The 144179-nt window shown below is 39.7% G+C and overlaps 1 protein-coding gene, 1 long non-coding RNA gene, 1 other non-coding gene and 1 pseudogene across 5 annotated transcripts; 3 read left to right on the forward strand and 1 right to left on the reverse strand.

Moving 5' to 3' along the window:
- Positions 1–2946: 2946 nt before the first annotated feature.
- Positions 2947–3053, forward strand: LOC142168618 (small nucleolar RNA R71). The gene has a single exon (XR_012698456.1). It is a non-coding gene; the product is annotated as a small nucleolar RNA R71 (small nucleolar RNA).
- Positions 3054–10599: 7546 nt separating this feature from the next.
- On the forward strand, positions 10600–82708 carry LOC142168110 (DNA-directed RNA polymerase subunit beta-like; annotated as a pseudogene).
- Positions 11619–16179, reverse strand: LOC142167835 (uncharacterized). Of its 3 annotated transcripts, none has more exons than XR_012698002.1 (7): positions 16051–16179; positions 14612–14810; positions 14435–14522; positions 13769–13936; positions 13572–13695; positions 13035–13506; positions 11619–12152 (listed from the first exon to the last, which is right to left on the reverse strand). It is a non-coding gene; the product is annotated as an uncharacterized LOC142167835 (long non-coding RNA). The 3 variants fall into 3 exon arrangements; XR_012698001.1 differs by having other exon boundaries at positions 13035–13151; positions 13228–13506; positions 13769–14522; XR_012698000.1 differs by having other exon boundaries at positions 13769–14522.
- A 17274-nt stretch (positions 82709–99982) lies between the features above and the next one.
- Positions 99983–109270, forward strand: LOC107761758 (kinetochore protein SPC24 homolog). Its single transcript, XM_016580035.2, has 5 exons — positions 99983–100306; positions 100985–101126; positions 101211–101312; positions 108839–108912; positions 109028–109270. The coding sequence occupies exons 1-5, from the start codon at positions 100129–100131 to the stop codon at positions 109132–109134; spliced, it is 603 nt and encodes a 200-aa protein (XP_016435521.1). The 5' UTR covers positions 99983–100128; the 3' UTR covers positions 109135–109270.
- Positions 109271–144179: the final 34909 nt, after the last annotated feature.

Consider the following 144179-nt stretch of genomic DNA (forward strand, 5'->3'; position numbering starts at 1 on the left):
TAGGATACATTTAGATATAAGAGTGACTACACCTCCCTAAGCACTTTAATACATACAATTTGCCATTCAAAACCCCACACTTATGTCAAACCATGACTCCACCTTCACATCAATATACATTAACTCCCTACTTCTTTAAGCACAATTACATCAAGTTACCACTATCAAAGAACACTTTTCACAATCATACACTATTTTTTCCTTTTCTTTTTCAATTCACGTGGCTCTTACTTTTTCAATACAGTGCACCTTTCTCCTTATTTCATTAGTTCCACTCAAAAGCCAAACTAACCACCCCACACTTCAACTTTCACAAAGTTCATAACAAATTCAAGTGCTCACGAGAGGTAAAAGGTTCAAATAGATGGTCAATTCAAACAAGTGGGTAAGGCTTGTAATGTGGTTGCCGAAGAAACAGGATTACAGACTCAAATGGGTTAACTAAGACACATAACAATTAGATGGGTAAAAGCATATAACTGGCTCAACAAAGAAATGCCTATATCACTTCCAAGACTGAACAAAACTACTATTTCGCTTTGCACACACAGGGCAAGTTCTAGACATCAAATGTAATGCACAGAATAACACAAAACCTCACACACACATGGCATATAACCCACTCAGGATCGGACTCATCAAGACATTCTAGTCAAAGCAGTTAAGCAAAGTTAAGATTTTACAATTTAAGTTACTTATACAAGAGTTAAAAACTGAGCCTAAGCGTCACAACTAAAGCACTCACTATTCTTAAGGTATAATAAACTCAAGAGACATTGTCTTCAATTCAAATCATAGCACAAGGTTTCCTACTCCTAACAACAATAAAAACTAACTACACCTGGTTCAAACAAAACTCTTGGAAAGGAACCGTGGCACAAAGAAAACCCAAGGGGGAATTATTATACTACCTACAAAATAAAATCTTTTTGTATTTTTCTTCCTACTTTAATCCCTCAAGAAACCCGTCGAATGATATCCATCGTCGGGAAAAATCAAAAAAATTCAATTTTTCATGTTTTTTTTTTGTTTTTTTTTATCTCTACTAAAACTAATAAAATAAACTAAAACTAATATACATACATACATACAACATATTCCCCATCCTACACTTTATGTTGTGGCATGTACCCATGACACACAATTAAAAAGAATGAGGTAAAGGAAACTTCCCTGAACTTCTAGTCGGGGTCTGAGTCAAAGTCGGGCTCCATTCCTCGCCTTCGAACTAATGTGAACATCAATGTAGATAGCTTCTTCTAAGCCTTCTTCACCCCACACTTATCTTTCTCACTCAGTTCAACCTTCTCTTTCGAGCCCTTCACTTTTCACTTAACACTAGCAACTGGTTTTTCTTTTTCTGCCCCCTTCGCTATATTTATCTCAAAAGTCACAGTCTCCTCACCCACTCTGAGCATGAGTTTCCTCTCGTGTATATCTAATATATCTCTACCCGTCGCTAAGAATGGCCTTCCTAGGATGAGGGGGATCTCCTTTTTGTCCTCCATATTCACCACTATAAAGTCTACATGAAATATGAACTTATCTACCCGAACTAACACATCTTCCACTATCCCCTCAGGTATTAAAGTCGTCTGGTCTGCCAGCTGCAAAGATATTGGCGCCGATCTTATCTCTCCAATCTCCTTCTCCAATTTCTTGTAAATAGATAGCGGCATTAAATTAATTGAAGCACCAGAATCCAATAATAATTTATTAAAATGAATCGTTCCTATAGAGCAAGGTAAAGTAAAACTCTCTGGATCTCCACACTTTTGTGGGAGTTTATTTTGCAATATCTCGTTGTAATGCTCTGTGAGCTTGACCACTAAGGTCTCCTAGATTTTCCTTTTCTTTGTAAGGATCTCCTTCAAGAATTTGGCATAAGCAGGCATTTGTGAGAGCACTTCTGTGAATGGTAAGTTTGCATGAACCTGTTTCAGCACATCTAAAAATCTCTCAAATTTTTTGTCCAGCTGTTCTCTATATAGCTTTTGAGGTAAAGGTAAAGCACGCATATGCTCGCTCTCATCAGGTTCCTCCGTTCTTGATTTTTCTTTCTTCTTCTTCCTCTCAGTTTTCATTGGGCCTTTCTTCTTTTTATCAACATCATTCTTCAATTTCTCCCCACTTTCTTTTTCAAGTCTCACCTATATTTGGATCGGGGTGGGATCTTTCAACACTTCCCCACATCTCAGAGTTACAACATTCACTGTTTCTTTGGAATTCTTTTCATTGTCAGCGGGGAGAGTGCCTGGAACCCTCTCAGATAATATTGTTGCAATTTGTCCCACTTGTCTCTCTAAGTTTCGCAAACCAGTGCCCAATTCTTTGATAGCTGCTCCATAAGCGTCCAACCTCTCATCTGTCTTGATAATGAAAGCCTTTATTAGATCCTCTAGACCAGGCTGAATGGGCTGTTGAGGCTGAAATTGCTGCCTCTGCTGATTTTGGTATGCTCGAGCTCCTTATCCCTGTGGTCTAGAGTTATTTTACTTCCAAGCATTCACAGTACCTCCAGGTAAACTCCATGAAAAATCAGGGTGCCTCTGACCTATTGCATTGAAATTGTAGTTTCCCACAACATTTACTTCCTCAGTTGAGGCTTGACATTCATGAGTAGGGTGTCTTTTTCCACATATATCACAAGCAGCGTGAGGATCACTTTGTATCGAGGCTAAGGTCAACTTCCTTATCTCTTTGGCCATAGCATCAAGTTGTACCTGCACGAAAGTGTTAGCATCAACCAGGTGAACACTAGTTGATCTTCTTCTTTCCGCACTCTCACAGGGCCATTGATTAGCATCTTCAGATAACTCATCCAGAATTGTAATTATCTCCTCAGGAGTCTTCTTTATAAATGGGCCTCCAGCTGCATTGCTCAATGTTCTACATGAGGTCGGTGTCAATCCATCCCAAAAGTCCTGGAGCTGCATCCAAAGTTCAATTCCACTATGTTGACACTTTCTAACAATCTCCTTAAACCTCTCCCATGCTTCAAAAATAGTTTCACTATCTTTCTGGCAGAAGTTATGGATTTCTATTCTAAACATTCCTGTTTTAGCTGAGGAGAAATATTTATCAAGAAATTTTGTGGTCATCTCCTCCCATGTTCTAATCGAAGCCGTGGGCAAGCTTCGAAGCCACTGCTTTGCATCATCTTTAAACGAAAGGGGGGATGACATTAGATACAATGCATCTTGTGACACACCATTGTATTGAAAGGTGTTCATAATCTCCTCGAATTCCATTAGATGTGTGTTTGGATCTTCGTTTGGCTTCCCTCTGAACACCCAACAATTCGGAAGAGTTTGAAGCAACCCTTGCTTCAATTCGAAATTGTTAGCTACAATTGGAGGTGATCTCACACTTGATAATCCTTGATTGTAGACCGGTCTAGCATAATCGCCAAGTGGTCTCCCAGGCCTGGGAGTTATATTTCCGAACTAGTCTACACCCAAAGGTCTATTTTGAGCCATTCTACGACCCATCTCTTCTTTGTAGTTAATTTGTGCATCTCTAACAGCTGCTTCTTCAGTATCCCTTGCAGCTTGTTCTCATCGTTGGGCTTCTTTTCTCGTAGCCAAATCCATATTATCCTTACCGTTTCCAGTCATATCTTCTTTGGTTGAGGATTGCCCAAGCATTTCTAACGTCTCGGTGAGATTTCTTTCCTTCCTCAACTGTTGTAGTTATTTTTCAATTTCTGGCTCGTATAGTAGCACTTTCTTCGCAGAAGCTCGAGTCATGCGCCACTCTAAACCTATCACCTGCGCACAGTCAAAGAACACCAAACGTAAAAACAGAAAGATAAAATAAAATAAAAAGAAAAATTCCTAAATTAGCAGTACAAACTATTTCAAACAATATTGATTGCCAATCCCCGGTAACGATGCCAAAATTTGACGAGCTCAAAAAACACACTTAAATTATGCTCGCTAATCAAATATAGTATAGTATAATATTGTATCCACAAGGATTGGATTTAAACAATATTCTCATAGTTTCTAGCTTGATTGCTATCCAAGATGATCAACAATGGATATTTATATGATTTCTAACTAAAATTAACTAAGAGTATAAAGCTATTGACTAATGACAATCGAAACAAGGAATAAGCAAACAAAGATATCAGTGGGAGAATATAGGGTTTTGATAGGATAGATGCAAGACAATTGGTTGGGATCTAACTCTAGATAATTCACTTCTAATGTTCAAGTGAGTCTCTTGAATTCACTCAATTGTTAGTTCAAACGTTCAGCAAAAACTCCTCTCTCGATTAAGTTTTAACCTCCCAAGATGAACCAATTTAAGCATGTGAAGATATGCAAGAATGCGTAGTGGATTGGTCTTTAGGAGAACCCCTCTGGATTATCCTCCTAACTAGGTTTAATTAATGATTCAACTAGCCTCCTTCGATTACTAAAAAGAATTACTAAACTCAACCAACAATATAATGCAAAGATATCACCAGTTATGTCTCTCTCGATTACATGAACAAGTGAATATAGATGCAACAGTTAAATTATACAAAATCGCTTCAATATATAAAACTAGAGTTATAATCCACAAACAATCATCAATACACCAAATCCATCAAACCCTAAAGAGAACTACTCCATAGATATGGAGAATTCATCAAAAATATAACTAAAGTATAGAAAAACATAAATTCGATCCAAACTCGGGTCTTGAGTGAGGATGGAATGATGAAATCCTTGTGCTTTTGCTCCTCCAACTCCTCTTTAGCTTCCTTAGGTCTAAAGTATGTCAAAAGTCCAGAAAATAATGTTTCCATGTATTTATACCAAGTAGGGTCGGGCCTAGAAGAAATCACCCTTTCCTAATCGAAATAAGAAAACTTGCAAACTTATTGATTTTCATGCGTCGCACTGTGCATCGCCCAGTGCGTAGCATTAGTGCTTTTTCTTTTCAGACCTTAGAAGCCTATCTGCTGTGTCGCACATTGCGTCGCACTAGTGCATTTCTTTAGTTGTTGCTTCTTCCTTGATTTTTGATGTCCAGAAGTGATCCTCGACCCCCGAACACGATCCCAGCTTAATCCTTTGGGCTTTTACTCAGACTTCAAAGCTTCAAATAGCTCGAATTAGTTCCACAATATTTATATACCTCAGAATCACTCCTACAAGGCATAAAACACACAATAAGTGCAAAATACTAGAAATTAAAGCTCAACACACGTAAAGCAGTGAATTAGAGTGCAATAAGCGACTAAAACACAAAATTATAGCCTTCCATCAACCTCCAAATCCAAATCCGGACATACGCCTAAGTCAAAAATCACCATATAAAGCTATTTGAACCATTACCAATCCGAGGTCATCTACTCATAAGCCAAACTTTGGTCAACTCTTACAACTTGTTCTTCTAAGAATGTAACTAAGTGTTCAAACCATTCTCAAACTGTCACAGCCCAAAATACACTAGTCGTGATGACACCTAACCCAACCCGCTAGGTAAGCCAACTAACAGTCAACACAATATAAATGGGAATAATAAGGCCTCGATAAATGAAATAATTGAAACTCTATTCAATAATCCAAGGACTGGTAGTACAAGTCATTAGCCACTAAGACTTGGATTTACAAAACTGATATTAAATAAATACAACATCTATTTGGAATGTACATAAACAGGATTCAAATCTAAAGCTACCAAGGGTAAGTGATAGCTATATCCAAAACACAGGTACGTCGTTAGTGCCAACTCCCGTCATCCAAAGCACCTCAGCTCATAGAACTGCACGCAAGGTGCAGAAGTGTAGAATGAGTACAACCAACTCCATGTACTCAATAAATATCATAACTGACCCTTGTGAGGTAATAAAAGCAAGAATTATAGATGATACTCTCTATCACCTATACAGTTCATAATTCCAGCACGTACATAACAGAAAATACAATCAAATCATAAATCACAGATAAAACCACATTGGTGCTCTTAGTTTTCTCAACAGATTATGCTCAGTCAACAATCCAACATATATGGAAGATATGCAAATAAATCATGTAACAACCAAGGAAATTGCAAGTAAAGATGAAATTGAATAACCAAATATCAATCTATTGCAGCGCGCAATCCAAGCCAAATAGAATTCACATCATGGCTCCCAGGCCCACATTAGAATCTGAGTAACAGAACCAAATCAATAATCAACTCTCCCATAGCTCACATCAACCAGAAATCTGTCAGTTTCTCACAATATGTGTGTACGCCATCAAGAGAGAAACATGAGAGGGTGACCCTAGGGATCCATGTCCACACACTGGACGGACAACTTACGTGTTGCACGGACAACTCATGTTCTAATAATAGAAACCGCACGGACAACTCATGTGCCAATAATATCAATATCTGAATCTGCACAGACAACTCATGTGCCAATAATATCAACCGCACGGATAACTCATATGCCGATAATCACAATCTGCCCGGCATAGTCACGGGCTCAATATCACAATCTGACCGGCTTGGTCACATGCATAACAACATAATCTGCCCGACGTAGTCACAAGTATAATAACATAACCCGCCCAGTGTGGTCACAGACATAACAACACAATGCGTTTGTTGCGGTCACAGGCATCCAGTCCAAATCATATCACACAAAAGCAAATATACAAGAATACATGTATATGATCATGAATATTAGATTTCATGCTCCTTGAGTGGTATAAATGACATACTAAGATGTATGCATGTGCAAAGTATGGTATCATAGCTCAAATCGACAATTTCATCATGAAAATAGCAATTATCAAGTTCATTCAGGGGATTAGCCTCTATGTAACCTCAAACATGGATCAAATTGTTCACAACAGGGTTACAAATATAAGAAACATCACAACATAAAGTTTAACAATCAATTTAAGGCATGTCATAGTCTAAGTACTACCCCGAGCATGGATAAATACCCCGTTCTCGCGCATGGACTCTAACCCCACACATATGCGCACTCATAGCACGCAGCTATCACAAATAACTCAGGCAACTAGTGCCTCATCCAAGTTTAGGTAAGATACTTACCTCAAGCGAGATAATTCAAATGCTGAGCAAGCCAAACAATACTCCAGAAATGCCATCCCATAATAATCAACCTCCGAATGGCTCGAAACTAGCCAAAAGCAACTCAAAAACATCTAATAATGCCTTAGGAACCAAACCAAAGCAATAAAGTTCGAATCTTTAATCAAAAACTCAAAGTCAATCAAAAGGTCAACCTGGACCCGCACCTTGGAACCCGATAAAACTTACAAATTCTGATAACCCATTCGAATACGAGTCCAAACATACTAATTTCATCCAATTGCGACTCTTAATCGATGTTCAAACCCCAATTATTATCTTTAGAAAAGTTTTTGATAAAAACCCATAACTCTCCAATTAAAACATGGATTATTTCAAAAATGAACTAGTGTAATCATGTTAAAATACAAATATTGAGTGTAGATACTGATCCCCATGAAAATATGAGAAGAGCGCCGCAAAAATCACCTCAATCGGAACTCTAGAACTCAAGATATGCTCAAAATACCAAATGACCGCAGTCTGATTTGTTTATGCAAAAGGATTTTCGCTTTTGCGCCCAAAAATCCGCACCTGCGGTCATTTTCGCTTTTGCGGACCACTTTTCGTACCTACGGGGTTGCAGATGCGGACCCCACTTCCATCTGCGAAGCACCAGCCACAACTAACTTCTCCGACACTAAAATGGGTATAACTCCCTCATACGATATCCAAATTCGATAATTCCTTTCGCAATGGCTCCGTAATTACGATACGGATCTAATGCTTCAATCAAAAAAGAATACGGAGATAATTTACTTAATGCGGTATCATTTATTCTGGAAGAAACGACGTTGAAACTTAAAAAAACGAGCGCAACACAAATCAAACCTATCTGAAACTCACCCGAGCCCCTCGGGACCCCGTCTGAACATACCGATAAGTCCAAAAACATAATACGGGCCTAATCGAGGCCTAAAATCCCTCATAATAGCATCAAACCACTAATCGCACTTAAAATCAAACTTAATAAACTTTTGAACTTTCAACTTCCAAAACCCGTGTCGAACCATATCAAATCAACTCGGAATGACCTCAAATTTTGCACACAAGTTCCAAATGACATAACGAACCTATTCCAACTCCCGGAACCACAATCCGAACCCGATAAAATCGAATTCAACTCCCAGTCAAACCTATGAACTTTACAAACCCCATCATGACAGAGGTTAGTTTGGGTCGTGTCACCATTACTTGGCACCTGCAAACATCGCCCACCTCAAGCCTTCTTCGCAGGTGCGACTAAGAATCCGCTTCTGCGACTACCGCACATGCGCAAAACCAATTACAGATGTGCAACACCAGAACCAGCAAAAACCAACAATCACACATGAAGGAGAAATGGTCTGAAACTCACCCGAGCCCCTCGGGACTCTGTTCGATCATACCAACAAATCCTAAAACATAATACGAACCTACTCGAGGCCTCAAATCATACCAAATGATATCAAAACAATGAATGGCACCTCAATTCAAGCCTAATGAACTAATGAACTTTCAACTTCCAAAACTCATGCTGAACCATATCAAATCAACTCGGAATGACATCAACTTTTGCACACAAGTTCTGAATGACATAACGAACTTATTCCAACTCCCAAAACAACAATTCGAATCGGATAGCCTCGAAGTCAACTCCCGATCAAACCTATAAATTTTCCAAACCTTCACATTGCTAACTTTTGCCAATTAGCGGCAAAACCTTCCAGAAATATCCAAATGCAAATCCGGACATACGCCCAAGTCCAAAATCACCATCCGGACCCAACGGAACAATCAGAACTATGATTCGAGGTCAAATATAAAAAAGTAAAACTTGGTCAACTCTTCCAACTTAAAGCTTTTAAAATGAGAATCATTCTTCCAAATCAATCTCGAACCACTCGAAAGCCAAAACCGACAATTCACACAAGTCATAATACACCATATAAAGATACTCACGACCTCAAACCAGCAAACGAAGATGCTCAAAATGATCGATCAGATCGTTATATTCTCCCCCACTTAAAAATACATTCGTCCTCGAACGTGCCAAGAGTCATTCCAAATCCATCAAATTACCATAAAACCTCAGCATACACATAACCATGGGTGATCCCACATCACCCCAATCCATATAATCCTGACAACACAGCCTAACTGAAGATCGTTACTTCAACCTTAGATCATAAACTTTTAGAACACATATCCCCAATATCCAGAACTCATTATAAGACCTGATTCTTGTATCTATACATTGTATAAGTATGAATAAGTTGTAGCTACCCATAACCATATTCAAAGACATAACCGCGTGACATACCACATAACCCAAATGCTCATAGCAATAACTTCCTACCACAATAGCTACTCAATAACAAACACGGTATCGGTAACAAACCTCATATCAACTAATACCTTGTTCTGAACCTTTGTAAACTGCCAATGATGAAAGAAACATGCATATACTCATAACCACTCGTCAGACCAATAAATTGTGGAGCTCTTTCACTCGACAAGAACTATAGCCAAATTCTAAGATGACTAGTGTCGTTATCCTTCCCAACATACCTTAATCAAATCTAATATCGCTTATTCTAGTCAAATAACCTCACCTCACCTAGTACAAGCTGCTCGGCCAACATGCCATACCAGCACCACCTCAAGCCACACACATCGTGCAATCCGGGCACCAAACAAGCAAAAACTCGAATGTACCCAATGATGGAAAGAGAATCAAATAAGAGCACCTACCTGCAAGCTCAACAGATATCACCATAAAGTACAATGCCATCAATCCATCACACAAGGAGTAACCAAAATACATGAAATAAACACAAAAGCTTATATCCCAACATAACGCTGTTTGTGATGTGTGACCCAATCCAAACACCGGTCCCTATGGGATATCTCGAGCCATGATGCTCATAATCCACAGTCATATGCATATCAACAACAAACACGCGAAGTGCATGAACCATGGAAAAAAATAGATATCACTATATACGACAAACAGGAAGACCATAACCAAGGCGCAATCGACCATTCGATACCCCAGGAGCCATCTCGCTCGAATTTCGCCACAACCCCAAACAAAACCGCATCGGGTGTGCAAATAACCAACATATCACAACCCATTATAGCATAGAAGAGTAACACATGGAACGCATCAGAACACGAATACGATCAACTCCAACCGATGACACCACCCTCAATAATTGTTGTGCTGAGTAAACAAATTCGACTCGATGTAGAATACACATTCTCATTAGGCCTACCCGTGGCCTCCAAATAAATTACTATGCTCCCTAAATAGGTAGATAACTTCAGAAAATTCCATAATAACCTATCCATATTCTCTTTCTTCCTCCGTTCATACGTATTTCATACATTCTAGATATGGAGTTGGGTAAGATTTCATGTGATTCGGTAAACAAAATATAAATGCCATCATTGCTAGACATTTATCTAATCTATCTAATTAGATGAAGAATGAACCAATAGTGGTATTTTTTGATAAATAGAAAATTAAAAATGCTCGGGGATAGAAATGAGGGAATATCTATAATATCTGGATATAATCAGATACAATTTGAAGGATTTTGTAGGTTCATTAATCAAGGTTTGATGGAAGAACTTTATAAGTTTCCAAAAATTGAAGATACAGATCAAGAAATTGAATTTTAATTATTTGTGGAAAAATATCAATTGGTCGAACCCTTGATAAAGGAAAGAGATGATGTGTATGAATCACTCACATATTCTTCTGAATTATATGTATCCGCGATATTAATTTGGAAAAATAGCATGGATATGCAAGAATAAATATTTTTTATTGGAAACATTACTCTACTGAATTCCCTGGAAACTTCGATAGTCAATGGAATATATAGAATTTTGATCAATCAAATATTGCAATGTCCGGGTATTTATTATCCATAAGAATTGGACCATAACGGAATTTCGGTCTATACCCACTACTAGAAATACAGACTTTTCCCACGAAAGAATCGGTGGGAAATCTGTGTGAAATTTCAATATTCTTACCACATTCCCAGGGGAGACGCTCGGTGGGAAAATGGCTGGTGGGAAAATAATTTCCCACGACATTCGTGGGTAATTCCCAGGGAGTTTTCCACTGAGGGTTTGGTGGGGTCACCTAGTGTAATTTCTCACGAACGCCGTGAGAAAAGTAAGAAAATAAAATAATTTAATTTTCTTAAGTTTCCCACCGAATCCGTAGGAAGTATTAAAAATAATTTAGATATTTTATTTTATTTTACCCATGGAAGAAGTGGAAAATATTCATAACCTGGAAATAAACATATGAGCATTCCTACGAAAATCAGTGGGAAATATTGAAATTTTGGAAAAAAAAATGCACAAAATTCCCACGGAGTCAGTGGGAAATCCGTGGGAAATCTGAAATATATTTTCATGGCCAAATCTGTTTTTAGAACTACACCACCTGCCAAACAGAAAGTACAACCAACAATACAAGACTAAATACAATTAAGCATTCAAATACCAAATTCAACATGCAATCCAATTCATTTCATAAACAAAAACTAATCAATCCATTTCATAATTAATCCAACTAATCCAAAAGTAGAACAAAAAACTCAAAAAATCCAACATTCAATATTCAACATCCAAGTACCATCCAAGATAAGCTAATAAAAGAAACTACTCCTTAGTTATCATCAGATGCTGGAGAACGGGGCACAGGAAATGCACCAGATGCTAAGAGGGAGTTTATCCGAGACTTGAGACTTTTAACATCACTAGTGACAAGTCTTAATGCATCGTCCTTTTTCCTAAGTAATCTTCGCTACTTTCCTATTCAATTCCTCAAAATCATCCAAATCAACCGAGCAATGTGAGGAAGAATAAGAACCAGATAATCCAGAAGTACGACGACCGAGACTAAACTCTGATCCAAGGCCGTAGACTCTCCCTTTATAAATGCCACCAGCTGCCTTAATCCACATGTCCATGATCTCCTCTTGGGATGGTTGGATTGGCCTACCTTGATCATCAATCGGCTGACTTTGAATAAACTCCTCCGAGCTTCATTTGAAAGTATCCTATAAAATAATTACAATTATTATAAAAGTAAACTTTATTAAAGAAAATTTATTCAAGTATCTTTACTTCTCAAACTTTAAAGTGAAACATACGGAAAGATAATGTATAGACAATGTATCAGTACTTCTAATGGAAAAAAATTACTACACTATCTCTTTTGTAAAAATCAATACCCATAAGCTACTAGTTACTAGTTTTCCAGTACTTTTAATGGGGAAACAATAAGATGAATTCCAGCATTTATATTTCAGTTTGTTTATATTTCTTGACTATGACCTATCTTTGGTAGTGAAATAGCGCACTTCTAGTGCTCTGTCTATTATTGACGTACTTGTATTCCAAGTTCAGTCTCAATTGTCATAACTAAGTGTGTTTCTCCAATAGATATATGCCACAATAGCCGAAGCTAGTGCTAGCTTGAACAAGATTCTTACTTTACCTTTCAAAAAGCTTAGTCCTCGCTACGTACTAGGCTAAAAAAAAAAGATATTGCTCAACTGGAAATATTATCAATAATATAGACTGGTCTAGCAATAACTACAGAGGGAATCAGTTGAATATTCATAACCAGCTTTGTCCCACATAAGAAACCACATAACAACCGTCTTGAAGAAAGCAGAAAAAGTTTAAGTAAAGGATTCAGCTTGCAACAAATCAACTTAAGTTCACATGTTCCCAATATTAAGAATCTCATTAATTACTTTAAAATACAAATAAGACAAAGAGCACTAAGTAAAAAATTGGACCAGATACTGCTTTTGCCAAGGGGAGGACCACATAATCATAAGTTGCACATATTGAAGGGAATATTGCATTTTGAAAAGCTCATTAATAAGATACCAACAAATAAGCTAGTTTAAAATAAAGCTCATTAATCTTACATGGGTTGTCTCAGCGCGCGGCTCGACCCAAGTCGTTTTTGTTCCATCCTTCAATTTCTTCATGTAGGTTTCCTCAAATACCTCATCATGAATAACTAGTTTTCCTTTAGCCTTTTCCTGAAAAATAAATAATATCTTAAAAAATGGTAACTAAAGTAGTTATAAATCAAGAAAAATATAATAAAGATATTACCAATCTTCTTCTATGAGCCGCCATACTAATTTAACCGTCCGTGTGCACTGAGCCACCCTTGTCGGACAAACAGTCTGCCCTTCCCTGGGCGCTCTTTTTCTTAAATTCCGGAGAGTTCTAATGCCCAATAAGTTTAACCCATATATCATCAAGAATCTAACCTGGCCTCTGTTTACTCTCTCGAGCAGTCCGAAACATATCACACAACCTATCAGAATATTTCTTAAAAAAAATGGCTCGTACCTTAGCCTCAGAATCGCGTGACCATGCACACTTCATCTGCAAATAAAATATGTTAGAATAAATAAAAAGAGTTGAAAACTAAAGTAAAATATTAATTTTACCCTAAATTCAGTAAACATTTTGTCCGTAACGTTAGTTGGAACTTCTAACCAGAACCTCCATGGTGCGTGATAAAACAAACACATCGATTCAACCACGGCTTTCGTAGCCTGATGAGGATAAAAACTGCATTGAATTTAAAATACGTTAGAAACTATATTTACAAATTAATTAGGAATTAAAAAAGATGAATATTTACCCTGCTCCATCGGACACAATAATCAACCTCCGAAGATCATCATATTTTCCAACATTTGGAGGATTCTGCCTTCATGTAGAAGTCTGTGTAGGAGGCTGTGCAGCTGTATCACTATTGGTGTATGGGGATGTCGAATTACTATCGACTCCAATATGTAACCTAGAAATGCTGGGAGATGAAGACGGAGTGAATTCAGACGAAAGCATAGAAGAGTGGCTAGCAGGCTGACTAAATAATGAAAGCATGCTAGAGGAAGATGATGAAGGAATGACCGGAGAAGATGATGATGGCAGGACAGGGTAAGATGATGAGGGTATGCCATGCGAAAATGGAGTGGATTTAGACGAAGGCATGGAAGAGTACCTAGCAAGATGACTAAATGTTGAGGGCATGCCAGAGAAAGATAATGAAGGAATGCTAGAGGAAGATAATGAAGGAATTACCGGAGAAGATGATGATGACATGACTGGGTAAGATGATAATAAGGGCATGCCAGGCCAAATTCCAAGTATGTGCTGGGAAGATGTAGGATTAAAGAAGGGGTAGATGAGGGAGCATTATACCCTAGGTAAGGTATAGAGTATAAGGGAGGTGAAAATAATAACGGGCATGTAGGTGGAGGCACATGCGAACTAGAAGGTACGTGTGGGGGAGAGGTAGTGATACCTAAGTTACCAAAAATTTTTGTTTTCTTCCTTTTTTTACCCTTCTCTAGTGCAGTACCCTCTGGACGATCATTACCTCGAGGAGCCATCTAAACAATATAAGCATAAGAAAAAATATGTTAATATGTTTAGCAACAAATTTAAATGCATAACATACAAGTTAGTAAGAAGAACAAACATGTCAATTCTAATCGCTTAGTTCATTTCATCAGAAATTTCATCCTCCTCGCTTGTTTCATTTTCATCATCATATTCTTCCTCCTCAGTTAGTTCATTTTCATCAGCGGAATCTTCCTCTTCATTAGCCATAGATGTTCCAACCTCATGTTGAACTGAAGGATCAACTTCTTCGTGCATGCCTTGAATATGCAGTTCACCTGCTAATTCATCATCCACAATTAGCTGAACACTTGATATATCATTCTGGTATGCTATATCTAGTGCATTCTCAACTTCTATTCTACCAACCGGCTTAGTTTTTATAACCACCCACTATTCAGTCTTATTTTTACACGACGACAGATAAGGAGCGTAATACACTTAAGTTAAAAAATGAATAATTTATTTTATTGAAGCTAGTTTAAAATTAAAGTTGAATATACATCTTAGATAACTCACATTTCTTTTTTCGTTTTATTAAGTTAAGAAAAGTTATGGTTGTAAATCAATTTTTTGTGAATGAACAATTCTTTTTAATAGAAGTGTTTTCAACAAGTCCTTGAAATCCGTTTTAGAAATACCAAGTCAAATCAAGACTCTAAATTCCAAGTCACAAAAGCATAGCACAAGTCACAACATATGTAAAAAATTCCAGGTTTTAACAAAAGTACAAACTTCTCGCAAAAACTTGTACCCCAAAGAAAATCAACAAAATTCCTATTCTATAATCTACATTGCTTAAGTTTTCAATGAAATGCTTAGTACAAATATTTAGCCTACACAAAAATAATTTTCAGTATATGGGTACGAAGTAAAAACAACCTAATCACGAAAAATAGAGAAACTTACTGAAACAGAAACGACGAGAAAGGAAGAATGCTAACTCTGTTTATTGAAATACCTCTTTTTATATAAGCAAGTTCTTTTCTACTCCACCAAAAGCTCTCCTATTACTCTCATTCCAAACAACCCACATGAGTGCTGGTGTGGGGCAACTAATTAGTAGACTTATACTTGCAGGATAGACGAATTACTAAATTGAGTTTGGACATTAAATTAAATCCACACTCATTCCCAACCACCACATCTCAATTCAATGCATATAAAATTAGCATCCAACAGCTGACCAAAAATAATGCATCCAATTTTATTTCGGACAAGGCATACAACTCCGAAAATCATCAATAAAGTGAAATTATATTAATTAGTTGGAAATATAAGGCTCTTTGGCTGGAGCTTCGTAAGAGCATTCCCCTTCGTGTACAACCAAATTTAGCATATTGAAATTCTCAACTGATGTATTCAGTATCTTATATTACTGGTGACGCCGGAGAAAGCTATCCTATTTCCTTAACTTACGGACAAATAGTAGTACTCTCTCAAGACTCAATTTGTTTGGTATAGATTGAGGGGACACAGGTTTAAAAGAAAAAGAGAGAGAAAGAGAGATTAACTTACCTACTCGTCAGAGTGAATGGATTCCCGAAATCGCAAGCTTGCTGGGCGAAATTGCTGTTTAAGTTTAAAGAGAAGAGAACAAAGAATTTTCTGAATGAGAGAAGCGGATGTGACCTAATTAGAATGTGGGAAATCCTTCTTATCAAAATATAAAAAATATATTAATATTTACTTTCCAATAGAATTTGTGGGAGTATTAAAAATATTCAATATACTTTATTTAGTTTGCCATTGTTTTCCCTAGGAACTTCTTTTTAATTTTATTTCCAATTATTTTCCCACTGAAATAAGTGGGAAACGAATTTTGCGGTTTTACGCGCTAAACAGTTCCCATCGAGAACTATTGAAATTTTAGTAAAATTTTTGTGTCCTCACTTTCCCACCGGTTTTGTCAAATTTTTGGTGGGAATTACCATTGATATATTTTCGTGGGAAATTTACATTATTCTAGTAGTGACCAGCACCATAATATCATACTGGGGAGGAAGATCAGAATTAAAAATTGATAGAAAAGTAAGGATATGGGTTCGTGTAAGTAGGAAATAAAAAATATCTATTCTAGTTCTATCATCAGCTATGGGTTTGAATCTAAGAGAAATTCTAGAGAATGTTTGCTATCCTGAAATTTTTTTGTCTTTTCTGAGTGATAAGGAGAGAAAAAAGATTGGGTCAAAAGAAAATGCCATTTTGGAGTTGTATTAACAATTTTCTTGTGTAGGTGGCGATTCGGTATTTTTTGAATCCTTATGTAAGGAATTACAAAAGAAATCATTTCAATAAAGATGTGAATTAGGAAGGATTGGTCGACAAAATATGAACCGAAGACTGAACTTTGATATACCCCAGAACAATACATTTTTTTACCACGAGAAATATTGGCAGTTGTCGATCATTTGATTGGGCTGAAATTTAGAATGGGTGCACTTGACGATATGAATCATTTGAAAAATAAATGTATTCGTTTTGTAGAAGACCTTTTACAAGATCAATTCGGAGTGGCTGTAGTTAGGGGGACTATATGTGGAGCAATTCGGCATAAATTGATACTGACACCTCAGAATTTGGTAACCTCAACTCAATTAACAACTACTTATGAATCCTTTTTCGGTTTACACCCATTATCTCAAGTTTTGGATCGAACTAATCCATTGACACAAATAGTTCATGGGAGAAAATTAAGTTATTTTGGCCCTGGAGGACTGACAGGGCGCACTGCTAGTTTTCGGATACGAGATATCTATCCTAGTCACTATGGACGTATTTGCCCAATTGACACATCTGAAGGAATCAATGTTGGACTTATTGGATCCTTAGCAATTCATACGAGGATTAGTCATTGGGGATCTCTAGAAAGCCCTTTTTATGAAATTTCTGAGAGGTCTAACGAGGTACGGGTGCTTTATTTATCACCAGGTAGAGATGAATACTATATGGTAGCGGCGGAAAATTCTTTAGCCTTAAATCGGGATATTCAGGAAGAACGGGTTGTTCCAGCTCGATACCGTCAAGAATTCTTGACTATTGCATGGGAACAGGTTCATCTTCGAAGTATTTTTCCTTTTCAATATTTTTCTATTGGAGTTTCTCTCATTCCTTTTATCGAACATAATGATGCAAAACGAGCTTTAATGAGTTCTAATATGCAACGTCAAGCAGTTCCTCTTTCTCGCTCCGAGAAATGCATTGTTGGAACTGGGTTGGAATGACAAGCAGCTCTAGATTCAGGGGCTCTTTCTGTAGCCGAACGCGAGGGAATGGTCATTTATACCAATACTGACAAGATTCTTTTAGCATGTAATGGAGATATTCTAAGCATTCCATTAGTTATATATCAACGTTCCAATAAAAATACTTGTATGCATCAAAAACTCTAGGTTCATCGGGGTAAATGCATTAAAAGGGGACAAAGTTTAGCGGATGTACATACAATTAGCTGTCAAATATTAACATACCTTCACCGTTTGCAACCAAGGAACAATCTGCCTCCGAGAACCCTTCTAGTATTAAAACGCCTAGAATACAAGAATCTCCATATCCAATCCCAACTCCACCACTCAAATGACTGACACATTTCTCATACATGATCATCCCACAAGAAACACTTCCATAATTCTTTCGTGCCACGTAGAAAAATCTGAACGTCAACAGTCGATCAATCAGGTGATTACCATAATACTGGTCAGGCATCTGCAAGTCGAAGTATAGTTCGCCTATGTGCACCCTTCTCAGGTGGTATCAAATAATTCTAGCATTCTTCTAAACATCTAAATCGTCCCTGCTATCTAGAACTCGTGACCTTGTAAAAAATCATAACACGCAACATGTTCCTTATACAGGTAGCAGACATCCAGCTCAAGTCGTGGTCAATACTATCAAGAACTCTTCAAAACCCATCCTCACATAACCAAGCCATCAGAACTGAATATCCCCAACTCAACCAAGTCACGCAAGCCGTCAAATCCAAGAGTATTGCCACAAAACACTGGCAATGCATTGTAACACCAAAGAAACCAATTACCTTTATCACCAAGCTGACACATTTCTTCAAATCCTCCTCAACTTGCTTTCAAGTTAACATTTCTCATTGCATGTATACTACAATACTAAAACAAAGCTCACCGCAAGAGATCCTAGCACGAACCACATCGTCCTAAAGCCCACAAACCATTGTATTTCCTCTTAAGCACCCAATAATGCTGCAACTGAGATACCCACTCTGAAGAGACATTCTGTGAATCTGAATTTGTTTCTCTAACCTCTCTGATACTGAAATATAGAATTAATAATGATACATAAATACCGCAAGTCTCAGCACTATCCCATGTATATTTCAGATCTTAGCCATATACAATTCCGGGGAACCTTCCAATACCACATATATACCTCAGACCAAAACTAATATAACACATGACCATGCAATCTGATTGTCGATAGTAGACTCCCTCACTTGGCGCGAAGCCATAGGACATAACATTCGATGATCCACAATACCAACCTTCATAAACTCGTATAGCACCAATCATAAGATACATCAAATCATCTACTAAGAGCGTATCCACCCTCGTGATAGTCAAGCCCGCTTCCTCAAGTTCCTTGAATGATAATATGTACCTTCCAATTAATAGAAGTCCCATACAAAACATACAACCTCTAATACCACCGACTAGCCTTAAATCAACCTTCCCCCATGACCCTACCTGGATCACAACAACTAGGCAATCAATTAAATCCTCCCAAGCTTGTACTCATCAACCACATACCAGAACCTGTTGCATCCCACATGTGAACATCTAAAAGATCTACCAACATATATGTGTCTTTAGTCTGGAAAACACCTCGAGATAATGATTGCGCATTCATAGCCCCCTCGTAGAACATCCACAGCATCACAAACCGTCAGTGCGTAGCTGATACAGAATGCACATCATCATATACGAGCGGATGTAAGGGAATAGTCTTGAACTTTAGATGAATAAATTCCCTAGACTAGGTAGTACATAGTCGTGAACTCTAGCTGAATAAATAGAAATATCTCAAAATACAATACAATTCAGATAGAAATTTGACAATATAAATGTAAAGGGGATGACTCCAAGGGACTGCGGCGATCAAGTAGCTCCACCTTGAATCCTCGCCATCAAGAAGCTAACTCTGCCTGGGACCGTTATCTCCAATCCCTGGATCTGCACAAAAATGTGCAGAAGTATAGTATGATTACACTACGATCGGCACCTAGTAAGTATCAAGACTAACCTCAGTGGAGTAGTGACGAGGTTCAAGTCAAGACACTCACTAATTAAATAACCTGTGTAGAATATCAATATAAATCTAACAACAGAAAATAAAATCAATATATGGCAACAAAGAGTAATCATGTTATAAAACATCAAAATAATCAAGGCACAGATAAAATACAAGTGGAAGAAATTAAGGAAAAACAACGACAATTCTAATCCACAAAGCGTTCCGACACAGGATTTACAACAAGAGTCACTCCGAGGCACCACACCTCATAACCACAAATCTCAAGTCACAAATCACGAATATTATACATATGGCACCTCGCGCCCACATTATCAATCACACTTGGATGGCAAGATCTCGTGCCATAACATAACTCACAACCACACGGACAACTCACGTGCTGCACGGATAACTCACGAGCCAATATCACAACCGCCGGGTGCGGTCACAAGCTACCAGTCCCAACTATATCATAAAGAAAGCAAATATATAAGAATACATGTTGCATGATCAATGAACATTAAATTTCATACGCCTAGATTAGTAAAAATGACATGCTACCGTGTATGCATGTGCAAGTGTACTATCACAACTCAAATCATCAAGTAATATTGGAGACACCGAGTAGTACATCGAGAACAACACAACAAATCACGTAATATGCATGACACACATAAGGAAGTCAAAAACAACAACCAAGATACTCCTCTTTCATCAACAACACGTCCCCAGGCCATCACATTACATCCCTATATAGCCACCCTTATTACGCTGCATGTGCACATAGATATGATATGCCATCCTTATTTCGCCACATGCACATATAGTCACATTTATTTCACCACGTGGGAAGCCTGAGATAATACCACCCTTATTTTTCCCCACGCACACAATAATAGACACAATCGCACGGTAAAACCTCGTGCTGACACCCCCAATCAATTTGCTCAACATGTCCACAAGTGCCATGATACCACAAAACAACACTACCAAGTGCCACAATATCACAAAATTATACCAAGTCACATCGAGATATAAACTCACAACTTTCGACAATAGTGCACAAGGACATAATAAATAATCATAACACCAAAGGGCTGTTCAATTAAATAAAACATCATTATGGCTAAATAAATATAATGATTATGATCAAGTAGTCATAAAGTGATTTCAACATATTTCATATAAAGATCACTATCACAAAAGGCATATTAATAGCCAACGGTCTAATCCGGTCGAAGCCACACATAGCACACGGCTCAAAAATAATGTGTTCAATAATTTCAACAACAACACAATGAAAGGGGAAGTAAATCAACAATGAATGGTCTTCCATATAACAACAACTTCAATTAAAGGAATATTAAAGGCCTAAGAGACTAAACCGGTCAAGTACCACATATAAGCCCGTGTACATACTCGTCACCTTGTGTACACGTCTTTCATATAATTCAAATAGTGCAGTTAGACAAAATCCTACAGGGTAGTTCCCCAACACAAAGTTAGGCAAGTTACTTACCTCAATTAGGCCAACTCATCACTCAAAAATAGCTTTGCTTTTAAAATTCACCTCTCCTCAGCTCAAATCTAGCAAAAAATGACTTAATATTATCAAAAAATGCAAGAGAAACCAATTTAGATTAATAAAGTTAAGATCTTTCTGTCTCTTTCCTTCTTGTGTTGAGGGTCTACTGGAAACAGCCTCTCTACTCCTCCGGAGTAGGGGTAAGATCTGCATACACACTACCCTCCCCAAACCCCACTTGTTGGATCTCACTGGGTTGTTGTTGTAAAGTTAAGATTTTTAACTAAAATCAAAAAGTCAAATCAAAAGTCAATTCCTGGCCCGCACCCCGAAACCCACCAAAACTAACAAATTACGAATACCCATTCCGGTAGGAGTCCAACCATATCAAAATCATCCAATTCCAACCTCAAATCGACCTTCAAATCACCATTTTATGTTTTCGAAATTGTTTTACTAAAATTCCCAATTTCTCCAATTCAAATCATCAATCAAACACTAAAATCGAGGTTGGAATCATGAAAAATAAACAAATCCGAGTCAAAAATACTTACCCCAATCCAAATCATGAAAATCCCCTCCAGAATCGTCCAAATGAGCTCTCTAACTCAAAATGTGATAAAAATAGTTCAACCCTCAAATATATCAAATCCGCCAGCTATGTCGCATCTGCGACTAGATACACGCTTTTGCGGAACAGCATATGCGGCCACACCTCTGCTTCTGCGAAACAACTCACCTCAGCTTCTCATCACTTTTGCGACAATATATGTGCTACTATGCTCGCGCTCCTGCGCACAAGAACAGCTTATGCAGACTCGCGGATGCGTCCATTACTCCACACCTGCGGACATCGCCAAGCTCAAGCCTTCTTCGCAGGTGTGACCAAAAATCCTCTTTTATGACCACTGCACCTACGCAAAACCAACTGCAGATGTGCAACACCAGAACCAACAGAAAACCAACAATCACATATGAAGGAGATATTGTCTGAAACTCATTCGAAACTCACTCGAGCCTCTCACGACCCCGTCCAATCATACCAACCAATCCCAAAAAATTATACGGACCTACTCGAGGCCTCATATCACACCAAATAACATCAAAACTATGAATCACACCTTAATTCAAGCCTAATGAACTAATGAACTTTCAACTTTCAAAACTCATGTCGAACCATATCTAATCAACTCGGAATGACATCAAATTTTGCACACAAGTTCTAAATGACATAACGAACCTATTCCAACTCTCAGAATAACAATCCAAACCCGATAGCCTCAAAGTCAACTCCTGGTCAAACGTATGAACTTTACAAACCTTCAAATTGTCAACTCTCGCCAGTTAGCGCCAAAACCTTCCAAAAACATCCGAATACAAATCTGGGAATACGCCCAAGTATAAAATCACCATCCGGGTCTAACAGAATCATCAAAACTTCGATTCGAGGTTAAATACACAATTGGTCAAACTTGGTCAACTCTTCCAACTTAAAGCTTCTAAATGAGAATCATTCTTCCAAATCAATTAGGAACCACTCGAACGCCAAACCGACTATTCATGCAAGTCATAATACACCATATGAAACTACTCACAACCTTAAACCATCGAATGAAGTGCAAATGCTCAAAATAACTGATCGGGTCATTATATAAACCATTACATCCGAAAGTATTTAAAAGAAGGAGCAATAATGATCGTGGAGAACAACCACCGGGAACTCACGGACATTAAAGACTCATAAAGAAACATGACAGACTACATTGGAGATGGTTTTTTTCGGTCAGATGTTGATGGTAGTTATTATTGCTTCAGTGATCCTTTTTCTCGGTGAGCGATGGGGGCAGTGATGATGGTTTAAAGGCAGTAATAGGTTTTATAGGAGTGGTGGAAATGCATGATAAGATTGGGGGATATAAAATTAAAAAAAAGGGAAAGATTTGTTTTTAAATAGAAATTTTTAGAGATATGACAAATTTTGTCAAACCTTAAAATTTACAATTTAAAGTTGAAAGGGTGACTAGATTTCATTTAAACTGTTATTATTACTTTTAAAATATTCCAAAAGATGTGTTATTGATGTAAATAATTCCTTGAAAAGGTCCAACATTGTAAATTTCCCAATAAAATTGAAATTTTTACTTACCTATACTACTTTTTAAACTTATTTACCTTCACTATTGAAATTTTAATTTTATTACAAGTTGATAGGGAATATCAGTTTCCCTCTTCAGCGCTCTCTCTCTCTCCGTCTCTCTCCCCAGCCCTGTTTTTCTTCTTTCGATTTTCTCTACTTCTCTCTCTCTTTTCTCATCTACTTTATCCTTTTTTTCTTCAGGGAATTCATTAATGGATTTCAATCATTTAACTATGGAGTTTTAACTTAGCTAGTTCCTTTCATGTTGCACAATTGGTGTTTGAATTGAAGTTGTCAATCATTAAATTTTTAAGGTGTTTGACTCTCCACCATTGACAGCCATTAAAAAGTTTCAAAATATTGAATTCAAATTCAGGTTTTCAAAAATATTTATTTGAATTGGATGTTGTTGCAAATAATTGGGGATATTTTTTGGAGTAAATATCTCAGTTTTGAGGGTATTTGGTAAAGACTAAAGTTACTTTTGGCTGAATTTTCATATTGAAACTCGAAGAAGATGACAAACACATGATATACAATATACATACAAAATTTGTATTAAAGTTGTATTATAATTACATGAAATTTGTATTAAAATTATATTTAAGTTGTATTCTGTTGTAGTTGTATTTTGTTTTTATTTGAATATTGTATGAATATTGAAAACAAGTTATATATTATATAAATCGTCATGTGAAATTTGTATTTAAGTTATAAAGACTCTCCTTTATATAAAGTTGTTGATACATATTAAAGTTGTATTATAGTTGTAGAAAAATTATATTTCAGTTGTATTCTATTGTAACTATATATATATATATATATATATATATATATATATATATATATATATATATATATATATATATATATATATGTGTGTGTGTGTGTGTGTGTGTGTGTGTGTGTGTGTGTGTGTGTGTTATATTTAAGTTGTATATTATTGTGATTGTATTATTTTTTTGTAGTAATATTGTATGAAAATTATAAATAAGTTGTATATTGTATGATTAATTGCATGAAATTTATATTTTAAATAGTCAGTTGTTATAGATATATTAAACTTTTATCAAATTTGTTATATCCCGTATTTTCGTACGATAAAATTTTGTCATAAGTTAATCGACGCAAGTTCGGGAATGAAATTATTTTGTGATTATAAGCATTATACTAGTTTAAACAAGTGATGAGTAAATTAGTGAAGGTGAAAGGGTAAGCAAATTGAAGAAAATGAATTTCATCAAAGTTTGATATTTTGGGATAAAATATGGCCCGAGCTAAAATACCCGGTATTTATGGACTAATACCATAAAAGGTACCACATGGCCATGATAGTGAGGTGTATAAGGTATGCTAAAAATGAGCAATATTTTACGTAATTTGGGATAATTTTTAATTATGTGAATAATTGATTAATTATTGGGTAATTAGACATTACCTAGTTAATTAAAGAGTTGTGGGTGATTAATTAAAGAATATGATTGAGATAAAATATCCCCACGTGGCAGCAAACTAACTCAAAAATTGTGACTCATAAGTCACTATAGGTGGCAAGTCTTAAAGAAGTAAGTCATTTCCATTTTTGATAAAGGAATGACACATGTACGTGAGTCATAACAATCCCTTAAGAAACATAAGTCAAAATACCCATTCTCATATACATTTAAACATAAGTGTTTGTATATTACAAACATAAGTCACGAACCTAAGTCAACTATGTAAGATCAGATCTTAACAATTCAAATCAAAGTGAGACTTTGCAATTATAATGGAGTACGGTGTAATTTTTCTCAAGAATATTATACGGATTTTTTCCTATTCTGATCTTGCCGTTACGTGTTGTCACAATTAACGTGTGTTAGAGGGATTGTCAAGAGAATCGACTCAGGTATGTTAAGGCTAAGATCTTCCTTCACTTTACATGATCTCGTAATTACACAAGTTTGATAACGAGGTATAAAAAAAAATTCATGTCCCGGAATTTATGTATATTTTCCTAGTCTTGTAAGTTACAATATTCACCTCATTGGGATTTCATATTCAATTGAGTATTTTTTTTCCAGTCAAGAGAGCAGAAAATCTATATATACAGTATTACAGTATTTTCATTACCGTCGAGCTATAATCGATGGGCAGGCCCCTATTGGGCAACCTCTTATCAGATGGTAAATTATATACCGAGCCTACTGTGGCCGAACGCCTATGAGCGAGCCCAGTTGGCCGAGATAAAGAGCCTAGTATGGCCGAGCGCCTATGAGCGAGCCTACTACGGCAGAGCAGTTATATATATACCGAGCCTTATAAGGCCGGACAGCTATTTTACTTACTATATTGAGAGAGTTGAGTCAGTATCGGCAGGTAAGCATATCTTCATATTATCATTGACTTCCAGCTGCTTTCAGTTATTATATTATCAATTCAGTTTCAACTTTTAGTATAGTGTCTTACATACTCGATACATTATTTCGTACTGACGTCCCTTTTCTGGGGGCGCTGCATTTCATGCATGCAGGTTCAGACAGACGGGTAGACCTCCTTATTAGGTGTTGCCCAAGTTCAGCTTGATCGGTAAGCTCTATACCCTTCGGAGTTGCCGGGTCTAGAGCTTTACGTACATCTTTGTGTGTGTGTATATATATATATATATATGTGTGTGTGTGTATGTATGTTATGAGTAGGTCGGAGTCTTGTTCCGATCACAGTATATCCATCAGTAGAGGCTTGTAGACATATCATGTCAGTTAATGCAGTATATTGGGCTTGTAGGCCTTTTATGTACATTTTGTTGGATTGTCAGCAGTAATAGTTATGACGGCCTTGTCGGCCCAACTTTTTATTGATATTTAGTCAGTATTCGCAATTGTCTTGCAATGTGGCCCATGGCCAAAGTATGACATTATATGTCCAGAGCCCCTTAGTCGTAAGTTGGTATGCGAGGATAGATGAGGCACCGAGTGCCGGTCTCGCTCCAGGTTCGGGACGTGACAAAATTCATATGAAATATGTAAATAAGTTGTATAACTACTGAACCAATTTGACAGCTTGATGATTGAAATGCAAAGGTTTATGAAATTCATATAGATTTGATACAATTGCTTGGTGATTAACATTCAGAGATCTTATGAAATTTAACATTTTATGAAAGTTGTCAGTTGTAAAAATTTGTGTAAATTCGGTATAATTTAACAGTTTTATAACCAGAAATCAATTGTATCAAATTATATGAAATTTGTTAGTTGTTATCAAATTTGTTGTTTACGATGATCGTTGCCAATTCAACACTGTCAATTACCTCTGTCTCACCATTGGCGTCATAAATGTGAAGAAAATAAAGCTATCGACAAAAGAAAAGGGAAATAGGAGAGGAGAGTTGACGGAAGAAGAAGAGGGAGAGATTATAGTAGAAGAAGAGTGAAGGAGGTGGCAAAATAAGATTGAGAGAAGAGATGAAAGAAAAAAAGGAAAAATGTGTAACTAAATCCCTTGATTGAAGACTAATAATGGATTTGGAGCCTTTTAAGGGGTAATGTATATAATTTGTAGAAACAACTCTGGGTATGTGTACTGTAAGGTCCCGTAAAAGTTTACCTAAAATCCGAGGTTTTGTGGTGCCGAGGTAAGCTAATATGTTTGAGGATTGTAGAAATTCTTCGCGGCGAGCAAGCTCTTAGCGGTATGAAGTTTTGGGGTTGCTCAGTGCGTCGAGGAGTTGAAGCAAAACGTTTGCAAAACATGGCAGTTCTGCGGTCCACTATGCGACTGCAGAACCAGTTTGCGGACCGCAGATCGGCCGCGGATTGAAGCAGAAAGATTTGCCAATTTTGAGCACCATTATGCGGCCGCAGAACCATTTTGCGGGGCCGCAAATCCCATCGCATATCCAGCATGAGAAATTTCGAAAGGAGGTTCTGCGGTCCATTATGCGACTGCAGAATTGTTCTGCGGACTGCAGACCTATCGTAGAGTGAAGCAGAAACGCCCAGTTCTGGAGGCCCATTATGCGGTCTATTTTGCGGACCGCGGAAGGGTTATACGGTCGCATATGTGACTGCCGATTTATGTCGGGGCTCCATTTTTCCAATCTTATAACCCGACCCCTATTTCATTTATCTAGCCTAAGGGTTCATTTTTGGGGGACTATTTGATATTTTAGAGAGAAGAGAGGGCTATTCTGGAGAGAGGAAAGGAAGGATTAAGGATTTCACTACTCTACTCTGATCAAACCTTGGGAATTTCATCAAAAGGAACTTGTTAGGGCTTCAAAGGGTAAGAATTTCTTCCCCCAAATCTTCAATTTCGGATTTGTGTTGATTGTGGGTGATGAGGGTAGATGTTATCACATACATGAGCTAATAGAGACTGCGGGGAAGTTGTTGAACAATCTTGGGTGATTTTGTTGTTGAAATAGTTGAGGGAAAGGTCGGGTCATAACTGTAACATCCCTTGCCATGCGAATTTCTCTAATCGTACTTATAATTCTGTCCTCCTTTATATATTGGCATTATTAGGAGTGTTGGGACATTATTGTGGCACTACAAAAAGCTCTTTCGAGGTATGAAGGCTAAATTCTTTTTCTGGTATTGGAATTCTCGTGTTCTTACAAAACTCCATCGTGTGAAGTTCGAACATAGAACGCTATTGATGTGGGGTATTCAAACTAGTAAAATTGATTTCTGATTGATATAACGTGTTAGAACCCTCGTGTGTTAATGATTCTCTATTTTTGACTTAATTATGTTATACCCCTTTTGGAAAAAAGATCTTACATAAAATAAATGTGATTAAACACTTATTTCTCATATGAAGAAACCTTATGAACTTACACTTGCTAAGGCTAAAGTTGCCAAATGGTTGATTTGAAAGGGAACTCTTTTGTACAAACTATTATCGTTTTAGGAATCCGAAGTGTGGCATTGTGAATACACCTCCACCCGCATACATTGGGGTGAGGCGGCATAGCCGCTTTATGTAGAGTTTCTGGTATTGTGATTGCACCTCCACCCGCATACATTGGGGTGAGGCGGCAGGGCCGCTTTGTATAAAGGTAGTTGCAGAGGATCCCCGACTTAAAAATAATTATAAATGTTATTGAAAGCTCTTAATAAATTTGTTATGGCTTTAACAGCTATCTAAGTTTTTTATTGTTACCAAGATTCATCATATTCATGTTGCATTTCTAAGTCCTTGCATAGGTGTTTGGTTTTCATACTAGTATTATTCGATATGTACTAGCGTCCCTTTTTTCTGAGGTGCTGCATCTTTTATGGATGCAGGTGGTTCAACAACAGAAGGCATTGACCAGTGATAGCGGTACACTCTCTTCCCAGTTGACTTGGTGAGCCGCACTTCATTTCGGGATCGTTCATCTTTTGTTCTTTGTGTATTATGTTTTGAGGTATAGCCGGAGCCTTATTGCCGGCACTATTATTGTACTCTTTTGTGTCTATTAGAGGCTCCGTAGACATGGTATGAGTTGTGTAATGGTATTGGGAAAGTCAAGATAGTAATGTCGTATGCGTATTACATGTTCCACTTCAAACTATGAAAGTGTATGTATTTTGAGACTTTATAAGTGAGGTAACTAATGGTGATGGAATTAGTATTGTTCATGAACCCTCTTGGTGTTAATTAATTAAGTTTATATTCTCTTTATTTATGGGTGAGTTGGTTAGAAACCAATCTAGCAGGCTTGCTCGACCGGGTTATCTCGGTTGAACGCCGGTCGCACTCCCCGAGGTCAGGGTGTAACAAACTTGGTATCAGAACCTAAGGTTTTAAAGTGTCCTAGGATGTATCGGAGCCGTGTCTAGTAGAGTCTTTCTTGTCGGTGTCTTGTCGACCACATCTATAATTAGGAGGCTACTTGTGTCACGACCCCAATTTTCCTCTGAGGATGTCGTGATGGCACCTAGTCTCTAAGACTAGGTAAGCCTAACAATTTTGCGGAATAACTGAATATAAAGGTGAAACTCAAACCCCATCATCTGAAATAAATAAAAACTATGATTCAAAATAGTTACAACTCCCAAAATCCGGTAGAAATAATTCACAAGCTCTAAAGGGAAATGCTAAATATCTCTATATATCAGAGTCTAATGAGAATAAGGAAAACAACATAATAAAGATAGAGGGAGACTCCGAGGTCTGCGGACACTGGCAGATATACCTTGAAGTCTCTACGCATGGGCTAGCTCACTGATACCTGGTCTGGTAGGAAGAACCTGTATCTGCATAAAAAGATGTGCAGAAGAGTAGTATGAGTACACCACAACGGTACCCAATAATTGCAAAGCCTAACCTCGGTGTAGTAGTAAGGTCAGGTCAGGACCCTACTGAAAATAATAGGAAAACAAGGCAGAAGATAAAATGATGTAATGAAATGACAGAGATGTGTAACTAGAAATTCACAGAAGATAACAACACAGAATCAAAGAAGACAATTACAACACGTAAGGAAGCACAATCTTAAAAGTTAAGGAACAACAACAGCAACAACAACAATGCAGCAAAAAGAGGTAAACAATACGGGTCACTCCCGAGGTACCGCCTCGTAGTCCCAAAATAAAATATCTCACAACAGCATGGCAAAAACCTCGTGCAACCAATGATAATCGCACGGTAAAAACCTCGTACCACAATAACACTCCACACGGCAGAAACCTCGTGCCACGATAACACTCTGCACGGTAGAAACCTCGTGCCATAATAATACTCCGCATGGCAGAAACCTCGTGCCAGCACCAAACAGTTATCTCAACCAAAAATCACGAAAACAACACATAACAATTGGAATGATCAAAGTATAGCAAGGAATCCTACAGTTAAAGACTGATATGAAATCAAGAAAACAGGTAATTCAACTAAACATGTTGCATAAATTGCAAGTAAGAGATAAGACACGTAGACATGTGATATTAGGCTAAACATGATGACTACACGTGCCAGAGTAACTCAATTAAGGGAATAAAAGGGAACTATTTAGCAAAAATCGTATTTTTCAACATTTAGCCCGAGTACGCACTCGTCACCTCGCGTACACGGCCTTCACATATTACAAATACCATAACAGTATCAAATCCTAAGGGGAATTTCCCCCACACAAGGTTAGACAAGTCACTTACCTCAAACCTCGCTCAATCAATCAATAAGAAGGCCTTTCCCTTGATTTTCAAACTCTGATCGGCTCGAATCTAGCCAAAACAATTACATACTATAAATATAACTATAAGAAACTAATTTAAATAATGAAACTACGACTTTAGCAAAGAATTGAAAAATCGCTCCAAAAGTCGATTCGGGCCCACATCTCGGAACCAGACCAAAATTATAAAATCCGAACACCTAGTCAATATCGAGTCCAACCATATAAGAATTACTCAAATCTGACCTCAAATCGCCTTTCAAATCCCCAAATTTTAGCCTAAGAAGTTTTCCCAATTTTTCCTCAAATTTCCAACTAAAACACTAATTAAATGATGAAAACAACAATAGATTCGTGTAATATAGACAAAGCCGAGTGAGAATTTCTTACCCCAATGATTTCCTTTCAAATCTCTCGAAACATCGCCACAAACCGAGCTCTCTAAGTCCAAAAATCAAAGTGAGATCAAACCCTCAAATTTAGGCCTTTTCTGCCCAGTAAAGTCACACCTTTGAACCCACATCTGCATCTGCGGACTCCGCACTTGCGGAATTTCCATCGCAGGTGCGGTTCTCACTTAGCCCAGCAACTTCTGCTTCTGCGAACAAAAATGTGCATCTGCGCTCTCGCTTCTACGAAAGGGCTCCGCTTCTGCGACCCTAGGCTTGGCTAGCCTTTCCGCTTCTGTGCTTCCTCCATCGCCCTTGCGAGTCTGCTTCTGCGGAACTCTGACCGCATCTGTGGTCTTAGCTGGGAAGTCTAATTTTGCTTTTGCAGCTCGATGGCCGCTTCTACGGTACCGCACCTGCGGCCCAAAGTGCGCAGGTGCCTTGCACCAGACACAACAATGCTTTAGCTTTTATTTTTCCACAAGTCCAATATTATTCCGGATTTAATTTGAATCACACCCGGGGCTCTGTCTGAATATACTAACAAGTCCTAAAACATTATAAGAACTTATTCAAGCCTTCAAATCACATCGAACAACACTAAAAATATGAATTGCGCATCGATTCAAGCCTAATGAACTTTAGAACTTCTAACTTCTGCATTCAACGCCGAAACCTATCAAATCACGTCCAATTGACCTCAAATTTTGCACACAAGTCATAATTGACATTATGGATCTACTCCAACTTCCAAAATCAAAATCCGATCCCAATATCAAAAAATCCACTTCCGATCAAACTCCTAAGACAAAAATCACCCTACAGAGCTATTGGGACTGTCGGAACTCCATTCCGGAGTCGTATTCACACAATTCAAACTATGGTCAATTCCTAGAACATAAACTTTCAATTTAGGGACTATGTGTCCCGTCTCACTCTGAAACCAAAAATCAAACCTCCTGGCAAGGCACGTAACCACAAAATTAGATAGAGGGACCAATAAATTGGGGTTCGGGGCTAATACTCTCAAAATGACCGGTCGGGTTGTTACAACTTGGGCATTTAGGAATAATACCCTTCTTTGATGTTCTCGATCGTGCAATAATGTTGATTGTAAGATTGTTCCTCTTTTAACTCGTGCTTTGCTCTAAATTTCAGTACATGGAGCCTAGGAAGAATGCAATAATTGGTTAAGGAGCCGGTGTCACCCCAGGAGTGGTAGTTTATTCTATATTTGATGATGCGGGTGAGCACCCGGGGGTGAGGATATTCCCCCAATTACTACACCGCCTGAATCTACTATTCTTGCTCAGACTGCACCAGTTCCTACACCTAATGAGGGTGCAACGGTCCCTCCAACTGATATTCCAGTTCCACCTCCAGCTCCAGTTTTTGGTCCCGGTGTTTCTGATGGGAATCTTAGGGGAGCTATACAGATGTTGGCTCAGATAGTGGCCTCCCAAGCCAAGAGATCAAATATTGCACCCACTTCTTCTAGTCATCCAGGGGATTCCGCTAGTTCCATAGGTGAACATGTTTCTCTAGTTGGATCCTCAAGTGTTCACAGGTACTGATCCTAAGGAGGACACCAGGGCTTCATTGTTGAGATGCACAAGACTCTCCGAGTTATGCGTACTACTAAGACGGAGGGAGTGGAGTTGGCCTCCCACCGCCTGAAATGGGTGACCTATTCTTGGTTTGAGATGTGGGAGGAGTTTCGTGAAGAGGGAAGCCCTTCGGTGAGGTGGAGTGAGTTCACTGATGCCTTTATGGATCATTTCTTGCCTGCTGAGACTAAGGCGGCCCGTGCCTCTGAGTTTGAGAGCCTGAAGCAGGGTAGCATGAGTGTGTGCGAGTACCATATGAAGTTCGCACGCCTGTCAAAGTATGCTATTCACATGTTACCCACTATGGAGGCTAGAGTGCGCCGGTTTGTGCAGGGCCTTAGCCCCTTGGTTATTAATGAGGCCGCTACAACTTCCTTGAATTCTGATATAAACTATGGTAAGATGGTGGCATTTGCTCAAGCTATAGAGAACCGTAAACTGAAAAATAAAATAGAGCGTGAGGGTAGCAGTAAGGCCCGATTTGTGGGCAACTTGGTGATTCCTACAGTGGTGGTGGAGGTAGATCAGCATTTAGGGGAGGGTAATCAGGGCCATCTCATCCATTTGCTCAGTCTTCGATGAGTGCACAGCCATCTGGGCCTAGTCAAGGCAACAAGGGACCCCACCAGCAGGGTCATCCTGGAGAGAGATTCTAGCAGCAGCGGAGGCCCCCATGCCCCAAGTGTGGGAGGATGCACTTTAGGGTCTACTTCATGGACCTACCTATATGCTACGGGTGTGGTATGAGGGATCACATTCAGAAGGATTGCCGCTCGTCCCGCCGGATAATAGGTAGAAGTGCAGCGTAGCCAGCTAGTTCTGCAGCTACTACATCCACAACACCGCCTCCAGCTCGAGGAACCCCAACACCCACAGGGCGTGGTATAGCTAGGGGTGGTACACAAAGTTCGGGAGGACCCAGTAGATTTTATGCAATGCGGAGGCGTCGGGATTCAGAGGCTTCTCCAGATGTTGTCACAGGTATATTGACTGTCCAATCCCATGATGTATATGCTCTTATTGATCGTAGTTCTACTTTATCCTATGTCACTCCTTATGTTACTATGGAATTTGGGATAGAACCAGAACAACTTCATGAGCCGTTATCTGTATCTACTCTGGTTGGCGAGTCTATTATGGCCACGAGGGTTTATAGGTATTGTGTTGTCACGGTGTGTGGCCGGGACACCCTGGCCGATCTCATTGAATTGGGGATGGTTGATTTTGATGTAATAATGGGGATGGACTGGTTTTATTCATGTTTCGCTAAGATTGATTGTCAAACCAGGACAGTTAGGTTTGAATTTCCAAATGAGTTAGTGATTGAATGGAAGGGGGATGATGTGGTGCCAAAGGGTAGGTTTATTTCTTACCTTAAGGCCACGAAGATGATTAACAAAGGGTGTATCTACCATTTGGTCTGGGTTACGGACACCGATGTTGAGGCACCTACACTTGAGTCTATGCCAATTATGAATGAATTTCCGGAGGTCTTTCCGGATGAGCTCCCTGGGATCCTGCCAGACAGGGAGACTAATTTTAGGATTGATGTGATGCCAGGCACACAGCCTATATCCATTCCACCCTACATAATGGCACCAACAGAATTGAAGGAGCTAAAAGAACAATTGAAGGATTTGTTAGAGAAGGGTTTCATCCGGTCGAGTATGTCGCTTTGGGGCGCACCGGTCCTCTTTGTAAGAAATAAAGATGGGTCATTAAGGATGTGTATTGATTATCGGCAGCTCAACAAGGTTACAATCAAGAATAAATACCCACTGCCAAAGATAGATGACTTGGTTGATCAATTGCAGGGTGATAAGTACTTCTCCAAGATCGATTTAAGATCCGGGTATCACCAATTGAAGATCAGGGAGTAGGATATTCTGAGAACAGCTTTCAGGACCCGGTATAGGTACTTTGAATTTTTGGTAATGTCTTTTGGGCTAACAAATGCCCCAACAGTTTTCATGGATCTTATGCATCGAGTCTTCAAGCCTTTTCTTGACTCATTAGTGATAGTGTTTATTGGCGATATCCTTTTATATTTGTGAAGTTGAGAGGACCATGTCGGTCATCTCAGGGTAGTTCTGTAGACTCTATACCAGCACAAGTTATATGCGAAGCTTTCGAAATATGAATTTTGGCTTGAATCTGTCATGCTCTAGGGTTATGTCATCTCCAAAGAAGGAATTGAGATTGATCTTCAGAAGATTGCAGCTGTGAAGAATTGGCCTAGAACTACTACCCCAACAGAGATTCGTAGTTTCTTGGTCTTAGCTGGATATTACATGAAGTTTGTAAAGGGGTTCTTTACTCTTGCCTCTCCGCTGACTAAATTGACACAGAAGGGGGTTAAGTTCCAATGGTTAGATGTTTGTGAAAGAAGCTTCCAGGAGTTGAAATCAAGATTGACTACGGCACTAGTATTGACCCTATCAGAGGGTACATATGGGTTTGTGGTATATTGTGATGCTTCAAGAATCGGACTTGGGTGTGTATTAATGCAACATGGCAAGGTGATAGCTTATGCTTCTAGGCAACTCAAGAATCATGAAAAAAACTATCCAACCCATGACTTAGAGATTGCAGCGGTGGTCGTTGCGTTGAAGATTTGAGGTCATTATTTGTATGGGGTCCATGTGGATATATTCACGGACCATAAGAGCCTTCAATATATTTTCAAACAGAAGGAATTGAATCTGAGGCAGAGAAGATGGCTTAAGTTACTCAAGGATTATGACATTGATATTTTGTATCATCCGGGAAGGCTAATGTTGTTATGGATGCTCTTAGCTAGAAATCTATAGGTAGTTTGGCTCACTTGGAGGCATATCAAAGGTCGTTGGCCAAAGAGGTTTATCAGGTGGCTAGTTTTGGAGTTCGTCTTGTGGACTCAAGTGAAGGAGGGGTGATTGTGCAAAATAGGGTTGAATCATCGCTTGTGGTGGAAGTCAAGGAGAAGCAATACAATGATCCATTATTGGTACAATTGAAGGAGGGAATTCATAAACATAAGACCATGTCCTTTTCTCTTGGCGTGTATGATGGTACACTAAGGTACCAAGGGCGACTATGTGTTCCAAATGTGGATGGTCTCCGGGAAAGAATCATGACCAAGGCTCACACTTCTAGGTATACCGTGCACCCGGTCTCTACAAAGATGTATCATGATCTTAGGGAAGTCTACTGGTGGAATGATATGGAGAGGAATGTAGCAGACTTTGTGGCAAGATGTCCAAATTGTTAGCAAGTGAAGGCCGAGCACCAAAGGCCCGATGTGTTGGCACAGAACATAGAAATTCCAATGTGAAAGTGGGAGATGATCAATATGGACTTTGTGGTGGAACTACCTCACACGCCTGGTAAGTTCGATTCGATTTGGGTAATTGTGGACCGGCTCACGAAATTAGCACAGTTCTTACTATTAAGGCTACCGACCCAGCAGAACAGTATGCTCAGTTGTATATCAAGGATATAGTCAGGTTGCATGGCACTCCAGTTTCTATTATCTCATATAGAGGGGAACAGTTCACAGCTAATTTTTGGAAGAATTTTCAGCAAGGTTTGGGTACTCAGGTGAATCTTAGTACAGCATTTCACCCGCAGACTGACGGGCAGGCAGAGCGGACTATTCAGATGCTTGAGGATATGTTGGGCGCTTATGTTCTTGACTTCAAGGGTAGTTGGGATGATCATTTGCCGCTCATAGAGGTTTCCTACAACAACAGTTATCATGCTAGCATTCAGATGGTATCGTTCGAGGCTTTATATGGTAGGACATGTAGATCTCCCATTGGGTGGTTCGAGATTGGGGAAGCAGAGTTGATAGGGTCAGACCTCGTGCATCAGGCTATAGAAAAGTTTAAGATTATTATAGAACGGTTGAGAACTACCCAGAGTCGTCAGAAGTCCTATTCGGATATATGTCATAGGGATTTGGAGTTCAAAGAAGATGATTGGGTATTCTTGAAGGTTTCACCTATGAAGGGTATAATGCGATTTGGTAAGAAAGGAAAATTGAGTCTGAGGTATGTCGGACCGTACAGAAGCATTCAGAGGATTGTCCAGGTGGCTTATAGGCTAGAACTACCTCCAGAGATGTCTTTAGTGCACCCGGTGTTTCATGTATCCATGTTGAAGAAGGTGGTTAGAGATCCGTCGCTTATTGTTCCGGTTGAGACTATTGAGGTAAATGAAGAATTGACTTATGAAGAAATTCCAGTTGCCATTCTTGATAGGCAAGTTCGAAAGTTAAGGAACAAAGAGATTGCCTCCGTGAAAGTACTATGGCGAAACCAACAGGTTGGCGAGGCCATCTGGGAGGCCGAGGAAGAAATGAAGAAGAAATACCCTCATTTGTTTGAATAACCATGTATTTATAAAGTTTTGTTCTATAAAACAAAATGTGTTAAGAGTTTACCTTCTATGAATTATGTATCATTTGTACAGTTGATGTTAAGGGTGTTCCTTTTTGGTGATATACTGCTCGTAGGGCCACGGTTGCCGTTGTGTTTATGTTATGTTATGTCATTGGTTCATGTATATGTTGTTAGGGTTGGTTTCTAGGATTATCTGACAGCTGGATAGGCCCAGTTACAGGGGAAACTCTAGCGAAAATTTTGGAAATTTGGGGAGTTAGTCAAAAGTTGGAACTGCTGGTGTGTTATAGCAGCTGAGTTACATTGGTTTCTAATGGCAGATTTTGGCCCACATTCGAGGACGGATGATCTTAAGCGGGGGAAGATGTAAGGCCCCATAAATTTTTACCTAAAACCCCGGGTTTTGTGGTGCTGAAGTAGGCTTAAGTGTTGATGAGTGTGTCACCTTGGGGCGCACCGGTCCTCTTTGTAAGAAAGAAAGATGGGTCATTAAGAATGTGCATTGACTATCGGCAGCTCAACAATGTCACGATCAAGAATAAGTACCCACTGCCAAGGATAGATGATTTGTTTGACCAATTGCAGGGTGCTAAGTATTTCTCCAAGATTAATTTAAGATCTGTGTATCACCAATTGAAGATCAGGGAGTAGGATATTCCGAGAATAGCTTTCAGGACCCAGTATGGGCAATTTGAATTTCTGGTAATGTCTTGTTGGCTAACAAATGACCTAGCAGCTTTCATGGACCTCATGAATCGATTCTTCAAGCCTTTTCTTGACTCCTTTGTGATAATGTTCATTGATGATATTCTGGTATATTCACAAAGTCGAGGGGACCATGCCAATCATCTCAGGGCAGTTCTATAGACTCTATATCAACACAAGTTGTATGTGAAGTTTTCGAAATTTTGGCTTGACTCTGTTACATTCTTGGGTCATGTCATCTCCAGAGAAGGAATTAAGGTTGATCCTCAAAAGATTGCAGCTATGAAGAATTTGCCTAGACCTACAACTCCAACAGAGATTCGTAGTTTCTTGGGCTTAACCAAGTATTACAGGAAATTTGTGGAGGGGTTCTCCACTCTTGCCTCTCCATTTACTAAATTGATGCAGAAGGCGGTTAAGTTCCAATGGTCAGATGCTTGTGAAAGGAGCTTCCAAGAGTTGAAATCAAGATTAACTACGGCACCGGTGTTGACCCTACCAGAAGGTACAGATGGGTTTATGGTATATTGTGATGCTTCAAGAATCGGACTTGGGTGTTTGTTAATGCAACATGGCAAGGTGATAGTTTATGCTTTAAGAAAACTTAAGAAACATGAAAAGAATTATCCAACACATGATTTAGAGCTTGTGGGAGTGGTATTGCATTGAAGATTTGGTGCCATTATCTGTATAGGGTCCATGTGGATATATTCACGGACCATAAGAGCCTCCAATACATTTTCAAACATAAGGAATTGAGTTTGAGGCAGTGAATATGTCTTGAGTTACTCAAGGATTATGACATCGATATTCTGTATCATCCGGAGAAGGCTAATATTGTAGCGGATGCTCTTAGCTGAAAATCTATGGGTAGTTTGGCTTACTTGGAGGCATATCAAAGGTTGTTGTCCAAGGAGGTTCATCGTTTAGGTAGTTTGGGAGTTCGTCTTGCGGATTCTAGTGAAGGAGGAGTGATTGTGCAAAATAGGGCTGAATTATCGCTTGTTGTGGAAGTCAAGGAAAAGCAGTACAACGACCCATTATTGGTAGGGGATTCATAAACATAATACCATAGCCTTTTCTCTTGGCATGGATGATGGTACACTAAGTTACCAAGGGTGGCTATGTGTTCCAAATGTGGATGGTCTCCAGGAAAGAATCATGACCGAGGCTCACACTTCTAGGTATTCCGTGCACCCGAGCTCTACAAAGATGTATCATGATCTTAAGGAAATCTACTGGTGCAATGATATGAAGAGGAGTGTAGCGGACTTTGTGGTGAGATGCCCAAATTGTCAACAAGTAAAGGCCGAACACCAACGGCCCGGTGGGTTGGCACAAAACATAGAAATTCCAATGTGGAAGTGGGAAATGATCAATATGGACTTTGTGGTGGGACTACCTCGCACGCCTTGTAAGTATGACTCGATTTGGGTGATTGTGGATCGACTCATGAAATCAGCTCACTTCTTACCTATTAAGGCTACCAACACTGTAGAACAGTATGCTCAGTCGTATATCAAGGAAATAGTCAGGTTGCATGGCACTCCAGTTTCTATTATCTAAGATCGATGGGCACAATTCACAACTAACTTTTGGAAGAAATTTCAGCAAGGTTTGGGTAATTAGGTGAATCTTAGTACAGCCTTTCACTCGCAGACTGACGGGCAGGCAGAGCGGACTATTCAGACGCTTGAGGATATCTTGCGCGCTTATGTTCTTGACTTCAAGGGTAGCTAGGATGATCATTTGCCAATCGTAGAATTTTCCTACAACAATAGTTATCATGCTAGTATTCAGATGGCACCATTCGAGGCTTTATATGGTAAGAGATATAGGTCTCGCATTGGGTGGTTTGAGATTGAGGAAGCAGAGTTGACAGGACCAGACCTCGTGCATCAGGATATGGAGAAGGTTAGGATCATTAAGGATCGGTTAGAAACTGCTCAAAGTCGTCAAAATTCCTATTCGGATGTGCGTCGTAGGGATTTGGAGTTCAAATAGGATAATTGGGTATTCTTGAAGGTTTCCCCCATAGAGGTCATAATGTGGTTTGGTAAGAAAGGGAAGTTGAGTCCGTGGTATGTAGGACCATACAGAATCATTCAGTGGATTGGTCGGGTGGCGTACAGGCTTGAACTACCTCCAGAGATGTCTTTAGTGCACCCGGTGTTCCACGTATCCATGTTGAAGAAGGTGGTTGGGGATCCATCGCTCATTGTTCCGGTTGATACAGTTGAGGTTAATGAAGAATTGACTTATGAAGAAATTCCAATTGCAATTCTTGATAGGCAAGTTCGAAATTTGAGGAATAAATAGATTTCCTCCATGAAAGTGTTATGGCAAAACCAATAAGTCGAAGAGGCCACCTGGAAGGCCAAGGAAGAGATGAAGAAGAAGTATCCTAATGTATTTGAATAGTTATGTAATTGTATCCATGATGTTGAAAGTTAACTTTCTATAAATTATGTTTCCCCTATACGGCTTATGTTAAGGTTGCTCCTCCTTGGTAATGTAATGTTTAATGGCATTGTGGACGGTGTTGTTTCCCTATTGTTCTACATCGTTGTGTTATGGTTATGTTGTTAGGACTGGTTTTGGAATTCTCTGGCAGGTGGATAGGCCCTAATTATAGGGGAGACTCTGGCGAAATATTTGGAAATTTAAGGAGTTAGTCAAAAATTTGGAACTATTGGCGTGTGTTATAACAGCTGAGTCACATTGGGTGCTAATGGTGAATTTTGACCCTCATTCAAGAACGAATGATCCTAAGCGGGGGAGGATGTAAGGCCCCATAAAATGTTACCTAAAACCTGAAGTTTTGTGGTGCCGAGGTAAGCTAATGTGTTTGAGGATTGTAGAAATTATTTGCGGCGAGCTTGCTCGCTGCGGTACGAACTTTTGGGGTTGCTCAGTGCATCGAGGAGTTGAAGGAAAATGTTTGCAGAACATGGTCGTTCTGCGGTGCACTATGCGACTGCAGAACCAGTTTGCGGACCGCAGATCGACTGCGGATTGAAGCAGAAAGATTTGCCAATTGTGAGGACCATTGTGCAGCCCATTGTGCGGCCGCAGAACCATTTTGCGGGCCGTAGATCCCATCGCAGATCCAGCATGAGAAATTTCTGAAGGAGATTCTGCGATCCATTATGCGATCGCAGAACTATCGCAGAGTGAAGCAGAAATGCCCAGTTCTGGAGGGCTATTTTGCGGACCGCAAAAGGGTTATGCGGTCGCATATGCGACCGCAGATCTACGTCGGGGCTCCATTTTGCCAATCTCATAACCTGACCCCCATTTCATTTATCGAGCCTAAGGGTTTATTTTTGGGGGACTACCTGATATTTTTTAGAGAGGGGAGGGCTATTCTAGAGTGAGAAAAGGAAGGATTAAGGATTTCACTACTCTACTCTGATCAAACCTTGGGAATTTCATCAAAAGGAACTTGCTAGGTCTTCAAAAGGTAAGAATTTCTTCCCCCAAATCTTCAATTTTGGGTTTGTGTTGATTGTGGGTGATGACGGTAGATTTTATCACATGCATGAACTAATAGAGACTAGGGGGAAGTTGTTGAACAATCTTGGCTGGTTTTGTTATTGAATTAGTTGAGGGAAAGGTCGGGTCATAGTTGCAACTGCCCTTACCATGCAAATTCCTCTAATCGTGCTTATAATTCTCTCCTACTTTATAGATTGGAATCGTTAGGAGTGTTGGGACATTATTGTGGCACTACGAAAAGCTCTTTCGAGGTATGAAGGCTAAACTCTTTTTCTGGTATTGGAATTCCCGTGTTCTTACAAAACTCCATTGTGTGAAGTTCGAATATGGAACGCTATTGATGTGGGGTATTCAAACTAGTAAAATTGATTTTTGTTTGTCATAACATGTTAGAATCCTCGTGTGTTAATGATTCTCTATTTTTTACTTAATTATGTTATACCCCTTATGGGAAGAAAATCTTGTATGAAATCAATGTGATTAAACACTTATTTCTCATATGATGAAACCTTATGAACTTACACTTGCTAAGGCCAAAGGTGCCAAATGGTTGATTTAAAAGGGAACTCTTTTGTACAAACTACTATCGTTTTGGGAATCCTAAGTGTGGCATTGTGAATACACCCCCACCCGCATATATTAGAGTGAGGTGGCGAGGCCGCTTTGTATAGAGTTGTGGTATTGTGATTACACCTCCACCCGCATACATTGGGGTGAGGCGGAAGGGCCGCTTTGTATAGAGTTTGTGGTATTGTGAATACACCTCCACCTGCATACATTGGGGTGAGGCGGCAGGGCCGCTTTGTGTAGAGTTTCTGGTATTGTGATTGCACCTCCACCTGCATACATTGGGGTGAGGCGGCAGGGCCGCTTTGTGTAAAGGTAGTTGCAGAGGATCCCCGACTTAAAAAAAATTATCAATGTTATTGAAAGCTCTTAATAAATTTGCTATGGCTTTAACAGCTATCTAAGTCTTTGATTGTTACCATGATTTATCATATTCATGTTGTATTTCCAAGTCCTTTCATAGGTGTTTGGTTTTCATACTAGTACTATTCGACATGTACTAACGTCGCTTTTTCCGGGGCGCTGCATATTTAATGGATGCAGGTAGTTCCACAGCGGAAGGCATTGACCTGTGATAGCGGTACACTCTCTTCCCAGTTGACTTGTTGAGCCCCACTTCATTTCGGGGTCGTTCATCTTTTGTCCTATGTGTATTATGTTTTGAGGTATAGCAGGAGCCTTGTTGCTAGCACTATCATTGTACTCTTTTGTATCTATTAGAGGCTCCGTAGACATGGTGTGGGTTGTGTAATGGCATTGGGAAAGTCAAGATAGCAATGTCGTATGTGTATTACATGTTCCACTCCAAACTATGAACGTTTATGTATTTTGAGACTTTATATATGAAGTAACTAATGGTGATGGAATTATTGTTGTTCATGGACCCTCTTGGCGTTAATTAATGAAGTTTATCTTCTCTTTATTTATGTGTGAATTGGTTAGAAGGTAATCTAGCAGGCTTGCTCGGCCGGGTTATCTCGGTTGAACACCGGTCGCACTCCCCGAGGTCGGGGCGTGACTTGTACGGATAAAATCGGGGACAATGTTACCCCTGATTCCTGAATAAAGAGATGAGAGGGAAGCAAGGTCCAATGCAACTTCAAGCGAAGACGAAGGGTCCCTCGTGTCGGACCTCGGGAGGGATGAACGATGTATATGGGAACGGGCACGGCTAAACAACTGATCTGGGCCAAGTACAGTTTTGAGACCACGTGAAAAGGTAAAGAGTTGAGCATGATATGTAGGGAGCCATAATATTCGCCCTCAACCGGATATTACGGTGCAAAGCCCGTCCGATATCAACTACGGATCGACATTTACCAGAAAAAAAAGATTTTTACCTTATTTAGACTTGTACTTGGATTGAAATTTTTCTACTACATAAAGGGGAGAATTGTTTTATTCTAACACATTGTTGACACGCATATCAAAGAAATAAAAATTTATTTTTGTCTTCTAGCTATTATTCAAAGTGTTCTTCAGTTACTCTCTTCTTTAATTGCAACCGAGCCCATATCGAGGGTTCGATCGAGGCTGAATTTCAGTGTTCAACTTAAGACCAGGCTTGATTGTTCCATTGCAATTGGTTTGATCATTCATTCTCTCTTTAATCTAATTATTTGTTGTTCTCATATCATTCGTATTGAATTAAATCACGTATCCTTTAAACCACGTACAAATTTAATTGTTACTCATTTTTAAAGGTAAACAGTTTGGCGCCCACCGTGGGGATAAGGATAATAGTGGTGATTTGATACGAATCTCCATAACACACCCTATTTTATACTTGTTATTTGAAGTTTTGATTTCAACTAACCTAAGGATGTCACATTCTCAATCTGCCCACTTGCACGTTGATGCCAAGTTGGGACACCACGACGAAAACAATAACGTGGTACCTAGGAATGAAGTGCCCCTGTTGATCCTAATGGTGTCCCATTCGAAGACTTGGTCAATGCTAACTCACAGGTTTCCATCAACATCAATCTGCCAACCGACCTCGAAAACAGCATTCACGGGGCACCCAGGTCATCGGCTCGAGAAGCACTCGAAGGGGAAGGTGATAGGGTTAGCTTGTGGTTGATTTTTAAAATGTTGCAAGCTCGGCAAGCGGCAATAGCGTAGTTGCAAACCCAGAGTCACGTCTCTAAAAGGATCGAGCCCAAGCGGATCGGGGAAAACACTCAAAGGGATGAACAAGTTGTCGTGGAACCGGATGAATTTTAGTCCCGGGGAAACTTCCAAGATGATGAAGATGCTCGAATCATTGACAAAGCGGGTGGAGTCTAGTGAGTAAAAGACAGAGGCCAACAACAAGAAGGTGGAAACTTATAACTCCAGGGTCGATCAGATCCTGGGAGCACCCCCAATATTGAAGGGGCTGGATTTCAAAAAATTCATTCAGAAACCTTTCCCCCCGTGTGCGGCACCGAAGCTGATCCCGAAGAGGTTTCGAATGCCCGACATTCCCAAGTATAATGAGACCACAAATCCAAATGAGAATGTAACCTCCTATACATACACAATCAAGGGAAATGACCTGGAAGATGATGATATCGAGTCGGTTTTGTTGAAAACATTTAGGGAAACCTTGTCCAAGGGAGCAATGATATAGTATCACAACTTTCCTCCGAATTATATTGATTCGTTTGTTATGCTTGCGGATGCTTTCGTAAAGGCCCATGCCAGTGCCATCAAGGTCTAGACGAGGAAGTCGAACCTTTTCAAAGTCAAGCAAAGGAATAACGAGATGCTTAGGGAGTTCGTATCGAGGTTCCAGATGGAATGAATGGACCTGCACCCAATCGCGGATGATTGGGTTGTTCATGCATTTACTCAAGGGCTCAACCCCCAAAGTTCTGTGGCTTCTCAGAAAATGAAGAAAAACTTAGTGGAGTACCCGGCGGTCACCTGGGCCGACATCTATAACAGGTATCAATCAAAGATCAGAGTCGAGGACGACCAATTGGGCCCTCTTTTTGGTCTGTTTACCCCAACAGAACAAATGACAGGTCCACGAGAATCATCGACTAGGGGCCAAGGCCAGTCCGAGATCGATACCAACCGTACGGTGCGGATTAGAGAGGAAATGGATCCGGCGCCACCCAATAAGGAACGACAAGAGAAATGATCAAGGACCGAGCAACCAAGGTCTGATGAGCAAAAGCGATTTTGATAAGTCACACGGGGGTAGGGAAGGGCTGAGATTCTCAAAATACAATTTCAACATGGATGCCGCAAGTATAGTGTCAGTGATAGGGCGCATTAAAGAAACCAAGTGGCCTAGACACTGCAGTCTGATCCCCCCTAGAGGGATCATAGCTTGGTGTGTAAATACCATGATACTCACGGTCATAGGACCGAAGATTGTCGACAGCTAATAGAAGAAGTAGCTCGATTATTCAACAACGAACACCTTCGAGAATTCCTAAGCGAACGGGCCAAAAACCACTCCAGCAATAGGTGCGCCAACAAATAGGTTGAACAAGAGAAGCCCCAGTATGTGATCAACATGATCATTGGGGGAGTGGATGCCCCTCAAGGGCCAATGATAAAATGCACCAAAGTTTCTATCATGAGGGAAAATGCACCTGAGATTATGTCACAGAAGGGGCCATCTCGTTCAGTGGTGAACACGTGGAGGGCACCGTCCAGCCTCACAATGATGCACTGGTAATATCAATACTTATCAACAAATATTGGGTCAAACGTGTGTTGATTGGTCCAGGTAGTGTCACGTCCTGACCTTGGGGAGCGCGAGCGACGCTCGACTGAGTTACCCAAGTCAAGAAAGTCTACTTTGTGCCTACCATTCAACCCTACCCATGAATAATTTGAGGATGAATATAAAGAGTTAGACTAATAAAGAGAATTGTATGTACAACACCAACCTTCATTTTTATAGGAGCTTCATTTATAGTTACCAAAATATTTCAAATTCATAGTTAAAGAGGAAACATCCAACAATTTCAACAACATTTATAACTAGTTTTCCCCACTCGAAACACAACCCACAGTATGTCTACGGATCCTCTAAGTGAACAAGAGTACAATATGGAAGTGTCGGTGACAAGGCCCCGACTATACCTCAAAACACAATGTGCAAGATCAAATGACATAAGGCCCCAAGGTAGAATAGGGCTCACCAAATCAACTGAGAAGAGGTACACCTATCAAGAACCTGATCCACCTGCTGCGGAGTCACCTGCATCCATTAAAGATGGAGCATCCCCGGCAAAAGGAACGTTAGTACATATGGAATAGTACTAGTATGTAAATCTAAATACCCTCTCTTGGAATAGAATGCCAACATAAGAAGGAGAGAAACATGGAATCAATGAGAAACTCAAGCAATACTAAATGCCAAGTTAAAACATAACCAATTATAATTAAGTATTAACAATTTTGATTGGGAGATCTTTAGCACCGATACACCATCGTGCTTATAGCACGGAGTTTGTTCTCTGCCTGATCAGCTAAGCCATCTCACACCAAAGTATGAGGCTCGACATCAAAACATAACACCATCATGTGCGCGACATTCCATCCGATCTCTACCCGATCGGCTAAGCCATCTCACCCCAAAGTATGAGGGTCGACATCAAAACACAACACCACCATGTGCATGATATGGCATCTAATATCTGCTCGATCGGCTAAGTCATCTCACCCCAAAGTATGAGGGTCGACATCAAAACACACCACCACCGTGTGCGCAACATGGCATCCGATCTCTGCCCGATCGGATAAGCCATCTCACCACAATATCGTGTGGGTCGACATCGACTTTTGCTAGCAATCATCTCATCCAAATTAAGGGGAATAATCTTAGTACACTCATCCCAATTAAGGGGAATAATCCCAACACATCATCACGGAAATTTACCCCTCAATCACACCTACACTGGCACGTGGATGAGGGCTGTAACAACCCCCTTCCTCGGCTCGCTAACGATACTCCCAAAAACATTCATTTGTTTATTTATTTAGGATAAAGGAAATAGAAATATAATTATATCCATCTTATTGTCTTTCATACCATTCATCGCTTCATTATCACTTTTAACCATTCACAACATCTTCATTTTGTTGGCTCTCTTGGCCATACATAATATTCTTCATTCATGGCACGATGGCTGCATTTCTTTTTTCACACTTTCATTTCTTTATATCCAATGATCAATATCATAAACACCAATATATAGACATTCAGGAAATCATAGCTTTAAGTTCATTAGTAATGAGTGACTTGAACACATTGAATTTCTTTTAGAGAGTTTAGCACAATGATTGGCAATTAAAACACAATTTAAAATCGTAAGCGATTAATTATAAGGCCCCGTAAAATTTTGCAAAAGAAAATAATGTTTCATGGTGATGGACTAGGCTTACGTGTTTGAGGATTGTAGAAATTTTTTGTGGCGAGCTTGCGAGCTGCAGCTTAGACTTTTTTGTGTTGAACAATGTACCGGAAAGTAAAGAAAAATTTTTGAAAGAAAACCGCATTACTGCGGTCCATTATGCGACCGCAAAATCACTCTACGGGCCCCATAATGGCCACAGGAGTGAGGCAGGAGAGGGCCAGTTTGGATGCAATTCTGGGGTCGACTATGTGATAGCATAACTATTTTGCGGTTCATTATGCGACCGCAGAACAGGTCTGCGGGCCGCATAGTGACCGCAGACACAGACAGATATTTGCCAGTATTGGACACCAATTATGCGACCGATATGCGGTCCACATATCGATTATGCGATCGCAGACCTTGTTCAGGAGCTCCATTTTTGGGTTTTTAAAACCCGACCCTACTTCGTTAAATACACTCTTTGGGCCATTTTTGAGCTATAATTTGACATTTTAGAGTGAGAGAGATTGCCCTAGAGTGAGAAGGTGTTCTTCAATTCTTGCCCAAGTTTTGGAAGATTAAGAAGGAAAACTCACTAGGGCTTCATCCTAGAGGTAAGATTCTACACCCTAAACCCTAATTTCGAAATCTTCTGAAAATGGGTAACTAGCAAGATAAATTTTGGGCATGAGAGTTGTTTATTTTACATGCATGTGTTATCAAAGGGTGTAGGAAGATTGTTGAGCTAAAAATGGTAAAGATTGGGTTGTGGGATGATGGAATCCTCCATAAAGGACCTTGAAACCTTAATGCACACCTAGTATTTGATAAAATGCTCAAATGAGCTAGAACCATAATTATCTTCCTAATTTTTATTCAATTTGTTATATTTCTATAATAGATTGAAGTTGCTAAGACTTCCGGAATATTTTGGAGTTTAAGGAAGCTCAATTGAGGTATGTTGGCTAAACTCTTCTCTTAGAATTGTATCCCACGGTATTCATGTGAATTATGTAAGTCCCGAGTGGTTTATTATAAAATTGGCTATTCCGAGTAAGATTGGGTTGAAAGATATATGTTCAAAAAGTATTCCAAATGCTTTATTTATGTTATGTTATCAATTGAGGATGTGTTAAAAATATGGGTTGTGCATTAGAAATTTTCGACTTCAAGTTAATTTCAAATGAAGTCTATTATGCCAAATTTTGTGAAGAATCTCTATGTGCCTTAAACTCGTAATTGCTCACATGTGTACTACATGCCTTGATTTGAATTGTTGTTGTTGTTGTTGTTGTTGTTAATGATGTTGATGTTAGAAAATGAAAATGTGAGCATGAAATACTAAATATGGCCAACGTGCCAAGAATGATCTTATAATTATGGCCATTAGTGCCAATGAAATGAAAAGATGTGAAAGTAATATGAAATGTGGTGATTGATATAAAAAGGTTGATGTCTCGAATGAGACGGCCTAGCCGGTCGATGGTGATCGAACACCATGTCGCACACATGGTGGTGATTGTGCTGGAAATTGTAATTGAAATTGTGATTGTGGTCGATGTCCCTAATGGATAGCCTAGTCGATGGGGTCATGATCGAACTCCGTGTTAAAGACGGTGGTATCGATATTGAGAGTAATTGTGGTTGATGTCTCTAATGAGATAGCCTAGCCGATTAGGTCGTGATAGGACTCCGTGTAGAGAGTACGGTGGTACTGGTATTGTGAATAATGGTATTATGGACAATGGTATATCGATACTAAAAATCTCCCAATATGAGATATGGAAATTAATTGAAACACTGTCTTGATCCTAAATTGAGATTTGATGTTGATTAAGGCTTCCATTAACATTATGATAATCTTGTTTGTATTATTTGTCATTCTATTGAGAGGGTGTTTAGTTATACATACTAGTACTATTCGACAGTACGAACATCCCTTTTGTCGGGGGCGCTGCATCTTTAAATGGATGCAGGTGGTTCCACAGCAGGAGATATTGATCAGTGATAGAAGTACACATTCTTCCCAGCTGACTTGGTGAGCCCCACTTCATCCTGGGGTCATGAATCTTTTGTACTTTGTGTATTCTGTTTGAGGTATAGCCGGGGCCTTGTTGCTGGCATTATCATTGTACTCTTCTTTATCTATAGAGGATCCGTAAACATAGTATGGGTTGTATATTGGTGCCGGGAAGTCAAACTCGTTATGCTGTATTTGAATTATTATTTCCACTTTAGATTATGAAAAATGTGTGGAACTGAGACTTTAAAAATAAAGTAACTAATGGTATGAAATTGGTATTGCAGACGTGATCACTTTATTATTTGATTAACGAAGAGATATCTATATTCTCTTTATTCATGAATTAGTTTGGGTAGAAGGAAATCTAATAGGCTTCCTCGGCCAGGTTCATTCGGTTGAGCCCCGGTCGTGCTCCTCGATTTTGGGGCATGACAAACTTGGTATCAGAGCCTAAAGTTTTAGAGTGTCCTAGGATGTCTCAGAGCCGTGTTTAGTAGATTCCTTATTATCGGTGTGTTGTCGACCACATCTATAATTAGGATGCTACATGGGATTTTAGGAATAATACCCTTCTTTCATGTTCTCGATCGTTCGATAAAGCTGATGGTAAGATTGTTCCTCCTTTAACTCGTGCTTTACTTTAACTTTCAGTACATGGCACCTAAGAAGAAGGCAAGAGATGGCCAAAGAGCCAATGTCACCCCAGGAGTGACAATTGATCCTATAATTGATGATGCGGGTGAGCACCCGAGGAGTGAGAATATTCCTACAGTTACTACACAACCTGACTCTACTACAACTGATCAGACCGCACTTGTCCCTACACCTACTGAGGGTGCAACGGTCCCTCCAACTGATATACCAGTTCCACCTCCAGTTCTAACTTCCGATTCTGGTGTTTCTAATGTTGATCTTAGAGGAGCCATACAGATGTTGGCTCAGATAGTGGCATCCCAGGCCCAAAGATCAAATATTGCACCCACTTCTTCCCGTCAGCCAGGGGATTCTACTAGTTCCAGGGTGAACACGTTTCTCTGGTTAATCCTCTAGTGTTCACGGGTACTAACCCAGAGGAGGATCCTCAGGACTTCATTGATGAGATGCACAAGACTCTCTGAGTTATGAGTGCTACTGAGACAGAGGCAGTGGAATTGGCCTCCAGCGACCTGAAAGAGGTGGCATATTCTTGGTTTGAACTATGGGAGGAATCCTGCGAAGAAGGGAGTCCTCCGGCGAGGTGGGGTGAGTTTGCCAATGCCTTCACTGATCATTTATTGCCTGCCGAAACTAAGGCAACCCGTGCTGATGAGTTTGAGAACTTGAGGCAAGGTAGCCTGAGTGTGTGGAATTACCATATAAGATTCGCGTACCTGTCTAAGTATGCTATTTACATGCTGCCCACTATGGAGGCTAGAGTGCACCGATTTGTACAGGGCCTTAGTCCCTTAGTAATTAATGAGGCCGCTACAGCAGCCTTGAATTCTGATATGAACTATGGAAAGATGGTGGCATTTGCTCAAGCCACAGAGACCCGCAAATTAAGGAACAGAATAGAGCGAGAGGGTAGTAATAAGGCACGGTCTGCGGGCAACTTTGGTGGTTCTTCTGGTGGTGGAAAATCAACATTTAGGGGAGGGTCGTTAGGGCCATCCCAGTCCTTTGCTCAGTCTTCGGCTAGTGCACCGCTATCAGAGGTCAATCAGCAGCAGCAATGGAGTCGTTTCAGGCCCAATCAGGGCAATAGGGGCCCATATCAGTTGGGTCATCATGGTGGTAGATTCCAGCAGCAGAGAAGGCCCCCATGCCCTTGTTGTGTAAAGATGCACCTAGGAATATGCTACATGGACTTACCCATATACTACGGATGCAGATTGAGGGGTCACATTCAGAGGGATTGTCATTCGTCCCGCCAGGGTGCGGGCAGGGGCATGGCACAGCCATCCAGTTCTGCAGCTACTACATCCGCAGCACCACCTCCAGCTCGAGGCACTCCAAAACCCGCAGGGCGTGGTGCAGCTAGGGGTGGAGCACAGAGTTCAGGAGGATCCAGCCGTTTCTATGCCATGAGGGGTCGCCAGAATTCAGAGGCTTTCTAGATGTTGTCACATGTATATTGACTGTCCAATATCATGATGTATATGCTCTTATTGATCCCGGTTCCACTTTGTCATATGTCACACCTTATGTTGCTATAGAACTTGGGATAGAACCAGAACAGCTTTATGTCACACCCCAAAACCGAGAAGCGCGACCGGTGCTCAACTGAGTGAACCCGACCGAGCAAGCCTGTTAGATTTTATTTTACCCAAACTCATCCACGAATGGAGATAATACATATTTTCATTAATTAGACAAATTGGTGTTCACGTCTACAATACCAATTCATTTCCAATAGCTTCATCATTTTTAAAGTCTCAAATGTACAAGTAATACAACCACAACATAACATATTTTGTCTTCCCCAGCACTAATACACAACCCACACTATGTCTATGGAGCCTCTATAGATAAAGAAGAGTAGAATGATAATGCCGGCAGCAAGGCCCCGGCTATACCTCAAACAGAATATACAAAGTACAAAAGATTCATGACCCCGGAATGAAATGGGGCTCACCAAGTCAGCTGGGAAGAAGGTGCACTGCTATCACTGACCAATATCTCCTGCTGTGGAACCACCTGCATCCATTGAAAGATGCAGCGCCCCCGGCAAAAGGGACGTTAGTACTGTCGAATAGCACTAGTATGTATAACTAAACACCCTCTCAATAGAATGACAAATAATACAAACAAGATTATCATAATATCAATAAAAGCCTTAATCAACATCAAACCTCAATTTAGAATCAAGACAGTATTCAAATTAATTTCCATACCTCACATTGGGAGATTTTTAGTATCGATATACCATTGTCCACAATACCATTATTCACATTACGGAGTCCGATCACGACCCGATCGGCTAGGCTATCTCATTAGAGACATCAACCACAATTACTCTCAATATCAATACCACCGTCTTTAACACGAAGTCCGATCACGACCCGATCGGCTAGGCTATCCATTAGGGACATCAATCACAATCACAATTTAAATTATAATTTCCAGCACAATCACCACCATGTGTGCGGCATGGTGTCCGATCACGACCCGACCGGCTAGGCTGTCTTATTTGAGACATCAACCTTTTTATATCAATCATCACATTTCATATTACTTTTACATCTTTTCATTTCATTGGCACGTGGCTATAATTATAAGATCATTCTTGGCACGTTGGCCATATTCAGTATTTCCTGCTCACCTTATCAATTTCAAATATCAACCTCATCATCAACAACAAATACAATTCAAATCAAGGTGTGTAGTACACATGTGAGCAATTTAGAGTCTAAGGCACATAGAGATATTTCACAAAATTTGGCATAATAGCCTTCGTTTGAACTTGACTTGAAGTCGAAACATTATTAATGCACAACCATATTTTAACACATCCTCAAATGATAACATAACATGAATAAAGCATTTGAGATACTTGTCGAATATATATATCTTTCAACCCAATCTTACACGGAATAGCCAATTTTATAATGAACCACTCGGGACTTATCATAATGAATCACTCGGGACTTACTTAATTTACATGAATATCGTGGGATTCGATTCTAAGAGAAGAGTTTAGCCAACATACCTCACTTGAGCTTCCTTACACTCTAAATATTCCGAAATTCTTAGCAACTTCAATCTATTGTAGAAATATAACAAATTGAATCAAAATTAGGAAGATGATCATGGTTCGAGCTCATTTGAGCATTTTATCAAACACTAAGTGTGCATTAAGGTTCCAAGGTCCTTTTATGGAGAATTTCATCTTCCCACAACCCAATCTTTACCATATTTAGCTCAACAATCTTCCTACACCTTTTTATAACATATGCATGTAAATAAACAACCCTCCTGCCCAGAAATTATCTTGCTAATTGTCCATTTCTACATAAAATTCGAAAGTGAGGGCTAGGGTGTAGAATCTTACCTCTAGGATGAAGACCTAGTGAGTTTCCCTTCTTAATCTTCCAAAACTTGGGCAAGAATTGAAGAACACCTTCTCACTCTAGGGCACTCTCTCTCACTCTAAAATACCAGATTATAGCTCAAAAATGGCCCAAAGAGTGTATTTAATGAAATAGGGTCGGGTTTTAAAAACCCAAAAATGGAGCTCTGAAACAGTTCTGCGGTCACATATGTGACCGCATAATGGATATGCCGAACGCATATCGGTCGCATAATTGCTGACAAAAATTATCAAAAATTTGTCTATGTATGCGGTCACTATGTGACCCGCATAACTGTTATGCGGTCGCATAATGTACTGCATTACAGTTATGCGGTCGCATAGTCGACCGCATAGCTGCTTCGAGAATGGCCCTCTCCTGCTCACTTCTGCGGCCATTATGCGGCCAGCAGAGTGATTATGCAGTCTCATAATAGACCGCATAAACGCGCTTTTCCGCCAAAAATTTTTTTTTACTTTCTGGTGCATTGTTCAACCCAAAAAGTCCGAGCCTTTCTACAATCCTCAAACACGTAAGCCTAGTCTGGCACCATGAAATATTATTTTCTTTGAAAAATTTACCGGGCTTTACACTCAAATACTTCAAAATTTTTCGGGGTATTATCCTCTCCCCCGCTTAGGATCATTCATCCTCGAATGAGGGTAAAAATCTATCATTAGCATCTTATGCAACTTAGTTTGTTTTATACCACAAACTAGCAGCCCTAAATTTGACTAACTCCCTAAATTTCCAAAAATTTCGCTAGAGTTTCCTTTGTAATTAGGCCTATCCACCTGTCAGAGAGCCCCATAAACACATCCTAACAACATATATATATTCCAACGACGTAACATAATATAAAACAACACCAACTATGGCCTCATAAGCAATATATTTCCAGAAAGGAACACCCTTATCTCCAATTGTTCAAATGATACAAAATTCATAAAAAGTAAGTCATATAATTTTCCTAGATCACAACTTTATAAATACATGGTCATTCAAACAAATAAGGATACCTTTTCTTCATTTCTTCCTCAGCCTCCCACGTAGCCTCTTCAACTTGTTGGTTTTGCCATAGCACTTTTACGAATGCAATTTCTTTGTTTCTCAACTTTCGGACTAGCCGATCAATAATAGAAACCGGAATCTCTTCATAAGTCAATTCTTCATTAACCTCAATAGTCTCAACCGGAATAATGACTGTCGAGTCTCTAACTACTTTCTTTAACATAGACACATGAAATACCGGGTGTACTAATGACATCTCAGGTGGTAGCTCAAGCTTGTACGCCACCTCAACGATCCTCTGAATGATTTTGTACGGTTCGACATACCTCGGACTCAATTTCCCTTTCTTACCAAATCGCATTACACCCTTCATGGGGGAAACTTTCAAGAATACCCTATAATCTTCTTTGAACTCCAAATCCCTACGATGAACATCCGAATAGGATTTCTGCCGACTCTGGGCAGTCTTCAACCGCTCCTTAATGATTTTAACATTTTCCATGGCCTGATGCACGAGGTCTAGCCCTATTAACTCTACTTCCCCAATTTCGAACCACCTAATGGGAGATCTACATCCCCTACCATATAAAGCCTCGAACGGTGCCATTTGAATGCTAGCGTGATAGTTATTGTTGTAGGCAAATTCTATGAGTGGTAAATGATCATCCCAGCTACCTTTGAAGTCTAGAACGCAAGCACGCAACATATCCTCAAGCGTCCGAATAGTCTGTTCTGCATGCCCGTCAGTCTGCGGGTGAAAGGTTGTACTTAGATTCACCTGAGTACCCAAACCTTGCTGACATTTCTTCCAGAAATTAGCAGTAAATTGTGCTTCCTGATCAAAAATGATGGAAACTGGGGTTCTATGCAACCTCACTATTTATTTGATATACAACTGAGCATATTGTTCCACTGTGTCGGTAGACTTAACTGGCAAAAAGTGCGCTGACTTCGTGAGTCGATCCACAATCACCCAAATTGAGTCAAACTTACACAGAGTACGAGGTAATCTTACCACAAAGTCCATATTAATCATTTCCCACTTCCACATTGGAATTTCTATGTTCTGTGCCAACCCACTGGGCCGTTGGTGTTCAGCACTTGCTGACAATTTGGACACTTCGCCACAAACTCTGCTACATTCCTCTTCATATCGTTCCACTAATAGACTTCCTTAAGATCATGATATATTTTTGTAGAACCTGGGTGCACAGAATACTTAGATGTGTGAGTTTCAGTCATAATTCTTTCACGGAGACCATCAATGTTTGGAACACATAGTTGCCATTGGTACCTTAGTGTACCATCATCCATGCCAAGAGAAAAGGCCATGGTCTTATGTTTATGAATCCCCTCTTTCAATTGCACCAACAATGGATCGTTGTATTGCTTCTCTTTGACTTCCACAACAAACGATGATTCAGTCCTATTTGCACAATTACCTCTCATTCACTAGAGTCCACAAGACGAACTCCCAAACTAGCCAATCGGTGAACTTCATTGGCCAATGGCCTTTGATATGCCTCCAAGTGAGCCAAACTACCCATAGATTTCCAGCTAAGAGCATCTACCACAACATTGGCCTTTCCCGGATGATATAGAATATCAATGTCATAGTCCTTGAGTAACTCAAGCCATCTTCTCTACCTCATATTCAATTCCTTCTGCTTGAAAATATATTGAAGGCTCTTATGGTCTGTGAATATATCCACATGGACCCTATATAAATAATGACGCCAAAGTTTCAATGCAAATACCACCGCCGCAAGTTCTAAATCATGTTTTGGATAGTTCTTTTCATGATTCTTTAGTTGCCTAGAAGCATAAGCTATCACCTTTCCATGTTGCATTAATACACATCCAAGCCCGATTCTTGAAGCATCACAATATACCACAAATCCATCTATACCCTCTGGTAGAGTCAACACCAGTGTCGTAGTCAATCTTGCTTTCAATTCATGGAAACTCTTTTCACAAGCATCTGACCATTGGAACTTAATTTCCTTTTGTGTCAATTTAGTCAATGGAGAGAGGCAAGAGTAGAAAAACCCTCCACAAACTTTCTGTAATATCCAGCTAAGCCTAAGAATCTGTGAATCTCTGTTGGAGTTGTAGGCCTCGGCCAATTCTTCACAGCTGAAATTTTCTAAGGATCAACCTTAATTCCTTCATTAGAGACTACATGACCCAAGAATATGACCGATTCAAGCCAAAATTCACACTTTGAAAACTTTGCATATAACTGGTGCTGATGCAGGGTTTACAGAACTACCCTGAGATGATCGACATGGTCCTCTCGACTTCGTGAATATACAAGAATATCGTCAATAAACACTATCACAAAAGAGTCGAGGAATGACTTAAAAACGTGATTCATAAGATCAATGAAGGCTGCTGGGGCATTTGTTAGCCCAAAAGACATTACTAGAAACTCAAAATGCCTATACAGGGTTCTAAAAGCTGTTTTTGGAATATCCCGCTCCCTGATCTTCAATTGGTGATACCCAAATCTTAAATCAATCTTGGAGAACTACCCGGCACCTTACAATTGATCAAACAAGTCATCTATTCTTGGCAGTGGGCACTTATTCTTGATTGTAACCTTAATAAGCTGCCGATAGTCAATACACATTTTCAGTGACCCATCTTTCTTTCTTACAAAAGGACTGGTGCGCCCCAAGGTGACACACTCGGCCGGATGAAATCCTTTTCTAACAAATCTCTTAATTGTTACTTTAGCACCTTCAATTCTGCCGGTGCCATTATGTAGGGTGGAATAGATATAGGATGTGTGTCTAGCATCACATCAATCCCAAAATCAATCTCCTTGTCTGGTGGGATCACAAGGAGTTCATCCGGAAAGACTCCCGGAAATTCATTCACAACAGGCACGGACTCAAGTGTAGGTGCCTCAGCATCGGTGTCCGTAACCCGGACCAAATGGTAAATACATCCCTTATTGATCATTTTCGTGGCCTTAAGGTAAGAAATAAACCTACCCCTTCGGCACTACATCATCACCCTTCCACTCAATAACTAGCTCATTTGGAAATTCAAACCTAACAGTTCTGGTTCGACAATCAAGCTTGGCAAAACAAGAATAAAGCCAATCCATCCCCATTATCACATCAAAATCGACCATTCTCAATTCAATAAGATCGGCCTCGGTGTCCCGACCATGCAGCGTGACAACACAATCCCTATAAACCCGCGCGGCCAAAATAGACTCACTAACCGGAGTAGACAGGGAGAACGGCTCATAAAGTTGTTCTGGTTCTATCCCAAATTCCATAGCAACATAAGGTGTGACATATGACAAAGTGGAACTGGGATCAATAAGAGCATATACACCATGAGATTGGACAGTCAATATACCTGTGACAACATCCAGAGAAGCCTCTGAATTCTAGCGACCCCTCATAGCATAGAAACGGTCAGATCCTCCCGAACTCTGTGATCCACCCCTAGCTGAACCACGCCCTGCGGGTGTTGGAGTACCTCGAGATGGAGGAGGTATTGTGGATGTAGTAGCTGCAGAATTGGCTGGTTGTGTCATGCCTCTGCCCACACCCTGGCAGGACGAACGACAATCCCTCTGAATGTGACCCCTCAATCCACATTCGTAGCATATGGGTAAGTCTATGTAGCATATTCCTAGGTGCATCTTTCCACAACGAGGACATGGGGGCCTCCTCTACTACTGGAATCTACCACCATGACGACCCTGCTGATATTGAGCCCCTGTTTCCCTGACTGGGCTTGAAACGGCTCCACTGCTGCTGCTGACTAGGCCATGATGGCGGTGCGCTAGCCAAAGACTGAGCAAAGGACTGCAATGGCCCTGACAACCCTTCTCTGAATGTTGACTTGCCACCACCCGAAGAACCACCAAAGTTTCCCGTAGACCGAGCCTTATTACTACCCTCTCACTCCATTTTGTTCCTTAATATGCGAGTCTATGTGGCTTGAGCGAATGCCACCATCTTTCCATAGTTCATATCAGAATTCAAGGCAACTGTAGCAGCCTCATTAATTACTAATGGACTAAGGCCCTGTACAAATCGGCTCACTCTAGCCTCCATAGTGGGCAGCATGTAAATAGCATACTTATACAGGTACGCGAATCTCATATGGTAATCCCACACACTCAGGCTATCTTGCCTCAAGTTCTCAAACTTAGCAGAGCGGGCTGCCTTTGTCTCGGCAGGCAAGAAATGATCAATGAAGGCATCGGCAAACTCACCCTACCTCGACAGAGGGCTTCCTTCTTCACGGGACTCCTCCCATAGTTCAAACCAAGAATATGCCACCTCTTTCAGGCGTTAGGAGGCCAATTCCACTGCCTTTATTTCAGTAGCACGCATAACTCTGAGAGTCTTGTGCATCTCATCAATGAAATCCTGGGAATCTTCCTCTGGGTTAGTACCCGCTAACACTGAAGGATCCAACTGGAGAAACCAGTTCACCCTGGAACCAGTAGAATCCCCTGGCTGACTGGAAGAAGTGGGTGCAACATTTGACCTCTGGGTCTGGGAAGCCACTATTTGAGCCAACATCTGTATGGCTCCCCTAAGATAGACATCAGAAACACCAAATTCGAAAGATGGAACTGGAGGTGGAACTGGTATATCAGTTAGAGGAACTGTTGCACCTTCAGTAGGTGTAGGGACAGGTGCGGTCTGATCAGTTGTAGTAGAGTCAGGCTGTGTAGTAACTGGAGGAATATCCTCACTTCTCGGGTGCTCACCCGCATCATCAATTATAGGGTCAACTGTCACTCCTAGGGTGACATTGGCTCTTTGGCCAGTTCTTGCCTTCTTCTTAGGTGCCATGTACTGAAAATTAGAGCAACGCAGGAGTTAAAGGAGGAACAATCTTACAACCAGCTTTATCGCACGATCAAGAACATGAAAGAAGGGTATTATTCCTAAATGCCCATGTAGCATCCTAATTATAGATGTGGTCGACAACACACCGATAATAAGGACTCTACTAGACACGGCTCCGAGACATCCTAGGACACTTTAAAACCTTAGGCTCTGATACCAAGTTTGTCACGCCCCAAAACCGAGGAGCGCGACCGGCGCTCAACTGAGTGAACCCGACTGATCAAGCCTGTTAGATTTCATTCTACCCAAACTCATCCACGAATAGAGATAATACATGTTTTCATTAATTAGGCAAATTGGTGTTTACATCTACAATACCAATTCATTTCCAATAGCTTCATCATTTTTAAAGTCTCAAATGGACAAGTAATACAACCACAACATAACATATTTTGTCTTCGCCACCACCAATATACAACCCACACTATGTCTACGAAGTCTCTATAGATAAAGAAGAGTACAATGATAATGCCGGCAACAAGTCCCCGGCTATACCTCAGCCATAATACATAAAGAACAAAAGATACATGGCCCTGGGATGAAGTGGGGCTCACCAAATCAGCTGGGAAGAAGGTGTACTGCTATCAATGATCAATATCTCCTGTTGTGGATCCACCTGCATCCATTTAAAGATGCAGAGCCCCCGACAAAAGGAACGTTAGTACTGTTGAATAGCACTAGTATGTATAACTAAACACCCTCTCAATAGAATGACAAATAATACAAACAAGATTATCCTAATATCAATAAAAGCCTTAATCAACATCAAACCTCAATTTAGAATCAAGACACTATTCAAATTAATTTCCATATCTCCCATTGGGAGATTTTTAGTATCGATATATCATTGTCCACAATACCATTATTCACATTACGGAGTCTGATCCTGACCCGATCGGCTAGGCTATCTCATTAGAGATATCAACCACAATTTCTTTCAGTGTCAGTACCACCGTCTTTAACACGGAGTCCGATCACGACCCGATTGGCTAGGCTATCCATTAGGGACATCTACCACAATCATGATTTTAATTATAATTTCCAGCACAATCACCACCATGTGTGCGGCATGGTGTCCGATCACGACCCGACCGGCTAGGATGTCTTATTTGAGACATCAACCTTTTTATATCAATCATCGCATTTCATATTACTTTCACATCTTTTCATTTTATTGGCACTAGTGGCCATAATTATAAAATCATTCTTGGCACGTTGGCCATATTAAGTATTTCCTGCTCACCTTATCAATTTCAAATATCATCCTTATCATCAACAACAAATACAATTCAAATCAAGGTGTGTAGTACACATGTGAGCAATTTAGAATCTAAGGCACATAGAGATATTTCATAAAATTTGGCATAATAGCCTTCGTTTGAACTTGACTTGAAGTCGAAACATTATTAATGCACAACCATATTTTAACACATCCTCAAATGATAACATAACATGAATAAAGCATTTGAGATACTTGTCGAATATATATATCTTTCAACCCAATCTTACACGGAATAGCCAATTTTATAATGAACCACTTGGGACTTACATATTTTTCATGAATATCGTGTGATTCAATTCTAAGAGAAGAGTTTAGCCAACATATCTCACTTGAGCTTCCTTACACTCTAAATATTCCGGAATTCTTAGCAACTTCAATCTATTTTAGAAATATAACAACCCTCCTGCCTAGAAACTATCTTGCTAATTATCCATTTCTACATAAAATTCGAAAGTGAGGGTTAGGGTGTAGAATCTTACCTCTAGGATGAATACCTAGTGAGTTTCCTTTTTTAATCTTCCAAAACTTGGGCAAGAATTGAAGAACACCTTCTCACTCTAGGACACTCTCTCTCACTCTAAAATATCAGATTATAGCTCAAAAATGGCCCAAAGAGTGTATTTAACGAAATAGGGTCGGGCTTTAAAAACCCAAAAATAGAGCTCAGGAACGGTTCTGCGGTCACATATGCGGCCGCATATCGGTCGCATAATTGCTGACAAAAATGATCAAAAATCTGTCTGTGTATGTGGTTACTATGCGGCCCGCATAACTGTTATGCGGTCGCATAATGCACCGCATTACAGTTATGCGGTCGCATAGTCGACCACATAGCTGCTTCTAGAATGGCCCTCTCCTGCTCACTTCTGCAGCCATTATGCGGCCCGCAGAGTGATTATGCGGTCGCATAATGGACCGCACAAATGCGCTTTTCCACCAAAATATTTCTTTACTTTCCGGCGCATTGTTCAACACAAAATGTCCGAGCCTTTCTACAATCCTCAAACACGTAAGCCTAGTCTGGCACCATGAAATATTATTTTCTTTGCAAATTTGGTCCGGGTTACGAACACCGATGTTGAGGAACCTGCACTTGAGTCCGTGCCTGTCGTGAATGAATTTTCAGGAGTTTTCCGGATGAACTCTTTGGGATCCCACCAGACAGGGAGATTGATTTTGGGATTGATATGATGTCAGACACGCATCCTATATCTATTCCACCCTACAGAATAGCACTGGAAGAATTGAAGGAGCTAAAGGAACAATTACGAGATTTGTTAGAAAAGGGTTTCATCCGGCCGAGTGTGTCACCTTGGGGCGCACTGGTCCTTTTTGTAAGAAAGAAAGATGGGTCACTGAAAATGTGTATTGACTATCGGCAGCTTAATAAGGTTACAATCAAGAATAAGTACCCACTGCCAAGGATAGATGACTTTTTTGATCAATTGTAAGGTTCCAGGTACTTCTCCAAGATTGATTTAAGAACCGGGTATCACCAATTGAAGATCAAGGAGAGGGATATTCCGAAAACAGATTTTAGGACCCGATATGGGCATTTTGAGTTTCTAGTGATGTCTTTTGGGCTAACAAATGCCCCAGCAGCCTTCATGGATCTTATGAATTGAGTTTTTAAGCCATTCCTCGACTCTTTTGTGATAGTGTTTATTGACGATATTCTTGTATATTCACGAAGTCGAGAAGGCCATGCTGATCATCTTAGGGTAGTTCTGCAAACTCTACATCAGCACCAGTTATATGCAAAGTTTTCAAAGTGTGAATTTTGGCTTGAATCGGTCATATTCTTGGGTCATGTAGTCTCTAGTGAGGGAATTAAGGTTGATCCTCAGAATGTGCATTAGAAATGTTTGACTTCAAGTTAATTTCAAACGAAGGCTATTATGCCAAATTTTGTGAAGAATCTCTATGTGCCTTAAACTCTTAATTGCTCACATGTGTACTACATGCCTTGATTTGAACTCTTGTTGTTGTTGTTAATGATGTTAATGTTAGAAAGTGAAAAGGTGAGCATGAAATACTAAATATGGCCAACGTGCCAAGAATGATCTTATAATTATGGAAATTAGTGCCAATGAAATGAAAAGATGTGAAAGTAATATGAAATGCGGTGATTAATATAAAAAGGTTGATGTCTCGAATAAGACAGCCTAGCCGGTCGGGTCGTGATCAGACACCATGCCGCACACATGGTGGTGATTGTGATGGAAATTGTAATTGAAATTGTGATTGGGGTCGATGTACCTAATGGATAGCCTAGCCGATCGGGTCATGATCGGACTCCGTGTTAAAGACGGCGGTATCGATATTGAGAGTAATTATGGTTGATGTCTCTAATGAGATAGCCTAGCCGATCGAGTCGTGATCGGACTCCGTGCTGAAAGTACGGTGGTACTGATATTGTGAATAATGGTATTGTGGACAATGGTATATCGATACTAAAAATCTCCCAATGTGAGATATGGAAATTAATTGAAACACTGTCTTGATCCTAAATTGAGGTTTGATGTTGATTAAGGCTTCCATTAACATTATGATAATCTTGTTTGTATTATTTGTCATTCTATTGAGAGGGTGTTTAGTTATACATACTAGTGCTATTCAACAGTACTAATGTCCCTTTTGCCGGGGTCGCAGCATCTTTAAATGGATGTAGGTGGTTCCACAGCAGGATATATTGATTAGTGATAGCAGTACATCTTCTTCCCAGCTGACTTGGTGAGCCCCACTTTATCCCGGGGTCATGAATCTTTTGTACTTTGTGTATTCTGTTTGATGTATAGCAGGAGCCTTGTTGCCTGTATTATCATTGTACTCTTCTTTATCTATAGAGGCTTCGTAGACATAGTGTGGGTTATATAATGGTGCTGGGAAATCAAACTCGTTATGTTGTATTTGAATTACTATTTCCACTTTAGATTATGAAAAATGTGTGGAACTAAGACTTTAAAAATGAAGTAACTAATGGTAAGAAATTGGTATTGCAGACGTGATCACTTTATTGTTTGGAACTCGTTATGTTGATCAAGTCTGCAACTCGTTATGTTGTATTTGAATTACTATTTCCACTTCAGATTATGAAAAATATGTGGAACTGAGACTTTAAAAATGAAGTAACTAATGGTAAGAAATTGGTATTGCAGACGTGATCACTTTACTGTTTGATTAACGAAGAGATATCTATATTCTCTTTATTCATGAATGATTTTTGGTAGAAGGAAATCTAATAGGCTTGCTCGGCCGGGTTCACTCGGTTGAGCGCCGGTCGTGCTCCTCGGTTTTGGGGTGTGACATTAATACACCATTTACTCTTGGAACATTTTTCCCAAAAAGGGTGCATGATATCAACAGCTTTAACTCACGAGTATGTAAGAACTCAAACACATTGGAAATATTTGCAAATGAGAGCATGGTGATTTGCAATTGACACATGGATTCAAATCTTATGCATTAGTTAAAACAACCATATTTGAACATTTTCCCACGAAGGGGAAGCATCATAGGATAGGGGTAATTTCAACATGACTCGAGTACATAACCATTTAGGCAAACCAATATTCGTAAGCAATTTGGAACAGTTGGAATAGGAGTTTGAACAAACAACATTCGGAACTTACGAGGAACTCGTGGATTCCGATTCTAGAAAAAGAGTTTAGCCAACATACCTTGATTCAGCTACTTAGTGATATTAAAACTTCCTACTACTCTTACAACTTCAATCTACATCAACATAATTTAATTAGACCAATATTAGTAAAAATTTCCAGGTTTTAGGTTATTAGGCATTTTATCAAACACCTAGAGTGCACAACATTCTACTACCTCTAGTAATGATGTTTCTTCGTCCAACAATCCCTCCTTCCCACCAACAAGAGATACTACAACATCCTTTGACTACAAACTGCCTTCGTTAGTACCATTATGATCATCAATGAACCCACATCCACCAAATTTTACTAATTAACTCATTACAAAATCTCTACAACACCCAATAATCTAGGTTAAGCACTTATGGATTCCAATCACCATCCCATAAGTGATAATACTTATTTCTTGCTCATATATTCACTAACAATGCATGCATGTATGTTTTAAGGTGTAGGATTACCTCTTGTAGCCCAAATATTGAAAGCCAACCATTGGGGTGTTCTTGGGATTTTGAAGAAATCCTATGAAATCCAAGACAAACCTCTATTAGTGATTGAGAAGTGAAATCATCATAAAAACACTCTTAAAAACTCACCCTAAGTGTGTATTAAAAGCCTTGGTCGGATGGGTGATGGAGAGAAAAGCCCTAGACTTGAAATCCTTCTATTTTCTCTCTCCCCGCTTATGTACTTATATATTGTAGAAGAGCGCACAACGTGAGTTATCACTGTTCAGGCAGAATTGCCTAGCGCACGCTGAGCGTGCGTTGCAGACTAAATACGCTAGTTTATTCCCTACAAACTCTATTTTCCTTTCGTGCACTGAGCGTGCGTTAGTGCCTAAATGCGCTGCTTTAGCCAATTTCAACCAACTTTTAAAACTCTATGTTTTTACTTCCTTTTGCTATATTGACACTCCCAACCACCTAAACGTGAACTATACATACATTACCATGTTCTAATCACCACTATGCCCTAGTGGGTCCGCACGAACTCCGAGATTGACTCTATTACCCTCTTTAACTTTCATAAATAGCCTGAGTCAACTATGCAAATTTACGGGGCTTTACATGATTCCTTGCTTAAGATTATTTGTCCTCGAATGAGGGTCAAAGTCCTCCATAGACACCTATAGTGAGTCAACTCTTCATTCACACCCCAGACATTTCAATTTGACTAATTTCCCAAATTTCCAAAAATTTCAGCAGAGTCTTCCCTGTATTTGGGGCTATCCACCCATCAAAGTGCCCCAAAAACCAATCCTAACAACATATTCATATCACAAAGACGTAACATAGCATGAGAAAAACACCAACCACAACCTCATAAGCATTATATTACCCAAAGGTGCATATCACAAAGATGTACAAGCGTGCACATAATTCATAGAAAGTAAACTCCTAACATTCTTTTTAAAACACAACAATATGGTTACACAACAAGTGATGGTATTTCTTCTTCATCTCTTCCTCAGCCTCCCAAGTGGCCCCTTCCACTTGATGGTTTTTCCATAGCACTTTCACAGAGGCAATCTCTTTATTTCTCAACTATCGGACTTGTCTATCAAGAATGGCAACTAGGATCTCCTTGTAAGTCAATTCTTCACTAAAACCAATAGTCTCTACCAGAACAATGAGTGGCGAATTCCCAAATCACTTGCTTCAACTGGGAAACATGAAAGATAGGATGCATGGAGGACAACGATGGAGGAAATAAAACTCATAGGCTACTTGGCCTATTTCCTTCACGATTCTATAAGGCCCGATGTGCACTGCACCTATTTTACCTTTATTAACAATTCACATAATGTCTTCATGGGGAAAATCATGAGAAGGACCCGTTCACTTTCTTCAAACTCCCAAATCTCTATGTCGAACATATGAATTGGACTTTTAGCGATCCTCAGCCTTCTCCACTTTATTCTACGATGTGTTTGAATGAATATGACCAAACAGTTTCCTGCCCAATGTGCTTGATCATGTAATGATACTTCTTCTTTGACATGTTTGAACCTACAACCCTAGTAAGTTTTTAATGCAAATAGGAATGGTGGGGTTCGAGATTGATCTGGAATTATTCGAGAGTCCACCAATGTGCTGAGCAGAGGCATTTCAGGAAGTTATATCCTAAGAGGTATAAAGGTTACTGCCAATAGTGCTGGCATGGTAATCATTGTGATGACATCATTGATTCGACTAAATGAGACCTAGAGTTAACTAGTACATATTGATAATGCGGGAACCATGTACATGATCCTAAAATGTAAAAGAAGTGAGTTGTATAGGTATGTGATATATGGGAGGCATGATTGAGAGGATAAAGATGTTTGTATTAATTATTCTTGGAAGACGATGAGTTATGAAAGGGATAGTAGAAATTATTTTATGCCATATGTGCCTTTTTCGGCAATGGTAAGTCTTAAGGAGAAATAGCCAAGTACGTGACTCCGGGTTCCTCCTTGAGTGTATGGAGAATCAATTTGAACTCGGAATGGGATGATCCTTGCACCATGAATATGATAGGTGTTCACAAATGTACGAAATCGCATTTTGACCTAGCGGGATTTGACATAAGGAATCCATGCTCCAAGCCCGTGAGATTGAAAGTAAAGAGGTTGAGCACTTTGAGGTTATCACCCTAGCAAATTAACCCTCCCTATAGACGGTCCTATATGCAAGGACTAGAAATATGATAGACTCGTCCATCAAATTAATATGTTCATGATATGTGCTAAAAACTGGAACATCCACCTGAAGCGGGGAAGGAAAGGTCATGGTAAGGCTACTTAAGTTCAACCACACATGAATGAAACTATATAGCTAGAATGTCTTAATATTGGGGAATCATGTATAGGTTGGAGAGGTTCCATTGGTTAATGTGATGCTTCGGGGAGAAAGGCAAATGATAAACCCCTATCCAACCAAGGATGTGGAATGTTAGGGATAGTAAATTCTCCATATATGGCAATGTACATGAAATGGCAAATGATCCTAGAAGTCGAGGATCAAAGTTAATGGAAACTGGGAAAGTATTGTAGAGTAACCATGTAAGGGTTAGGAGTGTTCATAATGAGTTTTCCACGGCTTTGTGACTTGGCAAGTACCCAGATGATAAGGCAGATAGGGTATGCATGAGATTCAAACGTGGTACTATAACAACCCAAAAATGTATCAGGATTTGATGGAGAGCCCCTTAAGAATTCTTTGAGAATGGAAGCGCTAAAGTGATACATAGAAGGGCACGTTCTATCATGGGTATCCCAACCTGTGTCAGAAGTCTAGCACAATGAATTTTCAACTAAGGAAAAACAATTATAACATGTTTTAGATGTGGGAAGAGAGAATGAACGCCTGCTATGAGCCAGACATGTCTTGCTATAATAGCCCTCAAGTTGAAATACAAGGCAACATCATTGGTAACCATAATACTAGGAGCGAGACGTGTTGATTATTTGAGGATGAAATCAAGTGTACTACGTGTTAAACTACGAAGGAAAACAAGAGGTCTATCTACGGCGTTTTTGTGAGGATCTCCAGTTCCAGATGAAGCTCTATACAGACATGTGCCCTTTTCGAATAAAATAAGATATATGAAGGGTGTTGACATGTGCTTTTAAGTTATTAAATAGTAAAAAGGGTTCATGATAGTGTTCACAAAGGAAGTAAAGTGGTTTCTTAAATCCTATGATCCACTTATGAAGGAAAGAGAGTGGTCTAGGAAGGATCTCAGCACAAGGTTGATTTACTTTTGACTCGATATCGTGTAGGCTAATGTTACGAGGGCGTGTGTGCAAGCCAGAGATGTTATTTATTTCAAATAAAAGTGTAAGGCCCCATAAAATTTTTCCAAGGAATTTAAGGTTTTGTGGTGCCGAGGTAGGCTTATGAGTTTGAGGATGTACGAACTTTTTGGGTTGGAGAATGCACTAAGGAGTTGATGAAAATTTTTGGTAGAAGAAGGCAATTCTGCGGTCAGTTTCACAACTGCAAAACCACTCCGCGAGCCACATACCCATCGCAGAGTTGAGCAGAAAAATTGTTGAATTTTGAAGCTCGTTTTGCGGCCCATTCTGCGATCGCATATCCATTTCGCGGTCCGCATTTTGCATCGCAGATTTAGCATGAAGTATTTTATTGGGTGATTTTGCAGTCCACTCTATAGCCACATAAGTGGTCTGCGGACCGCAGATCTGTCACAGATCGGTCCAGACCAGCCCAGTTCTTGGCATCATTTTTACGACCCATTTTGCGGGCCGCATATCTGTTATGCGATCCATTCTGCGATCGCAGATCTGAGTTTGGAGGGTCCATTTTCCTATTTGTAAAACCCGACCCCATTTTGATAAATAGTCTTAGGGCCTCATTTTGAAGCAAATGTTTGATGATTTTAGAGAGAGGTAAGAGTATTTTAGAGAGAGAAGGAGGAAACTTAGCATTCTAATCACCTATTCTTGCACCAATCTTCAAGAATCAAGTAATCCAATCACTATATTATCATCTATCTGGGTAAATCCTACTCCTAAGCTTTCATGCAAGAGGTTATGAGTTCAAGTATATTGTGGGGGTTGGAAATAGGCCATGCATATGACAATAGGCTGTAGTATGTGGGGTTAATGAACTAATTTGGGTAGTTTCTTGTTGAAATTGGTTGAGGGAGGAAGGGATTACCATTGTAGAGCTTTGTAGTCCATTTTGCATACTAGGTGTTTGACAAAATTCCTAAGAGAGTTACACCATGAGAATCCTTCTAATTATTATCTGATTTTCGCTATCTTCCTATAGATTGTTATTGCTAGAAGTGTTGGGACGTTGTAGTAACTTAAGGAAATCTCAAACAAGGTATGTTGGCTAAACTCCTCTTTTAAAATTGAACCCCCTAATGGCCTTGTAATTCCCGTGTTGCTCATTATAAATTGATTATTCCAAATAAGCCTTGTGTCAAAAGATATATGCGTTCAATTTGTATTCCAAACGTTCTTGTTATGTTAAGTTACTATTTGAGAAGGTGATTAAGCATGGGCTGTGTGTTAATATGTTATGATTTGAAAATGTTATTCTAATGAAAACTAGCATGTCGAATTGTGTAAGAAATCACATGTGCCTAAGACCCTTAATTTGGTTAGTTGCTCAAACGTGTATTTAAAGTCTTGAGTAAAAATGCCTTATTGTTGATAATCTATAAGGATGCTTGAAAGTAAAAGAAGTTGGTTGGAGATATAAAGTGTGACCAACGTGCCAAGAATGAAAGTTATACTTGTGGCCAATGGTGCCGAGGAAATGAAATGATGTGAGAAAAGTTATGAAATAGGCCTTGATTCAACTATTCCAAATTGACTTCGAAAATAGATTTGCCTAAAAGCTTATGTACCCAAGTTATGCCCAAATGTGGCTGTTTTAACTAATGCTATGCTTTGTAAGTATGTCCAATGTGTTTTGAGCTCTTATTTCTTCATGAGTTGAAATTGTGTATTGCCCTTGTTGGGGAAAAGTATTTCAAGAACAAATGGTGTGTTACACGTTTATGATTTTAACTTGTGCTTCGCTTGCCAATTATTTTACTCCATTTCTTGGAAAGAAATCCATTGTGTTTAAAGTCTTCATTACTAATAAACCTAACGTTGTGATTTTTGGAATATTCTATTTGTTCGTATTTATGGTGATGATCCATGAAAGTAAAGAAATGAAAGTGTGGAATATGAGATATGGCCACCGTGCCATGAATGTAAAATCATACGTATGGCCAATAGAACCAAGGAAATAATGATGTTGTGAATGGTTAAAAGTACTAACGAAGCTATATATACATTGTGAAAGGTTAAAAGGTGAATATAAAATATATTTGTAATTTGTTTCCCTTGTGTGCAAAACAAAAATGTTTTTGGGAGTATCATTAGCAAACCGAGGAAGGGTGAGTCATAAGGCCCACACCCGAAACTACGCGTGCCGGTGTAGGGGTGGATTGTGATTATTCCCCTTATTTGGGATGAGATTGAAATATTGAGGTGATTGTGATTATTCCCATTAATTGGTATGAGATTGATATTAGCTGTGAATTGGAAAGTCAACCCACACGGCATAGGTGGGAAGGTGGCCTAGCCGATCGGGTGGAGATCGGATGCCATGTTGCGCACATGGTGGTACTACTCTTGGTAACACCTTTTTTCGCATCACATGTCAAACCACATTGTTCGTGGGGAGATGGCCTAGCCGATCGGGCGTGATCGGACTCCGTGCTAAAAACACGGTGGTATATCGGTGCTAATGATATCCCAAACAAAAATATATACATTTTTTTCGTATTTTGAAAGTTGTTATATTTTAACTGGCATTTGGATATTGTTGATTGTGACTTGCTGTTTCTATGGTTTTCCCTTTCTTATATTGGCATTTTATTTTGAAAGAGGACATTTAGCTTTACATACTAGTACTATTCCATATGTACTAACGTCCTTTTTTGCCAGGGGCGCTGCATCTTCAATGGATGCAGGTGGTTTGTTAGCGGGCAGTTTTGATCCTCGTTAGTAGTTACTCTCTATTCAGCAGATTTTGGTAAGCCCTACTCTATTTCGTGCTTAATGTCATCTGACGTTGTACTTTATATTTTGAGGTATAGTTGGGGCCTTGTTGCCGACACTTCCATTCTTCTCTTCTGTTGTACTTAGAGGCTCTGCAGACAGGTTGTGGGTGGTGTTTGATGTTGGGAATTAAACTAGTTAGTGTTGGTATTTGGGCAAACATGTTTTACATCATATCTATATAAACTTGTTATATTTTGGAAATCATAAATGAATATCCTTTAGTAATGGAAAAAGAATGTGGAACACTTGACTCTTCTCATGTATATCACTTGTACTGATTATTATATTGTTAATGGGCAAGGTTGGGTAGAAAGTATCTAGCAGGCTTACTTAACCGGGGTATCTCAGTTGAGCGTCGGTCGTACCCCCCCAGAGATCGGGGCGTGACAAGAAGGTCCTGTAAGAAACTCGTCTCTTTTGTAGGAGGATTTGGAGAGGCAAGTTAAAAGTATTAACCTAGGGTTATAACTCGATTCAAGGAAATTATTATAGAACTCAATTCCTTAAGAGGTTGTGTGTAAGAGAATTGTGGTAAAGAGACTCCACGAATATGTGTTTTGAAGGGTTGGAACAAGGTTTTATTTGATATGAGGTATATTACCTATATCAGGTTTGGTAATGAGCAGTTATTGCAGTCAGAAGATATGGCTATGGGCATATGAGTCATGCGGTACATCGTGTGCGTACATCTTAGGAGTATATTTATGACTTGATGCAGCTTGCGGGGATTGATACAATATATATATATATATATACAAGGATCAGATCTTAGAAGGAGTTCCAGACATTGGAATTTTGTTCAAGGGCTTATATGCTATTAATCACATTACTCTACCTCGGTGCCACGAAGCCCCGGGTTTTAGGTGAAATTTTATGGGGCCTTACACTTTGAAGGGTTGTACAGTACGTCGGGGAGTTGAAGGAATCATTTTTCAGACCATGGCATTTCTGCGGTCTACTATGCGACCGCATAACCACTTTGTGGGCCACAGATCAGCCGTAGAGTGAAGCAGAACTTGAGCTAATTTTGAGGACCATTATGTTGTCCATTATGAGATCGCATAACCATTTCGTGGGCCGCACAATCCATCGCAGATCCAGCATGAGAAAACTTCGGAAGGAGGTTATGTGGTTCATTATGCGGCCGCAGAACTGATCTGCGGACCGCAGATCTATCCCAGACCTGTCCAGCCCTGCCCAGTTTTTGGGACCTTTTATGCGGTCCCCTTTGTGGGCCGCATACCTATTTTGCGGTCCGGTCTACGATCGTAGACCCGGCTTTATAGAGTTTAAGTTTTGGAAAACTTCACCTGATCCCATTTTTATAAAAACAACTTGGGGTTTATTTTGGCTGGTTCTAACTGACATTTTAAAGAGTGGAAAGTGGTCTAAAGTGAGAGGGAGATTCCTAAGCTAATTGTTCATCAATGTTTGCTCAAGACTTGGAGAATTCACAAGGAAACCCCACAATATCTTTATCCAAGAGGTAAGATTCCATACCCTAGCCTTCAATTTCGAGTTTGGGGTAGAAGATGGGTAATGGGGAGTGTGATTCTTAGGTATGGGGGGTATTATCTATGCATGCATGTACCAACAAAGTTGTGGGAAGTTTGTTGAGCTCAAAAGGGTAGACATTGGGTTGTGAGATGAAGGAATCCACCAAAGGAGGACCTTGAAACCATAATGCACACCTAGTGCTTGATAAATATTTAGGTGAGTTGAACCTATGAATATCTTCCTAATTGTGGTTCAATTTTATCATGTCTCTAAATAGATCAAAGTTGCTAGGATTTCCAAAACTATATAGTAATTTAAGGAAAGCTCAAAGCGAGGTGTGTTGGCTAAATTCCTTTTGTAGAATTGAATCCATGATGTCCTCGTAAGTTGTAATTATGATTGGCTCAAGCTTTTATGTCTCATGTTCCGAGTTATTCCTTATAGATTTGACTATTCTGAATAAACTCTGTATCAAAAGATATATGTTCAAAATTTATTCTGAATGCTCTTATCATATTGTGTTATCCTTCGAGATTGTATTCGAATGTGACCACGTGTCGAGGTATTATGAATTCAATTATGTCTAAACTGCTAGTTATTATGCCAAATTGTGGAAGAAAGCTCAATGTGACTATGACTCTTAATTGCTCATATGTGTATTAAAAGTTGTTATTAGAGATGCTTTGTTGTTGATAATCCATGATGATGTTTGAAAGCGAAAGGGGTGATCATGACATATGAAATATGGCCGACGTGCCAAGAATGACATTACATGTGTGTCCACTAGTGCCAATGAAATGAAAAGATGAGTAAAAGACTATGAAATGAGCTGAAAGTCCTTTATATAATAAACATTTTGGAGTATCGTTAGTCACCGAGGAAGGGTAGGTTGAAATGAACTAACCCCGAAACTACACATGCCGGTGTAGGTGTGTATTGTGATTATTTCCCTTGTTTGGGATGAGATTGATGTGATGAGATTATTTCCCTTAAATGGGATGAGATGATTGCTAGCAAAGGGTGATGTCGATCCACACGGCATTGTGGTGAGACGGCCTAGCCGGTCGGGTCGAGATCGGACACCATGCCACACACATGGTGGTGATTTTGATTAAGCTAATGATTCAGATCTTGATAGTGATTGTGATTGTGGTTGATGTCTTTCGGTGAGATGGCCTAGCCGATCGGGCCATGATCGGACTCCGTGACAAAAATCACGGTGGTATATCAATGCTAAAGATCTCCCAACCTAAAATATGGAAATTTACTTAAAAACTTGTCTTGCTCCTAACTTGATGTCTTTATGTTGTTTGAGGCTTCCATTGAATCTATAATTGTTCTTCCTTGCTTTATTACTCGTTCTATTGAGAGGGTGTTTAGTCATTCATACTAGTACTATTCCATATGTACTAACGTCCCTTTTGCCGGGGGCGCTGCATATTTAATGAATGCAAGTGGTTCCACAACAGGTGGCTTTGATCAGTGATAGCAGTACACCCTCTTCCCAGCTGACTTGATGAGCCTTACTTCATTTCGGGGTCGTGTATCTTTTGTTCCTTGTGTATTATATTTTGAGGTATAGCCGGGGCCTTGTTGCTGGCACTATCATCGTACTCTTTTGTATCTATTAGAGTCTTCGTAGACATAGTGTGGGTTGTATGTTGGTGTTGGGAGAGTCAAACTTGTAAGGTTCTATTTATACCACATGTTCCACTTCAAACTATGAAAATGTATGCATTTTGAGACTTATAAACGACGTAACTAATGATAATGAATTGGTGTTGTTAACATGATCCTCCTCATTTTCTAATTAATAAAATATATCTTCTATTTATTCATGAGTGAGTTCAGGTAGAAGGTATTTTACAGGCTTGCTCGGCCGGGTTATCTCGGTTGAATGTCGATCGCGCTCCCCGAGGATGGGGCGTGACACAAAGAGTAGGTATATGCGATGTTTGGTGAGTCAATGTCGTGTCAAGATCATGTTTATGTTGGCTCTTCAATATAGATGTGCATATACGGCAAGGAAAATTATGTGATGTTCATTATGATGAACTAAGGAGGGACATACTTTCTATCTTTTGATTGACGGGGAAGTGCCTTATCCAATGCCCTTCGATTGCACACCCATAACATGCATCGGTATGATAGCGGCATACCCTTCAATGACACCTCTTACAATTCTCGCAACAAGGATGAGGTCTACTAAGCTGAGTCACCTCACTGATAAGATATTTACCCTTTTTGCATACACTATAAGAATCCTCCATATCCTTCCTCCAGGCCCTCATGGCGGGAGTAACAATCTCTGTACTGGCTTGTGGTGTGGGTGCTGAAACCACTCTCAGCTGATGCTGGTTGCATTGCCTTTGGAAGTACCCAAACCTGCAGCCCCTAAAATGCTCTTGAGCATACTTGCGGCACGGCGCCAAATATTCCCTCCCGCACGCCGGGCAGACCTGGCTGGGTGTACCTAGCCTGGGGCATTTGTTCTTCTTGAGCCCCCTCTGTCCATAACCATAACCTATTTCAAGAGTCATCCAGCATATCCCCATGTGGCGATTCATACAAATCGGACATTCCGGCTTATTGGTACAAACAACCCTCCTTCATTTCCTAGGTGCTTGTGCCACATGATTTGGTGGTGTGGTGACATTAAGGTGAACAAGGGCATTTCCACTAGTAACTAGTTCTTCCAATCCCTCCAAGGCTCGAATTCATCCAACGAACCCTATGCAACCTCCCCCAGATTCAATGGTGGGGTCACTCCCTCTTTACCGCCTCAAACTCATGGACTACTCATCTGAAAAAGGAGACATGATGTGGAAATTAGCTTCCTATCTTGAGCTCTATCGCATGATCTAGAATTTCAAAGAAGGGTGGCATTCCTAAATGTCCAAATAGCCTCCTAATTATAGACGTAGTTGACAACACACCGATAAGAATGACTCAACTAGACATGGCCCCGAGATATTTGAGTACACTTTAAAACCTTAGGCTCTGATACCAAGCTTGTCTCGCCCCGACCTTGGGGAGCGCGACTGGCGCTCAACTGAGTTACCCAAGTCAAGAAAGCCTACTTAGTGCCTACTATTAAACCCTACCCATGAATAATTTGAGGATGAATATAAAGAGTTAGACCAATAAAGAGAATCGTATGTATAACACCAACCTTCATTTTTATAGGAGCTTCATTTACAGTTACCAAAATATTTCAAATTCATAGTTAAAGAGGAAACATCCAACAATTTCAACAACGTTTATAACTAGTTTTCCCCACTCGAAACACAACCCACAATATGTCTACGGATCCTCTAAGTGAACAAAAGTACAATATGGAAGTGTCAGCGACAAGGCCCCAACTATACCTCAAAACACAATGTGCAAGATCAAATGACATAAGGCCCCGAGGTAGAATAGGGAACACCAAATCAACTGAGAAAAGGTACACCTATCAAGAACATGAGCCACCTACTGCGGAGTCACCTGCATCCATTAATGATGCAGTGTCCCCGGAAAAAGGGACGTTAATACATATGAAATAGTACTAGTATGTAAAGCTAAATACCCTCTCATGGAATAGAATGCCAACATAAGAAGGAGAGAAACATGGAATCAATAAGAAACTCAAGCAATACTAAATGCCAAGTTAAAACATAACCAATTCCAATTAAGTATTAACAATTTTGGTTGGGAGATCTCTAGCATCGATACACCATCATGCTTATAGCATGGAGCCCGATCTCTGCCCGATCGGCTAAACTGTATCACCCCAAAGTATGAGGATCGACATCAAAATACAACACCACCATGTGCGCGACATAGCGTCCGATCTCTGCCCGATCGGCTAAGCAGTCTCACCACAATGCCGTGTAGGCCGACATCGTCTTTTTCTAGCAATCATCTCATCCCAATTAAGGGGAATAATCTCAGTACATTAATATCATCCCAATTAAGGGGAGTAATCTCAGCACATCAGCATGGGGATTTACCCCTCAATCACTCCTACATCGGCACGTGTAGTTTTGGGTATGGACCATAACAGCCCACCCTTACTCGGCTCGCTATTGATACTCCCAAAAATATTTATTTATTTATTTATTTAGGATAATGGAAATAGAAATATAACTGTATCCATCTCATAGTCTTTCATACCATTCATTGCTTCATTAGCACTTTTAACTATTCACAACACCTTCATTTCGTTGGCACTCTTGGCTACACATAATGTTCTTCATTCATGGCACGATGGTCGCATTTCATATTTCAAATTTCTTTTCTTTACATCCAATTATCATTATCATAAACACCAATATATAGACATTCCAGAAATCATAACTTTAATTTCATTAGTAATGAGTGACTGGAACACACTGAATTTCTTTCAAAGAGTTGAGCATAATGATTGGCAATTAAAACACAAGTTAAAATCATAAGAGATTAATACACCATTTATTCTTGGAACACTTTTTCCAAAAGGGGAGCATGATATTTATAGATTTAACTCATGAGTATGTAAGGACTCAAACACATTGGAAATACTTACAAAGGAGAGCATGATGATTTACAATTGACACATGGATTCAAATCTTATGCATTAGTTACAACAACCATATTTGAACATTTTCCCACGAAGGGGAAGCATCATAGGATAGGGGTAATTCGAACATGACTCGAGTACATAAGCATTTAGGCAAACCAATCTTCGTAAGCAATTTGGAACAGTTGGAGTAGGAGTTTAAACAAAAAACATTCGGAACTTACGAGGAACTCATGGATTCTAATTCTAGAAAAGGATTTTAGCCAACATACCTTTATTCAGCTCTTCAGTGATATTAAAACCTCCCACTACTCTTACAACTTCAATCTACATCAACATAATTCAATTGGAACAATATTAGTAAAAATTTCTAGGTTTTAGGTTATTTAGGCATTTTATCAAATACCTAGGGTGCATAGCATTCTACTACCTCTAGTAATGGTGTTTCTTCATCCAACAATCCCTCCTTCCCACCAACAAGAGATATTACAACATCATTTGTCTACAAATTGCCTTCTTTAGTACCATTATAATCATCAATGAACCCACATCCACCAAATTTACTAATTAACTCATTACAAAATCTCTACAACACCCAATAATCTAGGTTAAGCACTTATGGCGTCCAATCACCATCCCATAAGTGATAATACTTATTTCTTGCTCATATACTCACTAACAATACATGCATGTAGATGTTAGGGTGAAGGATTACCTCTTATATCCCAAATCTTGAAAGCCAACCGTTAGGGTGTTCTTGGGATTTTGAACAAATCCTATGGAATCCAAGAAAAACCCTTATTGTAACTAGCGATAGAGAAGTGAAATCATCATAAAAACACTCTTAAAACTCACCTTAAATGTGTATTGAAAGCCTTGGTCGGATGGGTAATGGAGAGAAAAGCCCTAGACTTGAAATCCTTCTATTTTTCTCTCACCCCGCTCATATACTTATATATTGCAAAAGACCTCGCGGCGCACGCGCAACGTGAGCTATCACTGTTCAGGCAAAATTTCCTAGCACGCATTGAGCATGCGTTACAGACTAAATGCGTTGGTTTATTCCATGCAAACTATGTTTTCCTTTCGTGCGCTGAGCGCACTTTAGTGCCTAAATGCGCTACTTTTGCTAATTTCAACCAACTTTTCAAACTTTATGTTTTTACTTCCTTTTGCTATATTGACACTCCCAACCACCTCAATTTGAACTATACATATATTACCATGTTCTTATCACTGCTATCCCCTAGTGGGTCCGCACGAACTCCGAGATTGACTCTATTACCCTCTTAAACTTTCATAAATAGCCCGAGTCAACTATGCAATATTACGGGGCTTTAAAGGTAGCTTGACCAATATCATCCGATGGAGGGTCGTAGAACAACTAGGATTGTTGGACAAAATTGTACCGGCGGTCCGGGTATTGAACGGATTCAATATGGCGTGCGAGATAACGAAGGGTGAGATAACTGTACCGGTAAACACTGTTGGGACCACCCAGGAAACAAAATTCTACGTGATCAAGGGGGATATGAGGTATAACGCCTTGTTCGAAAGTCCATGGGTCACATCATGAGAGTGGTGCCTTCAACCTTACATCAGGAGCTGAAATTTCCCACTTTAGGAGGAGTTAAAACAATATACGAGGAACAGTATGCCACAAAGGAAATGTTCGCTTTTGATGAAATAATCCCGGTGCTCGCGATTTCGACATCAGAAAGTAGGGAACTGGCCTAAGAAAAGGAAACCAAATAGCAATCAACGATCCCGACCTCAACCGGGCTGGGAAAATAGGATGAGCATGTGGCGGACGAAGAGGATGATTACGGCATCCCGAGATCTTTTATAGCGCCCGATGATACCGATGCCACTAAGTCGACAATCGAGGAATTGGAGCAGGTTATACTGATCGAGCACCTACCAGATCGAAAGGTATACATGGGCACAGGACTAACTCCCAAGCTCAGGAAAAAGCTTATTGATTTTCTTAAAGCTAATGTCGATTTTTTCACCAAGTCCCATCTAGTGTTGACAGGGATCCCACCGGAGATAATGACTCATAAATTGAGCCTGGATCCAAAGTTCCAGCCGGTCAAATAGAAGAGAGAAGGCCACAGTCTGAGATCAAACACGCATTCATCAAAGACGACGTATCTAAACTTTTGAAAATAGGTTCCAATAGGGAAGTTAAATACCTAAAAAAGGGAAAAAGCCTAGGATGTGTGTAGATTATAAGGATCTAAACAGGGCATGTCTGAAGGATTCTTTCCCTTAGACTAACATCGATCGAATGATTGAAGCAACGGCCGGACATGAGATACTGAGTTTTCTCAACGCTTATTCCGGGTACAACCAAATTCAGATGGACCCGGGCAACTAAATTCTTTCATAACCAAATTCGGCACCTATTGATAAAACGTAGTGCCGTTTGGGCTAAAGAACATCAGTGCCACGTACCAACTGCCTAGTTAACTGGATGTTCGAAGAACAAATACGAAAATAAATGGAGTTTTATTTTGACGATATGTTGGTTAAGTCCCTGCGAGCAAAGGGCCATCTAAAACATTTGCAGGAAACCTTCGACATATTGAGCAAGTACAACATAAAGCTAAACCTGGAGAAGTGTGCCTTCGGGGTCAGCTCGGGCAAGTTCCTCGGGTTCATGGTATCTAACTGGGGAATAGAGATCAACCCAGACAAAATAAAAGCTATAGAAGATATCACCATAGTTGGCAATGTTAAGGCGGTACAAAGATTGATCGGACGGATAATTGTGTTGGGCCGATTTATTTCGAGATCATCGGATAAGAGCCATCGGTTTTTCTCATTATTTAAAAAGAAGAACGACTTCTCTTGGACCCCGGAGTGCCAGAAAGCTTTAGAAGAACTCAAGCAATACCTGTCGAGCCCTCCCTTGTTGCACACTCAGAAGGCGGACGAACAATTATACCTCTACTTGGCAGTTTCCGAAGTGCCGGTAAGTGGTGTCCTGGTTTGGTAAGAATGATGGTAGGCTATAATCTCATATTTTAGTCGATTATTACACTCTAATTTATTGCACTTAAATTGAGTTTGAGCTTTAATCGCTAGTGTTTTGCACTAATTGTGTGTTTTATGCCTTGTAGGAGTGATTCTGATCTATGTAAATGTTATGAAATGAATTCAAGTTATTCGGGAGCTTTAAAGTCTGAGTAAAAGCCCAAGGATTAAGTCGTGATCATATTCGGGGATCAACGGATGATAGTGGAATGAAACAAAAAATCGAGCAGGTATATTGTGCAGTGTCGAGAAAAATGCACATAACATTTTGCTAGAAACTCCGTTTAGGCTACACAATATATTGTTGGAAAGCTATTTAAAAGGGCAACAACTTTTATGTTTTATGTTCTTCCAAATTCCAAACGGAACGCCACGCACATTCACAGTCGCGCAATGGCCGCGCATTGGGCACGCATATGAGGCAGAACAGGGTGAAAAGTGTGCGGCCAAGTGCGCGGGCACACTTCAACGTGCGCGGCCGCGCACGTCCTGTCCAGAAAAAGTGTCCTATTTCGCGTAGAAGAAGGTGTATTTGTTTGGGCCCGACGATACTTGGTATATATACATGGAAAAACGGTATTTTGAGTACTTTTGACATAATGTAGACCTAAGGAAGCTAAGGAGAAGAGGGAGAAGCAAGAGCACAAGGATTTCACCATTCATCCTCACTCAAGACAAGGATTTGGATGTTTTATGTTTTCCTTTGACTTAAACTTAATTGTGATGAATTCCTCCATACCCATGGAGTAATTATTCCTTAGGGATTGATGGATTTGGTGTTTTGAGAATTGTCTGTGGATATTAACTCTAGTTTTATGTATTGAAGCATTTTGGGTATTTTTATTGTTGCATATATATTCACTTGTTTAGTTAATCGAAAGAGGCATAATTTGTGATGTGTTGCTTTATCTTATTGGTTGAATTCATTGATTTTTGTTAGTAATCGAAAGAGGCTAGTTGAATTAATGTTTAGACCTAGTTAGGAGGATAATCGAAAAAGGTTCTCCTAAGGATCAATCCATTACGAATTCTTGCATATCTTTACCAAGCTTAACTTAGTTCATATCGTAAGGTTGAGACTTCATCGAGAGAGGAGTTTCTACTGAATGTTTGAACATAATAGAGTAAAATCGAGAGACTCACTTGAATCGTCGAAGTGAAGTAACTAGAATTAATTCCCAAACAAGTATCTTACACCTATCCAATCATCCCCTATTTTCTCCCTTTGATATCTTCTTGCTTACTCTTGTTGCGATTATCATTAGCCAATAGTTTAGACTTTTAGTAAATTTTAATTTTAAATCACACAATTCTAAATTGTTGATCATCTTGGATAGAAATTAAAATTAGAAGCTACAAAAATACTGTTTAAATCCAATCCATGTGGATACGATATTTTCTATACTATATTCGACTAGCGACCATAATTTTGTGTTGTGCTTTTAGCTCATCAAATTTTGGCGTCGTTGCCAGGGATTGGCAATCAATAATGTTGGAAATAGTTTGTAGTGCTAATTCAGGAATTTTTCTTTTTATTTTGTTTTTCACTTTTTACGTTTGGTGTTCCTTGACTGTGCGCAGGCTACAAGTTAGATTGTTGTATGACCCGATCTTCTGGGAAGGAATTGCTACCATACGAGTCGGAAATTAAAAAGCAACTGCGACAGCTGAGGAAAGAAATAAATCTCCCTGCGAATACAGAGAAGGTTGGGCAATCCTCAACCAAAGAAGTTATGGCGGAAGATGAGGATAATATTGATTTGGCTGCAAGAAAGGCAGCTCAGCAAAGAGAAAAAGCTGCACGAGATGCGGAGGAGACAACTCTTTTAACTTACAACTTGTCTATGAGGAGGAGAGGGCTCGAAGAATTGCACAACATCGACCTGTGGGTGCAGACCAATTCGGAAATATAGCTCCCGGTACCGGAAGACCACTTGGTGATTATGCTAGACCGGTCTACAACCAAGGCTTATAGAGTGTGAGACCACCTCCTGTTGCAGCTAATAATTTTGAGTTAAAGTAGGGGTTACTTCAAACCCTCCAAAATAGCTGTGTCTTTAGAGGAAATATGAACGAAGATCCAAACAATCATTTGATGGACTTCGAGAAGATTATGAACACCTTCCAATATAATGGTGTGTCACAAGATGCAGTCTACTTAAGGGCATTCCCCTTCACTCTCAAAGACGATGCAAAGCACTGGCTTCGAAGCTTGCCTAATGGATCGATTAGAACATGGGATGAGATGATCATAAAATTTCTTGACAAATATTTCTCATCAGCTAAGACGGGCAAGTTTAGAAGGGAAATCCACAACTTCAGAATGAGACTGAAACGGTGTTTGAAGCTTGGGAGAGGTTCAAAGAAATAGTGTGTAAGTGTCAACATAGTGGAATAGAACTCTGGATGCAACTCCAGAATTTTTGGGATGGATTGACACCAACTTCACACAGAACATTGAGCAACGCAGCTGGAGGTCCGTTGATGAAAAAGACACTAGAAGAGATAGTTACTATTCTAGATGAGTTGTCTGAGGATGCAAATCAGTGGCCCTCTGAAGTTGCTGAAAGAAGAAGAATGATTGGTGTTCACCAAGTTAATGCTAACACATCTATGCAGGTACATCTTGGTGTCATGGCAAAGGAAATAAGGAAGATAACTTTAGCTTTAATACACAGTGAGCCTCCTGCAGCATGTGACATATGTGGAAGAGGACCCTACCTATGAGTGTCAAGCCTCGATCGAGGAAGTTAATGTTGTTGGTAATTACAACTTCAATGCAATGGGTCAGAAGCACCCTGGTTTTACACGGAGTTCACCTGGGGGTACAGCAAATGCATGGCAACAAAATAACTCCAGATTTCAAGGAGCTCCTGGTTTTGTGAATCAACATAGGCCGCAGTTTTAGCCTCAACGGCCAATTCAGTCTGGGTTAGAAGATCTGATGAAGTCATTCATTATCAAGACAGATGAGAGATTAGATGCTCATGGTGCAGCTATTAAAGAACTTGGGACAGGTTTGCAAAGTTTGGAGAGACAAGTGGGATAAATTGAAACTATATTATCCGAGAAAATTCCAAGTACTCTGCCAGCTGATACTGAAAAGAATCCCAAAGAAACGGTAAATGTTGTGACCTTGAAAAGCGGACAAGTGTTTAAATATCCTACTCCAATTCACAAAGAAACTGCGCCTGAAAAAGAAAGTGGGAAGGAACTGAAAATTGAAAATGATGATAAAACGATTGAGAAGAAGAAAGGCAAGAAGGGATCTGAGAAAAAGAAAAAGGAGAATACTTCAAGAAAGGAGGAATCCAATGAAGAGAGCAAGCACATGTCCGCTTTACCTTTTCCCCAAAATCTCTATAGAGAAAAGTTGGATAAGCAGTTTGAGAGATTTCTAGATATGCTGAGACGGGTTAATGTAAATTTGCCATTCACGGAAGTTCTCTCACAAATGCCAGCTTACGCAAAGTTCTTGAAGGAGATCCTTACAAAGAAGAGGAAGATAGAAGAGACATCAGTGGTCAAACTTACAGAGTATTGCAATGCAATATTGCAAAACAAATTCCCACAAAAGTGTAGAGATCCACGGAGTTTTACGATACCTTGCTCTTTAGGCACTCTTAACTTTGATAAATCTTTATGTGACTCTGGTGACTCAATTAATCTAATGCCATCATCTATTTATAGGAAACTGGAGAAGGAGATTAGAGAGATAAGTTTGATGCCAATATCTTTACAGCTGGCAGACCAAACGACTATAACACCCGAGGGGATAGTAGAAGATGTTTTGGTGCGGGTGGATAAGTTCGTATTTCCTGTAGATTTTATAGTGGTGAATATGGAGGAGAACAAGGAGGCCCCCCTCATCCTAGGAAGATCATTTTTAACAACGGGAAGAGCTATACTGTATATACATGATAGAAAACTCATGCTTAGAGTGGGTGAGGAAACAATGAATTTTGAGATGAATGTAGCAACTGGAGTGAAAAAGGAGAAGCCAGTTGCAAATGTTGAGTGGAAGCTGAAGAGTTCAAAAGAGAAGGCTCCAGTGATTGAGAAAGACAAGTGTGGGGTATACCCCAAGAAGGTTGAGAAGAAGTTATCTGCGTGGATGTGTGCACTAGTTCAGGCGTGTGGAATGGAGCCCGACTTCGACTCAGACCCTGACTGAAAATTCAGGAAAGTTTCCTTTACCTTATGCTTTTTAATTGTGTGTCATGGGGACATGTCACAACTTAAAGTGTGGGGTAGGGGGATATTTGTATGTTGTATGTATATGTATTTTAGTTTTTGTTAATTTTAGTAGTTAGAGATAGAAACAATTGAAAAAACCATTAAAATTTTAAAAAATTTTATTTTTTCCGATGATGGATAACATTCGACGGGTTCCTTGAGGGAATTAGGTCGAAATAAAAAGACAAAAAGATTTTCTTTTGTAGTTAGTGTATTAATTACTCCTTGGTTTTTCTTTGTGTCGCGGTTCTTTTCCAAAGGTTTTGTTTGAACCGGGTGTAGTTAGATTTTTGTTTTTAGAAGTAGGAATACCTTGTGCTATGATTTGAAATGGAAGAAATATCTCTTGACTTGATCATGCCTTGAGAATAGTGAGTGCTTTGGTTGTGACGCTTAGGCTCAGTTTTTGACTCTTGTGTGAGTGCCTTAAATTGTATGATCTTTACTTTGCTTAACTGCTTTGACTAGGGTGTCTTGATGATCCAATCTTGAGTGAGTTATGTGCCATGTATGTGTGAGGTTTGGTGTATTCTGTGCATTGCATTTGACATCTAAAACTTGCCCCATGTGTGTGCAAAGCGAAATAGTAGTTTTGTTTAGTCTTGGAAGTGATATAGGCGTTTCTTTATTGGGCCAGCTATATAGTTTACCGACCAACTTGTTATGAATCGTAGTTAACCCCGTTGAGCCTATAATCCTATTTTTTGGCAACCACATTACAAGCCTTACCCATTTGTTTGAATTGGCCATTTATTTGAACCATTTATCTCTCTTGAGCACTTGAAATTGTATGAACTTTGTAAAAGTTGAAGTGTGGGGGTGGTTGGTTTGACTTTTGAGTGGAACTAATGAAATAAGGAGAAGGTGCACTGAAATGAAAAAGTAAGAGCCACTTGAATTGAAAAAGAAAAAGAAAAATTTATGTAGTTGTATGATTGTGAAAAATGATCTTTGATAAGTGGTAACTCTTGATGTAATTGTGCTTAAAGAAGTTGGGAGTTAATGTATATTGATGTGAAGGTGGAGGATTGGTTTGACATAAATGTGGGGTTTTGAATGAAATTGTATGTATTAAAGTGCTTAGGGAAGTGTAATCACTCTTATATCCAAATATATACTACCTGTCCCGCAGCCTATATTACAACCAATTAAAGTCCTACTTGATCCTTCACTGAATGAGCTCAATTAGTAGAGTAGTACACTACGGGCAAGCTTATAGTTCATCTTTTGTGGAATATGAATGTTGTTTCTGAGAGTGAATGAATTCTTTCTATCTTGAGTTCCTGATTGTTCTAAATTTTTATGGTGTGTGGAACTACTCTCTTTTGTTGTGTGAGGGTACTTGATTCATGAAGGAAAGGTAATGTCGTTGACCTCTATGTTAGAGTAAGTGAGTAAGTTGTGAATAATGTGTGGTGCTTGTGAGTCAATTCTTGAGGTGAAGATGTTACACTATTGTGCTTAGTCTATTTTAAATATTCTTGGTTTGATGAGATATAAGGGTTGTTTAAAAAGGTCGTGTCATTATGAAGTGTAGTTTGATTGCTCGAGGACGAGCAATGGTTTAAGTATGGGGTGTTGATGGTAGGCTTTAATCTCATGTTTTAGTCGATTATTATACTCTAATTTACTGCACTTTAATTGAGTTGGAGCTTTAATCACTAGTATTTTGCATTAATTGTGTGTTTTATGTCTTGTAGGAGTAATATGATCTATGTAGATGTTATGGAATGAATTCAAGCTATTCGGGAGCTTTGAAGTCTGAGTAAAAGCCCAAGGATTAAGTCAGGATCGTGTTCGGGGATCAACGGATGATAGTGGAACAAAACGAAGAATCAAGCAAGCATATTGTGAAGTGTCCAGTAAAATGCACATGCCTTTTTGCTCAGAACTGCGTTTGGGCTCCACAATATATCGTTGGAAAGCTATTTAAAAGGGCTACAACTTTCATGTTTTATATTTTTCCAAATTCCCAACAGAACACCACCCACGTTCACGGCCACGCACTGGTCGTGCATTGGGCGCGCATATGAGGCAGAACAGGGTGAAAAGTGCGCGGCCAAGTGCGGGGGCACACTTCCAGGTGCGCGGCCGCACACGTACTATCCAGAAAAAGTGTCCTATTTCACGTAGGAGAAGGTGTATTTGTTTGGGATCGACCCTACTTGGTATATATACATGGAAAAATTGTATTTTGAGTACTTTTGACATAATTTAGACCTAAGGATGCTAAGGAGAAGAGGGAGAAGCAAGAGCACAAGGATTTCACCATTCATCCTCACTCAAGACAAGATTTTGGATATTTTATATTTTCCTTTGACTTAAACTTAATTGTGATGAGTTTCTCCTTATCCATGGAGTAATTCTTCCTTAGGGATTGATGGATTTGGTGTTTTGAAAATTATTTGTGGATATTAGCTCTAGTTTTATGTATTTAAGCGTTTTGGGTGTTTTTATTATTGCATATATATTCACTTGTTTATGTAACCGAAAGAGGCATAATTTGTGATGTGTTTCAATATATTATTGGTTGAATTTATTTATTCTTGTTAGTAATTGAAAGAGGCTAGTTGAATTAATGTTTAGACCTAGTTAGGAGGATAATCGAAAGAGGTTCTCCTAAGGATCAATCCACTACGAATTCTTGCATATCTTCACCAAGCTTAACTTAGTTCATATCGTAAGGTTGAGACTTAATCGAGAGAGGAGTTTTTACTGAATGTTTGAACATAATAGAGTGAATTCGAGAGACGCACTTGAACTGTAGAAGTGAAGTTACTAGAATTAATTCCCAAACAAGTATCTTACACCTATCCAATCAACCCCTATTTTCTCCCTTTGATATCTTCTTTCTTTCTATTGTTGCAGTTGCCATTAGCCAATAGTTTAGACTTTTTGTAAATTTTAGTTTTAAATTACACAACTCTAAATTGTTGATCATTTTGGATAGCAATTAAAACTAGAAGCTACGAAAATACTGTTTAAATCTAATCCTTGTGGATACGATATTTTCTATACTATATTCGACTAGCGAGCATAATTTTGTGTTGTGTTTTTAGCTCGTCAAAGAACAAGGTACGCAATTTCCTATTTATTATGTTAGTAGGACCTTAGGCGATGCCGAAACAAGGTATCCACACTTAGAAAAATTAGCGCTCGCCTTATTAAGCGCTTCTAGGAAATTAAAATGTGTCGTGACCTCGTACCAGTTGAGGAATGTCATGCATAATACGGTTTGCCAAATGGACCATAGAAATTAGCAGGTACGATATCGAGTACAAATCCCGGACCGCCATAAAAACTCAGATTTTGGCAGACTTTGTGGCCGACTTTACGCCGATCTTGGTACCCGAGTTTGAGAAGGAATTGCTGCTCACTTCGGGGATAAGCTCGGGGTTCTAGACCCTATTCATGAACAGTGCTTCCAATGAAAACCACCTACGGGTAATGTAATTAGGTAGTCTATTAGAACTGTGAAATTGATTAACAAGGAAGTCGAGTATGAGGCTATGATTGCAGGTCTAGAACTGGCTAAGAGCCTGAGGGCCCAAGTGATCGAGGCCAAATGTGACTCCCTCCTTATCGTAAACCAAGTCAACATGACCTTTTAAGTAAAAGAGGAATGGATGCGGAGATACTTGGATAAGTTGTAGGTGACCTTACACCAATTCAAGGAATGGACTCTACAGCACGTACCTCGGGATCAAAATAACGAGGCCGATGCATTGGCCAATTTGGGGTCGTCGGTCGACTCCAATGAATTTGACTTCGGAGCAGTAGTACAATTGATGAACTAGCTGATAGAAGAAGGTCACGTTGAGGTGAACTCGACAAGCTCGACTTAGGATTAGAGAAACAAATACATAGACTACCTGGAGAAAGGAAAATTGACATCGGATCCCAAGGAGTTAAGAGCCCTACGTGCTAAAGCTGCCAGGTTCAGCTTGGTCGAGGGGAAATTATTCAGAAGATCCTTTTTCGGGCCACAATCTAGTTGCTTGGGTCCGAGGGAGACTGACTACACCATGAGAGAGGTACACGAGGGCACTTACAAAAACCACTCAGGAGCAGAATCCCTGGTTTAGAAATTGATCGGAGTCGGTTACTACTGGAACGAGATGGAGAAGGATGCGAAAGACTTCGTACGAAAATGTAGGGAGTGACAAAGACACACCCCGATGATTTATCAACCAGGGGAAATACTTCACCCAGTACTATCGCCATGGCCGTTTATGAAATGGGGGATGGACATTGCCGGTCCCTTGCCATGGGCACCCGGTAAAGCCCAATACATACTATTCATGGCTGATTATTTCTCCAAGTGGGTCGAATCTCAGGCGTTTGAGAAGGTTTGGGAGAAAGAGTTCATCGAATTCATCTAGGATCATATAATAAGCCGATTCGGGATACCGGCTGAGATCGTTTGCGACAACGGGAAGCAGTTTGTTTGCAGCAAGGTAAGTAAGTTTCTCAAAGACCACAAAATTAAAAAGATCTTATCTATAACTTACCACCCTAGTGGGAACGGACAAGCATAGTCAACAATCAAAACTATACTCCAAAACTTGAAGAAGAGATTGACCGTTTTGAAGGGAAAGTGGAAAGAAATCTTGCCCAAAATTTTGTGGGCATATCTAACGACTTTGAAGTCAAGTACCGGCTACGGAACGGAATCTCTAATATCGGTCGAGGTGGGGGAACCAAGTCTAAGGTTCCAGTATGCTACTGAGACATCAAACGGCGAGGCCATGGCCACGAGTTTGGACTTGTTGGACGAAAGGGGAGAAGCCGCCCTGGTCCGGTTAGCTGCCCAAAAGCAGCGAATGGGGAGGTACTACAACTGAAGGTCTAACCTTCGACATTTCCAAGTGGAGGAATTGGTATTAAGAAAGTTACACTGCACACCAAGAACCCAAACAACGAGAAACTAGGCCCAAACTGGGAAGGTCCGTATAGAGTTATCAGAATAACCAGGAAAGTTTCATATAAGATCGAGTTAGGGAACGGTGTGTAACTACAAAATAATTGGAATGTGGAACACTTAAAGCGGTACTACTACTAAGGTACGAACACAATTTCCTTTGAAATTGTTATGCTTTGGACTAACTTATGCAGGTACTCGGTCTAGGGTAAATTTGACAATTAGGTCTAAAAGCACATGTTGTACTCTTTTTCCCTTGGACCGGTTTATTCTGAAGTGGATTTTACGGCAAGGTTTTTAACGAGGCAACAGTAAAATGTGCTACCTTAGTTTCGAAGACCGGCTTGAGGCCGAAATTGCTAACCACCCGTACTTGACCGACATTATTCGAGCCCTCACAAGCTCAGTCTCAAGTACTGGGGGACCATTATGCCCTAAGTTAGGATCCTTAGAATGTGTTCTTATTTGATATTAAAAGCCAAGAATCAATTATTAGAATTCATTTTAAGGGTCAAACGGTCAAACAAACCGTACCCGTGTAGCTCATTCTTGCCATGGCAGAAAGCTTATGTACTCTGATTATGTACTCTACATACAAAGTAATGAAATATATTTTCCCTCTATATTTTATCATGACATATTTGCACCATCGATATATTCGTTGAGTTACTTAGAACAAATAACGGATCCTAAATCCTAGAGCTTATGGGCCTCCCCCAGTTGGGGACTGTTATCCAATAATAAGATCGGATAGCTCGGGCTATCGAATCCCGAAGGAACCAAGCCTATTAGGCAAGGCCCGAACATGAAAGGCTATGGCCAACTCAAAATGGCTTGGAGACGTCCAAGTCCGTACTCAGAAAGTAAGGTCCTTACATATGATTAAAACCTATTAAAAGGTCGCCCTTGGTAAAACACCATCGTGTACGATTAAAAGCTTCAAGTATCTTAAAGTCTTCATTTTTTTATTAGGTATTTCGAAGCTTAATCAACTCAGAGTTCTTATCGAAACCAGGCCTCATTCAGGCTTCCGGAGAACGAGCACTCTAGATTATGTCCAATTTTATGCTAAGGCATTAATGACATCTTTCAAATAAAGAGTTGAAAATGGATATAGAAAAGTAAAAGACACATTATGGCTGAAGGGAATTTTTTATGTATATTCCAAAAATATTTACAAAGGCGATAAAACGGCCTAAAATTTAACAAAAAAATATGTACAAAAGAAAACAAAAAATTAACTAAGGCATCTCCGCCTAGTCTTCACCAGAGCCCGATTCAGTACCGGAACCCTCGGGCTCATATATATCTTTAGCCTCGACCTCGAGCCTCTTGGCCTCTTTAATCTCGGTCGATAGATTGAACCCCCGGGCATGAATCTCCCTGAGGGTCTCCCTCCGGGATAGCCACTTTATGTACTCGGCCTTTGTTATCAAGCGGGCCTCTGCTATTTCCATGTCACTTTTGTATTGGGCCAGCATCTTTGTAAGGCCCCGTAAATATTTGCAAAAAGAAAATAATATTTCGTGGTACCGAATTGGTTTTACGTGTTGTGTATTATAGAAATTCTTTGCGGCGAGAATTAATGCAACATGGGAAAGTGATAGCTTATGCTTCTAGGCAACTAAAGAATCATGAAAAGAACTATCCAACACATGATTTAGAACTTGCGGCAGTGGTATTTGCATTGAAAATTTGGCGTCATTATTTATATGGGGTCCATGTGGATATATTCACGGATCATAAGAGCCTTCAATATATTTTCAAATAGAAGGAATTGAATCTGAGGCAGAGAAGATGGCTTGAGTTACTCAAGGACTACGACATTGATATTTTATATCATCCAGGAAAGGCCAATGTTGTGGAAGATGCTCTTAGCCGGAAATCCATGTGTAGTTTGGCTCACTTGGAGGCATATCAAAGGCCACTGGCCAAGGAAGTTCACCGATTGGCTAGTTTGGGAGTTCGTCTTGTGGACTCTAGTAAAGGAGGGGTAATTGTGCAGAATAGGGCTAAATCATCGCTTGTTGTGGAAGTCAAAGAGAAGCAATACAACGGTCCATTGTTAGTGCAATTGAAAGAGGGAATTCATAAACATAAGACCATGGCCTTTTCTCTTGGAATGGATGATGGTACACTAAGGTACCAAGGGCGACTATGTGTTCCAAACGTGGATGGTCTCCGTGAAAGAATTATGACTGAATCTCACACTTCTAGGTATTCCGTGCACCCAGGTTCTACAAAAATGTATCATGATCTTAATGAAGTCTATTGGTGGAATAATATGAAGAGGAATGTGGCGGACTTTGTGGAAGATGCCCGAATTGTCAGCAAGTGAAGGCCAAACACCAAAGGCCCGGTGGGTTGGCACAGGACATAGAAATTTCAAGGTGGAAGTAGGAAATGATTAATATGGACTTTGTAGTAGGATTATCGCACACTCCACGCAAGTTTGACTCAATTTGGGTGATTGTGGATCGACTCACAAAATCAGCACACTTCTTGCCGGTTAAGGCTACCGATACAGTGGAACAATATGCTCAGTTATATATCAAAGAAATAGTCAGGTTGCATGGCACCCCAGTTTCCATCATTTCTGATCGGGGAGCACAATTCACTGCTAAGTTTTGGAATTAATTTCAGCAAGGCTTGGGTACTCAAGTGAATCTTAGTATAGCCTTTCACCAGCAGACTGATAGGCAGGCAGAGCGGACTATTCAAACGCTTGAGGATATGTTGCGCGCTTGTGTTCTAGACTTCAAAGATAGTTGGGATGATCATTTACCACTCATAGAATTTGCATACAACAATAGCTATCATGCTAGAATTCAAATGGCACCGTTAGAGGCTTTATATGATAGGAGATGTAGATCTCCCATTGGGTGGTTCGAAATTGGGGAGGCAGAGTTAATAGGGCCAGACCTCGTGCATCAGGCCATGGAAAAAGTTAAAATCATTAAGGAGCCGTTGAAGACTGTTCAGAGTCGTCAAAAATCCTATTCGGATGTTCGTCGTAAGGATTTGGAGTTCAAAGAAGATGATTGGGTATTCTTGAAAGTTTCCCCCATGAAAGGGAAATTGAGTTCGAGGTATGTCGTACCGTACAAAATTATTCAGAGGATCGGTGAGGTGGCGTACAAGCTTGAGCTACCACCTGAGATGTCATTAGTACACCCAGTTTTTCATGTGTCTATGTTGAAGAAAGTAGTTGGAGATCCAACACTCATTGTTCCGGTTGAGACTATTGACGTAAATGAGAAATTGACTTACGAAGAGATTTCGATTTCTATTATTTATCGGCAAGTCCGAAAATTGAGAAATAAGGAAATTGCATCCGTGAAAGTGCTATGGCGAAACCAACAGGTTGAAGGGGCTACATGGGAGGCCGAGGAAGAAATGACGAAAAAGTATCCTTATTTGTTTAAATGACCATGTATTTATAAAGTTGTGGTCTAGGAAAAATTATAAAACTTACTTTCTATGAATTTTGTATCATTTGAACAATTGGCATTAAGGATGTTCCTTTCTGGAAATATATTGGTTACGAGGCCACAATTGGTGTCGTTTTGTATTATGTTATGTCATTGGATTATGTATATGTTGTTAGGATGTGTTTCTGGGGCTCTCTGACAGGTGGATAGGCCTAGTTACAAAGGAAACTCTGGCGAAATTTTTGGAAATTTAGGGAGTTAGTCAAATTTAGGGCTGCTAGTGTGTGGTATGAAAACTGAGTTGCATAAGACGCTAATAAGAGATTTTTACCCTCATTCGAGGACGAATGATTCTAAGTGGGGGATAATGTAAGGCCCCGAAAATTTTGCAAAAAGAAAATAATGTTTCGTGGTGCCGAATTGGTTTTATGTGTTGTGTATTCTAGAAATTCTTCGCAGCAAGCTTGCAAGCTGCGGATCGGACTTTTTGGGTTGAACAATGCAACGAAAAGTAAAAGAATTTTTTTTGCGGAAAAGTGCATTTATGCGGTCTATTATGCGACCGCATAATCACTCTGTGGGGCGCATAATGGCCATAGAAGTGAGTCGGGAGAGGGTCAGTTTGGAAGTAATTATGGGGTCGACTATGCGACCGCATAACTATACTGCAGTGCATTATGTGACCGCATAACAGTTATGCGGACCGCATAGTGACCGCATACACAGACAGTTCTTTTGGTCATTTTGGTCGGCAATTATGCGACCGATATGTGGTCCGCATATTGATTATGCGATCACAGAACCTGTTCCGGAGCTTCATTTTTGAATTTTTAAAACCCGACCCTATTTCGTTAGATAAACTCTTTGGGCCATGTTTGAGCTATAATTTAATATTTTAGAGTGAGATAGAGTACCCTAGAGTGAGAAGGTGTTCTTCAAAAATTGTTCTTCAATTCTTGCTCAAGTTTTGGAAGATTAAGAAGGGAAACTCACTAGGTCTTCATCCTAGAGGTAAGATTCTACACCTTAACCCTTAATTTCGAAATTTTCTGAAAATGGGTAATTAGCAAGATAAAGTTTTGGGCATGTGAGTTGTTTATTTTACATGCATGTGTTATCAAAGGGTGTAGGAAGATTGTTGAGCTAAAGATGGAAAAGAGCGGGTTGTGGGATGATGGAATTCTCCATAAAAGGACATTGAAACCTTATGCACACCTAGTGTTTGATAAAATGCTCAAATGGGCTAGAACCATGATCATCTTCCTAATTTTGGTTCAATTTGTTATATTTCTAAAATAGATTGAAGTTGCTAAGAATTCCAGAACATTTAGAGTGTAAGGAAGCTCAAGTGAGGTATGTTGGCTAAACTCTTCTCTTAGAATTGAATCACACGATATTCATGAAAAATATGTAAGTCCCGAGTGATTCATTATAAAATTGGCTATTCCGAGTAAGATTGGGTTGAAAGATATATATTCGACAAGTATCTCAAATGCTTTATTCATATTATATTATAAATTAAGGATGTGTTAAAATATGGGATGTGCATTAATAATGTTTCGACTTCAAGTCAAGTTCAAATGAAGGCTATTATGCCAAATTTTGTGGAATATCTCTATGTGCCTTAAACTCTAAATTGCTCACATGTGTACTACACACCTTAATTTGAATTGTATTTGTTGTTGATGATGATGATGATGATGATATTTGAAATTAAAAAGGTGAGTATGAAATACTAAATACGGCCAACGTGCCAAGAATGATTTTATAATTTTGGCCACTGGTGCCAATGAGATGAAAAGATGTAAAAGAAGTATGAAATGCGATGATTGATATAAAAAGGTTGATGTCTCGAATAAGATAGCCTAGCCGGTCGGGTCGTGATCGGACACCATGCCGCACACATGGTGGTGATTGTGCTGGAAATTATAATTGAAATCATGATTGTGGTAGATGTCCCTAATGGATAGCCTAGCCGATCGGGTCGTGATCGGACTCCGTGTTAAAGACGGTGGTACTGACACTGAAAGAAATTGTGGTTGATGTCTCTAATGAGATAGCCTAGCCGACCGGGTCGTGATCGGACTCCGTGCTGAGAGTACGGTAGTATTGGTATTGTGGATATTGGTATTGTGAACAATGGTGTAATAAATAATGGTATTGTGAACAATGGTATATCGATGCTAAACATCTCCGAATGTGAGATATGGAAATTAATTTAAATAATGTCTTGATCCTAAATTGAGGTTTGATGTTGATTAAGGCTTTCATTGATATTATGATAATCTTGTTTGTATTATTTGTCATTCTATTGAGAGGGTGTTTAGTTATACATACTAGTACTATTCGACGGTACTAACGTCCCTTTTACCGGGGGCGCTACATATTTAAATGGATGCAGGTGGTTCCACAGTAGGAGATATTGATCAGTGATAGCAGTACACCTTCTTCCCAGCTGACTTGGTGAGCCCTACTTCATCCCGGGGTCATGTATCTTTTGTACTTTGTATATTTTGTTTGAGGTATAGCTCGGGCCTTGTTGTCGACATTATCATTGTACTCTTCTTTATCTATAGAGGCTCCGTAGACATAGTGTGGGTTGTATATTGGTGCTGGTAAGTCAAACTCGTTATGTTGTACTTGAATTACTATTTCCACTTCGGATTACGAAAAATGTGTGGAATTGAGACTTTAAAAATGAAGTAACTAATGGTAAGAAATTGGTATTGTAGACATGATCACGTTTGTGTCTAATTAATGAAATTATGTATTATCTTTATTCATGGATGAGTTTGGGTAGAATGAAATCTAACAGGCTTGCTCGGTCGGGTTTACTCGGTTGAGCGCCGGTCGCGCTCCTCGGTTTTGGGGAGTGACAATCTCATTCACCTCGGAGGAATCGGCTGAAGCTGCCTCTAACTTGGACTTCAACGCGGTATACTCCCGGCCAAGGTCGTCCCATTTTGAAACGGCTGAACCCAGTTGTGCTCTGAGATCATCATTTAGCTGAGACCACTTGTCGGCCTTATCCTTCATCACCCTGAGTTGGTCCTTGACCGATGCCAACTCCTCTTTGGTAGCCTCCTTTTCCGAGGCCGAGAGGTTCATCCTTCTCCTCAACGTCTCGGCCGAAGCTTTGAGCTCGTTCATCTCGGCCCGGAGATGGTCAATTAAATCTACCTTCTCTTGGACTTGCGAGGTTGCGTCGTTAGCTACTACACTTAGCCTCTCATTTTTAATCTCAAATATCCTTACCTTCTCGACCAGTATGACATGCTCACGTTTCACGGATGAAGCCATCCTTTGAGCTTTTTCAAGCTCAGCTTGGAGAATGGGGAGGTCCTTGAGGGACTCGTCTTTTTGATCGCTGAGAGCCTTGTAGATGTCCTTCTGCCGGACTTGCTCCTTGAGCTCGAACTCGAGCTGGCTCACTTCCTTCCGAGATCAAAGGAAGCTTTCATGATGAAGCGCCGAGGCCTGAAAAATAAAGTGATGAGATCATGAAGAAACTCTAAGGTTAAATGAACTACGCGAAGGTTACAAAGAAAGAGAAGAATACCCGGTTCAGTGCCTGTTGTGCCTCGTTGTAAAGGCTCGGTGCGCTCACCTTGTTCATCTTTGCCTGATCCTCTTCAGGCACCAATCAGCGAAGATAACTGACCCGCCAACTGGTCCAGACAGTACCTAGATATCCATCAGGATCGTAAACATGACCGTTCTTTTGCGGTCAGGGTCCACATTCGGAGCAAGGAACTGCTTCACCAGCTTCGGGGTCAAGCTCGGCCCGCATACTTTCGACGGTACATCTTTTTTCGGGATCTCGAGGTGATCGAACTCCGGAGTAATCCTCCAATGCCCCGATGTCCATGCCCTCAATGAATAAGTTGAGGGCCTCATCTGCGGCCTGCGACGTCTCGTTCGGTTTCTCTTTGATGGGCTGAGCCTCGTCGAATAGAGACTCTGTGTGGGACGCCGATCCCGTGATGTCAATGACACCCGCGGCTTCCCTCGGAGTAGGAGTAGATTCTCGGGAGGCCGTAGTCACTGGTTTTCCTTTGGGCTCCCGAGCCAAAGAGGGGTCGACCTCTCGGTCACTTCCCCTGGTCGCTACCCACTCTTCTTTATCAATGGTCGGCCCATGGACGACGAACTCCAGGTCATCATCTTCAGTAAAGTCCCTGAGCCGATAAAGGGATTTGGGGTCCGGTACCCTGGTCTGGGTACTCTTCTTGTTACTCTTTTGGGCCCAGACCGCTACCCTCTTCTTCTTGGCCTCGGCGTCCGGGGAACCCAAAGACTTCCTCTTTCTTCTCTTTTTCTCCTCCTTCTTCGCAGCAACCCCAGGCTGTCCTGAAGCGAAGGGTTTATCGGGTGAGGACGAAGCCTCTTCCTTGTCTAATGCCTGGAGCTTAGTGGTCTTGGGAAAACCTATGAAAGAAAGAGAGGGACTTAGTTAAAATGATAGTTAAATATTAAAGTAACCTTGGTCGAGGAGAGCACTCACCATGGGAACGGGCCTCCCACTTACCCTTCGAGAGTTTGCACCATTTGCGCTAAGCCCTCAAATCACATCAAACAATGCTAAAAACACGAATCACCCTCCGATTCAAACTTAATGAACTTTGAAACTTCAAACTTCTAAAACCGATTCCAAAACCTATCAAACCACGTCCGATTGACCTCAAATTTTACACACAAGTCGTACTCGACATTATGGACCTACTCCAACTTTCGGAATCGGAATCCGACCCCGATATCAAAAAGTCCACTACCAGTCAAACTTTCCAAAATTTTAACTTTTGCCATTTCAAGCCTAATTTAGCTACAGACCTCCAAAACACAATTCGGACACGCTCCTAAGTCCAAAATCACCCAACGAAGCTAACGGAACTGACAAAACTACATTCCGGAGTCATCTTCACACAGTTCCAACTACGGTCAAAATCTTAGAACTTTAGCTACAGCTTTAGGGACTAAGTGTCCCAAAAGACTCCGAAACACAAATATGACAGCTGTGTGCAGATCCCCTCGACCCACTCTTTGAAGTGGGGAACTGCGTTGGGAACTCGGGCAACCGCTACACGATGATAGAACCGAGCAATGAAAAGGAAGAACAAAAATCCAAAAGCAATTCTAAATATTTAAAAAGTAGAGGAACTTACGGGCTAGGTTCCACTTTTCAGGGAACAACAGGAACTCGGAGGGAATGAGATCCTCTATTTTCACCCGAATGAATCTCCCCTGCCAGCCTTGATTCTATCTTCGTCCATGCTGGAGAATGGAGCTTTTTTTGCCCAATGAACGAGCTTGATTAACCCCCCTCGGAAGATTCAGGGTTTGTAGAGACGAAGCAGATGGTTGATGGTCAATCGGGGTGCCTCAGTATTATTAAAAAAGTGGCGGAGGAGGATCACTATCCTCCAAAAAGAGGGATGAATCTGCCCGAGGCAGACCTCGTACCTTTTGCAAAAGTCGAGGACTATGGGATTCACCAAGGCAAGTGTGAAGGGGTATGTGTAAACACTTAGACACATGTGGACAGAAGTTGCCGGTGTCATCAGGACCCGGGACGACCACTTCTTTGCCCTCCCATTTGCAATCCTCCCGAACCGTAAGGAGTGTGTCCTCGGTGATGGAGCATATGTACCTCCATACCTCCCCGCCTCGATCCTGTCGACTGGAAGATTTTCTGACCTTGAAGTTATTTTCTATAGAGCAACCTCCGTGGATAAAGTTTTTCAGAGGAGGTTCCGGGGCCACTTCAGGTACGACCACCTCAGCATCCGTGGCCGGATTAGAAGTTGAAGGGACGGTCTGTTGAGGCACGAATTTCGAAGTCTTCACCATCGAGTTCTGGGGAATATGAATATATAAAGGCGAGTATTAAGATTTGAAGATGAGGATGAAGATTTGAAGGTCAAACTTAAAGGTTCAAGGATGAATTATGAAGATTTGAAGATGAAGATATGAAGGTATGAAGAACAATGTATGAAGATTTGAAAGGGTTAAAAGCAAGTGAAAAGTTTGGGGGTAAATTGAGGAGTTCTGGAATCGGAAAGTAAAAAAGTGAAAAAAGGATTGAAGCTTTTATAGAGAAGAGGTAATTAATGCGTCACATTTCACATTCGAGGAAGATCAACCGACGAAGGACACGCGTCCGAAGTCAGAACGACGGGACTGATAGGACGTTTCACTGACCCATAGACCTGGTTATAGCGTATGGAAGAAGGAACCAGGGTCAATTAATCACTTCTCGTCGCTTCGATAAATCTGCTCTCCGAAAAGTGAAGGGACTATATGTGTATGGGTAAAATCGGGGACAATGTTATACTCGATTCCCTAATAAAGAGACGAGAGGGCAGCGCGGTCCAACGCAATTTCAAGCGAAGCCGAAGGGTCCTTTGTGTCGGAGCTCGGGAGGGATGAACGATGTATCTGGGATCGGGCACGGTTAAACAACGGATCTGGGCCAAGTACATTTTCGAGCCCACGAGAAAAAGTAAACGGTTGAGCATGACAAGTAGGGAGCCGTAATATTCGCCCTCAACCAGATATTAAGGTGCAAATCCCGTTCGATATCAACTGCTGATCGACATTTACTAGAAAAAAAAGATTTTTACCTTATTTAGACTTGTACTAGGATTGAAATTTTCCTACTATATAAATGGAGATTTTTTTAATTCTAACACACTGTTGACATGCATATCAAAGCAATAAGAGTTCATTTTTGTCTTCTAGCTATTATCAAAGTGTTCTTAAGTTACTCTCTTCTTTAATTGCTACCGAGCCAATATCGAGGGTTTCGATCGAGGGCGAATTTCAGTGTTTAACTTAAGATTAGGCTTGATTGTTCCATTACGATTGGTTTGAACGTTTATTCTCTCTTTAATCTAATTATTTGTTGTTCTTAGATCATTCGTAATCACGTATTCTTTAAATCGCATACAAATTTAATTGCTACTCATTTTTAAGGGTAAACTAGGGGTGCTTATCGGGCGGATCAGGCGGATAATTATGCTTAACGGTTCGTCTTATCGGTTATCGGATTATAAATATAGTAATCCGCTAGCCATCCAAAAAGAAAACAGACGAATTGGTATCGGATTAACGATTATCGGACGGTTTATCGGCTAAACCAAATAGAAAGTTTTTGAAGAATCATTCAATCAAATACCAAACGGTTTCAAATCAATACCAATTTTTTAATACCATCTAAGATCTAACAGTATTTTTGAATTGGAGAGTCTTCTTCCAAGTTCCAATATAGTTCATATTCAAGACTACTCATACACGTATGAATCTATCAAACTTTCAGTAACATTCTTTCTTCACAAGAAATCGAGATTGTAAAACCAAAAATCTAGAAAATCAAACTTTAATTTGTTAGATGCATGCAAAAAAGGACATAAAACCAGACAATCCAGTTATTACGGATAAAACCAGCGGACAATTCAACGAATTAATTTCAATAGTACTTTATATACATATGGGTAAAAGTATAAATATAAAAATTCTTAATAAGTTAACGGTTTACTTGATAAGAAAATTGGGTAATCCGTCCCCAAACCGTTAAGTCATTAATTATAAAATCTCAATCCGTTTACCATTCATTATCCTGATAATCCGATACCAATAAGCCAATAAGTTATCGATTCGGTTCGGTTGGGTTCGATTCGGTTTTGAACCGTAGCAAACTTTAGAATAAAAAAGTTTCAAAAATTGTATCCCATAAAAATTTGAATATCTTCGAGTAAAATACTCCCCGTGGGTCGTTTATTCCTTCCCACTCCAGGTCTCCACAGCTTCAGTAATCCCCTCAAAAACCAAGATCTTACGAAAAAAGAAAAAAGAAAGAACAAGCCCTAAACTTTGGTCTCAACAATGGTGGATGGGTCGAGAGACGTGGATGTGGAGAAGCTAATCTCCTTCAGCAAAGATCTCGTTCAGTTCTTGAAGGACGACAAAGATGTCGGCTTCTTGAAACAGTGTTTGGAGCAATCTAATGCCGTTCAATTACAGTGCCTTTCTGAATATCAAACCCTTCGGAGTTCCATTCAAGGTATGCTTTGCAAATAGTAAAAATCCTTTCTTGATTATTTTTGCTCAAAGATTGTCCAATTGGGTTTTCCTATAAACTGTGTGAAAAGAAGAAAAAAAAAAACTTAAAGATTTTGTACCTGTCACTTGTAGATAAGTCTGTTTACATGGAATTGAGAAACCATTTTCTGTTTTCTTTTGTACTGGATTATCAAGTCAAAATTGATTCTCTCAAAGTATTGTAATTCCTGGATGTTTCTCTTAATGACATTTTGGGGATTGTGGAGTCTGTCTTAGTATTTTATACGAGTACTTGTTTGGTAACTCACTCTTCTGGTCATTAAGCGAAGTCTTGTTTTCTTGTCATGTTCATGCCAACCCTTTCGGAATTTTTTGGTGTAAGATTGGTGTCATTACCTATTTGTTCCTGATAGTTTTGTGATACTCTTCTACATTTGGTATGATTTCTTCCTTAGTTGAAGTCCTTCTAAGCTAATATCTTATGAGCAGAGGTCCAGCATGTTTATATCTATATATACAGACTTAGGTTAAGCTGAAGTCCTTTGGATCGTGTTGCTATGGTATTTAGTGGCATAGCCAAGCATTAGCTTATGATTATAACCGGAAATATCTGGATTTATTTTGTATTTCTTGATTTGAAACTGTTATATAATTAATTTAATTCATTACATATGCTCAGATTATGAGGCAAAGATAAATATGTGCAAGCAGAGAATAGCAGAAGCACAATTTGAAGCTGCTGGAGATGCTGAAATAGATACACTGCTGAAAGAGTTAGAACAGGAGCTTCAGAAAGAACAAATGCTAAGGGAAGAACTTAGATAAGTATATCGAAAAAGCATGTCTTCATATTTCTCAAATAGTTTGGTGTTATGATTACTGATTAGCACCTTTTGCTTTAACACAGTTATAACCGATGAGATCGATGATTTAGATCATCAAAGAGCCTCTATTGAGGAGCAAAGGCAGTCGCTCAAGAAACTTGAGCAAGATCAGCTTCGAGCAGAGTAAGTAATCAGAACCTTTTTAGTAGTTTAATATGCTTATAATTATATCAGTCATTTACTCCGAACATACTCCTATAATGTTCTGTTGAAACAATCCCATCTTGACATTTATATGTAGACTCGGTAAACGTTTGCAGCTTTATGCTATCAAATTATGTGAAGAGTTTGCAATGGGTCTAGGATGTTAACATCATATTTTGCCAACTTGGTTCTGTATCTTAAGCTGGTACATGTTGTTGAATGCATCTGCCTAATGCCAATCATTGTTAAAGTAGTCCATTCACTTTCCATATGGTGCAGATCAAGTAGAGATGGCAACAGGGCGGGGTGGTGTGTGCAGGTTAAGAGTGTTTTTTAAAAAGTTTTAAAGCGGGTCTCGGCAGGTTGCAGGTTCTTCGTGAATGAAGAGCTACTGGGTATACAAATATTGATGAATATAACAACTTTTTCCCTCTCAGTTTTCACGCTTGCACTTCTACCAACCTGAGATCTGAATACTTCCCAAATTTTTGTTTCTACTTTTCTAGCTCGTAATTGAAATCTCTAATTCTTTGGCCTCATCTCGAGTCTTTGACTCTCTTACCCAGTAGGTGGTGAAGTTGGACTTTAGACGTTCATATGACTTGCAATTCTTTTCCACTTTTTTGCCTGATTTTCTTGATATTTTATCATTTCTCTAGATATTCTATCATTTTCGCTATAATCTATCATTTTAACTAGACATCAGAATTCAGGCTTTTCTATGTATCATTTTTACAACTTTTATTTTCCATGTTCCCTTCTATTATCTGGTTTTCTTGTTAAGTATGCTCCATTAATATACTGAGGAGGAGATAGATCACCAAAGACTAGAAACCAGATGCATTTTTGTCCAGGACTTTTTTCCACTGTATCTTTGTTTAATTTCAAAATCACATTTTAATTAAAGAACTGAGAAATATGGGTTCTGGAATTGTGTTGTTCTGGCTTAAACATCCAGATTTTTTAATATCCTTTGGTTTCATTAATTAAAAGTAGAAGAATTAATTTTGGACCTAAATTAGAAGTCTGGTGGCACAACACTTGTAAATTGAATCATGAATGTCAATTTATAATAGAGTCAACAACAACAACAACAACAACCACAACATACCCAGTGTAATCCCACAAGTGGGGTATGGGGAGGGTAGTATGTACGCACTACGCAAACCTTACCCCTACCTTCAAGAAGGTAGAGAAGTTGTTTCCGAAAGACCCTCGGCTTAGGAAAGATAAAAAGAAAGGGCAGCAACAATCACACCAGTTATAAAACAACAACAACAACAGATCCAGTGTAATCCCACAAGTTATAAAACCGAAGCAAAAATACAAAGATACAAAAGTAAAACTGAGTATCATAATCAAAGGCCGAAACGAAAGCAACGACAAGTAATTACATAAATCAAGGAATACGAAAGTACATAAATAACGCTAACTCATGTACTAAAGCTACTGTTATAGACAAAGACAACGCTAGGCGACCTATTCTAACCCTTTACCTTTATTCTCAACCTCCACAACTTTCTATCCATGGTCATGTCTTCGGTGAGCTGGAGCAACGCCATATCTTGCCTAATCACCTCTCCCCAATACTTCTTCGGCCTACCTCTACCTCTCCTTAGGCCCTTCTGGGCCAACCTCTCACACCTCCTCACTTCCTCACTGGTGCATCTGTGTCTCCTTTTCACATGTCCGAACCATCTAAGTCTTGCCTCCCGCATCTTGTCCTCCACAGGGGCCACGCCCACCTTATCCCGAATAACTTCATTTCTAATTCTATCCAGCCTGGTATGCCCGTACATCAATCTCAACATCCTCATTTCAGACACCTTCATCTTTTGGACATGAGAGTTCTTGACTGGCAAACACTCAGCCTCATATAACATAGTCGGTCTGACCACCGCTCTATAAAACTTACCTTTAAGTTTCGATGACACATTCTTATCACACAAAACACCTGAAGCGAGCCTCTATTTCATCTATCCCACCCCAATATGATGTGTAACATCCTTATCGATCTCCCCATTCCTTGTATAACTGACCCAAGGTATTTAAAACTCTCTCTCCTAGGGATGACTTGAGAATCAAGTCTCACTCCTTCATTCCCACCCTAAGTCGTCCCACCGAACTTGCACTCCAAGTACTTTGTCTTGGTCCTGCTCAACTTGAAACCTTTAGACTGCAGGGTATGCCTCCAAATCTCTAACCTCCCATTAACACCGCCTTGCGTCTCGTCAATCAGGACAATGTCACCTGCAAATAACATGCACCACGACACCTCTCCTTGTATATGGCGCGTCAGCGCGTCGATCGCCATGGAAAATAGAAATGGACTGAGGGCTGACCCCTGATGCAACCCCATCATAACTGGGAAGTGTTCTGAGTCCCCTTCCACAGTCCTCACTCGAGTCTTAGCTCCATCATACATGTCCTTAATAACCTTAATATAAGCAATAGGAACACCTCTAGCTTCCAAACATCTCCACAGAACTTGCCTTGGCACTTTATCGTAAGCCTTCTCTAGGTCGATGAACACCATATGTAAATTCCTCTTCCTCTCCCTATACTGTTCCATCAACCTCCTAACAAGATGAATAGATTCCGTAGTCGAACGTCCTGGCATAAATCCGAACTGGTTTTCAGAAATATCCACAATCCTCCTCAACCTCAGCTCCACCATCCTCTCCCAGACGTTCATAGTATGGCTTAGTAACTTGATGCCCCGGTAGTTGTTACAACTTTGGATATCCCCCTTATTCTTATACAGCGGGACCATCGTACTCCATCTCCCTTCTTCGGGAATCTTCGTCGTCCTAAAAATGATATTAAATAACCCAATGAGCCACACCAAACCCGCCCTACCCACGCTCTTCCAAAATTCCACCGGGATCTCGTCAGGGCTGGTCGCTCTCCCCCTTCTCATCTTACGCATAGCCCCCTCAACCTCCTCAGCTCTTATACGCCTACAATACCCAAAGTCCCGACGACACTCAGAGGGTTCTAAATTCGAGGGTATTTCTGAGGCCAAAGAGTGAGTGTTGTTTTTGGAATTTTTATAAGATTGATGCAAAATCTGTAGATATTCGAGGGTATTTCTGAGGCCAAAGAAAGATTATAAGTACATATTTTTTATTGAAATATGTAAATAACAAACTAGAGAAAGAGAAAGAAAAAAGAAAATTACGCGAGGCGTGTGGAAAACATAAAAAAAGGCTATGCAGGGCGGCGGGTTAAATTTTATTCGAGTTGAGTCTTAACCCGCCCCGCTTTGTTTGCCATCCCCAAGATTAAGTACTACCACCGTACACTTTTGGATGTCTATTTGTAACTATTGCCCATCTAAATTTTTCTTCATGTTGGATAAACATATGATCTAGCCTTATTTGAAAGCAACAAAACTTATATGGTACTTTTAGGGGTCGTTTGGTATGAGGTATAAGAAGATATAATGCTGGTATAAAAATTTAATACCACCTTAATACTTTGTTTGGTTAGCAAATCTGGTATAAGTTATCCCGAGATTAAAATTATTACCGGGATAACTTATACCTTGTAGAGGGTGGGTAATTAGTGCCGGGATAATTTATACCTTCTTAGAAATTATGCAATTGTCATTTTTAATACAACATACCAAACAGTGGATTAAAAACAATACCAGGATAATTAATCCCGATATAACTAATCCCAGCATAACTTATCCCAGCATAAGCCGTATTCAAACCAAACGACCCCTTAAGTTTTAGGTATATTAGTGGTAGTTCAAAGGTGAGGAATAAGCTTGATAGTCCCTTATGTATGGGTATAGGTATATTTTTGTCCCTTATCTATACTACTTAATATAAAAAGATATTAAAAGCCCTTTTTAAAAATTGACCGAAATGCTCCATTTTTTGAAAAATGACAAAATGTGCCCCATTTGAAGATTTTATTACCTGGATGCCCCTCCATCCTATGTCCAAGCTCCACCTAGGGCGCTACCCTTTTTTTTTTTTTTTTTTTTTTGGTTTTTTCACTTTTTTTTAAATCCCATTTTGTTGTTATTTTTTACTTTAGTTTTTCTTTCTAATAAAATTTTGCACTCTTTTTCAGTTTTTTTTTTTTTTTTTTTGAAGTAGTTATTTATTTATTTATTTTGTTCTTTTGAGTAACAATTCCTCACTGTTTTTAACTTTATTTTTTTTCTTGTCTAATTTTGTTTTTTTCTAGTAAAATCTCTTCGTCCAAAATATTTTGTTACTTTTTCACTCTTTTTAGTTTCTTTTTTTTGTAGTTATTTTTTTCTTTTTTATTCATTTTTCGTTCTTTCTAATAACAATACCTCACTTTTTTTTTAATTTTTTTCTTGTTTTATTTTTTAATTTTTTTTGCTGTATTTTATTTTTTTATTTTTGTTCTTTCCTGATAAATAAGCGAGTCGTAATATTTATATTGGGACACTTTCTACACAATCACTAATCGATTATGATTTTCAAGAGTTATTGTCTTACTCTTTTTGATTCTTTTATTTAATATTTAATAGATGACCCTTTTTTGCAATTTCCTGAGAAATTTTAGGCTTTTTTAAAATAAAGAATTTGTCACTCTTTTCTCACTTTTTGCTCTTTCTAGTTAAATCGGTAATCCTAAAATTTGGTACACTACGCTAATCATAGTATACGAATGTGTAGTATACCAAGAATATTAGGAATGCCATCATTCAACACTAATCATGGTATACCAACGTATAGTGTACCAAGAATGTTGTGAATACCATTTAATATACTAGTAATATCATGACATACTAACGTGTAGTATACCAAGAATATTGGGTATACCATTTAACATAGCCAAACAAAGTATACCATGATTCAAAACTAATCATGGTAAACCAATGTATAGTATACCAAGAATATGGAAAGTAACATTTAAGATAAACAAAGTATTAACATAATTCAACTGTTGGTATGCCATGATTCAACAGTAATCATGGTATACATAGTATACCAAGAATAATAAGAATATTTTGCATAAATAAAGTGTATCATAATTCAAGAGTAATCATGATATAAATACATAGTATATTAAAAATATTGTGAATACCATTTAATACATCAGTAATCACCGTATACCGTGATTTAGTGATCATGCTATACTTTACAATATACCAAGAATATTCTGAATACCAATTAACATACTAGTAGTAATAATATACCATGATTCATTAGTAATCGTGGTATACTATACAATATACTAAGAATTTTGTAAATACTATTTAACATACTACTAATGTATACTATACAATATACTAAGAATTTTGTAAATACCATTTAACATACTACTAATTACAGTATATAATATTTATTGCTAGCTTAGGGAAAGAAATGTGGTAGCTCCACTATAAAAAGTGTGATGACAGTTGTTCAATTGCAGATGTAATACATTCATCTTGGAACGTTTGAGACTTTAAGCAACTCTTTGGCAAGTGCAGTACGTTCGTTTGCAATTTAAAATGGTGACATAAATACATAAAGAAAACTGAGTTGCCAATTTTCAATTTGATAAGTTGAACCGTAGTGAAGAATAAAGGCTGAAGATCATAATCCCCTATATTGGCTGCTATAAAACCAACCCAACGATTAATACAATTTGCATACCCAATTGCAGATCCTTTTAAGAGCTTCCTGCACCATAACAACAACAACAACAACGACCAAGTAAAATCCCACTAGTGGGGTCTGGGGAGGGTAGTGTGTACGCAGACCTTACCCCTACCCCGAGAGTAGAGAGGCTGTTTCCGAAAGACCCTCGGCTCAAAAAGACGAAAAGAAAAGAAAATAGTCAAGAGGAGTAGAGAGGCTGCTTCCTGCACCATAAGATGATAAAAAATAGTCAAGAAGCTACTTCTACCAAATCCTAGCTACTACTGAAGCTAAACTTTTCTTACTTAGTTAATAAAAGCCATGGCACAATTTAACTTGCCTTTTTCTTAGTATGCAAACCACACTGCAATATCTTGGAAAGTTGACGAACAGATGCAGTGACTTTTGCAGTGTTTGAACATCTAGACAGCACATGTCAACCAAGGAATTTCCTAGGAACTGCAAATATTTGTTATTAATAATTTGTGTAGCTCTGGACTGGGCAAGCTAAGCCACAAAATCTCAGTCATGATGTCCTAGCAGAGGTTGAATTTGAAGTGGAAGGGATCTGGGTATACTAAATTGGTAAAAAGATGATTGACTGTTCTCCAATTTTGTCCCCTTTTTTCTATACCCCAAATGATGTTTTTAAAAAAAAAATTCAATCTTGGATTAAAAGTGTAAAATTTATAGATGATTGGTATGAAAGGAGTAGATGGAGAAGGCTTTTTCTCTTATACCAAGAAGATTAATTTTTATAAAAATTAAACCTTGGAATAAAAGAGTGAACTTTATAGATGAATGGTATGAAAGGAAAAAGATGAAGAAGGCTTTTTCTCTTATACACAGAAGAGAAATTTTATATAAAGATTCAATCTTGGTCTCTGAAGGAGTGACTACTTCAGTTATAGCTGAATGATATGAAAGTAGAGGGGGAATAAAGGGGTGGGTGTCGCAGTAGAGGAAATTTTGCACAACTGAGAAGAAGTGGAGGAGAAAACTTAGTCGTGGAGGGAGGGATCTGGGTATAACAACAACAAACCCAGTGAATTCCCACAAGTGGGGTCTGGGGAGGGTGAGATGTACGCAATCTTATCCCTACCCTGGAGGGCAAGGAAGGGATCTGGGTATACGAAAGAAGAAATTTAGGGGCACCGATGGTCATTTTAGGTTTTAGTGACAGAGGTTGTCATAAAGTCTTAGCAGTAGGGTATTTCTGTCCTTCTCCCTATAAAATATCCCTTATGTTTGCCTAAGCGTACAGCTTTGGTCTTACCTTTAACTGGGTTTGTGAAACTAACGGAAAAGGCTCAAAGTAAGTTAAAAATAATTGAGATGCCTGTCTTCTTCCCCTTCTCTGCCAAACTTCTTCCATTCTACCCAAAATTCCTAGAAACCAAAATCCCTAGAAACATAACCCTAATTAGTGAATGATCGAATCCACTTCAAACAGGAACCTATCTACTCCTAGAAGCATTGGAATTGGAAAGTTGCAGGTAAATGCACTTCATCGCCACTTTGTCAAAATGTGTTTTTCTCAATAGAATCGGCCTCTGATGCAGCTCAACGTTAGGAAATCATCTGAGGATTGATCTTATTAGACTTGCATTAATTTTTCCATCTGTGGTTTACACTTGATAGACACACAGCCTCTTGCACAATACCCATCCTGTTGCAAGGATATCTGTGTTTGTATAAATGGAGTCCATTTCGTTTTTTCTTCTCTTTTGTTTCTTTAAATGAATTTTATTAATATTTGGTAATTTGTTAAAAAGAGCATAGTCATGATCTTTCCTTGTCTCTCTCTAGCTGCTATTATCTATACTGTTTCTCCTTTGTATCTGTTGAATTTATGGTAACAGTAACTTTTTTCCTCCTTGTATCTTGTAGGATGAAGTTATCATTGTATGCCTCTGTTACAAGTATCATTCCAGACTTGTATGATCAATCAAAAATATCAGGCCGTATCCTACTTTGCTTGCTAAGCTAACATTTCTTATTTTACCTTTTGATGTGGCTTTCTCGAGATTTTATTTCATTCAGCAGAAATTCCGTTCACCTTGACCCATCCCATCCTAGATATTGTGGAAAGAGATAACAAAGTGCTTGAAAATTTTGAATTGGATCCATCGAAGCTGACTGCTTTTGACACTAGTAACAGCATCTGGAAGATGATAAAGTTGTAAGAAGCGGGGCTTAGTTATCATTTGGATTGTTAGAGTACCTCATCCCCTTGGCTGGTCAGATTTAATCTAATCTGATTTCTGTTGTGTTTACTTGTCAATTCTCTTGCAATCTGAGCATCCACACTTTTCTTTTTTCCCCTTTTTGTTTGTTTTAGTTTACACTCATTGTGTGGAGGCAACCCTGAGATGTTGCTTGTTTCTTGTAACTACCTTTAAGTAGTATCGAAATGATTGCATATCCAGTTTCTAAAAAAATCTTTTAGTTGATCTTAACGCTTTTAGCGGAGGAAACAAAATGGTATTTTAGAAGAATGTCAACGAAATATGAGTTGGAATTTCCAAAAGATGGAACAAGTAGACCAATCGGAACAAATAAACAAAAGAATCGATAAAACTTTAAACTCCCCATGTAAGTTGTAATTAAGTACCTTCACCGTTTGTCTTTATTTGAATTGCATTAAGAGGTTTCTTTTCCATGTTAATGCACGTTTCATGCTATGGATTATAATAAGTTACCTTATTTTCATGTAATCAACTAACTGTTTACCCGAAAAACGGATAGAGTTGAATTTGCATGTAGTTCTAAGAATATGCGTTATAACTTGACACAAATCGTAAAGATGAATAGAAATATCGAATATCGACTTTAAAGGGTAAAAAATAAGCAAAGTTGAAGGGGGGATGATTTAAGAACTCAGCAAGATGAATCAATTTATGAAGCTAAAAAGAAATACTCTTCAATATAGGAACGTATAGTATTTGAGTTACAATGTAAGCAAAAAACTTGCCCTTTATAGAAATGTAGCCATCCTCTTTATAGTGGAGGATCATACTTTAGATATAATTAAAAATACATAGTGGGGAACCCATGATAAATCAGCTTTTCCCTAATTCCCGCTGAGATTCTCTCCCTTAGTGCGGTTGCAATGGCTCTTGTCTGTGAGCTCGAGCTTGATCGGACTCGGTGTCGGTTGGTATTGGTTTTAGAGCTCGATGCTGATTTGAGCTCGATGCCGACTCGGGGTATGGTAATGACTCGGGCTCGGTATCGGTTGGCCTTTGCCCTTTAAGCTCGATTCCATAACATCTCATCATAGTTCGATTCGGACCCGAGCTCGATAATGACTTCGAACTCAGTGTTTGACCTGTACCTGAAATCTGAAGCTCGTTCGTGCCATCTTCGGAACCCGTCTCGATATTACGAAGTCTTCCTTTGGTCCATTATGATCCCATCTCGATCAATCGTACGAAGGCCGAAATCAATTTTGACCGTATACAGATAGTCCCCTCGTTTCTCGGGAAGGATGTGGCAAGAAACGATATGATTTCCCAATGGCTCGATTGGATATGCACTGACGTTTGCATCGAGCCCGACCATGACGTACGTGATAGTTGTCCCGTCAGTTTAGTTTACCAAGGCATTTAATGTGTGTCAGACGGTGGTCGGCCACTGCTGATATTGAACCGCCATTGCTTCAATCTATAAATAGCCCTTCCTTTTACCATTTATCACTTTTACATCTTCAATCTTCCAAATTTTCCAAGTTCTTTTTCGTATCTTCTGTGTTCATTCGCAAATCTGTGACTCTTCTCTGCAAAATCCTTCTTCAAAAACACCAAATCTTCGTTATCTCCTTCTTCAAATCCAAAAATGGTGAAAACATCAAAAACCGTCCCCCCAAAAGAAAAAACTTCTTTTTCCCAATCTGCCGCCGACAAAACACCGGTGGATCCACGGCCTGAGGAGTGCGTTCCCGTGGCGTGTGTTCTTACCTCCGATTTTAAGGTGGACAAAGGCTCTTCGATTTCGGGTCGATGTGAGCCAGTATCGAGGTATATATGTTCGATAACCGGGGATATCTCGAACAAATAAGAAAAGATTGTAAGTAGGGGAACAAAGAAGTGGTAGTCTCTTCTCCCGAAGAGCATATTACTACTCATGTGGAAGGGTTTTTAAGTGTGTACACTTACCCTTTCATGTTAGGCCCCCTCGACTCTGTTATCATAGATTTTTGCCGTAAATACCAAATAACCTTAGGCCAAATCCATCCTTCTTTTTGGCGGATCGTTATTCTGATCCGTTTCTTTGCGAGCAAAATCGAGGGGATGTCTTTCACCCTCGACCACCTCATTAGATTGTATTGCCCCCGCCTCTTTCGAGGTGGGTTAATAAAACTACAGCGCCGGGCTACAAAGGTTCTGTTCTCGAGCATAGATGAGGACAAGGATCGAGGCTGGATGGGAAGGTTCGTTTGAGTGAAGACGTCGGACCTAATATCGGCCGAGAAGATGCCATTTTCCGAAGAATGGAACATGAAGCGTAAGTGTAACTCGGCTATTATCTCCCATTGTTTTTCCCCTTCGTTTTTCTTACTGATATCCCCCTTTGTGGTGCAGCGGTTCCTTGGATGCCCGGTGCGGTTCCCGACCTCAAGGATTGGGTACGGGCCCTGGCTTCGACTTCTACGTATGCCGAGTGCTCATGGCGCGATTTGTCAAAGGGCCGATGGGAGGCCAAAAATCATGGTAATCTCCTTTCTCGCATCATTGATAGCTCGAACTGTTTTCCGTACTCAAATCAATTTTCTTGTGTGTAGGTTTGGGCAAGGATGCGGTTTTGAGACCCCTGTCCGGCGAGTAGGAAACTTCGGCCCCGGTTCCTAAACCGGCGAAGGACAATAAGAGAAAAAGGGCCTCTACTTCCGAAAACCCAAAACCAAAGGCTCGTAAGTTGAGGAAAAATTACCATCTCTTTAACCTTAGAATCAGTTCGGCATCTGAGGGATGAAGATAAGGAAGAAGAAAAAGATGATGGGTCCGAACTAGTGGCCCGAGTGAAGAAAACTATCGATGCCCCACAGGCAGCTGGATCAATGGTGGTTTACAAGGCTCCGCCTCGAACTGAGGATATATCGGAGAAAGATTCGGGCAAAGTCCCCAAGCCATTGGGGATAAAGGATATCTCCCATGGGGCCATCACTTACTCTCTTCGATCCGAAGAGAACGCCCCAAGTGACTCACTTGGTGCAGTAGTAATCGAAGACTCGCCCATTTTCCCTGCTTTTTCCGAAGGGGAGATTCGGGAAGCCCAAGCTTTGGGGGCCTTTGAGGTAGATGGATCTCATGAGGGAGATGGCCCTTTTCGTGATTTGTTTACAGGTGTCGAGGACGTTGTCGGCACTAGTGATGCATCAGATCTTTTCCTCGGAGTGCAGCAGGCTTTGAATCGGGTAAGCCTTAACTTACTTCGTTGGTAATGCCTTTTTGCTTATTTTTCTTTTCTAACATCATTTCTTCTTTCTTTGCAGGCCGCAACAGTTCATCAAGAAGCATGTTCTCGGTCTCGAACCGAGCTGCGTCGATACGAGGCCGACCTTCAACGGGTCACGGAGGATAGGAACGCCCTTAAACTCCTCTTAGGGCAAATGGGAGAGGAAATCAAAGACCTCCGAGCTGAGTTGGCCAAGGCTCACCAAGATCCGAGCAGGTAATGATACTTTTAAAAGCCTATGGGCTCGATATCAGAACGATGGCTAATTTTCGGTCTCACAGCTGTAGCAGAAAATTGAGATGATCGGGAAACTCCGTGAGGAGGTCGATGTGGTAAAAGCGGAGTCCTTAAAGTGGAAAGAAGGTATGGACCGCTTTGCTGCAGAGAGAGAGGCTGCTCGAGCCCAATTATCATCGGTCGAAAACCAACTTCAAAGTATGAAGGAGAAAAGCTCAGTTCAGGCAAGAAGAATAGAGGAGCTCGAGGCTCGGTTGGCCTCTGAACTTGCCAAGGCCGAATCTGACGCCAAAAAGGCAAAGGCCGATGCGGATGCATTCGTGGCTGTCTATCGGGCTGATGCTGAAGCTGCTCAGGTACAAGCAAGAGAAGCAGCCGAGACTGCCAACACTCGAGCACATTGGGTTGCTGAACTTGCTAAGTGCCGATCTCGGAGGGAGACCCTCGAGGAGATCCATGCTCTAGGTTTCGACGTCACTGAAGAGATAAAAAGGGCTAAAGAGCTCGAAGTCGATGCTGAAGCCTTGGCTTCCGATGATGACGATGATGATGATGATGACGATGAGCGGGTCCGAGAGCGGGGAGAGCCCGATGGAGATGAGACCGCTCCCGGAGATAACCAAGAAACTTAGCCCTTAGTTTCTATTTCGGATGTTGCAAACAATCATGTAAATAATTTTGTATATATATATATATATATAAATATCTTTTCGTTTCCCGTCTTGCCTCTGTTTTATTTTCTGCTATGTGAAGATTTTGTTTCATTCATGCCTTATGAAGGTTTTCATAAGGCTTTAGGCAATTGGATCGAATTTGGACCTTGTAGCATTTATAACCGAGTGAGTGCTTGCTCAAACTTGAAATAAGGTAGCCTGTAGGCTTGGTAGTCGAGTGAGTGATTCGAACTCAAAGTAATGTAGCCCGTAGGCTTTAATGGTCGAGTGAGTGCTTGCTCGAACTCGAAATAAGAGTAGCCCGTAGGCTTAATAGTCGAGTGGGTGATTCAAACTAGAAGTAATGTAGCTCGTAGGCTTTAATGGTCGAGTGAGTGCTTGCTCGACCTCAAAATAAGAGTAGCCCGTAGGCTTAATAGTCGAGTGAGTGATTCGAACTCGAAGTAATGTAGCCCGTAGGCTTTAATGGTCGAGTGAGTGCTTGCTCGAACTCGAAATAAGAGTAGCCCGTAGGCTTTAATGGTCGAGCGAATGATTCGAACTCGAAGTAATGTAGCCCGTAGGCTTAGTAGTCGAGCGAATGATTCGAACTCGAAGTAATGTAGCCGGTAGGCTTAATGGTCAAGTGAGTGCTTGCTCGAACTCGAAAAAAGTAGCCCGTAGGCTTTGTTGATATTCGGTTGGCAGTCCCCGATTTAAGGGGTAGTGGTCGGCCCTTAAGCCTGTTTGAATCATGAAGCAGAACGAAATTTTCAAAATATGAGTTATTGGTAAAGAGGTCATTATACATGTGTTCGTATTTTGTGCCAGGGCTCGAGCAAAACTATGCGGGCATGGTTCGTTTTGACCATTTGGCCCTTACACGTTTCCCTATCGAGACCCTGTTTGACATGACTTTGGTATGAAATAACTTTCTTGTATCGAACTTGGTTTATTCGATGGTAAAGCCCCCAGTATTCGAGGTTGATTGTAAAGAAGCCTTGGATACTATTGAATTGTCCTCAGGTAGCACATAGTTGTTGTCTCGTTAAAAACCTTGCCGGAAAAACTCGATTGGGATAAAAACCGATCTAAGGGAAAAAGAGTGCAACGCGTACTTTAAAACCTGAGGTCTCAATGTCCTTGGTCGAACTCCTGCAATGAGTTAGCGTCGAATATATACAGATGAAAGAAGGGAGAAAATCATACCTTAACAATAATATCGTTTGAGAAGTGATATGTTCCAGTTGTTTGGTAATGGTTCGCCATCCATCGTTCCGAGTTTATAAGACCCTCCTCCGACTTTATTGAGGACTTGATAGGGACCTTCGCAATTCGGGCCGAGCTTCCCTTCATTAGGATCTCGAGTGTTGGCGGTGACCCTCCTTAGGACTAAGTTCCCGATCCTGAAGTGGCGGAGGTTGGTTCTTCTATTGTAGTACCTTTCGATTCGTTGCTTTTGCGCAACCATTCGAATAAGTGCCGCTTCTCATTTTTCATCTAATAATTCGAGGCTAGTACTCATAGCCTCATGGTTTGATTCCTCCGATGTATGTCGAAACCTTGCGCTGGGTTCTCCGACTGGAATTAATGCTTCAGAACCATACACTAAGGAAAATAGAGTTGCCCCATACTGGACTTCGATGTTGTTCTATATGCCCAAAGGACTTCGGGCAGAATTTCTCTCCATTTCCCTTTAGCTTCGTTCAACCTTTTCTTCAGGTTTTGGATGAGTCTTGTTTGTCGATTCGGCCTGTCCGTTCCCACTGGGGTGATATGTTGTTGACAATATTCTTTTTATTTTATGGTCTTCGAGAAATTTTGTCACTTTACTGCCGATAAATTGCTTACCATTGTCGCATACTATTTCTGCGGGTATCCCAAATCGATACACGATGTGATCCCAGATGAAGTCTATAACCTCTTTTTCTCTCACTTTCTTGAACGCCTGTGCTTCGACCCATTTAGAGAAATAGTCAGTCATAAACAAAATAAATTTAGCTTTACCTGGGGCCGATGGTAGAGGGCCGACGATATCCATCCCCCATTTCATGAATGGCCATGGGGATAGGATTGAATGAAGTCGTTCTCCGGGCTGATGGATCATCGGTGCAAACCTTTGGCATTTATCACATTTTCGAACAAACTCATTAGTGTCTTTTTCCATGCTATCCCAGTAGTATCCTGCTCTAATGATTTTGTGAATTAGTGATTCGGCGCCGGAGTGGTTTCCACAAGTGCCTTCATGCACTTCTCGTAAAATATAATCGGTGTCTCCTGGTCCTAAACATACTGCCAATGGTCCATCGAATGTCCTTCTGTATAATGTTCCATCTTCAACCAACAGAAATCGAGCAACTCTGATTTGTAGGGCCCTTGATTCTTTAGGGTTCGATGGGAGTTTTCTGTTCTTCAAGTATTCAATATACTTATTCCTCCAATCCCAGGTTAAGCTTGTAGAATTTATCTTGGCATTACATTCGATTACGGATCCCGAGAGTTGAACGATAGTCCCCGAGTCGATCTCATCTTCCTCGACCGATGACCCCAAACTTGCGAGTGCGTCAGCCTCACTGTTTTATTCTCGAGGCACATGTTGTAAAGTCCATTCCTTGAAACGGTGCAAAGTTACCTGTAATTTGTCCAAATACCTTTGCATTCTACCTTCTCGAACTTCGAAGGTTCTGTTTACTTGGTTCACCACCAGTAAAGAGTCACATTTGGCTTCAATGACTTTTGCTCCCAAGCTTTTAGCTAGTTCGAGACCTGCAATCATGGCCTCGTACTCGGCCTCATTGTTAGTCAACCTAGAAGTTTTGATAGATTGCCTAATAACGCCACCCGTGGGGGGTTTCAAAACGATGTTGAGCCCGGACTCCTTCACATTCGAAGCACCATCTGTGAAGAGGGTCCAAAACCCCCGATGATGTACCCGATTTTATCAAGAGTTCTTTTTCAACTTCGGGTACGAGGGTTGGCGTGAAATCGGCCACGAAGTCCGCTAAAATTTGAGACTTGATGGTTGTACGGGGTCGATATTCGATATCGTACCCACTGAGTTCAACATCCCATTTGGCCAATAGGCCCGATAGTTCGGGCTTGTGCAAAATATTACGAATTGGGTAGGTGGTTAACACACATATGAGGTGACATTGGAAGTATGGTCTTAACTTTCTAGAGGTGCTTATCAGTGCAAATGCCAATTTCTCTAATTGTGGATATTTAGTTTCTGCTTCTCCTAAGGTTCGACTTACGTAATAAATAGAAAATTGCGTACCTTGCTCTTCTCGAACTAGTATGCCACTCACCGCGATTTCCGATACCGCCAAGTATAAGTAAAGTTTCTCATCTGCCTTCGATATGTGAAGCAGTGGTGGGCTCGACAAGTATCGCTTCAATTCTTCCAATACCTGTTGGCATTCCGGGGTCCAGGCGAAATCGTTCTTCTTTTTAAGTAGAGAGAAGAATCTGTGGCTTCGATCCGCCGACCTTGAAATGAATCGGCCTAAGGCGGCTATCCGTCCGATTAACTTTTGCACGGCTTTTATACTATCCACGACGGCGATGTCTTCGATGGCCTTTATCTTATCGGGGTTGATCTCGATTCCCCGATTCGATACCATGAAGCCAAGGAACTTGCCCGAACTAACCCCGAAACACATTTCTCGGGGTTGAGCTTCATGTTGTAATTCCTTAAAATCTCGAACGTCTCCTGCAAATGAGTCAAATGGTCCTCTGCATGCAGGGACTTAACTAGCATGTCATCAATATAAACTTCCATTGACTTACCTATTTGTTCTTCGAAGTTCGAACATTTTATTTACTTGGCGTTGGTAAATAGCTCCTGCATTTTTTAGCCCGAAGGGCATTACATTATAACAATATGTTCCATGCTTGGTGATAAATGAAGTCTTCTCGGTCCTCCGGGTTCATTTGAATTTGATTGTACCCGGAATAGACATCGAGAAAAGTAAGGATCTCGTGGCCGGCCGTGGCATCGATCATGCTGTCACGCCCCAAACCTGGGGAGGCGTGGCTGGCACCCGATGCCGTGCTGGCCCGAGCGAACCACTCTATAACTCATGATTATTCGGCCAAAACTAGAACATACATAGGCCGAGTTGGCTGAACTCATTTCTTTTGTAACTATCATGGGCCAACATGGCCACAACTCATAATGTACAACTGTAAGTGGGCAAACACTGTATCAATGAACCATCTTTCTTAAAACATGAATACATATGGGCCGTCAAGGCCTCTGACATACTGTACAAAATGAACCTCTATCTACAAAGCCTCTAAGATTATTCGACATCATATGAGACAGGGTACCGGCCTACCCATAAGTGTGTAGCAAAACTATGACACGATGACTCATAGACTCGGCTGCACTCCGAATGAGGTGGAGTCTTATCGATCCTTCGCTGAATGCCAATCTCGACTACTATGAGGGCTCGTCAAACTGATTATCTATACCTGCAGGCATGAATGCAGCGTCCCCAACAAAAGGACGTCAATACATATTAATAAGTCAACATTAATTAAAGACATATAAGAATCCACCTGAATCTCTGAAGTGCCACCGTATATGCATACTTATTATACTCATATATATATACACAATGCGACTATTTCTATTATCTATATCGCATGATACATGACTACCCAACTGATCAGTGGTAACTACCCGACCGGCCGTAGCGCGGTGATAAATGCATGACTGCCCGACCGGCTGTAGCTTGATGGTAAATGTATAACTGCCCAACCGGCCGTAGCTCGGTGGTAAATGTATAACTGCCCAACCGGCCGTAGCTCGGTGGTAAATGCATGACTGCCCGACCGGCCGTAGCTCGGTGGTAAATGTGTAACTGCCCAACCGACCGTAGCTTGGTGGTAAATGAAGATGCATGTATTACTATATTAAAAACATTAACATCTTTATCAAATAACTTCATAGGGATTAGATACATACTTAGACATGCTTGAATATCATTTTACAGGAATGAATAACGTAGACCTTCTTAGTTACTAAGAGTAGAACCATTTATGAAATAACATTACGTTTACGTATCGTTACTTGGATCATGCCAAAAGAAAGAAGGGATAACTTTAATATACCTGAGCCGATTCTCTTGACAATCCATCTAACACACATCAATTGCGACAATATGTAACGACGGATCGAAGTAGGGAGAAATCAATATGTTATTCTTAAGAAATATTGTACCGTACTCCCTTAGAATCAAAATCTCACGTTGTGATAACATTAGGTAGACTTTGTATGAAATCTTTGAATCAATTTCGTTGCTATTGCAACATTAGCTTTGTTGAAGCTTTAAGAATGAGAATTCCATCCATTAGCTATGCATTTTTCCTTAATTGGGGGGGGGGGGATTGTATCATAGTTAAGAGTTATCAATTTGAGCAAGGTTTTATTATTTAGCCAAACTTCTTCTCTAAATGCCACCTTATCAAATGCATTAAGAGTCATCAATTTGGAATTAGGGGGCTGCCATGTTAGGCCTTATCCAACTTTTAATTAATCTCCCACTAAAATTATTAATTACCCAATTATCCACCTAATTAAGAATTATCTCAAATTACTTTAAATACTATTCACTTTTAACACACTTTATGTACCACTACTATCATGGTCATGTGGTACCATATAAAATCAATGAATACACTATTATTTCATTAAACATCCATGTAAAAATACATATATTTTCTCAATTTCTAATTTTCCTAATCTCATATAAAGAGTAAAAAATTTCGTACGCTTAATTCTTAAAATGGTAAAGAGACAACCTTCTTTTCTAGTGAGAAAATAATTTCTATCTTTACAACAAAGAAAATCTCATAAACTTTCTTATATTATGTGTATAATTTAAAGCATATTCAGAATTAGTAATATTAATAACTATATAAAATCATATTTTTCAAACTTTTTACAAAAATGTTTCACTCAAAATACCACATCAAATGTATTTAACGGTATCAATGTTGTTAAACTTACGGGGTCTTATAATAACATAGTCACAAATCCTTTATAACCTTATGAATGGTCTTAATCCCCTTCAAGCTCATATGGATTACTACGACTTATCCTAATATTAAAGTACAGGATGTAACACATGCGATCGATGTTAGGCAGTGGAAAAGAATCTTTGGGGCATGCCTTGTTTAAATCCTATAATCTACACACATTCTAAGTTTGTTCCCTTTTTAGGGACTACAACTACATTGGCTAACCATTCAGGATATTTTACTTCCCGAATTGACCCTATTTTGAGAAGTTTAGTTACCTCGTCCTTTACGAATGCGTGCTTTACCTCGGACTGAGGTTTTTTTTTATTTCACCGGCTTGAACCTAGGGTCCAGTCTCAGTTGGTGCATTGTTATTGATGGTGGGATCCTTGTCATGCCTAAATGGGACCAAGCAAAACAATCTATGTTATGGATAAGAAATTGAATAAGATTTTTCCTGAGTTCGGGGGTCAATCCCGTTCCTAGGTATACCTTTTTCTCGGGCAAATGCTCGATCAATATAACCTGTTCCAGCTCTTCGACCGTTGATTTGGTGGCGTCAGAATCTTCGGGGATGATAAAAGTTCGAGGGGTCAGAAAATCCTCTTCCCCTTCTTCTATTTCCTGCTTCCCCGATTTGGTCGAGGCTGGTGGCTGTGATTGCTATTTAACTTCTCGTTTACCTTTGATGCTTGACCTTTCTGAGGTTGATAGTGTTGATATCGGCGTTACCTCATCGACCACAAACATTTCCTTCGCAACATGCTGCTCCCCGTATACTGTTTTTACATCGTCCGACGTCGGGAATTTCATTACTTGGTGGAGAGTCGAAGGTACCGCCCTCATATTGTGGATCCAAGGCCTTTCGAGTAGGGCATTGTACCTCATGTCGCCCTCGATTATGTGGAACTTTATTTTGCAAACCAAGCTGCTCCACGACCCTCGATCGGATGATATTCACAGAGCTAACCTGGATCCACTAAAACACGCTTAACTTGAACTTTATCTAATAAGATAGAAATTACCAGAGCGTCGTTGTGGGGATGAGAGATGCCTTCGGCTTCTTCATTGTTGAATGATAAAGTGTCTTCGGGCACATAATCTCGGGTTTGTTTTTCTCTAGTGATCGGTATCTTTGTGCGTTTGAGTATGGGTTCGTGTGGAGTGTCGACCCCACCGACGATCATATGAATGATATGTTGAGGTTCCTCCTGTTCATTTTTCTGTTGGCTTCTCTCTCTCTAAAATGATTCTTGGCTCGATCGTTGAGGAATTCTCGAAGGTGGCCCTCATTGTCTACAATGCTCCCTTAATTGTCTGCAATTCTCGGTCTTGTGGTCATGTGTGCCATGATATTTGCACATTGAATTTGGGTTTCTTTGGGAAGGATCGGTTTGCATGGGTTTGGGTCACCTAGTATCCTTATCCTTCCGATTGCCGATACATTGCCCGATGCATCGATGCTAAAGTTATATTCCGATAATCGAGGTACCTCTATAGAATCGGCATATTTATCGAAACCACTTTTGCTCATAAGTCCCCGAGAATTCTGTCCTTGATCACTTCTTCGATTGTTTCGGGCAGAATTGTGTCCCGAAACATCGTTCCTTCGATTTGTGGTGTATGGTTGATATCGGTCTCTGTTCGACCTTGGCTCTCTGTCGATGTCCCTCTGGTTTTTAATAATCGACATGTTTGGATGTACTGATCCGGAAGGAGCACCTAATTGGTCGTCTTCGACCCTGATTTGTGACTGATATCGGTTGTGCACATCTGACCAAGTTACAGCTGGATATTCGATCAAATTTTGTTTCAGCCGACGTGATGTTATCGAACTTAGCTGTTCAACACTTGGGTGAAAGCTTGAACGGCCCAATCGCCTGTGACTGGTGGCAACTCCATGCGTTCCATTTGAAATCGGGACACGAATTCCCTAAGCATTTCATTATCCCTTTGTTTTACTTTGAAAAAGGTCCGATTTCCTTGTTGTGACTTTTATGGCACCAGCGTGTGCCTTTACGAAAGAATCTGCTAGCATGGAAAATGAGTCGATGGAATTCGGTGGCAGACTGTGATACCAAATCATTGTTCCCTTCTAGAGGGTCTCTCCGAATTTTTTCAACAACACAGATTTGATTACTTCATCTTCTAAATCGTTACCCTTGATGACAAATGTGTAAGAGGTGACGTGTTCGTTGGGGTCAGTCGTTCCGTTATATTTGGGAATCTCTGGCATACGAAATTATTTTGGGATTGGTTTTTGGGGCTGCACTCGAGGGAAAAGGCTTTTGCACGATTTTTTTGGAATCCAACCCTTTTATCATTGGTGGTGCCCCCGGGATCTGATCGACCCTGGAGTTATATGTTTCTACTTTTTTATCGTTTGCTTCAATCCCCTTTGTGAGCTCCTCGATTATCTTAGCAATTTCAGGAGTAGTCCCCGATTCTTGCTCATTTGACCTTACTATGGCTGGCTCCGTTCTGTGGGCAATTTCTCGAGGTGGACTGGGCTCCGGCCTGCTTAGTACACGGGTTTGGCTCTGCAACTGAGCTATCGCTACCTGTTGGGCTTGCAGCATTTCAAAAATTATACGCAAGCTGACTCCGTTTTCCTCAACGTTATGGGTGTCTCGAGCTGCAGATCGAATACCGCCATGAACGCTATTTTTAGGTTCAGAACAATGGTTTGCCTCAAGGGCCACATGTGAATTAACATCTAGTGGTACTTCGACCTGAGCTTCAGGTACTCCGACTCGAGCTTCCACGGTATCGATAAGCGGTCTTCCGGCCCTGGGCGTCAAGTTGTTGGTTTCATCTTGAAGTCCGGCTTCGTTGTCGATAGGTAAAGCCATTTATCGAGGGTTTGCCATCGCTAATCCGAAGTCAAATACACTTTCAAAAGACAAGCGTATAATGGTGTGTGTTTGTAGATTTGTATCAAATAACCACTGTTATCCTTAGCCCCATGGTGGGTGCCAAACTGTTTATCCGAAAAACGGATAGAGTTGAATTTGCATGTAGTTCTAAGGATATGTGATATAACTTGACACAAATCGTAAAGATAAATAGAAATATCGAATCTTGACTTTAAAGGGTAAAAAATAAGCAAAGTTGAAGGGGGGATAATTTAAGAACTCAGCAAGATGAATCAATCTATGAAGCTAAAAAGAAATACTCTTCAATATAGGAACGTATGGTATTTGAGTTACAATGTAAGCAAAAAACTTGCCCTTTACAGAAATATAGCCATCCTCTTTATAGTGGAGGATCCTACTTTAGATATAATTAAAAATACATAGTGGGGAACCCATGATAAATCAGCTTTTCCCTAATTCCCACCGAGATTCTCTCCCTTAGTGCGGTTGCAACGGCTCTTGTCTGTGAGCTTGAGCTTGATTGGACTCGGTGTCGGTTGGTATTGGTTTTAGAGCTCGATGCGGATTTGAGCTCGATGCCGACTCGGGGTCTAGTAATGACTCGGGCTCGCTATCGGTTGGCCTTTAAGCTCGATTCCATAATATCTCATCATAGTTTGATTCGGACCCGAGCTCGATAATGACTTCGAACTCGGTGTTTGGCCTATACCTGAAATCTGAAGCTCGTTCGTACCATCTTCGGAACCCGTGTCGATATTACGAAGTCTTCCTTTAGTCCATTATGATCCCATCTCGATCAATCGTACGAAGGCCAAAATCAATTCCGACCGTATACACTAACCAATTATTTTTAAACGATAATGTTTGAGACCCCGCCTTAGGTTTCATTTCGTAAGTTACCTTCTCTTGTGGTTTACAATGCCACAAATACCTTACTTATTTTGAATTTTCTTGTAACAATCCTTTTAATCTATTTATTATTAGACTAATTTGTCCTTTTTAAATATTGTACTCTTCTAACTAATAAAATTATGAATATTTCTTTTGAGATATGCTTTAACAATAAAAATCCTACGTAATTCTTTTGGCTCGAAAATCTGCAGACCTCTTCTAAATTCAATTAATTAACAACAGACTGAGCACGACTCCTTAAGTTAATTAGTCAAAGTTGAATTCCTATAAGGAGTAGCAATAGAAATGCTCCTCTAGTTTTCTGTTGCTAAGTTCCTAGTAGCATTAGGAGTTGTATTATTCTCCAAATTTGCATTTTCTACCAATTGGCTTGGTACTTCCTGGCAAGTTGTATTAATTGGGCCCAAAGGGAATTTTCTGAAGATCGTATTCAATTTTGGGCCAAATATAAGTGATTTTTCAAGGGAAATTTACTTTCCTATACACTATTTGAAACCTTATTACCCCCTACTCAAGTTTCAATTTAATTACATGGTCATATACAATTTATCAATTATATACAAATAAGTTTTAAATGAGTATCCCTTTATATTAGGAATTGAATAAGGAATATCAATTATTTCCTTATCCCTTTATACTTGCCCACTCTCTCTCTTCGTCTATCTCCGTCTCTCTCTCTGTCTCTGTCTTCGTCTCTCTACTCTTCTTCTCTGTTTTTTTTTTCAATTTTTCTTTATTTGATGTTCTCTGTTTTTATGCTTTCTTGTTGTATAGAGTTTTAATGGAATTCATCAATGGATTTCAATCGTTTTAACTTAGAAATTTCCTTTCATGTTGCACAATTGGTGTTCAAATTGAAATTGTCAATCAATAAATTTTGAAGGTGTTTGACTCTCCACCATTGACAGCCATTAAAAAGCTTTGAAGCTTTGAAATCGAATTTGGGTTTTCAAAAACCATTATTTATTTGGATTGGGTGTTGTTGCAAACAATTAGGAATATTGTTTGGAGTTTATATCTCAATCTTGAGGGTGTTTGGTGAAGATTAGACTTGATTTTGGCTGAATTTCAGATTGAAACTCGAAGAAGAAGAACACATGACATACAATATACTTACGAAATTATAGTAAAGTTGTAGTATAATTGTATGTAAATTGTATTCTGTTGTAGTTATATATATTTTTTATTTGAATGTTGTATGAAAGTTAAAAATGGTTGTATAATGTATGAACGTTGAAAAATATTTGTATAATGTATGAATCGTTGTATAAAATTTGTATTTAAATTATCAATACAATCTTTTTACATAAAGTTATTGATATGTATCCAAATTGTATTAAGAGAGAAAGTTTTGATTGAAATTTTAAAGAGGAAGAAGCACACACCACAGACAAAATATATACAAATCAGATACAAAATATATACAAAATACATATTGTATAAAATTTGTATGAAATTTGTATTTAAGTTATATGATGTTGTAGATGTATTTAACTGGGTAGAAATAATGTATGAAAATTATAGATAAGTTGTAATTAAGTTGTATAATATAAAATTAGTTGTATAAAATTTATTTTTACTATGTATGTTGTTGTAGATATTCAAATTTGCATTAAATTTGTAGGAAATATGTTTTTAAATTTGTATATTGTTGTACCATCAAATTGTATAATATTAATTGTAAGTACGATGTATATATTTTAGTGCTAATTTAAATATGTTTCGTTAATTTATGATAGATTAGTGTATTGGGTAAGTTAACCAATCAAGTGAAGCAAAATACTTTACTAGCCCCGCACGATGGTTATTAATCTCGTAAAATCTTTGGACAAAATTTGATACATATCAACAACTTTATGTAAAAAGATAGCATTGATAACTTAAATACAAATTTTATACAACGATTCATACATTATACAACTATTTTTCAACTTTCATACAATATTCAAATAAAAAATATATATAACTACAATAAAATATAATTTACATACAATTATACTACAACTTTTCTACAATTTCGTAAGTAGATGGTATGTCATGTCGAGTTTCAATCTGAAATTCAGCCAAAATCAAGTATAATCTTCACCAAACACTCTCAAAATTGAGATATAAACTCCAAACAATATTCTCAATTGTTTGCAACAACACCCAATCCAAACAAATAATGATTTTTGAAAATCCAAATTCGATTTCAAAGCTTCAAAACTTTTTAATGGCTGTTAATGGTCAACAATCAGCGTGTGCTCCTATTGTATCCAACTTTTGCACAATCTGGCTAGCTTATCTACTGCAATCATCTGGATCCTTTATCTTCATGTCTTTTACTCTTTCAAAAACATTAGGGGATAAACTCGTACCCAGCCTAAGGCAATGGAATTCAGTATCATATTTGAAGTGGCTCGCCATCACGCCGGAGATTATTTTAAACTTATTAGAATTTTGTAATTGGCCGGACCTAAGGTTGGCCAATCAACCACTGGAATTCCCTTTTTTAAGGCTTAAAATAGGTAATACATGTGGAAGGCATTTTATTAAAGGAGGAATGGAGAAAAAAAAAGGAAAAAGGGTATAACTAAATCCCCTAATTTAAGGCACTAATAATAGATTGTATATAATTTGTAAGTAATCCTTGTTTAGGACGGGTAATATACAAAATTAGGATAATTTTGGTAAATAAGTTTCAAATATTGTATAAGAAGAAAAAAATCCCATTTTTCAAGTATATATTCACGAAAATTTTACCTCCTATAGCAAAGCTTTACACCTTATATATTATAAATAAAAACCCTTTTAAAATATTATTTTCTATAGCTACCTTTTAGTTTTTATAGAAAAATATGTATTTATGGTCACTTCCTACCATTAAGCCATTAAATATGCTCTCTAATATTTTTCTCTTCTTCTTTCAGTTTTTCTCTCCCAAAATCACCGTATAGTATCAAAGTTCTCTCTCCACGATCTCTCTCTCCACTATCTCTCTCTCTCACAGCGTCATTTTCTTCCCCATTCCATAGCCACGATTCTCCTTTTATCATCTCTATTGTCTCTCTCAATTTTCAATATTTTTTGCTCCAAAAGGTTGTGGTAAGTGTTAAAGTTGTTAGCTTTTCGTTGGTACTGTGCTTCTTCTTTTTCTCTTTACTAATTATTTTTATATTCACCACTGTTATGCTTTCACCGGAAAACTTGAAATTTTCTCTCTAATGGCTGATTCAACAATTTAGAAGAGGGTTACCCGGGGTATACCCACCAAAGCACTCAATTTCGATGGGCCATCTTTCGATTTGCAAATCACTCAAGCGGAACATGTATTTGCAGGTTCAATGTCACGACCCAAAATCCAACTAGTCGTGATGGAACCTAACCCAACCCGTTAGGTAAGCCAATTACCAACTATCCAATTTCAATAATAATTATTAAAGCAATTTAAGTGAATAAAGGTCTTAATCTTGTACAATCCCCAAGAACTGGTAGTACAAATCATGAGTTTCTAAGAATAGAGTATACAAAACGGAAATGAAATATATACATAGTCTGTTTGAATAATACATAAACAGAACTTTTATAAATCTAAGGCTATCCTGAACAAGGGGCAGCTACAACAGGAACGCAGACACATCTTCAAGTCCCGCAACCATCGAGCATAGCAACAACCGCAACCAACATCTGTACGCAATATGCAGAAGTGTAGCATCAGTACAACCGACCCCATGTACTGAGTAGGTAACAAACCTAGCCGTAGGTTGAAAGTAGTGACGAGCTTCTACCAAGGTCGGGTCCACAACCAATAGTCCACAACAACATAAAGCAAATAATACCAGAAGTAACTCAAAGATAAAATGCTCAGCCAAATCATGATTTCAAAAATAGTAGTTCTTTCTTTCAAATACATTAGTGAAAACCCAAATCGTTTGCCGGAGTTGCCAAAAATATGAGTAGTTTGAAAGCAATAAATTTCTCCCAAAAATCTTTTCAATAATAAATAAGATGTTTCATTTTCCTTCCGGATAACCCGTGTAAAACAAATGCATCACTATGACCATCTGTCAAAATATGTGAAAAATCATGAATGATGTGATGCAGTACAGCATGAGAAAATACCTCTCTATGCTTGTATGTCATGTGTGCATGCCAATGCGATGCAACTCAGTGATAAAATAATAAGCAGCCCCTCGGAAAAACCTCACAGTCACTCGTGCCACTCGGGCATACCAATTACTCTTGCCACTCGGGCATACCTCACAATCACTCATGCCTCCCAGTCACTCAGCACTCGACACTCGCACTCAGTAGGTACCTGCGCTCACTGGGGGGGTGTACAGACTCCGGAGGGGCTCCTACAGCCCAAGCGCTATAATCTGCATGGACAACTCACATGCGGCACAGACAACTCACGTGCTATAATAATAAAGTATGCTGCAGGCGGGCAGCCCCGATCCACACTTATCCTCACAATCAGGCCCTCGGCCGATATCAAACATGCTGCGGCGTGCAGCCCGATCACATAAATATGCAACATGCTGCGGCGTACAGCCCGATCCCATAAATATCCTCACAAATCAGGCCCTCGGCCTTACTCAATCATCAATCTCTCCAGTCTCTCGGGCTCACAATGTCATGAAAAATATCCCAAAAATGATGATATGATGTATCAATAAATAATAACAGAGATTGAGATATGATATACAATAAAATGAATATGACTGAGTATGAATTTCAATTTAACACAATAATTCACAGCAATATGACCTCTGTGGGTCCCAATAATACTGGCACATAGCCTCAACATGATTTTTAATATGCTTTTCAGCTCAATTTCTTTAACACATAAAACCGCATGGAAAATGCCAAGATTATTTAACTATAAAATTCCACAGAAACAATTATGTCACAATTTCTATAGTGCACGCCCGTCACCCCCGTCACCTAGAATGTGCGTCACCTCCCAACAATTCACAAAAATACATATATTCAGGGTTCATACCCTCAACTCCAAGATTAGAAGAGTTACTTACCCCGAACAAGAAGTCGAGCAAGCTAAGCAATGCTCCAGAAATTCCATTATGCGCGTATCAACTTCCAAATGGCTCAAATCTAGTAACAATTAATTTGATTCAGTCCACACAATTTATAGGAATTAATTCCATATCAAAATGCTAATATTTTTCACAAAATCCGAAATTACGCCCCAAAAATCACCAGTGGGGCCCACATCTCAAAATTTGACGAAACTCACAAAATATGATAATCCATCTAATTACAAGTTCAACCATACTAATTTCACTCAAATCCGACTCCAAATCGGTATTCAAACTTGAAAAATTCATTTTGTGACATTATAGAAATTTTCTTCTATTTCTCTTGAAGATTCAATAATCTTACACCAAAAATGAAGATTAATTCATGAAATATAATCACAAGGGAGTTAAGAACACTTACCCCAAGTTGTGTAAAAAATTTCCTCTCCAAAATCGCCCAAACCGAGCTCCAAAATATCCAAAATGAGAAAAAAATCTCGGAACCCTCGTTTTAAACACTGCCCAGGCATTTCCGCACCTGCAGTGCCTGGGCTCGCACCTGCGCATCCGCATTTGCGGAACAAATTGCGCGCCTGCGGACAATGCCAATCTTTCAAAACCCCGCATCTGCGTCACCCTTCGCACCTGCGTTCGCCCCAGGCCAGCCCCAGTTCGCATCTGCGCCAACACCTTCGCACCTGCGGCCTCGCAGATGCGGCAAATTACCCGCACTTGCGGGCATTGCCCAGTCCCACTCTTGGCCGCTTCTGCGTCTTATTTCATGCACATGCGGCTTCGCACCTGCGATCAAAAGCTTCGCAGGTGCGATCACACCAGTACGCAGCAGTTCCAGCATTTCCTTAAGTCCAAATTTGATCCGTTAACCGTCCGAAACTCACTCGAGGCTCCCAGGACCTCAACCAATTGTATCAACAAGTCTCATAACATAACACGGACCTACTCGAGGCCTCAAATCACACCTAACAACATCAAAACGATGAATTACACCTCAATTCGAAATCATTGAACCTTGAAACTTCAAATTCTATAACTTGCGCCGAAACACATCAAATCACGTCCGATTGACCTCAAATATTTCACACAAGTCACATTTCACATTACGGACCTATTCCAATTTTCAGAATCGGATTCTGACCCCGATATCAAAAAGTCAACCCCCCGTTCAAACTTTCCAAAAATTCAACTTTCTTCAATTCAAGACAAATTCCACTACGGACCTCCAAATAATTTTTCGGACACGCTCCTAAGTCCAAAATTACCATACGGAGCTATTGGAATCATCAAAACTTCATTCCGGGGTCATTTACACATAAGTCGATATCCGATCACTATTTTAACTTAAGCTTTAAACCTTGGAACTAAGTATTCTAATTTATTCCAAAAACTCATCGGACCCGAACCATTTACCCCGACAATTTACACAACAACGGCAAAGTACAATTTGAGCAGTAAAGGGGGAAGCAAGATTGTAATACTCAAAACGACCGGTCGGGTCGTTACATTCAACAACAACTGTTGCAAAAAGGAGAACAAAAATACGCAATGACACACCGAAACAAGGCCAATTTGAGAAATCTTCAAAAGAATCAACACTTCCTGATGCAGAAAAGAGAAGAAAACTTATGGATGATGCTTCAGGGGGTAAGGGAAAAGAGGTCGATACAGGAACTAGCTCGAAAACACCGAACGAAAAGGTAATTGTTGATGTATTTATATGTATTTGAGTCCGCATACATTGATTATTACCTTCTTGTATGTTGATGTATTTATATGTATTCAATAGTTCCTACACTGATTTTTACTTATTACAGTGACTTTTGACTGTTGTATTTAGATGTATTTTAGTTCATTCAACAACTTTTTTAAATACACTAGTTGTTCTAGTTTTAGTTATATATTCCAACTAAGTGTTTTCATCTGTATTCTCAAGCCAACTGTATTTTGATATATTTAAAATAACAGTCATTGTCATAACTCATATTTTTTGTGGTAATTATCAATACATTATGTTTGTAAATCATGAATGAGTTATGTATTCCAAATAACTGTATTCATCTGTATTTTCAACCATTTATTTTATCTTTTTAATTTTTGTTGCATGCAGGAAATAAAACTCTTTGTTACACACCCGCCTATTTTATCACCGCATATCAGTTCCTACACTAACAAAGATATAGTCTCCGACCTCAAAGAAAAGCTTACTCCAGGGCAGTACAAAATATTTGGTACTACCTTTTTTGGAAGTTTCCTCGATATGAAGCACTGTGAAGTTCAACGTCAATTATTCAGGTGCTTCATGGTTCTGCACCTGGAAGAAAGTCATGATAATTCATTTTTAATATATGTGAATGGTACAACATTATGCTTTTCAATCAGGGAGTTTGCGGTAGTTACTGGTCTCAATTGTGTTAGTGACGTTGAAAATTTTCAGTTTAACACAAAGATGCCTAATAGGATTGTGGATACATACTTTGGCGGTGCAAAGAATGTTAAGAAGAAATATTTGTTGAAATGCTTTGATGACAAGAATTGGGGTTATGACAATGATGGAGATGCCATTAAAATAGTTGTGTTGTATTTCATACATACTTTCATATTATCTACCGAGAAGAACTGCACAACCATCCCAAGATTACATTTTTACTTGGTCGAGAGCGGGAGATATTCTGATTATCCATGGGGTAAGGATGCACTCCAGGCCCTTAGTAGATCTATTAGCAAGAAGATGGATTCTCAGAAGAAGTATTACATGATAGCTGGGATGCCTCTCGCTATGCAACTATGGTCTACGAGTGTTGTTCAAAGGTTGACCCCAAAATTGCACTCCGAGTTGATAACCGGATTCCCAGAATACTCAATTGGAAATCCTCAATCAACCAGCCAACTTATGCTTACTTGATGAACGACATGTTCAACGACCAGGAAAACTTGGTAATTTACTATTATTTAATTGACTGCTATTTTAGTCAACATATATTTCTGTTTGTAAAAATAGTGTTGAAATTAAAAATGAAATACAGTTTAATACATCATACCTCAATTTCCTTGTTTTCATAATTAACTGAAATACAGTAGAATATATAATACAATGTTAAAATTAAAAATTAAATAGAGTTGCATACATCATACATCAATGCTTATTTTTCAAAATTAACCGGAATACAGTAGAATACATAATACAATTTACAGCTACACATTTAATTCAATGTTGTTAATTTTGTATACAATACAACTGGATACATTTATATAGATAATTGCCCATATACATAAAGCATATTACATTAGTAATCATACAACACGTGTGATTTACATTGAGTGTATTTCTATTTTCAGATCAAATGCAACAACATTCAACCAAACGCTAGAGAGCTTGCTGTTATTCAGGTTCCTCCGGATGGCGTTGATGTAGACAAAAGTCCTATTCATAGAGATAACAATGAAGATGATTCTGATGACTTTAGTCCTACACCGCCTCTTCAGCCTAAGAAGAAACATGATGCAAGCGTTGGTCCATCTTCATCACTACCTCACAAAAAGCGCAAACATTAGCTAATTGATGCCTCAACTGCAGAGAGTCCAATTCCACATGTGTCCGCAATACCTGTCACGACCCAAAATTCATTAAAGGTCGTGATAGCGCCGGACTCCACTGTCAGGCAAGCCAACACTATATACTTATCTAAATTACCCTTTTTAGTATTTTTGAAATCAAAATTTCTTCCATGAAATAATAAAGATAGAACTCATAGAGTAAATTATAAATAATTTTATCAACTAAATTCCTAAACAATTCATAACCATTCCCAAAATCCGGTGTCACAAGTGCATGAGCATTTATTAGGGAATTAAAAATAAAATACTGCATCTAGCCAGAATACAAATTAAACAGGAAAATATAATAACTCTGAAGGAGACTCTGTTCACTGCGGATCGTAATATAGAATGCAGCTCACCTATGTCCCCACAATTATTAACCACACCTCTGCGCCCACAAGGCCGCTAGACATGTATGTACCTGCACAATAAAATATGCATCAAGTGCAGTATGAGTACGAAAATAACATGTACCCAGTAAGTATCAAGCCTAATCTCGAAGAGGTAGAGACGAGATGGTCGACTTTGACACTCACTAAGGGTCAATAATAATAAGTAACATAAAAATAGAAATATTTTTATCAACATGATTCACAGAGTTAAAAATAATTTTTATTGAACCAGCAAAAATAATTAAATTCCTTGAATTCAAATAAATTTCCATTTTATCCAATTAGCCTCATTTACAGGTATAACCATAATTCCTTTATCAAGAAGAGATAATTAATTCTTTCAATTCCAATAGTTTCAAATTTATCAATTAAATTCCTTCAGATGCAACAATTCTCAATATATTAATTAAATTCACAAGCTATAATTAAAATAGTAAAGTATCATGTAATTATTATTATTAGACACGATTTTTGCCAAGGTCGTATGGACCGATCCAGAGTGTCGTGTACACTGCCGAGGGACGTGCGTCACGATCTATAGATGCATCTATCCTGCCGAGGCGTTCGTCCCGCTCCACAAGAAAGAAGGACATTTTTCTTATGTACCTCCGGAAAGAGAGTATATTTATTATAAGATCAATTCAATAGGATGAACAATTTCTTTTAACAATTAATCAATTTAAATAGAAAATTGAGTATATGAGATTTCCATCTTTTAATATTTTACCTGACAATTCACAATATATATATACACTTTGAATATCATTACACACACAGACACACACACACACACACACACGCATATATATATATATATATATATATATATATATATATATATAATAACATTAATTAAACAAAGAATACAATTGTAATGACCTGGCCTGTCGTTCTGAGATTTATAGCCCCGTTTCCCCCATTTCTGCTTCTTTATGTGTTGTTCAACTGTATTGAGTTGTATCGAGTTGGTAGGTTTTGGTCCTGAGTAATTTTGGAGTGAAATGAATACTTAGTCTCTTAGTTAGGAAGTTATGTTAGAAAAGTCAATCGGAGGTTGACTTATGAGTAAACGAACTCGGATGTGGATTTTTTTATGATTCGGTTAGCTTCGTTGGGTGAATTTAGACTTAGGAGTGTGTCCGAAATATAATTTGGAGGTCCGTGGTAGAATTAGGCTTGAATTGGCAAAAGTTAGAAATTTGGCGATTTTGATCGGTAGTGGAAAATTCGGTATCGGGGTCGAAATGGAATTCTAGAAGATGGAGTAGGTTCGTAGTGTCATTTGTGATGTGTGCAAAATTTGAGGTCATTCGGACGTGGTTTGATAGGTTTCGGCGTTGTTGGCGAATTTTAGAAAGTTAGAAGTTCTTAGGCTTGAATCCGAGGTTGATTTGGTGTTTTGATGTTGTTTTGGGTGTTCCGAAGGTTCGACTAAGTTTGGGTAGTGATATATGACTTGTTTGAATTATTGGTTGAGGTCCCGAGGGGCTCGGGATGATTTCGGATGGTTAACAGGAAGTTTGGAAGTTGGAAAAATGCAGCTGGTGCTGCTGTTCTGGTGTGGCCGCACCTACGGAGTGGGGACTGCAGGTGCGATGGTCGCAGAAGCGGAGGACAAAACGCAGATGCGGAAATGGGCGCAGGAGCGCCAGGCTGGACCGCATCTGCGGAACCGCAGGTGCGAGGGTTCGAGCGCAGATGCGGAGTCTCGTGGGTTAAATGAAATCCGCACCTGCGATGGGATTTCCGTAGGTGCGGCACCGCACATGTGCGTAAGCGTCCGTAGGTGCGGAATCCCTGGCAGAAACCTATAAAAGTAACACTTCGCGAATTTGTGCCCTTTTTCCACCATTGTTGAACGGGTTTTGAGTTTAGGGCAGAGTTTTTCAAGGGAGAATCACGAAACATCAGTGAAGTAAGTCGCTTGGGTTTATTTACATGCATTTATGATGTTTTTCCATTGATTAGCCATGAAATTAGTAGGGGTTTATGGTGAAATTGAGGGAGTTAGGGTTTGAGTTTTGGAGAGTTTTAAGTGAAGATTTGAGGGACCAAACAGAGTTCGATTTTGACGAATTTTATATGGTTAGACTCGGGCGAGGACGAGGTTTGTTATTCTGCCATTTTTGACTGGTTTCGAGACATGGGCCCGGGGTTTGGTCGATTTCGGATTTTTGGCCTATTTATATAGTTCTTATTGTGAAATTCAATTCTTTAGCCTCTGTTGATAGTAGTATTCTGATTTTGATTAGATTCGGAACTTTTGGAGACCGAGTCCAGAGACGAGGGCATCCCGGAGTAGGATTTTACGCTATTAAGGTAAGTAACAGTTTTAACTCTTGCTTTGAGGGTATAAACCCGGAGATTTGATATCACATAATTGTTTGGAAGTGATACCCACGCTAGGTGACAGGTGTGTGGGTGTGCACCATGAGCGATTGAGACTTGGTCCGTCCCGTGAGGCTGTGAGGCCTAGTGGCTATTATTTGTGGTTATGTGTCTATTTATTGTTGAACTTGTTTTCTTTCATGTTAGAGATCATGCTTAGGCTTTATTCATGCTCGCATTATTTGCACTGAGTCATAGATATTATTGTACATATTTACCTCAGTCCCTATTATTTTGCTGATATGCTGTGATACTTGACGTGGGCTGTGTTTCCCTTATTTGTTGATGATGGTGAGGCTAGAGAGGTACATGACTGAGTGAGGCCGAGGGTCTATTGTGAGGTAGGTTATTGAAGCACGTGAGTTGTCCATGCGGATCCAGGTATTGATACCATAGCGCATGAGTTATTCGCGTAGCACGTGAGTTGACCGTGCAGATCCAGGGATTGATATTATGGCACGTGAGTTATCCGTGCAGCACGTGAGTTGTCCGTGCTTAGCGCTTGGGCTTTGGGAGACCCTCCGGAGCCTGTACATACCCCAGTGAGTGCAGGTACCTATTGCGTGTTGAGTGCTGAGTGCGAGTGCCGAGAGCCTAGTACTGAGTGATGGAGTTACATTGCTGTGAGGATTCATTGCTTTTGTTGTTGCTGCATTTTTCCCGTTAATTTCTTTATAGCATTTATTGAGTTGATGGAATTTACCTGTTTATTTCTGTTTATTTTAAATTGTGATAAATAAATAATTGAATTGTTCTACTTAGCTCGTCACCATTACTCAATTCCTTAGTTATTTCTGTTACTACTGAGTCGGTTGTACTTATACTGCACCCTGCACTTTATGTGCAGATCCAGGTGAGTTAGAGCGCGGCGATCGTTGAGTTCAGGCCGGCTATCATTGGAGACTGCAAGGTAGCTGCTAGCATCCGCAAGACATTTTACTCCTTTTATTATTTCTTCTTTTGGATTGTATTGACAGTTAGACAGTTTTATTTCTTAGTTCATAGATTTAGACGCTCATGACTTAGTGATACCCCGATGTTTGGGGCTTGTTTCCGTATTTTCTATAATTATATTTAGAGTTGATTTAGTTTATGAAAAATTCAAATGTTGGAAATGTTTTATTAAATTCTTATAATCGATTTAGTAGTAATATTTTGGGAAATAGGCTTGCCTTGTAACACGATAGGCGCCATCACGACCATGGTTAGATTTTGGGTCGTGACAAGTTTGTATCTGAGCCTAGGTTACATAGGTCTCACGAGTCATGAGAGGGTTTAGTAGAGTCTTGCGGATCGGTACGGATACGTCTGTACTTATCTTCGAGAGATTGCAGAACCCTTAGGAAATTTCACATTCTTGGATTCTTATCGTGCGATATTGACTCAACTTGAAGTGTAACTCTTTGAATTCCTTCCACGCATTCGTATGCACAGATGAGCGCTCAGTATCAGTTGTGCCTCGACGGCTTGTGATTCCCTAGATGAGGTGTGAGATGTGATTTCTGTGTGTTGATGTTGGGCCAGTCTGGAGGACTTGAGGCTGAGGTTTTACTGTAGCTTGAGCACTGAGGTGTTGATTGTGTGAGTGCGTGCTTGTGGTACTTTTGGGGATATTTAAGAGACTATTCAGTGGCTTATAAGCCTTAGGGCAGTGTGGTTTTATGTTTGGGTATCGTGTGGTGAGTCTGGGTTGAGGATTGTGGTGTTATGGCGGGGCGAAGTATCAATTTGAAGGTAATTCAGAAGGGACTCGGATAGATAGGACATCTTGGTAGTAGGTTAGATCTACATGGTAATGGGTATGATTAGTTCTTTGGGTGTGTATGAGGTAATGAGTTCTACAGGTGTTTTGTGGCAATGTCCTTGGGTTTTTGGTGGCCTGCATAGCTTTGTTGAGTTAGAAGGATTTAGTCCTGATGGATTGGTTTTGAGCCATTGGGGTTCGGAGAGAGTTCTTGATGGTTTCTACCACAGTTAGAGATGTGTATTTTCTACTGGCGTGAGGAGTATGTGATTTCATCTTGGGTTATGGCTATGACTGGAGACAGCTTGTTCAGACTTATACAGTGTGTAGGTTGTAGGATTCAGATCTTATAAGAAATTTCAGATGATTAAAAAAAAAATAATTAATTCCAAGGCTGGTGGGTTTGGTTGAATTGAGAAATTTCACTTATGTTGTGTTATCGGACCTACATAGGATAGGGGTGGTATGGGATGACCCCCGGGTATGTGTAAGGTAAGGTTATGCAGTGGTTTGATGGTTTTGAGAACAACTCTTGGCTCGTTCGAGGACGAACATTTGTTTAAGAGGGGGAGGATGTAACGACCCGACCTGTCATTCTGAGAGTTATAGCCCCATTTCTTCCATTTCTGCTTCTTTATGTGTTGTTCAGCTATATTGAGTTGTATCGAGTTGGTAGATTTTGGTCTTGAGTAGTTTTGGAGTGAAATGAGACACTTAGTCTCTTGGTTAGGAAGTTAAGTTAGAAAAGTTGACTTATGAGTAAACCAACTCGGATTTGGATTTTTTTATGATTCGATTAGCTTCGTTGGGTGATTTTAGACTTAGGAGTGTGTCCGAAATGTAATTTGGAGGTCCGCGGTAGAATTAGGCTTGAATTGGCAAAAGTTAAAAATTTGGCGATTTTGATCGGCAGTGGAAAATTAGGTATCATGGTCGAAATGGAATTTCGAAAGTTGTAATAGGTTCGTAGTGTCATTTGTGATGTGTGTGCAAAATATGAGGTCATTTGGACGTGGTTTGATAGGTTTCGGTGTTGTTGGTAAATTTTGGAAATTTAGAAGTTCTTAGGCTTGAATCCGAAGTTGATTTGGTGTTTTGGTGTTGTTTTGGGTGTTCCGAAGGTTCGACTAAGTTCGGGTAGTGATATATGACTTGTTTGAATTATTGGTTGAGGTCCCGAGGGGCTCGGGATGATTTCAGATGGTTAACGGGAAGTTTGGAAGTTTGAAAACTGCAACTAGTGCTGCTGTTCTGGTGTGGCCGCACCTGCGGAGTGGGGACCGCAGGTGCGATGGTCGCAGAAGAGGAGGACTAACCGCAGATGCAGAAATGGGCGCAGGAGCGGCAGGCTGGACCGCATCTGCAGAACCGCAGGTGCGAGGGTTCTAGCGCAGATGCGGAGTCTCATGGGTTAAGTGAAATCCGCACCTGCGATGGTATTTCCGCAGGTGCGGCGCCGCACATGCGCGTAAGGGTCCGCAGGTGTGGAATCCCTGGCAAAAACCTATAAAAGTAACACTTCGCGAATTTGTGCCCTTTTTTCACCATTGTTGAACGGGTTTTGAGCTTAGGGCAGAGTTTTTCAAGAGAGAATCAAGAGACATCAGTTAGGTAAGTCGCTTGGGTTTATTTACATGCGTTTATGATGTTTTTCCACTGATTAGCCATGAGATTAGTAGGGGTTTAGGGTGAAATTGAGTGACTTAGGGTTTGAGTTTTGGAGAGGTTTAAGCGAGGATTTGAGGGACCAAACGAAGTCTGATTTTGACGAATTTTATATGGTTAGACTCGGGTGAGGACGAGATTTGTTATTCTGCCATTTTTGACTGGTTTCGAGACGTGGGCCCGGGGGCCGGGTTTTGGCCGATTTCGGATTTTTGGCCTATTTATGTAGTTCTTATTGTGGAATTCGATTCTTTAGCCTATGTTGATAGTAGTATTCTGATTTTGGTTAGATTCAGAGCTTTTGTAGACCGAGTCCAGAGTTGAGGGCATCCCGGAGTAGGATTTTACCCTGTTAAGGTAAGTAAAAGTTTTAACTCTGGCTTTGAGGGTATAAACCAGGAGATTTGATATCACGTGATTGTTTGAAAGTGATACCCACGCTAGGTGACGGGAGTGTGGGTGTGCACCGCGAGGGATTGAGACTTGGTCCGTCCTGTGAGGCTGTGAGGCCTAATGGCTATTATCTGTGGTTATGTGTTTATTTGTTGTTGAACTTGTTTGCCTTCATGTTAGAGATCATGCTTAGGCTTTATTCATGCTCACATTATTTGCACTCAGTCATAGATATTATTGTATATGTTTACCTCAGTCCTTATTATTTTGCTGATATGCTGTGATACTTGACGTGGGCTGTGTTTTCCTTATTTGTTAATGATGGTGAGGCTAGAGAGGTACATGACTGAGTGAGGCCGAGGGCCTATTATGAGTTATTTGATTGAGGCACGTGAGTTGTCTGTGCAGCACGTGAGTTATCCGTGCGGATCCAGGTATTGATACCATAGCACGTGAGTTGTCTGCGTAGCATGTGAGTTGACCGTGCAGATCCAGGGATTGATATTATGGCACGTGAGTTGTCCGTGCAACACGTGAGTTGTCCGTGCTTAGCTCTTGGGTTTTGGGAGCCCCTCCGGAGTCTGTACACACCCCCAGTGAGTGCAAGTACCTATTGAGTGTTGAGTGTTGAGTGCTGAGTGCGAGTACCGAGAGCCGAGTGCTGAGTGATGGAGTGACATTGCTGTGAGGATTCATTGCTTTTGTTGTTGCTGCATTTTACCCGTTAATTTCTTTGTAGCATTTATTGAGTTGAAGGAATTTACCTGTTTATTTCTGTTTATTTTAAATTGTGATCAAGAATTAATTAATTGTTCTACTTAGTTCGTCACCACTGCTTAGTTCCTTAGTTATTTCTGTTACTGCTGAGTCGGTTGTACTCATACTATACCCTGCACTTTATGTGCAGATCCAGGTGAGTTAGAGCGCGATGATCGTTGAGTTCAGGCCGACTATCTTTGGAGACTGCAAGGTAGCTGCTAGCGTCCGCAAGACCTTATTACTCCTTTTATCATTTCTTCTTTTGGACTGTATTGACAGTTAGAAAGTTTTATTTCTTAGTTCATAGATTTAGACGCTCATGACTTAGTGACACCCCGATATTTGGGGCTCGTTTCCGTATTTTCTATAATTATATTTAGAGTTGATTTAGTTTATAAAAAATTCAAATGTTGGAAATGTTTAATTAAATTCTTATAATCGATTTAGTAGTAATATTTTGGGAAATAGGCTTGCCTTGTAACACGATAGGCGCCATCACGACCATGGTTAGATTTTGGGTCGTGACAATAATTTGCACAAGTAATTCATGCTTTGTGTCCTACTACTCGGACTTTAGCATTAATAGTAGCTACGCACGGACTCTCGTCACCTCGTGCGTATGTAGCCTCCACAATTAGCAACAATTATTACTTTAAATACCTATGGGGTAATTTCCCCCTCACAAGATTAGACAAGAGACTTACCTCGTCTCAAAGTCCACTTTCCGATTACCACGTTGCGTTAAATTCACAATTCAGTGCCGAAAAATCCGAAGCTATCCAAATATTATACAATATAATTAATACATGTTCAATAATTCTAATTTAGGCAATTGAATAAATTACCCAAAACAAAACAGTAAAATTTCTAAAATTCACCCGGGGCCCACGTGCCAGATTTCTGAAAATTTTCAGATGAAAACTTTACCCGTAATCTCAAGAGCTCAAATATATAATTTTTACCCGATTCCATAACCATTTTCGTGGTGAAAAATCAAAAAATACCAATTTCTAAGTTTTTCTTCAAAACTCCAAATTTGTACAAATTTTCATGTCTAAATCCATGTATAAACCTTGTATTTAGCTCACAACTAGTAGGAATCACTTATCTCATGATTGATGGTGAAATTCCCTCTTCAAAATCTTCAAATATCGTCCAAGCCGTGTGAAAAATAGTGAAATGAACTCAAACCCCGCTTATAAAACGTTCTTCCCAGCCGAGGTCCTTCCTTCTTCGCGTTCGCGACCAAATCCTCATGTTCGCGAAGACCAATGACTCTGCCCCGAAAATTCTTCTTCGCGTTCGCGACCTATACCTCACGTTCGTGAAGCTTCTGACCCTTGAACCTTCGCGTTCGCGTTCCAACTCTCGTGTTCGCAAAGGCCAAAATGCCACTGCTCAAAATCTCTTTCTTCGCATTCGCTACCTCCTCGTCACATTCGCGATGGCAAGATAACCTGCCCCTTCGCGTTCGCGTTCGCGAAGGCCAACGACCTCAGGCCCATCTCCTCCATTCCCTTATACACGTTCGCGTCTGGCCCCTCGCGTTCACGTAAGTCCATCACGCACCTCTCCGCGTTCGCGAGCTTGCCTTCGCGACCTCAAATTCCTCTTCGCGAACGCGGGACTCCCTTCGCGTTCACGAAGAAGGAAACCAAACACCAACAACAGCAGTTCCAAAACAGCCCGAAATGATCCGAAACCACCCCGAAATACACCCGGGGCCCCGTTCAATCATACCAACATGTCCCATAACATAACACAAACTTGCTCGAGACCTCAAATCATATCAAACAACATCGAAATCATGAATCGCACCCCAATTCAAACTTAACGAACTTTGAAACTTCAACTTCTAAAATCGATGCAGAAACCTATCAAATCACGTTCGATTATCCTCAAATTTTGCACACAAGTCATAATTGACATTACGAACCTACTCCAATTTTCGGAATTAGATTCCGACCCCGATATCAAAAATTCAACTCCCTGGTCAAACTTTCAAACTTAAATTCTCGTTTTAACCATTTCAAGTCTAATTCAACTATGGACTTCCAATTAAATTTCCGAACACGCTCCTAAGACTAGAATCACCATACGAAGCTATTCCCGAGCTCAAAATTCCAAACAGACCTCGATTACTCCAAAACCTACTCCAAACCAAATTTAAAGAATATTAAACCTTCAAATAGTTGATGTTTTTGCTATTAATCGCCAAAACGCTCATGGGTTATCCAAAACATGATTCGAACATACTCCCAAGTCCGAAATCATCATACAAACCTATTGGAACCGTCAAATTCTTATTCCGAGGTCATTTTCTAAAAATGTTGACCGAAGTCAAACTTGCCCTTTTAAGGCTAACTTAAGGAACCAAGTGTTCCGATTTCAACTCGAACACTTCCAAATCCCAAACCAACCATCCCCGCAAGTCGTAAATCATTAAAAACACATACGGGAAGTTTTATTTTAGGGAACAGGGTTCCAAAAGTTAAAATGACTGGTTGGGTCATTATATTCTCTCCCACTTAAATATACGTTCGTCCTCGAATGTGCTAAGGACTGTTCCGGTGTTGTCCCAAAATTATTGTTTAACACTTCGAGCACCTACCCGTACTACCACAACAAATTGAGCACATTAGCTCGAGCCAATCTGAAGCTTCTCCCCTTTATTTAGGAAATTAAGCCTTAGTGCCAAATTCTAACATCCAGAATTTTCCACTATGCCTGTTTCCAACCTATGAACACCGTATCAATCACTACACGATACACCAATACAGGATTGCATACCTTGGTTGAATTTAGACCATGCACCGCACCATTCACATGCCCATAATAACACCCCTGATAATAATAGTCGAGATTCCACGAATCTGATGTCCACAACACATCTCATGATACCTATAAGTCCTGTTCCAACTCTTGAAATGCTTCCACGATGGAAGAAATGTGTAGAAATTCATAACCAACTGCCGATTCAACACACTATTGAGTTTCTCCTTCTGACAAGAACCATTGCCTCATTATGGACCAAATAATGGTATTTGCTTTTTATTATACTTTATATAATCCGATCGCACTGATCCCGTATCCAATAATCTCGTCTCCCCCAGCGTGAGCTACTTAGGCAATAAGACACCTCAGACACAACAAAAAGCCTCATATGACGCCACAATGAGCTAATAAGCTACGGACTCGATTGCGATACATAAGGAAAGACGAACTCTGGAAAGGATTATTCAACCCACTTGAACATGACTAATTAGACAACTGAAAAGGTGTCATGAACCTTCCTCAGAAAATAGGACACAAAACACACAAAATAGAATATAGGGGACTATACTCAACATCACACTGTTGCGGCGTGCATCCCGACCCAAACAACATACCCATGGTGGCGTGCCACCCGATCCGCACAAAAAGAATCTATAAGAAAATACTTATCGAGCTAGAATGCTCATTTCTACAAAATATCCGAATATCGGACGAAAGAACGCTAAGTGCATTATACCATCCCTGGAAGGACCGACAGCGCCATACGCTACAAAACTCAAGCACAACTAATGTGCGATATATGATCTGAATCTCGAGAGCCATCCTGCTCACATAACACCATCGCTACACGGAACCTCAACACATAAGAAATTTATCAAGCCGTTTCATAACTCACACGGCACAATATAGTATTACATGAAATAACCGACAATGAAACGAGATCCAACGTCCGAATACTTTTCCATAGGGAGCGCTTATGCTGAAATGAACACATCCATCCTGATATAGAGCCCATATTCATATTCAAATCCATCCACAGACCTCAAGCCGATTCTGATCGCATCGTAGTAGGCTAATAACCTTTCAAGGATCCATAATAGCCCTTTTTCCCATAACACACAATAATAACCATCATAATCGGAACAAACTTCCACAGTCCACAACCAAATGAACCGAGCGCCCTCCAGGCATAAATTCTCAAATCAACGATATTACCACAATCTTCATACTTGGTTTCAATCTTCACTCAATCAAGTGACTACATGCCACTCTTACACAATCTTTCCGCGGGACATGCTTCCACGACCTTATGCACCAGGTAACAAGTCTGCACATCCATGCCACCGGTCACACTAATGTTGTAAAGCATATCAAGAATCCACAAATCAATACACAAGGTCTCTTACACCTGGCATCGACCTTAGGTGATGCCGAAACAATACCATCTTACTTTAAACATCTAAATCATTTTCCTGCTCATCCGAGCTCATGACATCCTTGTCAACACTGAACCGAAATCTTGAATCCTCAACTTCAGAATCTCATGCTACTTAATGCACTTAATCACACAAATACGTAGGAGTACAAGAATTCCATCATAACTCCCGAACCACTAATAGGTAAACACTTCATCATATAGCAACCTTCTACTTAACTCATTTCAAGAGACCCAATGCAACACGTGACTGAATTCCAATATCCGCAGAAAATACCGGCCTCAAGTAGTGGTCTAAACCACCATAACTCTTTCGGGATCCTGTCACGACCCAAACTAATCCCTGTCGTGATGGCGCCTAACGTGGAACTAGGCAAGCCGACTCATTCCAAAACAAACCGATATTTTCATTTCAAGGATAATTTCAAGGCTATTTAGCGTAAAAACCTTCCTAAACAAGTTCAAATCAAAAACAAAAATGCGGAAAAGAAAAGACCGACATCGAGGTGTCACTAGTCATAAGCATCTACTACTATTTGTCTGACAATATCAAGACTAACATAGTCTGGAAAATAGCTAAATACAACTAAAGGAAGATAAAAGCGAGAAGAGCAGGGGTTGCGGTCGCCAAGCAGCTACCTTGCTATCCCCGAGAAAATCTGCAACCAGAATAATCAACAATCGCTACCGTGTCCAGCTACACCTGGATCTGCAAACAAGGTGCAGGGAGTAATGTGAGTACGCCAACTCAGTAAGTAACAACAATTAATAAAGACTGAGCAGTATTGATGAGCAATAAAGCATAAAAAATTCATATCATGAAATCTCAATAGAATACCACATGCTTTTAAAATCAGGATTTGAATCAAAATATCTCGTTTAAAC

The sequence above is a fragment of the Nicotiana tabacum genome, chromosome 13, assembly GCF_000715075.1.
Source record: "Nicotiana tabacum cultivar K326 chromosome 13, ASM71507v2, whole genome shotgun sequence".
Lineage (NCBI taxonomy): Eukaryota > Viridiplantae > Streptophyta > Magnoliopsida > Solanales > Solanaceae > Nicotiana > Nicotiana tabacum.

Coding starts and splice junctions, on each gene's coding strand:
- LOC107761758 (XM_016580035.2), top strand. CDS start 100,129: ATGGTGGATGGGTCGAGAGACGTGGATGTGGAGAAGCTAATCTCCTTC. Junction 100,307..100,984: donor CCTTCGGAGTTCCATTCAAG/GTATGCTTTGCA, acceptor ACATATGCTCAG/ATTATGAGGCAAAGATAAAT. Junction 101,127..101,210: donor ATGCTAAGGGAAGAACTTAG/ATAAGTATATCG, acceptor TTGCTTTAACAC/AGTTATAACCGATGAGATCG.